This window comes from Phacochoerus africanus, chromosome 6 (assembly GCF_016906955.1).
Source record: "Phacochoerus africanus isolate WHEZ1 chromosome 6, ROS_Pafr_v1, whole genome shotgun sequence".
Taxonomy (NCBI): Eukaryota; Metazoa; Chordata; class Mammalia; order Artiodactyla; family Suidae; genus Phacochoerus; species Phacochoerus africanus.
The window spans coordinates 58,120,770-58,264,948 of NC_062549.1; the positions used below are offsets into that span (position 1 = coordinate 58,120,770).

Genomic DNA, 144,179 nt, shown 5'->3' on the forward strand with positions numbered 1-144,179 from the left:
TGGAGGAATTGATAGTATTACTGGCAGTCATCCCAGGTTAGAATGAGACACAGAACTCTAAAACATCACAAGATAATCTTGCCCATCTCTAGGTATATATATGGGCCCCCAGTTAGTGTCTATATATGTAACAACCACCCCTAGGAAGAAATGAGCACTATAGGGTCTGCGGATATAGGAATGTGGTCAGAGAAAAAGGACATGTATGTATATAATGGAAGATTGAACCTGGAGAAGAAAATAGACTTTTTCTTGGGATATGTAGATTCCATCCTTAAGAAGTCTTTCATTATGCAGCTGTGCCTTGCCATACGAATATCAAACAAAATTATAAAATCAACTTTGATTTTAGTTGAAGCTGGAGTCCTCTGTAACATCATGATTTTTTAATTTCCACATTGGCTAGGGCTTCAGGGACAATTACTGAGCATCCGGGAACTACTAAAGATGTCATTGGTAATGAAAAAATTTAGCTGGAAGTCAAATTGTAAAAGGATGAGAAATGAGAAGCATGAAAACATAGGTTGCTATTTTGAGAAACAAGTAGTGAGGGAAAGAGGGGAGCTTAAGAACTTGAGCATACTTGTGGAAAAAATGTAAAGTCAGTGAACAGAAAAAGATAATTAACAGACCTCTGGCTAAGGCCAGAAATGGTTTAAAAATCTCAGTAAAGGAATAATCTTAGACAGGAAGTGGGAAACTTCCTCTGTCCCAAAGGACATAAGAAAAGATCACTGTGGAGCACTTATGTCTAAGCTGAGGTTACAAACAATGAATAAATATCAATAAATAAATATTGCTATGAACTTTTTGCAGTCATCCAGAAGACAGGGCAGACAGTTTGGTTGATTTTTGACAGAAGTGGCAGAAAGACAAGAAAACAACAGGAAATTAAAGGCACTGAAGAGAACAATCAACAGGGATTCGAGCTGGGAGGGGAGTTGCTGAGAAAATAGCCATAGTGATATGATCAGAAAGTAAACGTGGTGCAAACTGGAAAGATAATGTATGACGGTCCAATGGTTTGTTAATTTTGACTTTATAGTGAGGGATGGCCAGGATCCCAAATCCCCTTATCCTGGACTAGACAGATGCAAAACATTTACAAGAAGAAGAGACACAAGAGGCTAAAACAAACTGGTTGCTCTGTTTTCTAGTGTTTTGTCACAAATCCCTATGTAGTGTTTTAGCAGCATAACCTGAGAAAGAAGAACTTAAAGATCGACATCTTCTTTGGCCTCTCTGGCTTAAGTCCTTGCCTGGATTTGGTCTGAGTGCTGTTTGATGCTTGTGTTCTTCTGAGCCCTGCTTTGGTCTCTGCTTGGTCTTTATGGTATGCCTGTATATGGTAAAAATAATATTTTTAAAAGAGAGCAACATTAAGATAAAAGAAGTTAACTCTTTGCTCCTCTATCCCAAGATATCCTTCATACAGTAAAACCCTGTTTGGCTGTGAGAACGTTTATTCACTTTAAAGTTTTTCAGTGAATAGGGGGGTGCATCAGGAAGCCTTGTACTTCTAGATCTTGCAGAGGTGAGAGTAGGAGGAAAAGTTATGAAAGTGTTAGAGGGAAGATTTGTAAGAAAAGGAGAGTTTATGCATGAATATACATCTGCATGTGCAGTTAGAGGAAGGAGCATTGTAAACACTTTCAGAGGATTCTGATAAACACCTGCCTTTCTTCTTCAGGTGAACAGGTAAGAACACAGGAGTGATATCAGGGTTTAATATTTGAGAAGTAGGATGGCTCTGGTAGATGATAAATAAAAGTCCAGGAGGATTTCCTGCTGTGGTACAGTGGGTTAAGAATCTGACTGCAGTCGCTTAGGTCACTGTGGAGGCGCAGATTCCATCCACAGCCAAACCTCAGTGCGTTAAAGGATCCAGAGTGGCCGCAGCTGCAACGTTGGTCATAGCTGTGGCTTGGATTCAATCCCTGGGCTGCGAACTTCCATATGATGCGAGAGTGGCTATTTTTTTTTTTTTTTAAAGGTCTAGAAAGTGGGCTACCAGGGTGGAATAGAGGAGGTGAAAATGATTGGATTAGAGGCCAGAAAAAGTGAGGCTGGAGTGCTGGGTACTTCCACCACAGGATGGCTGAGCTTTGGCTATCTCCTTTATCACCCACAGCACTTTCTCAAGCACCAAGTACATAGTTGTGTGTTCAATAAATACTCTTAATAGACTGTGTACATTTCAGAAAAATGTATTACTTTTAATATCAATTATGTGAGCATGCAACATTGCTAAATACAAAAGTCATACAAGCTCACAAATGACTTCAGAGACTGCCACTTTTTAAATGAAAGAACAATTTAGGGCCTATTAAGACATCATAAACATAGTTCCTTTCCTGTTTTCACTTGATGACTTTACATATTCTCCCCACGACTGCTGGCTTCACCAAGAAACTTTACAGCCCACAGTTACATTTTTTTTTTTTAACCCCTTATTGCTTCTCTGAAGCAATATTGTTCATCTTCTAAAACAGTATATTTCCACTGTAAGTAAGACTTGAGTGTTGGGTATTTACAGTGTGCAGCTCTGGGGATATTGCCTAAAAATCATTTGTCATCTGTTGTAAAAACATTTCTATGAATTTATGATTTCAATATCAGCACAGGATGCTTACAATTGATTAAAGGTAAATTTGAAAAGTTCTCATTGCAAGTAAGTCAAAAAACTGAAATTATCACATTTCTAGTTAATTAAACAAAATGAGTAGCATGGAATGTAAAAAATCTGAACTATGCTAAGTTTATAGACTTCATGTCAGAAAAATGTCTTCTGGGAAGTATAACACAAAAAATAAGTTTTAATTAAATTTATTATTATTTTTTTTAAATAAAAGTGCTAGTCACATCTGCGTCATTACTCATCTAGGTAACTTTGAGATCAACAATTACTCTTTCCTTCTCTAAAATATGGAGGCTGATCCAGTCCATCTCTTATAGACATACATGCTCTGTAACTGGCTTCAGTTTTAGAGCATGTGCCGTGGAAAACTCCCTGGAGACAGATAAACACAGGTTCAAATTTTATTTCATCATTTATTAGCTTTTTAAGCTTGTAAAAGTTATACCTTATTGAGCTTTAATTTCCTGATTCCTGAAATGGAATAATGTTACCTCTTTAATTGAATTGTTTGAGGATTAAGTGGAAGAATATGTGTGCTGAAGTGATTAGCAAAAAGTCAGTTAATAGGCATTTAATGTGTATAATCAAGCCAAATGCATTTCTTTCTCTCCTTAAAAATTCAATCCCATGTATATTATTGACTTGCAAAGTAAAAGATATGACAGAATTTGGAAGTTATTTTGAACTTTTGCTGAGCAACTTTCATGGGATGTGGATGTTTTGGAGAGATGATTTTATTTTCTGGCCTGGTAATACCTTTGGGTTTGAATATAGCAGACAAAGTAGCAGTAAGAGGTCAAAATAATTCAAAAGCTCCATATGACTTCACAATTTAGCACTATTATATATTCAAAGACAAGCATGATACCACATGCATTAATAATTATATATCACATAGGAATATAAATCCTCCACATATACTCAGCACTAGTCCTAAACTTTACAGAATCACATGAAATCAGTATGGAACTCTACAAATTTAAGGATGAAGAGAATGTTACCTGGATGCACAAGAAAGCTATGAGGATAATAAATGAGGATATGAAAAAGTGATTGTATGGATGTGTAAGTGGATGTCCTAAATGGACTACCAGAAATTGTCTAAAATAGCCTCAGGAACCTCTTTTCCCATTTGTGAGTCTATTAATAGGTGGATTGGTCTGAAATTTAACTGGCCATTTTGGACCCTATTGGGTTAGACAAAAGGAAGTTCTCTAAAATTTAATCTTTCCTCCTTCTATTTTCTCTAAGAGTCACACAGTTAACATTTTTTCTAGTAATACATGATTGAGGATTAAGTGATAGCCACGCCCTTATCTCATTCAAAATGTACTGTAAAGGGAGATGAGGGCAGACTTACCTTTCATCCCTTATGTAACTACAAAGGAGGGCTGAGATCCTGGTCTGTCCGTATTGATTACCTGCTGAAATGCTGCCTAACCTACTTCAGGTGAGATGCTATCTAAGACCTCGAGGATAGTTAAGTGGGCTTTTTATTGTAAAGGGTCTTCCTGTTGCCTTCTATTTATCCAGTAATTCATGAGCCACTGCATATTACTGGTGCCTTTTTTATTACTACTGAGAAATGATTTCATAATACTGACTGGAGGGATTACACAGGAAACTTTCCATATAAGAACCATGATGTCAAAACACAGCAGAGGCCATCAACAGTATTAATAAGGATTTTTGTCACCTTCTAATAATGATTATTATTGTATCAGAATGCAATTCACACTAATTATATTAGTAAAAGTTTACAAACATTAAAAACTGCATAATAACATTTGGATCTGATAGGGCTGAAAAAAGACATGAAAAACACAAGGGCTTTATTTTTGTGATTGGTGTCCACATGATTGCAAGGTCATTTTCTCCATCTTTTGCAGCTCTGTGGAGATAAGTTGTCCTCCAAATTTTAATAATATCATACAGCACTGTGAGATATTTGATTTCATAGAAGGAAATATTTCCAGTGCTTTGGTATTACCTTGGATTCTCTTTCCCACCTCCCCAATTCTCCCAAATCCTCATAACTGAAAATAAAAATATTCATTGGAAAAAGTTTTACACTTGGGCAAAAGACAAAATTTGCAGATTGAATTCTGGTCTGTGCAGACACCAAACAGGCTGAACTCAGGTAATATTCACATTAATGGATATTTTCGAATGCCTGTACAATAAGCAAAAGGAGTCTTGATGAATCTGTTAGACCTAATTCATCAGCAGTGAATTAAGGGGAAAGATTATGTTTAAAAAAAAAAAAAAGAAAGTGTGTTCTATCTTATCCTGTGTACACCACCACACTATGGAGCAGAAAAAAAGGCAGCCCTTTTAAAAATGAGTGGTATAAAAATTCACAGTAACAAGACATCATTTTTGTTTTTCATAAGCAATCAAAGAAGGGGGCAGTGCTGAGCATCTATATTGTACAATACAAAACAGTGTAAATAACACAGCAGGAACACACAGATACATAATGTTAAAAACAGTGCTTTCTGGATGGTTCTTTTACTGGGTGAATACTTGGGCCAGAGATATTTAAAACTCTGGGGTTCAACCAACCCTTTGCGATTAGACACAATTAAATCCTCTGACATTGTGAGGGGCCAGATGCTACAGGAAGAATCATCATCTAGGTCAGTGCTACTCTCTACAAGCATTTCGTCATATGGTCAAGTGAAAGGATCCATCCAAAAATGACATCCAAACACAAGCCACATGATTTCAACCATTGCTAATGCCAGAGGTAGAGAAAAGTCTGTCTGCAGCCACAGCCTCTGCCCCCATTTTTAACATAACAAGCAGTTTCCGGCAATGCAGAACAGCCATTTTCTTTTTCCCCTTTTCACTCTCGGAAATAAATGCATTCCAGACAGGCCCGGAGATTTGAGACATTGTCAGGTGTTGATAAAGATCAAAGTGGAGTGTTAGCTTTCGGATTTTGCTCCTTCTCCCTGGGCTTCCCCACTTTGTTCTGTCGAATTTCGCTGTGCATCCTCTTCACCTTCTGTTAGAGACATAAAAAAGGATAAAGGCCGAATAAAAATGACTGTTTATATTTACTGGCTTTCAATATATCATATTGGAAATTTCACAAATACTCAAGTCTGAAATCCTCATAGAGACAAATGTATTTTCATGGTTATCAGTTCCCCACCAAGAAAACAAATAGCTTAAGTGTTTCAAGGGCTGACTAACTCTGGTTCTGGGACAGCATGGCTCAAAAACAAAATAATAATGGAATTTTTAGAGTGGTTAGTGACGCTCTATACTTTTGATAAATAACTAGGGATGGCCAGGTCATGGCATGGCACTTGCAGTTTCACAGGTTGCAGAAATCAGATAGGTCGTTAGGTAGGAATCAGAAGTAGGGAGCAAGTTTACCTTTAGATGTCTGACTGTCCTATTTTAAGAAATACTTTTAAATTGAATTTTACCTTATTTTGAACACTTGGTGATAACTTGACTTCTCAGAGGATTAATTAGTTATTTGAAAAGCAACAGCGGAAGGACATTATGTCAGCTGGTTAGCCTCTGTCAGTTACGAAGGCTTCTGGCCTGCCCTTATAGAACATATGTACGACTCCAATAAAACTACCTTCATAACTGCACCCTTAGCAACAATCTCAGTCAGTGACATAACAAACACTAAAATTAAGCAATGACTTCTCCCCATATTAGGTTACTTTACCTAGGTGCAAACTGCAGACAGTCCTTGATTCAAAGATTCAAATATTTTTGTGTGTGTTAGCTTGTCACTAAGCAACCAATATGGCTTAGTGGACAAACTAATTTGGGGTGTTGCAATAACGTACGTTATATTAATTTTTGCTAACAGTTTGTTACCATAAATCAAATGAATAGAGGAAGGTGGCCTTTCCATGAATTTAGCTGGAGATGTTAAAGGCAATTTCTCCTTTACATTTAATAAACACACAAGATACCTCACCATATACCATACTTTAGGGAAATTAAAAGCAGTTTTTCCACATAAAAATCATATACTGTTCTAAAGGGGTTCTAAGAATATCACAATGCACTATATATAATTTTCATGTACAATGTTTATTATTAGAGCAATGAACAAGTCCCCAAGATGTGCAGATGGCCTGAATCTGAGATGTGTCGATTAGCATGAAATAAGAACTCGATACATAGGAGAAGCTCTTGGTAACCAAAGGGATGAAGTCATATTAGGGCAGATGCAAGAGAGTAGAATATTAAGGATGAAAGTGACTGCATAAATACAAAATGAAGATCTCTACTCCCATGGGGCTTGGGACTTTCTAGGTATCCAGGGACACTTTTCCAGCCCAATATAATGCTGTAAACACAGAGCTATGGCTAAATAGATGCTTGTTAACTTGTCAAGATAAACATGGGACAATATTGTTCAGCATAAACTTAAAAAGAAACTGAAATACTCAGGAATTACAAAGGAAGTCACGCACTATTCTCAGCTAGTGATATTTAATTTGCCATTGTACAGTTGTCATTTTCTTACATTTTAGACTTTTAGTTGTACAGTTATTATTTTTAGTTCTTTGTACTTAGAATAATAAACAGTCAGTGCTGTTTATATTTTGCCTTATTCTTGACTTTGTGATTTTAAGAGAAACAAAATTCTTTCAAAGGCCTACAGAATTGCAACTAACCTGGAGAAGTAATTTTAAAAGAATAAAATTTGGAACCATAAAGATATTTGAATTATTTTAAATTATTTAATTATAATAATTTAATATAAAATATAAATTGTATCTTTATTAATATAAAACATCAACTTATATACATTATAAGAAAATAATTTAATATAGTCTCATATAAGAAAGGTCTTAGGGCTAATGGATCTCCATTTCAGTGAAAACAAAAAAAGAAAATACTGAACTACACCAAGAATAAAAATGTCCTTATATTAAGGGTGGCTAAAATGAATGCAGGAGTTCCCATTATGGCTCAGTGGGTTAAGAACCCAATTAGTATCCATGAAGATTTGGGTTTGATCCCTGGCCTTACTTAGTGGGTTAAGGAACTGGCGTTGCCACGAGCTGCAATATAGGTCGCAAATGCAGCTTGGATCTAGTATTTCTGTGGCTGTGGTGTAGGCTGGCAGCTGCAGCTTGGATTTAACCCCTAATCCCATATGCCACAGATGCAGCCATAAAAAATAAAATATAATAAAATAAAATTAATGAAGATTATTTAAAATAGAATACTCACATAAAATTGCAAATTTTATGAAGAAGATTAGCAAATTCTCAAAGATTACAGAAAAAAAATTTATTTACTTACCTCATGCCACCAAATTGGAATAATTCCCTATAGCCTTTCTCAGAGCCATTTTAAAAATTAGCCCCCATTAGTAATAAAGGGAAACAATGAAACCTCAAATATACATCAGTCTATATATCCCATGGTGGCGATTGTTAAAGTTTTGTTTTCAACCTTAATTTGAAAAGACCAACCTATGACCTGCTGACCCACAGCCACTGAATAAAGTTCTGTCCATTGGTATTTTAAAGTCATGTTGCTAAGCTGTTTCGTTAACATATATATATATATATATATAGTCTGACTCAGTTTTCTAATAACTGGAAGGCTTTGACATAAAAATTCTAATAGCAAAGAGGTATTGAGTGGTTGCCATGAATCAGAAACTTGTAACTGCTTTTTATGTACACAATATCATACTTCCTTAACTATGAACTCCATTTTACTTTTAAAGATTATTTTTATATAAGTTTTTCTCAGAGAAATACATTCAGCTTTGATACTGCAAAAGTTATGGATGAGAGAACTATCAGGAGAGTTATTCACATATTCAGAAGTACTTGGTCATGTTAAACTTGTTTTACTTTTGCATTGGTAAAGTCAGATTTGATGGGTGGGAGTTCAAGGCCTAATAAGATACAATTTTCAAACTCAGTGTATTGTGAAAGGAGAACTAAAAGAACTTTTACCTAAGACTTATTTATGTTACAGACTATTTTGCTTCTATTCGCAACAAAATTGGTCCCGGAGACCCTTTACTTTTGAAATGGTTCTTGGGATTGAGGTCCATCAAACTCATCTGTGAATCTTATTAAACACATAACACTATTAAATGCTACAGGTGGGCAATATTGTCAAAGGAGGCACTCCAACTTTGTTAAATATTCTACATTAGATATAATAGAGCTTTTATAACAATTAGGATTTAAAAAAAAAAAACTCCTGTGTTTTATTGATTGCATTAGTAAAATCAGATTGAGGACTCTGCATTTGAGTGGAAAACCTTGTAAAAAGTCACTGAAAACAGAGTGGGAGTGATTAAGAGATTAGTCTCTGACTTTAATCTTGCTTTAGACTGTTTCTAACTCTATTAGGTTACTCTCAAAGGTGTTTTTGGATGCCTTAATCCTACTTAGTGAAATGCTGCAAATCATTCCATGTTCATAAAGAGTTGGGTATCAAAGGACTCACCTGTCTTGTTGATATCAAGACCTGCTAATTTCAAGGCTAATTCATTGCTGTTGCCACTTGCAGAGGAAACCAGGATATCATGTATTGCATTTCTTCTACCTGTTCTTCCTGAAGCAATAAAATCTGCATATGTAGTTTCCACATCAGTCATTGCTAACAAATATCCACATAGCAGGGACTACAAAACAGAGAAAAATTAATAGGTAAATAACAATGTTGGTCAACGGTAAACATTTAACAAAGACACTTGTTATATTACTGACCTACAACATAAATGTGAAATAACTGTCTTGCTTACATTTCTGCAAAGTAAGTAATGCTTTGATTATTGATCAAGGGTCAGGGAACATTTTTTGTAAAGGGCTCTGATAGTAAGTATTTTAGGCTTTGAAAGTTATATACTTTCTATCCAACTATTCAACTCTGAGTTGTAGTGCAAAAGTTGTCAAAGATAATACATTAAAAAGATGTAATAAACAAATAATAGTTACAAAAATAGGCATAGGGCCAGATTGGGCCTGCGTGCTGTAGATTGTGGACACCTGGCTTAGATCATAAAATTCTCCTTCTCTAATACGTTTTAGTCAGTCTTCAACTCCACAGAGAAGCACCACCAAGGTGGTGGGGGGTTGAGTGGAAGTGGTCTGTTCCAGAAGTAAGAAGTAAACAAGTGCATTGTGTGCAGAGTCTAAGAACGATAATAAAATAATGACATTGACCAAAATCTAGTTTGCTTTTTATTATCGCATGAACCAATGAGTCTAAACAATGCCAGTGATCAAATATTTCTCCCATTCTAGGAGGCCTGCTCCCTTGTCCCCCATCCCCTTCCCGTAGGTGATTGCTTGAGAGGAATAACAATCTTTTGACTGAATCTTTGAAATAAAATCCTCAGATTTACAAAGGAGTCAATAAAAGTGAGTTGTCCCAAACAAACACGGTAATACACATAAAGACTTGATGAAGAAAATATTGTCAAGGTAAAATATGAGATACATGTAATAACAAAAGATCATCAAATGTATATCTTTATTTTTTTTTCTATGTTAAAAATGTATATCCTTTCCTGAAGGTCAAAAGAAAATGAATATTAAGATATAAAATAAATTTCTGCTGGATTAATTTTCTTTATTTTCTTTCTTTATTTTTTTGTCTTTTTGCCATTTCTTGGGCTGCTCCTACGGCATATGGAGGTTCCCAGGCTAGGGGTTGAATCGGAGCTGTAGCCACAGGCCTACACCAGAGCCACAGCAACGCGGGATCCAAGCTGCGTCTGTGACCTACACCACAGCTCATGGCAACGCTGGATCCTTAACCCACTGAGCAAGGCCAGGGACCGAACCCGCAACCTCATGGTTCCTAGTCGGATTCGTTAACCACTGAGCCATGACGGGAACTCCAGATTAATTTTCTTCAAACAGAACTGAAAAATAACATAATTTCCCTCCCACTCCTAAACATGCCAATTATATTTTACTGTAGTTTAACATTAAAAACCCATGACAACAATCGAGAGAAAAGAGTCCTTTCAATATATAAGAAATATAGGAGAAGTTAAAATGGTAGAACCATACACTATCATGGACATGCCCACTGGCACTCTGAAATGACTTGATGCCATTTACAGTGCAATTCAGTTTGGTAGTCAGTAGCGCCTTCCTTAAGGCTTAGTGTTTCTTCTCCCAATGCATAATGAGGGCACTATGAACTTAATCTGGAGAAAACTTTTATACTCTCTTATGTAAGAGGAAGCTGAAAGAGGAAAGAGGGAGGAAGAGCATAATACAAGTTTTGAAATAGGAAATATATGAATACTGCATGCTTCATGGTGACTATATAATGGATAGTATTGGTTTCTAATCACTTGACTATGTCTACCGTTCTTTTTTACGGGAATATGATTTAATGATTGTTACTTAAAATTTCAAAATGATCCTCAAGAGATCCTGGGTTTGTTTAGTACTGGCTCTGCCACTGGGTCATGGAGTGACAGTCAAAAAATCACTTGGGAGTTCCTGTCATGGCTCAGTGGTTAACGAATCCGACTAGGAACCATGAGGTTGCGGGTTCGGTCCCTGCCCTTGTTCAATGGGTTAAGGATCCGGCATTGCCGTGAGCTGTGGTGTAGGTTGCAGATGCGACTCGCATCCCACTTTGCTGTGGCTCTGGCGTAGGCCGGTGGCTACAGGTCTGATTAGACCCCTAGACTGGGAACCTCCATATGCTGCGGGAACGGCCCAAGAAATGTCAAAAAGACAAAAAAAAAAATCACTCGACTTAGTCTTGCATTTTCTAATAAGTAAAGTAGGACAGATGGATGACATAACCATTAATGATACTTCAAGAAAAAGTGTAAAAACAATGATCACTCAAATCTGCATCATTTCTAGAATCATGAATTTAGAAATTCCCTTCTGGGACCATAATCACCTATTTCTTTTTTTCTTTTCTTCTTGCTCTCAATGAATCTGTTTTTCATATTCCTTTAACCCTTTTTTGTTTTAGCTTCTTCTAGGTCTAGCCTGTTTCAATTGCATGTAGTTTCTTATTAGCATCGAGAAGTCCCTTTGCTCTACTGTCACCTTGACTTTCCTAAGCCTCACCTGGAAAAACAGCACAATGCACTTTCTCTGATCTCATTACTGGATGGACGAGTGTTACAAGAAAAAGTCACAAAATTGTGCCAACTGGCTCAACTAAACATTTTTACTCTATTATTAGTATACAGTCTGAGTTGCATGGAAATTCTTTTGTTCACCTCTAGTTGACTCTTCCTTATGTTTCTTTCTGTGGGAAGGATACTAAATCCTTTCTAGTCCACAGAACCAGACACCACCTGCCTTAAGGGATGACTTTGCATCTTCCTTCTTGGAGAAGATATAGGACATCTGCTGCAAGTTCTATAAATTTCTTCCTTTCTCAAATACATTTTTTTGTAAATCACTACTCTTTCTTTCTAGATAAGCTAGCGGCTTTCTTTTAAAGTGTGCTATTGATTCCCTTTCCTGTGACCCCCTATAGGACTGGCTCCATCCATTTTTTTTCCTCAGTAATTTGAATTTTCTTTCTCCTCTGGTTTTCCTCCCTTAAGTTTATAAGCATGTTCAAGTCTTCCCTTACTAAATAAATGAACTAACCATCCAATCAAACACCTTTTCCTCAACCTTCATACATCTTTTCACTACCATCTCTTTCCTTCATTAAATATCTCAGAAGAGTTCAGCTGATTTTATCACTATCCTTGAACCAACCTTTAAAATTTTTCTTTTCCATTGGCTTTTATATAGTATGTTTTACTTTCTTATAGAGCACTGAAATGATCTGTATTAACATTAAATAATTGCTTAGTGTTAAGTTCTTGTGCGGGTGTCCAATCTGTTTGAGCTAACCATAATACATGACACTGCCAGCTACATTCTCCTTGCAACTTTCCCCTAGTACATATACAGACAAGATAATTATAGGAACATCTTCCTGTGTTTGAATCCGGACTTCCCATTTACCTGTTATGCTGTGTCTAACACCCTCTGTACTCAGTTCTTTACCTACAAATTGTGATAAATATACTTAGTTCTCGAGATTTTATGAGAATTTATTTGGACTATGTATTTCAAGAGCCTACCACACTGTTTGGCACATGGTAAGTGTTGATTAAAAAACAGTTGTTATATAGCTTTCGTGATATCTTACTATCCTGGGTCCATCCAATTTAGCCTTTGTATTCTTCACAGATTTCCCTTTCTAGGGTCTTCTGTAGAAATAACAGCATATTTTGTAGGAATTTAGAATCAGTCATTGACCTTCTTTACTTCCTGACTTGAATAACTCATCTACTCCTAATGCTTCTAATTCTTCACTACGGATAATGTGAAAGTGTACACCTCCTATTGAGACTGTTCTCCCTAGCTCCTTACACACAAGAGCAACTGACTGCTAATTAGGTATTTCTACTTGGTTTTACACAAACATTTCAAATTCAGACCACCATAAAACACACAAATAGAATTGGCCTCATTAATATGCTTTGTTGGATCATATTTTTACTTATTTGCCTCACTTGATATCTATGTCTAATCATTTGCCAGGTCATGTTGAGTTTTATTTGCTGTCACTCAAATTTATCTTCTGTAAAACATAGGAGAAGCTCTTACCAGAATTACTGCTGAGTTTTTTCCACAATCTGGTGGAAAAAAACTGCTTTAACCACTAGCTCTCATACTTCATATGTTGCAAAATAATGCACAGTATTTCCCCAGAGCTTCTCTGATGGTGCATTTACTTAAGCTTGTTCAGCAATGCCTTCCTCTGGCAAATTTACTTTTTTTTTTCTTTTTTTGCTATTTCTTGGGCCGCTCCCGCGGCATATGGAGGGTCCCAGGCTAGGAGTCTAATCGGAGCTGTAGCCACTAGCCTACGCCAGAGCCACAGCAACGCGGGATCCGAGCCGCATCTGCAGCCTACACCACAGCTCACCGCAACGTGGGATCGTTAACCCACTGAACAAGGGCAGGGACCGAACCCGCAACCTTGTGGTTCCTAGTCAGATTCGTTAACCACTGCGCCACGACAGGAACTCCAAATTTACTTTTTAAAATGGATTTAGCCCCCCAAATTCAGCCAAATTCCATCTTCTCTTTGTCTTCTTTCTCCTATCTCTTCAGCTAGCACTCCTATGGGACTGTATCCCGGGGACTAAAATTCTAACTAGCATTATGGTTGCTTGTCCTTCTAGACAGATCACAAATTCTAACAAGACAGGAACTGAATTTTGTCCCTATTTTAACTACATACAATGTCTAGTAAAGCCTTTTGCACATGGTCAGTGCTGCATAGAAGTATGTTGAATAGCACTGAACAATGGAAAAGAAACATTAATCCACTCTCATCAGTAGCCCAGAGAACTTCCCTATTCCCTGGTTATACTAAAATTACCAAATCATAAAAATCTGGAAGGTTTTGTAGGTGAAGAATCTGAGGACTAGATCTTTCAAGTGATCTGCCCATCTTCACAGTCAATTAATTATTTGGAATGAAGGTCAACAAAGTCTCAGGCCACTCTTTCTGTTTTACCAGGTTGCCTACCTGTGAGTAAGCTATTAGTTTGGATAAAGTTTTTTACCTTGAAGTAATTCAGGGATATTAGTTATAATGATATTTTCATTAGTTACTCCGCCACCATTAACCAACACAGTACTTAGTTTCTATGCTATCTTACAGATTTAGAATTGGACTTCTTTACAGATTTTTCTATGGTCACCCTTTTGAAATAAGAGCAAAGTTTGTAGGAATTTAGACTCAGTCACTGACTTTCTTATATCTAGCAAAAGTATCTAGGCAGGTTAGAGGAATAATAAGATTGTTGCACAGTCATTGTCTTTCACTCAGTCTCTATGACTTTTTAAAACACAGTCTTTAAAAAATAACGTAACTGTGGAGCTCTTTTGTAGCACAGTGGGGTTAACGATCCAGAGTTGTCACTGCAGAGGCTTGGGTCACTGTTGTGGCATGGGTTTGATTCCTGGCCTGGGAATTTTCACATGCCACAGGAGTGGCCAAAACAAAAAAAGCAAAAACAGCACAATTGCTATTATTTCTCATCTGATAGCAAGTCTATGAAGTAGGCAAAAATATCCTCATTTTCAGTTGAAGAAAATAGTCTCAGAGATGTTAAGTGACTGCCAAATAACACACAGAACTATGACTTAAACCCAGGTCTGTGGGTCTTGCATAAAGAACAGTGTATTTTATAATAAAGTCCCTTGTTTTTTGCCATTATAATTTTTTAAAATATAGATTGTCCTAAGAATATACATTTATGGGAGAGTTTACATCTAATTCACTTGGCCTTGAAGAGATTTAAAACATCAGAGTGAGACAGAAAAAAGTGGTGACATTATCCATAAGATATAAATTTAAAGGTGTACTGTGTTATGATTTGTATATCTTGGAATGTAATTTTCTGGTGATGGTGGTAGTTCTACTTATAAGAGGGGAGGTAACAACTTAATTTGAATTTTCACTTAGTGTACTCCTAAATAATAATCACATGGAAGCAGAAACAGGGTTATGAAAGACATGTGTATACATATATATAGAGAGAGAGAGAGAAAGAGAGAGAGAGAATTCACCTTTAAAATGTGTATATCTAGCTTTCGATTGGATTGAATGAAGGCAATAATGACAGTTGTGAGAGAAGACTATTCCTGTAAACATCTTTCCTCAAGCGTTTATGAAATCTATTTGCTAGATTAATTATTATAGAGTAGTACTGAATTTTTATTATATTGGCTTTCTCCAGACAATAAACTTGTTTTTCAGCAAAAAGAACAATAGCTGACAAATAGTACATATGTAAATATGTAAATGAAGGAAGAATATAATTACATTTTTAAGCAAAATATCTAGATACTATGAACTTTGTATCCTTTTCTCTCTCTCTATGATCATACTTCCTTAGTGAATTCCCATTAGGTGCTCAAAAATAGCAATTTTTACATGCACGGCAGCTATATTTTTTTTTTCTTTCAGCTAAACACTTAGACACAGCTCTTCAGTTTATTTATATGACAACCAGAGGCTCAGAATATGTTTAACACCAACATAATAGCTGTTTAATGACTTGTAGTTTGCTCAGAAATTCTGGGGAAACTGTTGCCAAATGATTAGTTCTGACAGATATTCACCCCAAAATGACGAAAGTCAAAAAAAGTCTAATAAATGCCAGCAGCCGGTAGAGGTTTAACAGAGTAGCAATTAGCACATATTCCGGCCTTATGCAAAGTAATCAGAATAAAACTTGAAAAATTGACCAAAAGTGGGCTTTGATTCCTCACTAGAGTCTCCTCTTTATGTTGCTATAATTCAAATTTTCTAGACATGACAAAACGGTAGTATTGGGTATAAACAAGATAATATGGTGGGGTTTTTTGTATCTAGCTATACACAAAGACATTATACTAATAATCCAAAATCTAATTAGAGAGAGGAAAAGACATTTTATTAAGTACTGTACTATTTAAAACTAGATTAAATTTTACAGTATAAACTTCTAAATATTGATATCTAAAAATCCAATAGATGTCTTTTCCCCCTTCTTAAAAAAGTCTCACTTTCTTCCTCTTTAACAACGGAAGTAGCATATTAGTATTCTAAAAATTCTGTTTGTGTAATGGATTTCTAAAGTAAGATTCATGACTTGTGTTGGTATTTTCCTTATGTCATTTATCTTTTTAAATATCATATATACAAATTGAGAGGATAAATCAGAAGATTTTACTCTAGTACAAGGTATAAATTTAGATAGAATGCAAGAGGCCAGAAAAAGTATGTACTTACGTCTCCTCTATGAAAACAAATCAAAGCATCCACATAGATGGATCCTAAAAGAGTTGGGTCTATGAAGCTGCTTACATGATTTTTATAGTGACATTGAGTCATAAGCCAAATGGTGACTGGATGACATGCTAATTTTACTCCTGTAAATGGGGACACATGAAATGAGACTCACAGACTTGGAAGAAAGAATGGAGAGAATGCCATCAGCAGGCACTGAAGTGTTCTCTCTAATATGAATGGTATGATTTCTTTTATGTTTAAAAGAGAAGGAAAATTATTCCTGCCCCATTATTGCAAGTGCAATTGCATGAATTTTCAATTGTTACTTTATGAAATCATGTGAAGTTTGTTAAAAGCCCTTGAGTGGTTTACTGTGTGCTTAGGGTTTGGTCTACATTAGAGTTTCCGAAATGCTTTGGTCTCATATATCCATTGCATTCTCAAAAATTATTGAGAACTCCAGTGAGATTTTGTTTATGTGGTTCTATCTGCCAATGTTTACCATATGAGTATTAAAACTGAAAAATTTTAAATATTTATTAATTCACTTAAAATATAAATAATAAGCCCATTACATGTATCCATAAATAATATATGTTTAGTGAAATGAAATGTATTTTCTAAAGTCAAATAAAGAGTGGCAAGAATGGCACTGTTTTACATTTGAAATTCTCTGGCTTAATTTTGCAAATGTCTGGTTTAATAAAAGACATCTGGCTTCTCATATCTGCTTCTCCATTCAATCCGTCTCAATATGTTGTTTTAGTTGAAGTGTATGAAGAAAATCTGGCCTCACACAGATTTTTTTTTTTTTTTTAGTTGGAAAAGTGAGAATTTTAGTAGCTTTTTCAGATAATTGTGGAATTTTTTTTAATGTGTTTTCCATACTATCAAATGTATGGAAAACCATATCAATATGTTTTCCAGGAGTTCCCGTTGTGGCGCAGTGGTTAACGAATCCGACTAGGAACCATGAGGTTGTGAGTTTGATCCCTGGCCTTGCTCAGTGGGTTAAAGATCCTGCATTGCCATGAGCTGTGGTGAGGGTTGAAGACACGGCTTGGATCCCATGTTGCTGTGGCTCTGGTGTAGGCCAGCGGCTACAGCTCCAATTCGACCCCTAGCCTGGGAACCTCCATATGCCGCGAGAGAGGCCCAAGAAATGGCAAAAAAAAAAATAATAATAATAATAAAAAATATATATATATATGTTTTCCATACTATTTTATTAAAATCTTTTGTCTACTTTGTACTTTAAATGGATCTTTTTCCCATGCATATTTTTAAAAATATCAGGCATTGGTCATTTGGAAAAATACTGGCTCAATGGGTTATGCAAAATTTCCAGATGGTACTGTATTTCATTATACAATACCACATCTGTTAGTAATACCACCTGTCTCATCAGAAAAGTCTTCAAGAACTAGGAAACTGACAAGTTCACAGGGGCAGATAATAAGCTTCCCGAAATTGTAATTTTTGTTTGAAAGCTCTGATTTTATCAGGCAACAGATACAGTTGGATCTTGCTTCCCTTGAAGTGACAAACTCACTTTATTCATTTTCAAGAAAATCTCTGCCAAATATCCAAGTTTGAAAAACCACAGTTTGCCTGTCAGTTGTTCTTTCAAATAAAAATGGTGATTCATGAGAAAAGTGGCTCATTCAGCTCTCAATCCAAAGTACACAAGTACTTTACTTGAGACAACTATCCACTTTGGTACATGGCAAAAGTGCTTCATGTGACTTACCATTTCATCACACAGAAAAAGAACAAAAAAGCAAAAAACAGACAAACAAAAACAACAGCAAAGAACACCTCTATTCAAGGGTTGAAATTTGGTGAAATTAATATTTTTTACTGCTTCATCAAGTACATTCTTAGGTTAATCTTGTATTTTAAGAATATTAGCTGCGAGTGTAAAGTGTCGAAGAATACAAGGGTTACTCGCAGAGTTTGATAAGGTTTGGGGACATGAAGGAGTCAGGGGACCAAATTTTGAGAACTATTGATCTACACAGTAACAGGAAGAATCTGACAAATGCTGTAGATTATAGAAGGGAACTCTTGTAAAAAAAAAAAAACTTAACTAAGCAAGTTTTTGATTCCTGAAATGTTCTGGAAATATTAGCTATTTCCATGCTAAGTACTATGTATCTTTTTCTCATTTCTTTTCTCGTATAAGGATATTATTTCTCTAATTCAGGCTTACAAACAATCTAGTAGCTCATCTCTAAAAACAACCCCTCAATCTCACAAATTAGAGGGCTTCAAAACTGAGTCTCATGAGCTCAGGACAGGGTGCCAGAATTTGATGCTACTTCAAGTCCCTTTTTCCTTGAATTGGGCTATCTTCTAGTCACATTTTGGAGTGAATGACAGCAAAGAAGAAATCACGAACTGCACCCTATTAATAGCAACAATTTGAAAATTTCCACAGGAGTTTCTTCTGTTAAGGCATAATTATAATTCCTGTACCAGATCATGACATCGTGTGCTCCAGAATACCATTTGGTATAACGGGACCTCCGCTGTCCTTTAGAAGAGTTTGGATACTGTCCTATCCAAAGTACATTTTTAAAAATGTAATCTCTTACACTGGGTTCTATCACAGAAAGATGCCAACACGCATTAACTCTGTCAAGTCAAACACCCCTGCCGCCTTTTTCTTGTTCTAAATCCAAAGCACTGACCTCGTTATCATACAAACATTTGGCTAGAATAAATTTTGCCTAATATGAGAGAAAAAGTCTTTTGATAATTTTCACAGTAACTTTTTGACTAATACTTCTAGAAATAATAATTCTCTACCCCTGTTGGGGGAAGTTCTTCACTTCTTCCCTGATTTTCAGTGTATAATAAAAATTCTCAAGCTCACAAAGTTCCAACATTTGGTACTAATGGTTATTCTCAATCTTCTCTCTACTCATCAGTTCATCTCTGATCCTCAGTGATGTGATATTGTGATTTGTATGCCTTCATTCAAGGAAAAATATATATATATATTCCTTGTTTTGACATTCACACATTTTTATATTGCTTTTGTAAATTCATGACCTCATCAATTGTATTATTACTTAGTTTCTTCTCTAAAACTTCCCTTAGCCCAGATTCAAATTCTTTTTTTTTTTTCTTTCCACAATACTTCTCAAATCAAAACACTGTAATGAGAAATCTAAGCCAAAAAATGTTATAAAGCCAGAGGCACAGGCTATATTCCTTTAGGGAATGTTTTCACTAAGGAGGCAACAAGTGACCTCAAAGCTACTCATAAATCCTTTTGCTCATTTTTACCTGACCTCTCTACCATCCCTAACAGCAGCAATTTATTTTTGTGTGTGCGTCTTAAGTCTTATTTATATTTCATCTTCTCTCTCTCCATAGAAAATCTTGCTTAATGACTTCATGGAGAACATCAAGATCATTCTACATAAAGTCCTCCAATTTATCTTTATCCTCACATCAAAGTTGGCCATGTCTTTATTAAAGTCCTTTTGCCAAAGTTAATGCCCGACTGAGCTCTTGATTCTATCTTCTCTCCCATTATTGTTCCTTCAGTTCTGCCTTGTGCTTCTGGGGTCTCTTCCCTATTCTTCCAATGCCTATAAAATTGTTTATATTTTCTCTTGTTATAAAATATATTTCGCCTTTTAACTCTTTATGTTCTTTAGGACACTCACCTTTTACTTTCATGTGCTCCCAAACTTCCTGCTTCCTCCACATTGCTTTATTTTTAATTCCTTTGCAGTTTAACTTACAACTCTTATCAATTTACTAGAATTGTTTCCTTAGAGAAAAACCATTACAGATTGATCCCAAAATTCAATTTTGCTTTTCACAATAATCCTCTATATCAAATTGTATACATTTTACATCATTAATTATCTCTTCTTGAAACACTTTTCTCCCTTGGCTACAATACTTACTGTACTCCTAGTTCTCTCATGAATCCTCTTACATTTCTACTTGCCTTTTCCTCAATTATCTATTAAGTAATATTTATTCTATTTTTTAATGTCCTGTTTGGTAATATTAAATATCCCAACTGTCTTAATTTCCAACTGTGTATAGATGGCTATGGAATCTATAATTTTGGAGCCTGGTATTCTTCTGAAGCATAGCTTGGGGAAATTTACTGCCTATTGGATATTCCCTCATGATTGTCCTTAAAAATTCTAATTCATAAATTCAAATGAAATCTCTTTGCTACGTCTTCACCTCCACTCCTGAGGCTATTCATTATCCTTATCATTTTAGTATATATCACCACTATTTTCTTAGATATCTATGATAGAAATCTTAGAATTGTGTTCAATTGCTTCCATCCATTAATTCTTCACATTCAATCAGTTCTCAAGCTTCATTGTTTTAATTCTGTCCATTCACTGTTTTTTCAATATTCTTTACTTGCATTCTTTCTCTAGTCACTCCTTTCATCATCTCTTTATTGACTATTGCAATTATAGACTAACTACTTACTTATCTAAACTTATTCTTCTCCAAATCTATCTATCATCAGAATTAACTTTATAAAAATCAAAAAAACTCAAAAATCTTCAGTGGCTCCTGGAAACCGACAAAGCATAGTTTTAACTTTCTTGCATGGCCCTGGAGAATTTGAGGCTAACTTAATTTAATACCTTCTTTCCCTGTACTATCTCTCCCCCTGCATACTAAGGTTTGATCAGTCCAAACACTTGCAGTATCTCTGATGTTCTTTTATTGGTTTTCTCATGCTGTTTTCTCAACCTAGAGTGACCTTCTCTCCCAATGATAACAAAATCTTCCTCATCTTTCAAGCCCACTTTATAAGCCACACCCCTCCCTATCTCTAGTTATAATGAATAACTTGATTATAGCATTTATTTAACTAGACAACATGCAAGAATTAATTATTTTCATGTTGCTCTTCTTCCTATATTTTCCTTGAGATCTGGGCCTTTGATTTTTGAGTCCCTCAGAATGGTTGGCACAGGACTTTTTTATGTTCTTACATCTGCAAAAAGTACATTGCACACTTATTTTTATTCATCTTCTCAAGATCCTTATTGGTAAAGTAAATTTGTCAAGGTTATATACAATTGTCAGTAGCAAAAGCAGGCTCAGAAAGCACGTTTCTTTATTCTTACTCAGTTCATTTTCCTGTCTCATAATGGTTTTCATCAATTTAAAGAGATGATCTGCAATCATTTCCTCTAATACACTTTTTTCTGTATATTCTTAATTATGATAGAAGATTAAAAAAAAAATAACAGCAACAAAAACCACTCTATAATGTCAAGTAGTTTATCATGTTTTCACTTTACTGAGGGCTACCTCTTAAGTTTTTATTTTTAATGAAATACATATGACTAAAGTAGCAAATTAATGAATGGAATGATTTGTTCTGTCCTTTTGTTAAGGCTTTTTACATCATTTATTTAATATTTCAAAAGGTTTATAAATCATGTATCAGCTAATCTTTGCAACATCCCTGCTGAGACAGTCAATTAGCTGAAGAAATACTGCTGGTTGGCAAGTGACAAATAATATTATTTGCACATTACAGATAAAGAAACTAAAACAGAGAGAGGTTAATTGACTTGACCATGTCTTACACAGTAAGTGGTAGTACTGGTGTCAGAATGGGGACCTGGGGTTATTCGCATCAAAACCATAAAAGCATTAAGTGCCTGGAGCTGATGCTGTTCTTTATTATATAATACTTTCTAAATTCTTTGTTTTAGCTCCTTTTCTGGTTGTCTGTACATTCAAGGAGGAAAGATATTTTTAAAATCTATACCTTCTCATTAAACTAAGATTATGTTTCTACATCAAATAAAAAGGATGTTATAATACTGACACATTTCTCCTTAAACTAACTCTTTATTAACTTTTTCTTCTTTAAAATCACAATGAAAGATCGAGTCAAGCTCAGTAGTATTTTCTGGTCTATTCCAAGTTGTAACAATGACTATAATAGTGAAATAGCTATTGTTTACTAGTTCCTTATCAATATAATAATAACAAAAATATCAAGTATTTGCCAGATATGACACAAAGAAGTTTATGTGAACAGTATATATACAGCTTAAATTTACCAACAAATCTATCAAAAAGGAATTCTCATTATCTCAGTTTTAATGATGAAATAAAAACGGTTTAAAAACACAGTCATTAAACTGATAGATGATTTAACTGCTTATAATGCCATTTTCCAACATTCATTTTGCAACATACTAAACTTCATTTTTTGCTGTTGGTTTGCCATTAATATTTTAAAAATATGCAAGCAGTGCATATATATGTGTTGAGACATTACTGTGTAGGTTGATATTATATTGACATCTCTATAGAACCTGTTTTTTAGCATTATCATCTGATACACATCATATTAATGGACACTGCCATTTCTTCCTTGATGTCTATATTTTTTTTTCCTACAAACACTTTGCATTCCAACTCCCACACACCTGGTCTACTCATCCATATGACAGTCCTCATCTTCAGACATCTTGTTATCTGGGCTATTCAGCCTATGCGTAAAAGCTTACTTGTAAAGGACCAAGAGTTTGAGAAGGACTTAGAAAATTGTATGAGGAGTTCCCTTCATGGCGCAGTGGTTAATGAATCTGACTAGGAACCATGAGGTTGTGGGTTCGATCCCTGGCCTTGCTCAGTGGGTTAACGATCCCGCGTTGCTGCGGCTCTGGCGTAGGCTGGCAGCTACAGTTCCGAATGGAGCCCTAGCCTGGGAACCTCCATATGCCACGGCGGGGGCCCAAGCAATGGCAAAAAGACAAAAAAAAAAGAAGAAAAAAAAAGAAAGAAAATTGTATGATACCTGAAAAAATGGTTGCAAAATATGAAAACAGGGAGTTCTTGTCGTGGCACAGCAGAAACGAATCTGACTAGGAATCATGAGGTTGCATGTTTGATCTCTGGCCTCGCTCACTGGGTTAAGGATCCGGCGTTGCCGTGAGCTGTGGTATAGGTTGCAGAAGCGGCTCCGATCTGGCGTTGCTGTGGCTCTGGCATAGGCCGGCGGCAACAGCTCCGATTAGACCGCTAGCCTGGGAACCTCCACATGCTGTGGGGGCAGCCCTAAAAAGACAAAAGCCAAAAAAAAAAAAAAGAAAGAAAGAAAGAAAGAAAAAAAGAAAACAAATCTGTAAAACTGAGTAAACAACTTGTTTAATTAAATGTATTCAACACTAATATAACTCATCAACTGCAATGATACTCAGCTTTCATTTAGTAATTGATAAATTATACTGAATATGAGATGAGGGTACATTTTAGTGCATTTGGCAACATTTAGGGTGAAGCTTCCAAAAGTGCAATTATCTATGACTGAGGAAGGTTTAAACATAGCCCTGCTCACAATGAACTAGAACTGACATCAATAGGAGGCTGAGGCAGAGACCCTGGGCCCTGAGAGTGACAGAGCAGGTATACCTTGGAGAGAGCTTTCAGATATAAAGGAGAGCCAGGAATCTGTGACTTATTGGGTGGGGAGCATGAAGGTAGGGGACCTTATGATGAGAATCCTGGGATTGCTTCTAGATGTGTAACTCGAATGAATGACAGGACAGTACTCTTTGGTGAATGCTAAAGGAACAGCAACAGCAGCAAAAATTTAAGAATGGAATTTTAACATATCACAATGCCATATTCAAAGTAAATTTGGCATTCTTTTCCTTTCCGAATGAATGAAAATAGATTAATTAAAAACACATTCATATACATGCTAATATCAGCTCTTCTGCAATCACAGACTTTCTATGTAGGGTCTAAATATCTATTCCAGTTCAAGCAGTACTGAAACACTTCAATATGCCTCTTTTCAGACAAAAAGAAATACTTTCTATGATTGTGTTTATAGACATGTTTTAAATATATGTATAATCATTGCCAACTTATCTGCTTTGCATATACTAGTTTCCGATGGGAAACAATATTTAATATCTGCCTTTATTGAAAATATCATTGCTCAGTATTATAATTAATGTTTTTCATTTTTATTATGTCAATGTTAGAACTATTGATTAATCTCTTTATTAATGAAATGATCTTCAGAACAATGTTTTATATTCTTCTTTTGTACCATCATTATATGTTATTTTAATGATTTTTCACACCTTTACTTTAAATGGCCGATTTTTCAGGCTCTTTGAAGTCAACAACGTGATCTTCACTGGGAAAAGGAGATGTTGAAGGATAGCAATATGAAGTAAAAACAAGTAATTAAGAAAGCACTAAACTAGTCATTGAGAAATACATATTAATATTTACATATTATATAATGGATAGATAAATCAGTAGTTTCAAACTGAGATCATCTACTGAACAAAATACCTGAAAATATGAGATAAAAGATGTTGTAAAATCTCTGTATAAACTAAATAGAAAATGTTTATAAGCCACAAAAATAAATAAGTACATTTTTTTTCCAGGAGACAAGATGTTATCTTAGAAACTTTATGACATTTTTTAGATTATCAAAGTCACTTTACTGTCAATCTTGAGTATTTCTCTTATCAATTCTGTTATTATTACTATTGAAAATTACCATTCTGACTTTTATTTCATTATCAGGAACATTCAAGACACTAAAGTGCTAAACACTGGTTTTAACAAATAAAGACAACTCATTTGATGAGGATGTTACAATGAACTGAGATCTAATTCCCATTTTTGTGTCAACCAAACTTATCTGAGTGATAATTAGGAGACTTTGTTTATCCTATCCCCTAGGATTTCATTTTTGCATATCAGTTCATTAATTCACACTTTTGATACTGCTATAGCACATCCAAAGACTATAAAAACATAGAACAAGCACTTTCCAAAGAACTCTAAATAAAACAGGTCTCAGATATGAAATTAGAGCCATGCTTGGTTATAATTTCACCAAAGTGTTTCATCTAAAGAAAGACATAACCCTGCTGCATGTATAATCACCTAGAGTGACTTTTAAACTTACCAATGGCTGTCCCTTCTATCAAATCTGATTTTAGTCTAGATGATAATAGTTTTTTGATCAGGATTTTATTTTACTGGTTGCAGAGGCAGCATACTAGTTGATAGCAAATATGTGCACACACACACATACACACAGTCCTAGTGCCTTTAAAATTGTGGGACAGAATTAATAATAACTATTGAGTTTAAATGCCATTTATCAACTTATTAAAGTGCAAAGAGAAAATAAGTTAAAAACAAGATGGTTGTCTTTTAATTTATTTTTTAGAAGTCTTTGAGAAATCTTTAGGAAATTAACCCAAAACAGTGGTACACAAAAATCTTTTTGCCATGTTTACTCCCTAGTCAGTGGCAATGCACACAATGGAAGTTAACCTGGAATTTAAATTAAGGAAAGCTATAGTGTATTAAGTTTAGCTAAACACTGTCTAACTTGCCACTGTTTTTTTTTCAAACAAAATTTCTGTTTTCTTCCCTCTCTCCCCATCTCCCTTTAAGGTATGTCAACTCTACCCACGCAGTTTTTGCCCCCAACACTTAACTCCTCTACTAGATGTGTTCCTGTACTTTATTGCTATTCAATAGGTCAACAATAAAAGATCATAAATGCAGGCAGAGATGTTATAAGAAGGAAGGAAAATGCTTATATTTCAAACATAGAAATAGCATTTATCAAAAAAGTAGCAAAATTTAAAAAAAAGTAGTTATAGCCAAAGGTTGCAAATAATGTTATCATCTTCTTAAAGAAGGAAGAGGGATGAGGTGCAGAAGGAATGTGGTTTTGAGGGCAATGAGAGCAGACACTTACTGCAATCTGTCGTATGCTGCATTCAGTGGATTTAGAAGACAGAGGCTTGAGTGCCATCATCATTACTTGTTTGCCACTTGATGCTGAGCAAAAGATTTAATTTCATTGGGCTTCAGTTTCTATGCCTCTAAAATATGGGTTCCTAGGCTAAGAAAAAATTTCAAATCTTTTCTAGGTCTAAAAATCACTCACCTAAGTGTCTGTGTTTTAAAGACCATGTTTTAGCATTCTTGTAAAATACTTTTAGAGAAAGGAAAAGCTATGTTTAGAAAGCCCACTCAGTGTCCAGGGGTGTTCTCAAGCCTTACTGCTATTTATAACCAGGTGTGGACCAGAAGGACAACACATTTGCTTTTAACTAATAACTGCCCAGGTTTATGGGAGTTAAAGGTAAGTTTTCCAGTATTCTATGTTGACATAAGAAATTACTGAAAACAAGAATTATTTTAACTTGCCTACTGAATTGTCCAGTTGTTACATGGCCTTACATGAATTGTGATTTTAAAGGTTGCATTTAAGTTTGGACATAAAGTCTTAGACCTCTTATAGGATAAATATGTGCAATCATTTTGAGTTTCTGAGAGTGAGTGTTCCTTATAGTTTTTTCCCCTTATAAATATGATGTCAACTTATTCCAATTCGAATGGTAGAAATTTATAAATTTCTCTAAAAACTTATTTTCATTTGTATGAATCTTATTGATTTCATTTTAATACTGAGGACTTTGCCAAATTCATAGATATTTGATGGAGTGAAAAAAAAAAAGCATAATTAGGAAAAAACCAAAAACCTCAAGTAGAATATAAGATGCTGTGTGGTTAATAAGAGCAATTAGCACAAATAGGCTGAACAGCTGACTGTCATTGTAAACTGAACTTTTAACTATGTGACTCACCAGGAAAAGGAGGATTACCTGACTCAGGGATCTTTTCATTTTTCTTTTGTTATTTTTTTTCTAACAATCTCGAATATCACAGAAAGGTGACTATAAAAATAATCTGTTTCCCAAAACCATTTGAGAGTAAACTGCCAACACAATGCAATGTCCCCCCCAGATACTCTAGTATTTCCTACAAACATATTTCATCCAAATATAATGATGAAAGTCAGGAAATGAACACTGACACATTACTACAGGGCTATCTAATCCTCAGGCCCCTTTCCAGTTGTGTCAGTTATTCCAATCATGTTCTTCATAACAAAAAGTTCAGGCCAGAATCACATACTGCATTTACTTGTTCTGTCTCTTTAGTTTTTTAATCTGGAAAATTTTCTCAAGCTTCCCTTGAATTTCATGAACCTGAACACTCTGAAGATTACAGACTAGTTATTGTATAGGATTTAGCTGCCTGTATTTGTCTCTTGAGTAGATTCAGGATACAGGAAGTTGACAGGAAGAACACAGTGGTGAAGCTCTGTTCTTCTCATTGCATCCTATCCAACAATTTTGGCAAACTTTTAACTTGTAACCTTACTGGAACATTATTTTACTCATTTGATTAAGGAATATCACTTAGTCTTCTCCATTGTAAAGTTATTTTTTCTCCTTCATTATTAATAGTTTTTGTGGTAAGGCACTTTGTAATGATGTAGATATCCTGGTCTGCATCAACTTGTAATTTACCCAATTTAATTATTTATATCACTATGAACTCACAGACTCCTATTTTGTTCAATGGATTACAATGTGTTTCTATCATTATTTATTCTGAGCCTTAAAATATTCAAGATTTGACCAGTGGAAACCCCTTCAATTTGGCTTATATGTTCTTGATGTTTCCCCATTATTCTTTGACATCTCCCTTGCTTCATGAAACAGTAACACTTTCTACTATCATCTTAGACTTTCCCTATGGTAGCTCTGGAATCAGCCATTTCTCCAAAGAGCTTTAGTTCCTTCAACTGGAAAGTATTTAGAAACCAAGATCTAGATACTAGGTTATTCATTGCACTTGGGAAGTAGCGGTACTAGGTTTTCACACTAGGGAATTTATGTACACATATACATATCCACATGTGAAAATAAATATTCATGAACATTTATATCCTCATACTCACATGCACATTGTTTATGTTTATTTCTTTTTCTTTGTACAGCTGCACCTGCAGGATATGGAAGCTCCCAGGCTAGGAGTCGAATCAAGGCTGCGGCTGCCGGCCTATGCCACAGCCACAGCAACACTGTATCTGAGCCTCATCTGTGACCTATGCCACAGCTCGTGGATCTTTAACCCACTGAGTGAGGCCAAGGATCAAACCCAAATCCTCACAGACACTATGTCAGGTTCTTAACCTGCTGAGCCACAACTGGAACTCCCATATGTATATTACTATAATGTCTGTATACTGAAAATCATGAGTTCATATTAATATCTTCCATTCTCCTTCAACACCAATGAGTTCATTCTAGTTTTTGCCTTTTTTCATATTTTAACTCCCTCCTCAGATACTAAAAAACACTGATTACCATATCCTTAATATCCTTACTTATTTGATAAGTCTTCCTGTATTTAAGTAAATTCTTATACAGCCACCCTCCCATCCCATCCCTTTTCTCCACCTAGGGCAGGTTATGACTATCTGTACTGAGTGGATATTGGGCCACTTCCTCATGCAGATGCCCTTTCACACCAATCAGATGTCAATAATCCATGGTAGGCTCCCTTCTTTAGACAGCTTCCCCCCTTTCTTAGGCTCTGAGACCCAATGCCAAACCTTTGTGATTGCTCGAATGCCCACCTTCCCCATGCCAGCAAAGGGTTACTTTACCTCACCTAATGGATAAAACTGACCAAGAAGGGAAGAGACAAAGAAAGGGATGAACACTTTGTTGTACAGCAGAAATTATCACAACGCAATAAATAAACTCTACTTCAATAAAACTTTAAAAAATGAAAAAAAAGAGGATGAAGAAAGGGATGAACAGGTATCTTTTTTTTTCTAAACAATATGTTAAGAAGTACCAGCTGAAGAAATGAACCTAGACTACCTATAGTTACATATCTATATCTTCTATATTTATGACACATAAACACATGATTTTATAGCAACAAAAATATATGTAACTGAAGTTCCTGTCATGGCTCAGCAGTAACGGACCCAACTAGTATCCAGGAGGACGCAGGTTTGATCCCTGTCATTGCTCAGTGGATTAAGGATCCAGAGTTGCCGTGAGCTGTGGTGTAGGTCACAGATGCAACTCAGATCTGGTTGTGCTGTGGCTGTGGTATAGGCCAGCAGCTATAGCTTTGATTTGACTCCTAGCCTGGGAACTTCCATATGCCATGGGTGCGGCTCTAAAAAGACCAAAAAAAATCAGTACATATATATAAATGTGTGTATATATATAAAACAAAGTTTATGATGTTTTTAATATATTTTAATACTTAACCAAAAAACAAATAAAAATAAATAAAAAACTCCTAGCCAAGAGTACTTGGGAATAACACCTATATTGGTCCTTATTGGAGTCTCTTCCTCTTTTGTCACTTGGTTTTTAACTCATCTGTTGATTCTCAGTAGCATCTCATTGGTGAGTTACATGCTCATTAGTAGTCATATCTGGTCTCCTGTATCTGAGCAAATACACCAGCATGGTGTCTCTGAAAGGGCTCTCTTCAAACCATTTGTAACAGAATCAACTGTGTTAAAATTCAGGGCCATGGGCCCTGTGCTGATTTCCTGCTGAGAATCTCTGTAGGGGATAATGGGTATTTGGAAAACACCTCAGCAGATTTTTGTACATTAAATATTGAAGCCATAGTGTAGCTCGCATGTCTACAATTCCTCAAAGTTCACTTTAAAACATGTATGTCTCACCAACTCCAATTTGTTTGTTTTAGCTTTATCAATTCACATTTATTATTTAACTAACTTGGAAACTGCAAGATGGTGAACTGTTTCCAAGGTAAAATGTATCTATTCTTTGCCAAAATATCTTCTACCAAATGTCTCTACAAAGTGAAATGTAAATGCCTTCTGAGATTTCATTTGGAGGAATCTTAACAGATATTTTAAAAAGCTTCCAGGTTTTAGGGAATAACAAGGGTAAAGGGGCCTGATGTTGGAAAAGCCATTGTGGAAAGAAAACCTGGAAGTGAGTGTGTGAGAGAATAGTAGTGGCAAATGAAATTGGCAAGTAGGGCGGGAGAGATATGGAGTAAAGCATGTGAGGCAGAAAGAGGCAGCTTAACTCAGTCTAAAAGGGATCAGAATGGGTTTTGAGAAATAATATGATCTGATTTATGAGTGTTTTTAGATTATTCTGGCTAATCTATTGGTTATAGACTCTAAGGATTGGGGCAAGAGAAGTGGGAAGACTATGGAGAAGGCTGCCTATTCCATTAGATGATGGTTAAGATGGTGAGAGTAAGGTGAGAGATAGATGGATTCAGAATGTAATTTCAGGAGTTCCCATCATGGCTCAGTGGAAATGAATCTGCCTAGTATCCATGAGGATGCAGGTTTGATCCCTGGCCTCGCTCAGTGGGTTAAGGATCCAGTATTGCTGCGAGCTGTGGTGTAGGTCGCAGAGGTGGCTGGGATCTGGCATTGCTATGGCTCTGGTGTAAGCCAGCAGCTACAGCTCCGATTTGACCTCTAGTCTGGGAACCTCCATATGCCACGGGTGCGGCCCTAAAAAACCAAACCAAAACAAAACAAAACAACAAAAAAGAATGTAATTTCAAGTTGGAGAGGGCAAGAATTTCTGATGGACTGGATGTAGGAATTGTGGGAAAATAAGCATTTCAGGAGGACTCTAACACTTTTGGCCTTAACAACTAGATGAGTCATGGAGCCAAGAAAAACAAGAGTGCAAGGGATGGAATGAAACAAAATACTGACTTTTATTTGTTAAGTTTGAAATGTCCATTATGCATTGATTGGAGATATTTAGTGGGAAATTAGAATTAGGAGTCAGGAGGGTAGGTGAGTGGTTAGGGCTGGAAGTATGAATTTAAGAGTCATAATTATCTGCCTATTAAAGTACTGGGACTAGATTAAAACTCATGAGTATGAGGGTAGACAGAGAGCGCAGAGAGCTGGGAATGAATATGAGGGCATTCTGACAGATGTAGAGGAAGGGGAGGCATCACCAACATAGACTGAGAAGAAATGGCAAGTGAGGAAGGGAGAAATCTTAGAAAAGTATGGTGTCCTGGTGGCCAATGAAACAAAATATTAATGCTAGAAATTATAAAGCTCATTTTTCAAAGTTTCCTGAGTTGATGAGAATTTGAAACTTGATATTTTAAATAGAGCTTTAGAAAAGAGAGTGGGAAATAATTGTCTATCATGAGTGACTGGCTGCAGCAATAGCATGGGGAATGGAAAAATTGTAAAAAAGGAATCAAGAATTTAGGTAAGACACAATTTTAAACAACAGTATTCAATTAAAATACAAGTACACAATATTTAGACATTATGTTTTGTCTTTGTGCCAACCACCACTACGACATGCTTTAAGTGAAGGAAGAAGGATTACAGTTTAATATCAAATCAGGGAAAAAGTGAAATACTTGAATTCTTTATAGATTTTTAATAGATTTCAAAAGCTTTATGGGTTTTGAATCATCATATTTCAAGCATAGTTTTCTAAATAATCGTAACAATTTTAGAATAAAACTAAACGTTATATATGAAATAACTTACTTGAATGCACATATAATTTATTTTTATGGTAGAACTAAAAACCAGGTCTTCTGACTGCAGTACTATTTCTTATTGCAACACACTGTTTAAATGTATAGATGGTTTAAAAAAGAGATTAACAGTGATCTCTTAATTTTTTTTTTTACAAAATATTAAGAAATTAAAATCAGAGGAAATAAGGCTCATAAAGATTGAATTACAGGAAGAGCTTATAAGATGGCAAAACATAACTAGATGCATTTCTATATGGATAAATATGAGATTTTAAGAGAAAACAAATCTGTAAGGTCATGATAGTAGCGAAAATGAAATAAAGACAACTATCATGGGAATAATATATAATTTTGCAAGTGGATTTTGAATATGAAGATTGATACAGATTAATATACAATTATTTCAAAAAGTTAGGGATGACTCGGTTAAGTAACTTCTCTTTTTAACAAGAGAATAACTGTCACATGAAAAATCTCACTATGCCACTGACAATGACAAAATCCCAGATCTGCATGGCTCTGCAGTCTAAAAGATTAGAGGTACACTGTCCAGTATAGTGTCCATTAGTCACAAGTGACTATTACACACTTGAATTGTGGGCGAGTTTGACTGAGGAACCTAAATTTCAATTTTATTTGATTTACATTAAATTAAAAAAAAAAACACGTGACTAATGGCTACAGAATTGGACAGCACTAAGAACATTTCCATTACCACAGAAAGTTCTAGTGACCTGAGCTGACCCATAACATTTAAACAATTTTTACATTTATTCTTCTTTGCTAAGAAAATCCTCTCTCACTAATAAATAATATTAGCAAGATGATTAGATATAAGCTCAAGATGCAAAAACCTACTGGTGTTCTATAATCCAGCAACCAAGAGAGAACTTAAAAATCACTTAAAATTTTAAAAAAGTTACCTAGGAATAGATTTAAATAAAGATGTGCAAGACATTAATGGAGGAAATAACAAAACCTTATTGAAAAATATTAAAGAAGTCTGTCTCAAGTAAATGAGGAGCTGTATCTTGTTTATGGGTAGAAAGATTCATCATAATGATGCAGATTTTCCTAGCTTCATTTATACATTCAGTACAATTACAATAGAAATACTTAGAGGTTTTGCAGAACTGCTTATTCTGAAATTTATAGGAATAGTCAAATGGCCAACAATAGCTCAGACACACTAAAAAAACCCATTTGTTCTAAAATGATCCTGGAAAACTTAATTATTCATAAGGAAACAAAGACATTGGATAATACATACAAGTCAATTCTAGAGGCATTAATGGCTTGAATATAGAACAGAGATACACTAGAACTTTCAGAGGAAAAGCTAAATCTGTACAGCATAAGCTAGGAAAGGACATTTTAAGACAAAAAGGCACTAAGGTAAAAAAATAAATTTGATTTCATTAAAACTGCCAGCTGTTATTTATCACAACATTTAAAAAGTGAGAAGACAAGACACAGCCTATTTGTGTCATATATATTTGACAAAGGATTATTCATATGTATTTAAAGAACAATGAAAATAATAAAGAGGAGTTCCCTTGTTACACAGCAGGTTAAGGATCTGGCATTGTCACTGTAGCTTCAGTGGCTCAGGTCACTGCTATGGTGCAGGTTCAGTCTCTGGCCCAGGAACTCCATTTGCCACAGGGTGGCCAAAAAAGAAAAAAAAATTAAGTGAATGTTGAACATAAAGCTACGATCAAAATGATTTCTTTGATGAAAGCAGGAAGGTGGGATCAGGGTAGAGAAAAGAGAGATCCAGCAGTTTTAATTCTAATTCTTAGTTTTGAAGGTGTGTTTGCAGGAGTTTATTTTATTATTTCTCATAGCTTACTAAAATTGAAAATATTCTTTTGTATATCATTTAATAATATTTTAAAAATAAAAATCCCATTAGACACCCCTTAGACATTAATTATAGAGAAGAGAATCCATTTTGAAACAATATACATATTTGCTCATAAATATTTTGTAAGTTGAAATATTTCAGCTATGACATTCTTCCTTTCATATGAGAACTTTGTTTCATAATGAAGCCTCCTGCTTTGAGACAATTTGCCATCTTTATTTAAGTGATACTAGTGCTAGTATCACTTACCTAGAAATTTTAAAAAATAATTAACAATTACATCTTCTGCCCCCAAGAGAATACAGGAAAAGGATGGAGCAGGGGAGACAATCTCACACATTATTGTTAAATACATACAAAGACAGTACTGATACAAAACTATTTATCCATCTAGCAACTCTGAATTTTATTAATAAATACATATAAATATCAAATATTAATAAAAGAATAAATTATCAAATATGAGTAGATTTCTTCTTATTTTGCAATGAGTTCCAGGGTCCTATTTTAGATGATTACTTCATATCTGAGTCTGTGAGTGTGTGTGTCTGTATGTGTTTGGTTTTGTGGAAGCTGCATTGTGCTAAATTTTACATTTCTTTTTGAATTAAATGGCTTTTGTTCTCCCTTGGGAAAACAGAAGATGGCAATAGCAGATTATTGTCTACGGGTGGAAAAGTATAAATAGCAATTTTAGCAGCTAGTGATTCTGAAATTGCCCTTAACTTTGTCATTATAAAACTGCTCCAAAAATCATGTTTTGCAAGTCAAAGGATTTTCTATTCATATTCAAGCCATTTATGTGGACAAAGAATATTGCCTGCCATATTAGTATAGAAAGTCCATCAAGCGCTCATCCACTGTAGCCACACCCCTCCCCCCTCCCCATCCTGAGGGGATTCGGGATGGAGAAAACGGGATACTAGTCCTAGATATTTAGGGAGCATATCAAAGGAATGATTTCAATGACTTCTTACATCTTCCCATGCATAGAAAAGTGCTAAATTCATTAACTTGAGATGTCGGATTTCTTTTATCAGCAGTAATCTTCTGATATTCCGACTACCTGGTTTTTGTTGCAAAAACTCATTATCCTGGCCCCTTCCTTACTTCTTCAGAACGCTCCCTCAGAGCTATCTGAGAGGCTGTCTCCTGGCTTATGTCCCCAGTATGTCCGCTGAATAAAACTGAATATTTCTCAGTTTTTAGCTTGTACATTTTTTTTAAATTGACCTTTAACAGTATATCTCTTGTAGGTATTATGCCTAAATGCAATGGGATGAACTGTCAATGATTAAAACTAGATAAATTTTGTCAGCTCTATTGATAGCTGAGATGCAAGCTTTCATTTCAAGGGTACACTTGTCATAGACCTTAGCAAATGGGGTCTGTGTTGGCCTTAAAATTATCCTTAGAATTGCAAGGACTCATTCATTCTTCTCACAAATTTTATTGCTTACATTCTATGCATCACTTACAGTGCTGGGTCCTGAAAATACAGGCAGCAGCACACAAGAAAACACATTTTTCAGAGTACCCTTTGTGGCTCAGTGGGTTATGAACCTGAACCATGAGAATGTGGATTTGATCCCTGGCCTCACTCAGTGGGTTAAAGGATCAGGCATCCCCACGAGCTGAAGTGCAGGTAACAGACGTGCCTCAGATCTGGCATGGCTGGGACTGTGGCCAGCAGCTGCAGTTCCAATTTGACTCATAGCCTGGGAACTTCCATATGCTGCAGATGTGGCCCTAAAAAGGAAAAAAAAAATTTTTTTTTCGACCATATTAACTTTTTTCATTCATTCATCCATAATTCTTTCAAAGAAAATCATATTGAGTACTGATTAGGGGGTAAGTGCTATGTTAACACTCAATATATAATGGCAAATGAGACAGATAGGCTCTGATTTTGATGTCACTGCTATCTTTTGTCCTGCCATATAATGAGATCTCTTTATTGTTCTCTTTACCCTAAGTTTTGTTTAAATCACACAATTTAATGAAGTAAAATTGCTAGTGTGGTTTTTGACATGCATAGGTAAATGAAAACTCCTCTTTCCCCTGCCCCATTTCTCCTCTCTCAAACTCCTTATGTGAAATCTTCGTGCCAAGACCAAGAAGATGGTCAATAAGAACCAATAAAAACCAAGCTGATATCCACACACCATTGACTGGGACTGTTCCTCACTTAGAAGACTTGATGCTTAACTTTGATAAGCAACTAGAAGATCATGGAAACAACTTATGAAAATGAATCAACTTGGGAGAAAATACCAAAAAGGTTCATCTGCTATTCCACATGTCTAACCTCGTAGGATTAAACCACAGGCACCAAGATCACCTTGTGTACTTGGCAACAATGAGCTAAAAATGGAAAAAAAAGCATCATACTGTTGTTGTATTCATTTTCCCCAAGGTACTGTCTGATAAACACCTTAGCCTCAGGGGAATTGGGAATAGCTTCCCTGCAGGGTAGGTTATATATCTACCTTTTTCCAAGAAGTTATGTTGTATCCAGCTATCAGCACATTTTATTTAAGGTGGTTAAATGGAAGCGATTTAGTGTCCCTACCTGACTGGAAACCTTCTTGTCCTTAATTCATTGGCTATACTGGATTTTTTTCCCTTGGATCAGACCTTCAGACCTCTACCAGAAATCACTCCTCTGGGGAAACCAGGCCTTCACAGAAATTCAGGAAACTGAAAAGAAGAGAGCAAGAGAAAGGGAAATTATTTGTACATATAGATCTCAATTTTTCAGTTTTAAGTAAACATCCAAGCATATACCTTCTAAACAGTCTAACTTAAGAGAAATTCACAGTTTATAAATTTGAGTACTCACAAAGTAAACACATTATGACAAGAGTACAAGTGCATTTTGTGTCTTCAAGCCAAGCAAAGACGTCAAAAAAGGACTAGCTGTCCTTTGTTCATTAAGGTCCAAGTGAGGGCAAGTTTCTAAGTTGTTTTCTTTAAAATTGACTTCCTCCCTTCAGTATTCACCAAGCCCTTCAGGAAAAGTATTGATTTGGCTAAACTTAATTATTCATAAAATAAATACAGGAACCTACAGAAGAATATTTCACACAGACCTGTAATGTACAATGTCATCTATTGCACATATGCACTACAAGCTTGCCTTCCCTAGCACCGTCATACACAAAAAGTGTGTGTGTGCGTGTGCATGTGTGTCTTTTTTCGTGATGCGTGGTGAGGAGAGAATAAATCTGTTGGCTTCTATTTAATGATTTAGAAAGATAGATGTTAGGAGTTCCTGTCATGGCTCAGTGGTCAACAAATCCGACTAGGAACCATGAGATTGCAGGTTTGATCCCTGGCCTTGCTCAGTGGGTTAAGGATCTGGCGTTGCCGTGAGCTGTGGTGTAGGTCGCAGACGTGGCTCGGATCTCGAGTTGCTGTGGCTCTGGCATAGGCCGGTGGCTACAGCTTTGATTAGACCCCTAGCCTGGGAACCTCCACATGCCATGGGAGTGGCCCAAGAAAATGGCAAAAAGACAAAAAAAAAAAAAAGAGAGAGAGAGAGAAAGAAAGAAAGATAGATGTAAAGAAAAAGGCTTCATCATCAAGTGAAGCAATAAAGTTGTGAGGTCGTGTTTCCATAATAATAGCAGTTTTCTGAGTAACCAAGGGAGCAGTCTTCTTAAATAATAACCACACCTGTTACAGACCATCTGCCATACATTTCACATGATCATTAATGGAAAACAAATGGCACTGTCTCTCCTTGCCTTTATCCATTGGTCATTCTCACATAAACTTTTTTTCCTTCAAGGTCTTCCTATCTGCTTAAAAACATTAGGATCTAGGAGGAGTGACACATAATGTGCCATGCCTTGGAACCTATACCAATAATCACCCTGTAAAGAGCACTGAATTGTTAGGAAGTTATAAATTGGGATTGTTTTAGGTTGAATTCCCCTAGAAGCAGAACCTGAGGTAAGAATTCAAATGCCAACTGTTCATTTGGGAGGTGCTTCCAGACAACTCAAAAGTGGAGGGGGAATTGAGAATAGAGGCATGAAAGGGAGCCAATAGAGGTGCCTTACTGAACAGGTTACTCCTGCAGGGAACTGATATCTTCAGGGGAGTTCTATGAAATGCTATAGGACATTCCTCAGAGTCATCCCAAGAAAGGGTGAGAAACTTGAAGTTCTTATCTTCCACCCGCCTCTGTCCCTGGTTGAAAGCTATACCCAGATACATTACCTCCTGGACACCTCCGGCCTGCCCTAAGGTGGATAATTGCAGGTGATAGTATGACTTTATCAGTATATACTGGAATGATGACTGCTGGAGATATAAGCAGAGCAGTGATACCATCTAATATGGTGGGGGCAGAAGTTCTTAATTACTGGCTTCCAAACCCAAACAGATAACCTTAAATTCCTGGGCTGATGATTTTACTTTGAGGTATTCAAGCACAATGTGTCAGTAAAAATTTCCTCTATTAAATCAAGTCTAGGAACCTAAGTCCCTAACCTTCTGGAAGACTGCTGGGTGTCTTTTGACAAATTTTTAAAAAGTAAAACGATTAAGATTTCAAGTCAACCATTCCTTCATTTACTCATTCAAAAAGCATTTATTGAACACCTAAAGTATGGCATGGATTAAGCTAGGTACAAGTGCTGCCATTACTAAAACCATTATCTTGCCATCTAGAATTCAACGGATTGGGACAGCCAGAGAAGTAAATCCATACCTCCAGTACAAATTACAGACTGATTATTACAGAGTGCTATGGGAAGATCCAGCAAGACTTTAATTCGTGCTGTGGCCAAAAGCATATAGGAGATATCAGCAGGGCTTCCTGTTGAAGGCAGTACTTCAAATGGATATGCAGCATGAAAGAGGGGTGCATTTTTGAGGCAAAGAGAAGATAAATTCATGGTTTCAAGAAAATGAATGGCTAAGGATCAGATCAGAAAGGAGTTCCCTTTATAATCAGTGTAAGAAATGCAAATTGGAGCATAAGAAAAGACAACAGAGAAGGTGGTAGAAACCAGATCATGAATGGTCCATGTGTGTATAGTAAATGCTATGGTCTAATTTTTGTGTCTCTCCAAATTCCTATGTTGCAATCTTAATTTCCACAGGTGGCAGTATTAGTAGGTGGGGCCTTTGGGAGATGATGAGGTCATGAGGGTGGAGCCCTCATGAATGGGATTGGTGCTCTTATAAAAGAGACCCCACAGAGCTCCCTAGCTCCTTCTGCCATGTGAGGATACAATGAGAAGGCTGTGACTTAGAAGAGGGCCCTCATCTGACCATAATGGCACACTATTCTTGCCTTCCAGCCTCCAGAACTGTCAGAAATAAATGTCTGTTGTTCACGAGCCACCCAACCTGTGGTACATTCCTAACAAATTGGTACAGCTCAAACAGACAAAAAGAGTTAGGATGTGAGATTTTACTCTAAAGAGGATGGGAATCCATTGAAGAATCCATTGAAGAGATGAGAGAAATGTTGCAAGTGTTTTTATAAGAAAAAAACTGTTTCACTTTTAGAAAGATCACTCTGGAAATACTGTAGCATGTTGCTGGAGAAGAGTGATGGCAATCTTGGATATAGAAAGATGACTTAGTAGTGCATTAATATAAGCCAAATAAGAAAGTGAATATAAAATGTGTGATTTTGTGACTGACAGTTCTTTTCTTTCAGTATTTAAGAAATGTTATGCCAGTACCTCTGACTCCATAGTTTCAGATTAAAAATATACTGTCATTGGAACTCGTGTTTATGAATAATGCACTGTTTCCATTTGCCCACTAAACTTTTTTTTCTTTGTCTTTACTTTTCATGAGTTTAATTATGATGTGTCTTGGCATGGCTACCTTTGTATTTTTCTTCTTTGGGTTTGCTCAGTTTTTTTTTTTTTTTTTGTCCTTTTAGGACTGCACCCGCAGCATGTAGAGGTTCTCAGGCTAGGGGTCTAATCAGAGCTGTTGCTGCCAGCCTATTCCAGAGCCACAGCAACTCGGGATCCGAGCTGCATCTGCAACCTACACCACAGCTCATGGCAATGCCAGATCCTCAACCCACTGAGCAAGGCCAGGGATCGAACCTGCAACCTCATGGTTCCTAGTTGGATTCATTTCCGCTGCACCACAACAGGAATTCCCCAGATTCTTAAATATAAACATATGTTTATGTCTTTTTAAAAACTGGGAACTTTTTAATCATTATTTATTTAAATATTTTGTCAGTCCTACTTGCTCTCTCTTTTCATTTTGGGATTTTGATGATGAAGGTTATTTCTTTTGTTATTGTTTATAAGTTCTTGGGATCCTGTTCCTTCCCCATCCCTCATCCCTTCCTCCTCCCCCATCTCTTACTCCCAGTCTATTTTTCTGTTTTTCACATTTGGTACATTCTATTGATCTCTTCTCAAGTTCATTATTCTATTCTTTGTCATCTCCATTCTACTCTTGAGCCTGTCTAGAAAGGTTTTTATTTTGATTGTTGTATTTTTCAGATCTAATTATTCTCATTTGTTTTTATTGTTATAACTTCTAGTTCTTTGCTTACATTTTCTATTTTTTCCTATTTCCTTCAAGGAACACATAATTGCTAATTGAGATTGCTAATTGATGCATTTATGTAACAGCTTAAAGTCTTTGATCATTTCAACAGCTGTTTTATCATAGAGTTGGTGTTACATTCATTGCCTTTTCTCATTTATTTTTTGATTTCTTGGTTCTTGGTATCATGAGAAATTTTCAATTGCATTCTAAACATTGTGAGTATTATATGACCCTGGATCCCACATAACTTTATTATTACTTTTTAGCAGAAAGTCCTCTTATATTGAGGTACATAATATGAAGGCTGGAGATGTTATGAACAGCTTTCCATTGGGCCCTGCTAACAATACCCCAACAAAGGTGGGCATTTACACTGTCTCATTGCAGAGAGATCAAGTAGAAGTTCAGCTCCCCTACTGGCCCTTCTTAACACCTTCCCTCTCAAAGTAGAAACATTCATATTATCGTGTTGCCTCTAAGTGGAAGTGGAAGTTAAGCTTCCCCAGTAGATTTCTTGACACCAGGGGAGGGGGAAGAGAAGTTTTGGCTGTCTTTCTCCTCACCCGTTCATTCCATCTTGTTGATGCTGGGTGTGAGTAGAGGCTCACTACCTACTAGACCCCACTGACACCAGGCGGGAAGAAGAGAACTGCCATCTAGCCCTGCTCTGTGCCATCTCATTCTGTTTTATTTTCTCAGGATACATATAGTGATTCTGCGCTACACTGGGTCTCACTGACCCCAGGTGCTGGGAATAGTGGAGTGTCTATTAGCTTCAACTTGCAATATCTTATTATTGATGGTTGCTAAGCCTCTCCCTGCCCCCAATGGGCCCCAAGCCTGTGTGTGGGAAGCCCAGTAGTAACTAGCCCATCAGACACTACCTTTTTAAGTCTGCTTGCTAATGGAAAGGGGCTGGGGGGGCTCCAGTCACCAGTGGACCACACTGAAACAACCCCAGTGGGGAATCTGAGCACTGTCTCTTCCAGAGGGCAGGACTGGGGTGGTGTGGAAGATCAGATCCTCCCTCAGCTCAATTGAAATCTCAGGACATCGGAGATGGATGCAATATTTCCGTTGGCATTTGGCTCAACTAGTGTGTGTGTTGCCAAAACAGTTTTCTGTTTTTAGCAACCCCTTTCCACATACTTTGGCTAGAGATAATAGGTTTTTTCGGGGGGCAGGGGGATTTTTTTGTCTGTTCTGTTGGTGGTTATGGATCAGAGACTCTTGTGGTGCCCTCTCTAGGATATACTGGAAGGAAGCAATAGGAAACACAGGAGACTCAATACCATGTCATTCCCCACGTCCCACGATACCTTGTAAGTCTTTCTCATTTCCACCTTTCAGTGTCTTCCTCTGCTTCTTTGTTGTTATGCTCGGGTGTCAGGAGACATGTTTCTACAATCTTTTCTTAGCCTCTGTTTCTATTCTCTATGCTGAAAACTCCATCTTGTTCTGTTTTACCTTTACCCTAAATTCCTGCTTGAAAAACAGTCACCATGCTGGTAAATAACAAGCGTAAGAACAAAGACCAAAAGGCATAAGTTATTCATGTGGTCAGCTGAATGAGGACATTATGCGTTGGTCTAGGCATGCCAGACCTGTGCAGACAGATAGGCACAGCATGAATGTCCTGTTAAAATAAGAGAAAGAGGATCCTCAAGGCCTCACGGATTTATGAGGGGTCGTTAGAGGGATATGCATCAGCAAGGAGAACAAGGTGAAAACCTAGGCATGGGTTGCTGCAAATAGGAAGCACAGTGGTGATTCTCTAGATGCTATGCATAGACAGCTGACTCCAGGCTTCCCCAAAGTTAATGATTGTTAAATGCCTAAAGGTCAGAGTAAAAGCTTAACCAGCTACCAGATATGAGACTTTTAAAATAATAAAAAACTATATCCTGCACCTACAGCCCCCTCCTCACTTGATGTCATCCTAAAGAGCACAATAAAAGCAGTGTGGTTTCTTGAGGTGTTGCTCTTGGTCCCTGAGACCTTGAGTCCCCCGGTTCCCACCTTTGATTAAGATAAATGTCTCTAAGTCTTGTTTTATGTCAACTTTTTCTTAAGTTTCACAGCACCCGTTCTTTAGCCCTCACCTACTGAACCGGTCTCAGCACTCGGGGTTTTAGCTTTGCGTAGGAGAACCTGGGAGAAAAGTGCTAATTCATCTTCTTAGAAGCAGAAGTTTGGAGCTCTACTGGTGTTAGAAAATTCTGCTGACTATAAATTAAAATTTGATGCTGTACACCTTGCCCTTTAAGAATTATTTGCTAGATAATATGGCTTCCCAAAGTCACTATAATTTGATTTTCACACTTATAAAAGGCAAGTGTTTTGCTGGAGTTGAAATTTAAAGATGGGAGATGAGGCTAAAATGATCTCTGTGGTACTAAAGTTGGAGACACCAATATACACTCATGTTTAGCTTAATAATGCTTAATATACACATCATTTGACATATATATTTATATATATATGTAATATACACACATTTACATCTTTGTTCTGTCAGGTGATAAGACTTAGAAGCAAGAACATCCCGGCAGCAAATAGCACACTTCACACCTAGATCTGGCTATGTAACACCATTCGCCAATAAAAAGATCTCATTCTCCTTGAAGAAATACCTGATTCTAGAACTGGAGCAGTAAATAAACAAGAGAAGCCTATATAGCATCAGAAAGTATGGAAGTGCTAAAAAAATAATATGGATGGGGAGACTTCAAAGTAGTATCAAGCACAAGAGCCAACTGAAAGAGTTCACAAGGGTCAGGACTAGACAATTTGAGCAACAAAGTAAATAAAGTAGACTTAGATTATAACCCAAAGTAAAAAAATCCATGAGTTCTTCTGATATAAATAAATAATTGGCTATATAAATAAATTGGATATATAAATAATGAGGGAGAATAGACAAATCTCCATCTTAAACATAATTCCCTACTCCTTAGTTGTGGGCTGAGCATGTTAATTTTCTTCCGAAAAGTACAGTATGAAAAAGGGAAAAGAGTAACTTGACAATAGAGAAACCTGAAAAACACTGCCTCAGTCAGGTGATCAAGATTGACCTCAGCATTCAGAATGCATATTGATACTATGTATACGTCATGTGATCTGACAGAAGAGCCCTTCTACTCTGTGGTCTTCCTCCCCAAATAATCCCAATCTTATCATAAAAAATGGTAATCCCAATCTTATCATAAAAAATGCACCGAATCCCACTAGTGGACATCCTATAAAAGCCTAAGCGATAGCACTCACAATTGCCAAGGTCATCAAAAACAAGGAAAGTCTGAGAAGCTATCAAAACTAAGAGGAGTCTAAGGAAACATGACAATTAAATGTAATGTGGTGTCCTGGTTGAAACCTTGGAACAGAAAAAGGACATTATGTAAAAACTAAGGAAAGTGGACTAAAGTGTGGACTTTTAGTCAATGAAAATGTATCAATATTTGTTAACTGATTGTAACAAATATAACATACTAATATAAGTTGATCATAATAGAGAAATGAGTGAAGTAAATGGACACACTATAATATCTTCCCAAATTTTCTGTAAAATTAAAACTGTTCTAAAAGTAAAGTCTATTAAAAAAGTTGTGTTTACTTGTTTTCTGATTCCGTGCCTGTATTTCTTTCTTTCTTTCTTTTTTTTAGTCTTTTTGCCATTTCTTGGGCTGCTCCCGTGGCAATATGGAGATTCCCAGGCTAGGGGTCTAATCCTAGCTGTAGCCGCCAGCCTATGCCAGAGCCACAGCAACGCGGGATCCGAGCTGCATCTGCAACCTATACCACAGCTCATGGCAATGCTGGATCCTTAACCCACTGAGCAAGGCCAGGGATCAAACCTGCAACCTCTTGGTTCCTAGTCAGATTCGATAACCACTGAGCCACAACGGGAACTCCCCATGCCTGTATTTCTTAGTGAATATGTAAATTTGCTTTACTTCCATTGATACTGATGCTAAAGAAAAAAATAAGTAACTTTGAAAGGATCTCCAACTCCAATTCAACAAGCAGTATTACTTTTTTGGAAGAATCCACTGAATAAATCAAAGCAAATTGTCTTTTAATGCTGAACTTCTTTTCAGTGTTTCATCTTTTATATGATTAATGTATACCACAAGCATCATAATTCTATTTCAAAGGGCAGGAATTATAAACATTGATTGCAGGCAGCGTCTAAAGTACAGTGAAATATCAATGCAAGATGCTATAACAGCTTTAATGTATTTTGTCTTTAAAATGGTGAATTGTTATTTCAATCAACAAAGGATTCACTTTTATACATTTCCTATCCATCTTTTCCCAAAACACTCACAAGGAAATGATACTATCATTTGATAGTAGGTTCCTCAATTCAAATTGGAGTTTGTTGGTACTTGTGGTTGCCAATGGTACTGAAATGTGTGTTACTTTTACGAATCCTCTCCATAGCAAAATCTGATCTTCACAGGGTAAATCACAGTAGGTGCCTGAAGCCATATGACATATAGCTTTGTAGCTTGATTACCAAGCATTTTACTTAGAGGCACAATAGAATGGAGAAAAGGCCATTTCTCTCCCTGTCTTTTGCTACTCAAAGGTCACTCACCGCCTTACTTTTTATCAGCCATCTCAGAAGTATTCCATAAGTTTAGACCACATAATGTCATTTAATATGACTGTAGCCCAATATTTTATCTTAATATGGCTAACCCCACGTTACTTTTATTGGTGCTACATATGGAATCATCAGGGAATTTTTTACTTAACTTTTTAAAATAAAGTAAGTTATTTAACACATTTTTCCTTAGGTGTTTTGAGAATTGTCTGGTATCATTGCAATCTTCATTCTACAGATGAAAATAACCAGGCTCAGAGACATGAGGTTATTTGCCTAAAGTAAAATGGCCCAGAACCTACAGAACTGGAATTAGAAGCTTAGACTTGATAATGCCAGATTCTGTTTTTAATCATAATATGTGTGTATCTCCATGTGTGTGTGAGAGAGAGAGAGACAGAGACAGAGGACAGATACAGAGAAAGAGGGAGGGGGAGAGGGAGAGAGTGTGTATGTTTAATAGAGAACTTCTGAGAAATGGCAAGAAAACTTCCAGGCATCCATCAACCAATAATTTAGGAACTTCTTACTATACAGTAATTGTTGATCATGTGGCTGAACTAAGGATCTCTTAGTTTCTTTTGAACTAAGAAATCAAAAGGCTTCCAGAAGCTGAGTCCAAATTTTACACTTACATAGGTACTTAATACAGAATGCCAAAGTATAATTCAATAACTAAAGAGCTCTGAAAATACTGGAAGCATCCATATTAAAATGATTTCATAATGTGGATAATAGGGGATTAAGAAACTCGCAGATGCATCTGCAGATTCATTTGTTAGCATTTCTGAGAAGGGCAAGATAAATTAATAAAAATGAGAAAAGTAGAAAAGAATGGCTAGCAATTTTAGGTAGTTTTAGTAATTTCCATACTAGAAAAGACTAAGAAAGAAAAAAACCAAACATACCTTGAAATTACATTTTTAAAGCACCTAAAGTACATATGGTCTTTTTATACCAAATAACTTATAAATATGAACTGTTAGATAAGTCTAATCTCTTATATTAAAATTTTGACTTTATTTGAAACAAAATGTAAAATGAAACAATAATCAGAAAGTCTTAAGAAAAGGAGTAGAAAAAAATTCCTTATTGCTTCTCTTAAAAAGCAAAATTGGAGTTCTCTGTACAGTGGCTGAGGTCGCTGCGGAGGTGCGGGTTTGATTCCTGGACCAGTGCAGTGGGTTAAAAGATCCAGTATTGCTGCAGCAGGCTACAGCTGCGACTGGATTCAGTCCCTGGCCCAGGAACTTCCATATGATGCTGGTGTGTCCATTAAAAAAATTATAACAAGAACCATGTTAAAAATATTTTGAGGGAAAAAAAAAAAGGACATCCTGTTGTGGTGCAGTGGTTAACGAATCCGACTAGGAACCATGAGGTTGCGGGTTTGATCCCTGGGCTTGCTCAGTGGGTTAAGGAACTGGCGTGGTGCAGGTTGAGCTGTGGTGTAGGTTGCAGATGCAGCTCGGATCCCATGTTGCTATGGCTCTGGCATACACCAGCGGCTACAGCTCAGATTAGACCCCTAGCCTGGGAACCTTCATATGCTGCAGGAACGGCTCTAAAAAAGGCAAAAAGCAAAAAGCAAAAAAAAAAAAAATTGAGGGAGTTCCCACTGTGTCACAACAGAAGTGACATGAACACAACTAGTATCCATGAGGATGAGGGTTCAATCCCTGACCTTGCTCAGTGAGTTGGGGATCTGGTGTTGCCATGAGCTGTGGTGTAGGCTGGCAGCTGCAGCTCTGATTAGACCCCCTAGCCTGGGAACTCCCATATGCCACAGGTGCATCCCTAAAAAGCAAAAAAAAAAAAAAGAAACAAAATGCCCGTTACTTTTACAGAGCTTTTAAAACTTTATTTTGGTTTAATTTTTAATAAATATTCATATGTTTACATAATAACTGCCACAAGGCAGTTTTAAGTCAGCTTTCTTCATTCTTTCTTAAGAATCATTCTATTTTGCCACATAGTCTTGTAGATATGATAACTGTGTAATTTTCTACTAAATGGATACAATTTACTATCTTCCTATTGCTAAAAATTAAAATTGTTTCTGATTTTTTATTATAAATGACATGACAATGAACACCTTTATTTACAAAATAATGCTCTAGATATAAATTTTTTATTGGCGTTAGCTTCCAGAATTAGAATTAATGTGTAAAAAGCTATTAACATTTTTATCTTGCTAGACATTGCCAAATTACTCGTCAAAAGATGAAACTAGGAGTTCCCGTCGTGGCGCAGTGGTTAACGAATCCGACTAGGAACCATGAGGTTGCGGGTTCGGTCCCTGCCCTTGCTCAGTGGGTTAACGATCCGGCGTTGCCATGAGCTGTGGTGTAGGTCACAGACACGGCTCGGATCCCGCGTTGCTGTGGCTCTGGCATAGGCTAGTGGCTACATCTCCGATTAGATCGCTAGCCTGGGAACCTCCATATGCCGCGGGAGCGGCCCTAGAAAAGACCAAAAAAAAAAAAAAAAGATGAAACCACAAGTTCCCATCGTGGCTCTATGGTTAACGAATCTGACTAGGAACCAAGAGGTTGCGGGTTCAATCCCTGTCCTTGCTCAGTGGGCTAAGGATCCAGCGTTGCCTGAGCTGTGGTGTAGGTTGCAGACAGGGCTCAGATCCCGCGTTGCTGTGGCTCTGGCGTAGGCCGTCAGCTACAGCTCCGATTCGACTAGCCTAGGAACCTCCATATGCCGCAGGTGCGGCCCTAGAAAAGGCAATAAATAAATAAATAAATAAAAAGATCAAATCAAATTATACCAAGGAACTTTGCCAACAAAGATATTATATATAATTTTTGATTTTACTAAATTATTAAACTGGAAACCTATGTTTCATTTCTTTGAATTTTTTGATAACCATTGAGGTTGAACATCATTTATATATTTAAAATATGAATTGTACAGTCCTGTTTGGTTGGGGCAGTCACAGCTGCTGGAGGCTGGGAGGACAGTTATACCTGCGAAGGCTTCCCAGAATTGGAGTGGGGAAAGAGGAAAGAGTTTTTTTAAAAAAATCCCACTAAATTGTATTTTCTCTTGATTGTTCTCTCGCATTCTTTTCTGCCTTTTTGTAACTTATATCCAGGTAGCTGGAGAAAAATCCCTGTGTGGCAGGGCAAATGGGTATTGCACTAAAAAATGATCACCAACTTCAAATGGGTTCTTAAAACTGGAAACATTGTTTGACTTACCAGTAAGTTCTTTCTAATTCTCCTGAAGGACTATTTTCTTAGAAACTTTACCCACTCTCCTCAAATGTCCCTCCATGCTCTCTGCTCTCTACCTCCCTCACTCGCAGCTGGCTGTGTTGCATCATATCTCATTTAGAAAATAGAAGTCAGTAAGTAATCCACAGCCAAATCCATTAGTTCATTAGCATTTGCATGGATCTTTGTATTCCCTTTTGCTTTGGGCATGAAAGTTAAAAGGCCTTGCGCACTAGAGATAGTACTTCATTTCCTCTCATCTCCGAAAGTACTTCACAGCAATGCATTTTTTTCAACCCGTCTACTTATGAATGAGTCTCCTCAAAATTCAAACTTATTCTAGACTAATAATTCCTACTGAAAATGTTAAAAACTATACATGCAACATGAAACCCTCCCTGATCTCTCCGTATCTTTATCCAACTCGTGGTTGAGCTTCTCAAAATTGTTACCTTCATATATTGTTTCCTGACATAACCATTTACTCTATAATTTACAGCCGTCTGGCTCCTCTCACAGCAATCTCTTTGCCCACTGTCCTGAAATTTTATTTACGAAGGTCACCAGCAATTTCCACGTCTGTATAGCCACTGGATAGTGTTTATCCTTGTTCTAGGCCTTTCCTTCTTAAAAAAAGAAGGAAACAAAAACAAAACAAAAAAAACTTTGTTTTTTTGCTTCTATGTTTTTACACCCTCATCATCTTTTACCTTGGGGTGTTTTACAGGCTTTCCTTATTTCATCTGATTTCTAAATATTTTAGTATCTTTTATCTTCAGAGGAGTATACCACTATATGAAGGATTTTTCTCAACATTTAGTTTTCATAATTACAGTAGTAGTAGCAGCAGCGGATACTTCTATAATGTTTGCTATGTGCCAGACACTGTAGATACTGTTTTATAACATATTTATAGGGTATATATATTTTTCTTCCTCATAAACCTATGAAATAGTCCTGTTATTATTCCCATATTACAAATGAGAAAATTGAGGCACTGAGGCCAAGGTTATACAATTGATACTTGGTGATGCCCCAGCTGAGTTAATGCTAGAATATTTATTTATTTATTTATTTATTTATTTATTTATTTATTGGCTGCACCTTCAGCATCTGGAAGTTCCCAGGGCCAGGGATTGAATCCAAGCCCAAGCTGGGAACTACACCACAGCTACAGCAATGCCAGATCCTTGAATCCAAGCCCTGGCTGTGACCTACACCACAGATGCAGCAATGCCAGATCCTTTAACCAACTGTTTTGGGCTGGGGATCAGATTTGCCCCTCTTTAGTGACCTAAGCCACTGCGGTAGCCACTGCAGTTCCACTGTGCCACAGTGGGAACTCCTATGCTGGAACTTTAGTCAAGTTAAATAATGTCTCATAGATTGGCCTTAAAGTAAGCAACATTTAATTAATGTCTTGGAAAGTGTCAGAGAAAAAATGGAACATTTTATATTGAATGGGAGCTAATATGTCATGTGTCAGTAACTAAGAATCATTCTCTTATTGAATGAAATTATTTTTCATTATTCTTTTGAAAGAAAAATATTCTTGTGCTAGTGTTTCACAGGTTTTATTCATTCACATACTTATTCATTAATTCAACACACATTTCCTAAACACTTTCCATGTGCCACTGTCTGTTACAAGCGTTAGAAGATTCAGTGGTGAACAAGAAAGCACAAAGTTCTTGCTTTTAAGAAAATGCCCAGAGGCAGAGGGAAGCCAAGTAAACACGTAAACAAATTTCAAACAGTGACAGAAATATGACTGGATAATGGGCTAGAGAGGCATTGAGGAGGCACATGGGGTTTTCTGCACATGAGCAAGTACGTGAAGAGGAAAACAGAATGAGTAGGGTAAGAATATAGTCACATATAGAACTGGTGGAAGCCTTAGCAGTAACAAAACTAGTGAAATTAGAGCTAGTTAATTAGAAGTCAGGAAAGTTTTTCATGTGTTGCCATTAATTGGTTAACTAGAGTTAATTAGGCTCACAAACAATAGAAAGCAGAGTGGAAAATCTATTATTCCCAATAACTTTTCCTGCTTGTTATCAGGGCAATTTTGTTCCCGTTTATGAAATAATAACTGTTTAGTATTCAAATTTAAATGTCATCAGTGTAGGATACAGAGATGAATAAAGCCTACACATTTTCCTCATAAATTTAGTACTATAGCATCATAAATTCCACAGTAGAATGATTTAGGAGAAAGATAAAATTCATGCATAGTATACTAATTGTTTAAATTTTAAAAGTATTACAAAGATTGCTGACTATGCCTTGGCATACCTTTCTTTGTAGAATGTTAGAGCTAGCTTTTTTTTTTTTTTAATTAAGAACTACTGTTCTAGAAAGAATATTTCTATTCATATTCATAATCATCAGGCATATCAAGGAGCTGACTTCTTTAGAATCAGTAAGTGCTTTTTCCCCTCACTTTTTTTTTAATAATATTTATTTATTTATTTATTTTTTGTCTTCTTGCCATTTCTAGGGCTGCTCCCACAGCATATGGAGGTTCCCAGGCTAGGAGTCCAATCGGAGCTGTAGCCTCTGGCCTACACCAAAGCCACACAACGCAAGATCCGAGCCGAGTCTGCGACCTATACCACAGCTCAAGGCAACGCCAGATCCCCAACCCACTGAACAAGGCCAGGGATCAAACCCGAACCCGCAACCTCATGGTTCCTGGTCGGATTCGTTAACCACTGAGCCACGACGGGAACTCCTTCCCCTCACTTCCTAAAAAAGAACTGAACATCCCATAGGAAAAAAAAAACTCCTCTTTTTTTACTGAATTATAGATGACTTACAATATTATATTATTCTCAGGTATACAACATAGTGATTCAAAATTTTTAGATTATACTACACTTAGTTATTACAAAATAATGGCTATATCTCCCTGTGCTATCCAACAAAATCCCTCTTTCTGTTGAAAAAGTAGCAAATGATGGACTGTCAGAAAATGAATTTTTTACTTTCCATGAATGATGATCAATAACTATGAGAGAGTGATCCATGTAAGTTCAATAGAGGCTTCTTTTTTTATGTGATTCTGAATACAAAATATATCCATACCCAGGAAACAATTTCAAAGTGAATTTTTGTTTTGGTAACTAAATAACCATAATAGGTAGTAAGATCAGTTTATTTTAATTTACATAACTGCTAAATATAAAACAATAAAATGTAGGGTATTTCTCAGTTTTTAATTTTAAGTTTGTATATGATACAAAGAAAACTGTTTTCTATCATATTGTAATTTTTGTGTAACTACTGCTGCCAAAATTCTTGAAAGATAGTACTACTTCTTTGTGTCTCCTCAAAACAAATCCCAGTGCCATAAAAAAAATCAATAGCCTTGAGAGACCTTTCAAGAAAGTCATTGTTATTGATTCATTCATCAAATATGACCCGATTTAGCAATAAAATGATGTTGAAGTTTATTGCTTCTCACTGAATTAACTTTGGAAGGTTTAAATGTCTTTTCCTAGATGACAGACTTGGCTTCTTTATACATATATAATAAACATATATACACAAATACACATATATACACATCATGATACCCAGTTTCTATCCATATTCCATACTGAATTTCCTCTGCCATTTACCAACACGTATATACACATCTTGATACCCGGTTTCTATCCGTAATTCCATATTGAATTTCCCCTGCCATTTACCAACACCAATGTTACATTATTCAACTCCTTTTCCATGCTGGACGGTTTAGGTTTGGGAAACAGAGAACAATTTTAGGTCCTCTTTAGTATTGTATTTATGAACTAAGAAATGGTTTTTATTTCTATTTTCTGTTATCTTAAGCCTTTCATATAATTGTGTCTCTCTAACTGGATAGCTTGCAGAACTAGTATCATGATTGGAGATTTAGAAAAGTTCTAACACCTAAAAAGGTCTTCCTGCTTGCTAGCCCCAGGCTGGAAGTCAACTCTCACCCTTTTATCTCTGAATCTTATCACCACCGGTTAGCTTAAATCTTTCTTTTCCCATTGAAATTCAAATCCTGGTTGTGCTTTAAGATCTTAGTCATTTTTACCTCAGCCTGAAGGATCCAAAGGCGAATTCTGATGACGTGTAGGAGGGAAGGGAACTTGAGGGTGTAAGGCTTCTGCAGAGGGCATTACGGAGCAGAAAAGATAGAGCAATAAGTAGACTCACAGGGGAAACTCAGAAAGGAGAGCTTGAAACAAGCAAACCTTACAGTTGTGCTAAGGTCTGTTCTAATTAGTTAGAAAAGAAAGGTCTAAAGGCAACTGCTGTTCCTGTGTAAAAGTCTCCCTGAAAAGCTTAACATTTGTGCCCTTTGTGCCTACTACAGATATACAATATAATTCACAAAGTGAAGGGAACACACTAATTACCACATGGCCTCCGCCATTCTCCATTTGGTAATATGACCACTTTTTTTTTAATCATTCAATTTTTTTTTTTTTCATTTTCTTTTTCTGGCAGCCCCTGTGGCATATGGAAGTTCCCGGGGTAGGGTCAAATTAGAACTGCAGCAGCTGGCCATGCCACAGCTACAGCAACACCAGATTCAACATGCTAGATTCTTAACCCACTGAGCGAGGCCAGGGATTAAACCCGCATGCTCATGAACACTAGGTTGGGTTTGTAACCCACTGAGCTACAACAGAACTCCCTGTAGCCTGCCCACTTTGAGCATCAGAAAATGGATTGTAGAAATTTGGTTCATCATATTTTAAACTTCTCTTCCTCAAATCTGAACCAGTATTTTTTTTAAAAACTAGGCTCTTTAAAAAGACTGCAAAAAGGGAGTTCCCATTGTGGCTCAGTAGGTTAAGGACCCAACATTGTCTCTGTGAGGATGTGGGTTTCATTCCTGGCCTTGCTTAGTGTATTAAGGATCCTGCATTGCTACAATCTGGGGCATAGGTAGCAGATGTGGCTTGGATCTTGCTGTGGCTGTGGTGTAGGCCAGCAGCTGCAGCTCCAATCTGACCCCTATCCCAGGAACTTCCATATGCTGCAGGTGCGGGAGTTAAAATAAATAAATAACCGACCATAAAAAGACTGTAAAATTATTCACTGAAAAGAACCTAACATTCACTACTGTAATGCATTATGTACAATTTATTGACTGTTTCTTCTGAACATACAATTATGTATTTTATAATCTAAAATTTATATTAGTTGTAACTATAATAGGATTTTGGTGTCAACAAGGAAAGCCTTTCTTACAAAACTGGTGAAATCCTTTGCTACAAAAATGTCTCTGCCTTATATTGTTGTTTTAATATTAGTTTCCACACTTGCCAACAAGTTATATTTCATACTGGTAAACTTCTAATAGGCCATTTCTTTGAATCATGGATAAAATACAAATTACAGGGAGTTCTCCATTTCTGATCATAATTTTAAAAATTTTAAGTGAAGGGCAAAGACTTCATCAATTTCTACAGCTTGCTCTCTTCCTAAACCCACTTGCTTCTTACGTCAATATTACGTTTCTGGTTTTAGATACCTGTGATTCTCCTTTAATGTGTTCTCTGTTAAAAGCTTTCTCTCTTTAGAATTATTAGTAGAAGTGGCATTTTCGTGGGAAGAAAATAGCATTGCCTCTACTTACTAGGGTGTCAGGACTGCAGAACTACATTCTTAGTTGCATAATCAAAAACCTGGCCTGGCATCAGCTAGTGGGATTACAAACCACTTTTTCACTTCCTTGCAATTAAAATATTTACATCAACTTCTCTTTAACAATGGCATACAGAATCCAGTGTGGGTGTAGCTCGTGATTCTGCTTCTCTAATTCATGATCTTAGACTTCCTGCTTCCAACCTCTGATGAATCTCACCCTTTACCAATTGCTGGGGGCCAGGTTTGTTTGCTGCTATTGGTTCCCAACAGTTCAATGTCATGCGGCATCTTTTGAAAGTATTTTTTGCTATGTTTACAAAGTAGTTCTCTCTCCTGCCCTCTCCCTGCTCTTGGGTTCTATTGCTTATTTAAACTTAACATCTGTAAATAGTCCACTGGGTTTCTTTCATTGGTGGACTGGCTATTTTCCAAGATTCTATGGTTGATCTTGTCTGACATTTTAAGAATGACCTTTCGGTGATGTTATAAAACTTCTCAAGAAGAAGAAAACAGATGTGCTCATTTAACCCTCTTCCAAAGGCTGTGCAAAAAAGACTTTTTTTTTTTTTTAAACAGAATGGCTGATGATATAAAGGGCTGCAGCATATTACATCTGCACCTGCATGTTTTTAGCTTCCAAAAGTAAAAAATGCGCTCTGCAACATGTAATTAGACATGAAGAAAAACCAAAGGGGGAAAAAAAAAAAACTGAAAAATTTTTCTGCCTGATGCTTGAATGTATTGGTGTGTAACAGGCCTCCTAATATTTAGAAGATAATTGGTCAAATAACTAATTCAATAAAATAACCAATTCTTCCATGAGAAAGAAAAAAAAAGAGTGATGCTACTTAGAATTGACAGAAATTAATTTTAAGAGTTTTAGACCTGGAAATAATCTTGAAGGTCTCCTTTTATGGATGTTAAGTGACTCGTCCAAGCCCTAGGATCAGAGATGAGGTGTTCTGTCAGGACGTTGAGCTTATTCTTTGACTAAATTTGCTGAATGTTTACGCATTACATCAAGAGGGCCTATATATGCCGGATTTGCTTCCATTTATCGATAGGAGCAAGTCAGTGCTTTGACAGGTATTGTAGCATGAAATCAGTCCATTCAACCACTATTAAAAAATTAGTCAGTCTTGGAGTTCTCGTCGTGGCGCAGTGGTTAACGAATCCGACTAGGAACCATGAGGTTGCGGGTTCGGTCCCTGCCCTTGCTCAGTGGGTTAAAGATCCAGCGTTGCCGTGAGCTGTGGTGTAGGTTGCAGACGCGGCTCGGATGTCGCCTTGCTGTGGCTCTGGCGTAGGCCGGTGGCTACAGCTCCGATTCAACCCCTAGCCTGGGAACCTCCATATGCCGCGGGAGCGGCCCAAGAAATAGCAACAACAACAACAAAAAAGACAAAAAAAAAATTAGTCAGTCTAGAATTCCTAGAGACAACGCTTTTAAGCCTTTTTTTCCCATACTGGAAATGTAAATTAGATAGGTAATGCTGTTTGTATGTACATAAATACATATATTCATTTATATGTTCCAATTTAAAAGGATGTAATTTTTTATTGTCTAATTATATATGATGACATAAAAATAAAACACCTGTAGTTAATCAAAAATATTTGTAGTATTTACTTTGATAAATAACTTCTTTATATATCTCTACGGTTTTCAAGATAATGGCACAACATAGAAATACTACGCATTTTCAAGCAAACACTGAGAAATACTGTTTTACAAGTGTCCTAAATTATGCAAAGACTAAAAGTACCATTGTTCTATCTATTCTATGGAAAGTGGTTGATGCTTAGCTATGAAATAATGCTATATACATCTCAGGAAACAATGCTTAGGTTAAAAAAACTCTTTCTCTCCACGACGTACTGTTTTTTCCACAAAGCTTTAATTCAAAGAATTTGCCTTTGTAAGATTTTGAGCACTTTTCACCATTGTTCCCATGCATGTTCCTGTTAAGGATGCCTGATTCTGTTGCTAAGCAACCTTGCAATCTTGTTGGGGCATGATGATGAACTAATAATTATTTTAAATATGCCTGTTGGAATATGGTCTCTTTAAAAATATCCTGATACTTTTGTCAAAGCGGCTGTATGAGAGGGAACACAATTCTGTAGGAATATGTGATAGAATGATGTTTTCCAGAAGAGTTGGAAGAATGCCAACAGTGCACTGGAAAAGCACTAAGCCTTAACTTCCTCCCAATATGCTCTTTTCTTTCTGGAAAAGGGTAAAAATCAGCTGGATGGCAAATCAAGAAATTTACCAAAGGATTTCAAAGAAATATGAGGAACATTAATATTCCTTTTATTGACTAGATTATTTTTCTTCTCACCCAAAGTTCTTTTTATTTTATTATTATTAAAGTATAGTTGATTTACAATGTTTCATCAAGTTCTGTTGTACAATAAAATGACCCAATCACACATATTTCTCTGTGCTGTACATTGCACATACATTCCAAATGTAACAGTTTGCATCCCCCAAACACCCAAAATGCCCATCCATCCCACTCCCTCCCCTTCCCCCCCACCGGAACCCCAAGTCTGTTCTTCTTGGCCAAGATCTGCTTCTGTTTTTTTTGTTTGCTTTTTTGTTATTTTTAGATAGGATCATCTGTTCCATATTTTAGATTCCACAAATAAGTGATATCACATGATATTTTTCTCTTTCTTTCTGGCTTACTTCACTTAGTATGAGAGTCTCTAGATCCATCCATGTTGTTGCAAATGATATTAGTTTGTCTTTTTATGACTGAGTAATATTCCATTGCATATATGTACCGCATCTTCTTAATCCATTTATCTGTCGATGGGCATTTAGATTGTTTCCCTATCTTGGCTATTGTGAATAGTGCTGCTATGAACATAGGGGTGCACATATCTTTTCCAATGAAAGTTTTGTCTAGATATATGCCAAGCAGTGGAATTGCTGGATCATATGGTAGTTCTATATTTAGTTTCCTGAGGTAACTCCACACTGTTTTCCATAGTCGTACACAAATTTACATTCCCTCCAACAGTGGAGGAGGGTACCTTTTTCCCTCCAAATTCTTAAGAAAAATTGTCGAGCCACATTATGTTGAAAATTAAGTGCCATACAAGCCAGACATGGGCATTTGAATTTTATCAGGCTTTCAGATCTAACTAAATTGTTGATTAAATCCTCCCTACCTTGCTTTGTCTTATCCCAGACATTCCTCCCTAGTTCAGGAATATCCTCCTTTAAACAGTTTATTTAATCCGATGGTACTGGTACCAGTAGCCTTACTATTTCCTGTCTGATATGTAGGGATATATAAGAGAACTACCAACACATCTCTAGCTCGTAGTATGAGTGAGTAAATAGCTAGAGATACCAGCATATCTCCAGCAAATAGTGAGAGTAAGTAGCATTTGAAAAAAACAAAAAGTTTATACCTTTAAACAATTTTTTGGTGATAATGCAATCAAAGAAACAGATACATTTCACTACTGAAGGAGCACAGAAAATGTCCTAAGAGCCCATCTAATGTCATCTCAATTTCCATCCCACCCAGAAATGCACAGCTGACAGCACTATCAAGAGACAGTCTCTTTGTGGTGACACCACCCTCAAAAGCTTTGGAAGTTACCCCCCCAAATCACCTGTTTTCTTTACAGCCTTCTTTATATCTAGTATTTAAAGATCCATCTGACACTGTATTGATCCTATTTATATTTCAAAAATTGATCCCTTCTTCGTTGTGTCATCTCACATGCTAAGTTAAACATTTTGATCATTTTTTCCTTCTTCTAAAACTTAAACTATCACAATTTATGTTTAAGGCAGCCAAGTTTAATGGCTGTTTTTATGACTTGGAGCCATAAAGGTGAGGGTTTAAAACTTGCTTCACTATTTCGTAGGTATATGGCCACTCTAAGTATCAGTTTCCTTACTTATGCAACAGATTTGCAATGCTTTCCTCACAGATACAGGATTATATTTGATAAACTAACACTGTGTCTAACATATACTGTACATTAAACGAGAGCCCCCTTTCCTATATTCACTGAGTATGACCCACTTCTAATTTTCTAAATTTTAGTAGAAAATTTCAAGCCTTCTAGAAATATTTATGGCCTCTGACCATGTTCCCTTAAAATTTTCATTTTACCAAACTAAAGGCCCTTATGTCTTTTGTGATTCCCACATTCTTATTTCCCATCTACGTTACCTTCCTCTGAATTTTTTGAGAATTATTTTAACAGGCATTAATTTAGGTGAGGGGCGTTACTGTAGGTCCTGCAGTTACAAATGCAAATAGGATCTCTGTCCCCTTGTACCTTATAATCTAGTGTCAAGAGGAGTAGTAAACAGACAGAATTGCAGTTTGACCTTTTAATTTCTGTGATATTGGCAAGCCAGTGACAACACAGAAGTGAAATATCTCAATCAGATTAGGGAGGATGAGAGATTAAGGGCACTACCTGTTCTTGGATGCTTTTCTCTAGAGTTGGCAAACATCTGTACCTGTATATTCCAGGTGTAGCTTGACCAAGACAGCCTTAACATTCCTCTCCGCTAGACAAAACTTGAGACAGGTTTCCTCCAGACTATAAGCCCCTAAACTCCCCTTATTAGAGTATTTACACTAAAAAATTTGCAACTGTAAATTCTTTCCCTGCCTCTTTGACTTGTAAATCTTCTAGTAATCTTGGCAGTTTTACAACCAAGTAAGGTCTTTCTTAAAGAGCTGGGAGCCATTTTTTTTTTCTTTTGAAATGTAATCATTAAGAAAGATAGCACCTCATTCTCTGTGGGAGGGCAAGAATCTCACTTCTATAAGTGCCAATTCCCAAACACAGATGCCCTATTCACATTGACCAGTTTCCCCTTAGTGCCCTCCAGTACTCCCAGGCACTGAAACGCACTCCCACTTTTTGTTTCAGCAGAGTTGACTCCAATCTCTCACTACTATTGCAATACTTTTGTAATTTTTTATTAAAGTATAGTTGATTTACAATGTTTTTTTTCAATTTCTGCTGCACAGCAAAGTGACCCAGCCACACAGAATATTCTTTTTCTCATATTATCTTCCATCATGTTCTATCATATGTGATTGGATATAGTTCCCTGTGCCGTACAGTAGGACCTCATTGCTTATCCATTCTAAATGTAATTGTTTGCACCTGCTAATGCCAAACTCCCCATCCATCCCACTCCCTCCCCCTCCCCCTCCCCCTGGGCAACCACAAGTCTGTTCACCATGTCCCTGAGTTTGTTTCTGTTTTGTAGGTGGGGCTCATTTGTGCCATATTTTGGATTCCACATGTAAGTGATATCCTACAGCACTTGCCTCTTTCCGACTTACTTCACTTAGTATGAAAACCTCTAGTTGCATCCTATTGCAATAATTTTGTTTATTTACTTATTTATTTATTTTGCTTTTTAGGGCCTCACACACAGCATATGGAGGTTCCCAGGCTAGGGGTCCAATTGGAGCTACAGCTGCTGGATATGCCACAGCTACAGCAATTCAGGATCAGAACCGCATCTGCAACCTACACCACATCTCACAGCAGCGCCAGATCCTTAACCCACTGACCAAGGACAGGGATCAAACTGGCAACCTTATGGTTCCTAGTTGGATTCGTTTCTCCTGCGCCACGATGAGAACTCCATATTGCAATATATATATATATATTTTTTTTTTCTGTCTTTTTGCTATTTCTTTGGGCCGCTCCCGCGGCATATGGAGGTTCCCAGGCTAGGGGTCTAATCGGAGCTGTAGCCGCCAGCCTACGCCAGAGCCACAGCAACGCAGGATCCGAGCCACGTCTGCAACCTACACCACAGCTCACAGCAACGCCGGATCATTAACCCACTGAGCAAAGGCAGGGACCGAACCCGCAACCTCATGGTTCCTAGTCGGATTCGTTTACCACTGCGCCACGACGGGAACTCCATATTGCAATAATTTTGAATAAAACTTCTCTTGCCTGTTTAATTCTGTCCTTTGATAGGATGCATCCAGGTTTTGTACAAGGGGAAAAAAAAATGATTTTGCCCAATAATCTACTCACCGAAGCTTAGCACTTGGTCAACCTCTGTAATTGCTGTTTAAAATAAGTCCATATTGGGAGTTCTCATGTGGCGCACTGGGTTAAGGATCTGGTGTTGTCACTACAGTGGCTTGGGTGGCTGCTGTGGCATGAGTTCAATCCCTGGACTGGTAACTTCCACCACATGCTTCAGGCACAGCCAAAAAAAAAAGTCCATCATGTCAGTGACTAGGGAAGAATGTTTTCAATGGCTCTAAACTCTTCCACCAGCAATAAATGAAACCTCAGAGTTCACCATCTTCTAATTGTAACCAGAATTATTTTTTGAAAAATATATTTCTTTATGCTTATGCACAAAATGTGCTTTTGCTTCAAAGAGACCATGAGTTGTCCAAAGTATTCACTCTCCCTAATAGCTTTATACTCATTCTTCTGATATTTCAATGATCTCAAGGTTTAGGAATCATGAATAAACTAGGGAGCAATTCATGATATTTATCATCTATACAATTCTCTACAAGCATTCTCCCTGCTGTTCTCCATGAAACTCTCCACAGCATCAACTCAAGTACAATGTAGATTGAGAAAGGATTTCAAAAAATTGATGGTTTTGTCAAAAATTTGAATTCTAAAAGTGGTTGGAAATTTTTAAATCGATCACAACAAATTATAAATTATTTTCAAGAAAGATTGCATAATAAAATTTTCCCTCTAGTGTGCATTTGCTCTACTTGCTTTTCCTCTTTCCAAAAAAAGTTTTACTAACTTAAGGACATATACAACATATGGCACCTTAGAATTAAGGAAATATGGGAGAATGATTTTGATTATCTCCTCAGGCTACATAAAAATTCAAAATTCATTACTTCCAACTTTCTTGGTCAGTTTTTAAAAAGATGCCAGTCATCTAACTCACAGAAATACCCATATACATATGTACATCTTTCCTGTTGGGGAACAGACTTATATTAGTGTAACTAAGTGGTAATTAAAGTTAATGAGTTCATTTTATATAATGATAATTTAAGACATAGTAAAAATATGGTTTGTATATAAAAATATATCCTTCTTAAAAATATACTAGAGATTTATATAGCTACCTCACAGTGCATATATTTGTCCATTAGGAGGTTTAGAATATACTACTTAAATGAGTTGTGTAGATATTTTATAACTATATGTTTGCTTTTATCATATATTGTGGTTGCAGAGTCTTTGGTCAGAAATATATCCTCTGCGTTATAATAATATCATTACAGAAAAATGCAGTATTTTCTTAATATATAATTTATTATGAAACTAGGACAGATCTTCAGCAAAAGAAGGGGGTGGTATATGTTTGGTTTCAGTCACAGGACTGTTTCTCCCCAGTAATTTACCCAGTCTTTACATACACATTACAGTTCAGTGCTTTTAAGGAAATTCGGCTTTTTTTGCTCTTAGATCTTTTCTTCTCACAAAATACTTGGCAAACACATAACTATAAGCTCGATACGAAGTGGTTGTATATATAAATTTTTTTTCACAAGCCTGCTTAACCTAGGTACCAAGTAATTTGCCCAGAATCCAAAATAAACCATTAAGCACTAAGTGTGCAAAAATTCCTACAACACCCAAGATTCCAATGAGCCATAATTGTATTAACTTTGTATCATTTAGCAAACTCAGACTGGGTTTTTAGGCCTTTGAGTTTCTTTAACTGACAAAATGTTGAAGAGCACAGTTTAAGTACACTGACACAATGAGACCGTGATGGAAAAAGCAGTAGGAATATAGGGAAAAAAAGCCCCACAAAAAACCACTCACATATGTCCTGATCTTCTTCTGCTGAAGAGAGAATATCAACTCCATAATGAGTATATAAATATATTATATGTTTCTTATAGTAAGTTCATATCTTTTGAGAAAGACCATTTAACATTCTGTGTGGCTTAATCCTTCTTAACTTGAAATATACCTTTAGAAATAATACTTTGTTACTGTTACAGTTTGAGAAACTTCACCTATTACATAGTTATTTATCAAAATATTTATGAGATATTATGAAGGCATTTTATTAATAACTTTATGAAGACATTGTAATGACAATTTAGTCTTAGAGTTTTAGAAAAGAAATAAACCAACAATAGAGGCACGTCTTTTGGCTCAAACTGTACAAATGAAAATTCTGAAGCAAAGTAAATTGGATAAAGTATGTTCTTGTTTCATAAGTTAAAGAAACTAAATTTATTTTATAATATTTATTTATCTTGTATTGGTTTATACACATAAGTTTTAACAGGTATAGTATTATATTTTGACATCTGTATATACTACAGCATGCTCACCACCAAAGTTTAGTTTTCATCTGTCTTCATACTCTTCCCTCATTTACCCATTTGCCTTTCCTCTACCCCTTCCCCTCTGGTAACCACTATTCTGTTCTCTGTATCAATTTGTCTGTTTCAGTTTGGCTTATTCATTTTTTACATGTCACATATGAGTATAATCACATAGTATTGGTCTTTCTCCATCTGACTTATTTCACTTGACATCATACCCACAAGGTCCATCCATGTTGTCATAATTACATCTTTTTATGGCTGAGTAGTATTCCATTATATATATATCATGACATCTTATTTATCCCTCAGTGGCACTTAGATTGTTTCCATATCTTGTCTATTGCGAATACTGCTGCGATGTACATAGGGGTGCATATATCTCTTTAGATTAGTGTTTTGGTATTTGGATAAATACTCATTAATTGGCATTACTGGGTCATATAATCATTCTATTCTTAATTTTTTGAAGAATCTCTGTACCATCTTCCCTAGTAACTTCACTAATTTACATTCCCACCAAAAGTGCACAAGGGTTCCTTTCATTTCCAACACTTATTTTTTTTTGTCTTTTTCATAATAGCCATTGTAACAGGTGTGAGGTGATGTGTCGCTGTGGTTTTGATTTCCATTTCCCTGATTTAGTGATGTTGAACATTTTTTCATATGCTTGTTGGACATCTATAATGCCTTCCTTGGAAAAATATATTCAGCTTCTCTGCTTTTTTTTTTTTTTTCTTTTTATGGCCACACTCACAGCATATGGAAGTTCCTGGGTCAGGGACTGACTCTCAGCCACATTTGAGACCTATGCAGCAGCTGTGGCAACACCAGATCCTTTAACCTACTACTCCAAGCCAGGGATTGAACCAGCACCTCTACAGTGACCCAAGCCACTGAACTCATATTCTTAATCCACTGTGCCATGGCAAGAACTCTTCTGCTTATTTTTTTAATAGGGTTGTTTGCTTTTTTGTTGCTGCATTGTTTGAATTCTTTATCTACTTTGGATATTAATTCTTTCTTAGATATATGATTTGCAATATCTTCTCCTATTTGCTCGGTTTTTGTTTTGCTGATTGTTTCCTTTGCTGTGCAGAAGTTTTTTAGTTTGATATAGTCCCATTTGTCTAGTGTTGTTTTTGTCTCCTTGCCTGAGAAGACATATCCAGAAAGATTGCTAAAACCAAAGGTGAAGTGAATACTGCCTGCTTTCTTCTAGGAGTTTTATGGTTTCGGGTTTTACATTGGAATCTTTAATCCATTTTGAGTTGATATCTGTATGTGGTATAAGACAATGGTCTAGTTTTATTCCTTTGCATGTGGCTGTCGAGAGAAACTAAATTTAGGTGATCCCCTTCTTTCATCACATTTTAAATCCATTGAGATTAATCTGGAAAACTTCAAGAGGTTTGAAAGTAGAGAAGTTATTACTGTCTGGCTGATATTTAAGAATAATTAGGGCAGAGTTATAAATCAAATTAGTGCAAACAACATCTTGGCTAGTCCGTGTAGGCTAGTTCCCTAAATTTCAAGGTTATTAATTACTCAATTTATCTTCTGATTTTAAATTTAGAAAGGTTCAGATTAGCAATAGGTTTTCATATGACTCAAAGAAGTAGGGGTTTTACAGAATGATTCTGTTAAATTAATTTTTGTTCAATTGAAATATAGATGATTAAGATATATATAAATTTATTACAGAAAAGTCATATACGCTTCAGTGGAAAAAGTCTTTTCTGTACTCCCTCGGGCTATTTGTGCAAATTTAACAAATATTGATTCAATTCTTTTTTTCTTTTCTGATTCAAAGCTTCAGTATGAATGATGATTAGATGCATGACTAATGAGACAGTAATCTTCTCAAACATTTTTAAACCCATTATACAATCTTTTATATGAAGCAGTAGCTCAATACGTGTTGAATGAATGAGTGACAGATCCTGTTCATGTGGAAAACTTCTCTAAGAATCTGAAGGTTAATTTTGTGGTCAAATGCTTAGAAATGGAAATAGAAGTCAAAGTTCCATTTGATTTATAGCATGAACTCTTTCTTCAGCAGATTAATCAGGTTAGTTTTACCAGTGGCTTTAGAAAACATAGTAAAGGTGTTAGCAGAATCATGATATTTATGGTACATACTTAATTGGTTTGAGAACTAACTGAACAGGGCAATCAGATGATGAGACCTGAAATGCAGGAGTTTCAAAGTCAGCCCTTGTTAATTCTGGCTTAATTTATAATGCTTCCTGATGCTGCCACATAGCCTCTTATTTTGAGGTAACAGGTGATCTGACAGTGCTTTTATGTTTCGTTTTTTGTTTTTTTCTTTTTAGTGTGCACCTGCAGCGTATGGACATTCTCAGACTAGGGGTCAAATTGGAGCTGCAGCTGCTGGCCTGCATCAGAGCCACAGCAACGTAGAATCCGAGCTCTATCTGTGACTTAGGCCACAGCTTGCAGCAATGCCGGATCCTTAAACCAGAGTAAGGACAGGGATCAAACCCGCATCCTCATGGATACTAGTTGGGTTCTTAACCCACGGAGCCACAGAAGGAACTCCTTTTTGTTTATGTTTTTAATGTTACACAGAAAGCTAGAGTGAAGAGTATGTATGTTGTTTGAGAAATATGATACTTTGGATATATTGTTCTTTATGATAAATCTAGATTTACATAAGGTAATCTCAAACTGAAAAAAAAATTAATTAGAAATTTCCCCTTAAATATAATTATTGACAATCCTTTTCTCCTTAAACATATGGCCCTACATCTAGGCTGCTTTATTTGTGCAAGATACCAAAGTTGTTACCACAGGACTCTGCCATTAGAGGCAGATTTTCCAAATGAAGTCAAGACACCACTCATGGTTTTAGCATGATCCTAAAATTGGCAGTTTTAGGGCATTCATTGCTGTATTAGACAAAGCCATGGATTTCATTTGCTATTCAGAAAACCTGTATTTTATAAAGAGAAGTACTGAGCAGCCAGTGGGCTGGGCCAGCTTTTGCCAATTACAGGAAGCCTGGGTTCATAAAGTAATCTAAGGGCATTCCTGATCTAAACTCCAGCAGAATGGGATTAATACCTAAATCCTCGCAGGAAGTTTGGACATTGGAAAGTTCCGTCACTTAGGATGGAAATTCAGTTTAACAAATGAGGCAATGAGACTGATGGAATATGCCATTTCCAAGGAAGAAGTTCCAATAATTTCCATAGATGCTATCAGTATATCAGGCCTGTTTCCAAGAGGTTATATATAATATCATAGAACACTGAGAACAGATAATTGAGCCTTTCTAAGAATCAGAAAAAAAAAACATATTAAATGTCTCTTGACAAGGAGAATAGAGCTCTTTTCCTGATTACAATCATTATTATCATTATAGAATTACTGTATTATTTAAATAATTATTATCTGCAGAGAAGACAGACTGGCATCACATAAGCTAATCAATTAATCATTAAAAGCTAATCAATACCCAAAATGCACTAAGCCTACACTAGGGCGTCTCATTTCTGATTTTCATGTTATGCCCATTTATCCCAGTTTTTCAACAAAACTCTTTGTCAAACTTACTGTATCTTATCCTTCACTATATCAGAACTATTTCAAAAGGGATATTGTTAGTCATCTCCTTAAAAAAAAAAGAAATCCAAGCCATGCCTTTTCTATGAAATCTTTGGAGGTTGCTATGACAATGTTATTTCTAGCTCAGCCCACAATTCATATTCTTCAGCTCTTACCCAAAGTAACCTGGTTTTGCTCGCTAGGTGTCATCTTCTAAGACTCCAAAAGATATTGCCAGAGATTTCTCCAGAGATTGGGATTGGAAAAATGATGACATTATTAAGTACTGAACTTAAAAAATCATTTCTATTTCGAGCATCCTAATATAGCTATCTTCATTTTGCATAATTCTTTTTTTTTTAAACAAAGATGCACATTTTCACATGCTTGCAATTAGAGTGAACAGTTTGGCTTTATTCCTTTATTATTTCCAATAGTGACAGAATTTTCCACTTATTACAATTTGGGGTATTATTTTAATATTAAAGAATACATGACATTTAATGGATATAATTTATATTTAATTTAATCAGGCCCCTACTACTACCTATATAATTTGTGTTATTTTTTTTTCCTTATTACTGATAGATTCACAAGTAACATGAATTTTATTTTCCTCTATAGAATTGTTTCTTTAGAATAGACAGGTGTTATGGTTTGTTTGGCTTCTGTTGATAGTATTTATAGAAGTCTAGATCTGCATGTGTTTAGGTGAGGCAAGTGAAATAACCTGTATTCTCCATTGCTTTTCCTCGGGCCAACACTGCAAACTGAGATTACTTGCCTGACCCTGAAAGCATCTGACTTTTGACTCCTGGATTACTGGGTCAAAAGTGTAAGTATTTTTATGACTTTCAATAATGATTACTATTTACCGCCTCAAAACTAGTTATACATGTATTTCAATGTCACCAACTTTCATTCAAGTAATTCCATACGTTAAGTGCTGTGGAGACATTAAGGACACGATGAGGAAATAAAACAATGAGCAGGGAGTTACAATGAAGTGTGAATTAATACAACTTAGTCTAGGATGCTAGGGGAACCTGAAAGAGGAACAGAAAAAAGTCTTTTCCAAATAGGGTCAATACATAGGGAAATGGTGGCAAGCAGGCAAAGTATGGAGGAAGGGGAGAATTCCAGGCAAAGAGAACACCACATGCAATGGCCTAGAAAATACAAAGTAAAGCAAATTTTAAGTAGTAAGAGAACACAGTGGGTGAGGTTAATGTCAAAAGGCATGAATATACATAATATATATATACACACACTCATATGTTGGCTTTATAACAACATAGCCATCAGTAAGTATCATTAATAATTTTTGTTGGGAGTTCCCATGTGGTTCAGCAGGTTAAGGATCCAAAGGTCAGTGCAGTGGCTTGGGTCACTGCTGTGGGGCAGGTTCACTCCTTGGTCTGGGAATTTTTGTATGCCATGGGTGTAGCCATAAAAAATAATAGTAATACATTTTTTTTGTCTAATTCATTGATTACATAAGCATGTTATAAATGTAGATTTAGTATGCCTTGCATCTGAGAAAATCAAATGGCATAATCACTGAATGAAAAGTGACACAGAGATTAGAAAACAAAATCCCCAGCACTTAGGAGAAAAGATGTTTGTGTAGTTTGATGGCAGCACAGGCCAATGTGTAGAAGCAGAAGTGATGGAACTACAGGAATAGGTTGGAAGAGTCAAAAACCTAGAGTGCCAGGCCAAGGAGTTTACTTTGGCTTTATTTCATGGCCAATGAAATTACACAGAAATTTTGGAGAAAACAAAATTGTTATTAAAGGCAACACTAATTCCTTTCACTAAAGCCAAAATTCAGAATATCCTGGTTTTAGCAATGGAACGCAATCTCCAGGTAACTGAAGCAGGAAAACCATACTCATTTAGGGGTTCTCTCAGTTGGATTATCACAGTTACCACCATGCCAGTCGCCAGGCCTTCACGTAACACTTTCATCCAGGTATGGAAAAAATAAAAACATCTCGCTTTGTTTCACTTTAGTACAAATGATATAGAAGAGACATCAAAAGAATTTATGAAGTGATAAGAGAAAATAACTGGGAAACAAAGAGTGTGAGAAATACATAAACAGTCTAGTTTACAAGGCACTAGTTTACTCTTTTAGCCTGAGGTCCATGGAATTCTACATTGGACTCCAAGTATGTTTTAACTCTATGACATAATATGTAAGACAATATGTGCATTTGTATAGTCTCTGTACAAAGGATGTGATGGAGAAGGCCCTCTACCAATAGACAGAAAAGAAATTCTTGCAACTGTCTTTTGTGCAAGCCAAAAGCAGATGGGACAAATTGGCAGAAATAATACTATAAAGGAGATAATGTAATGTGGTCCAAGTATATATATCTCTGTGGGTTGCATTATTCAAGAGTAAATTTTAGAATGTCTGGAAACAGAGTTCAAGACACATAAGGTTTCTGAGAATCTCTTTGAAATCACATTGAACATCTTATGCAAATGTATGGGCATGTATGTATATTTTCTGAGAAGTTATTAAAAGGCTCATTAGCTCTTCTATGATGCTTCCTCATTTCACTTCTCTGCTGGGCCTCCCCCCTTCTGAAGGCAGAAGTTCCAGTCTCTGAGACTTTGGGCACAAGGCAGCAGGTGGTGACAGCTTTCTCCTCCAACACTCTGCATCTTTTAAGTGTTCTTAAGAAAGCAAGCAGCCATCTAGTTAGGAACATCATTCAGAAGATGTTCTGTATGTAAGAACTGTATTTCAGAAGATTAACATGGGGAAGAGATGGGAAGTGAGTATATTATAAACATAGAGGTGAAAAGTGACAGAATCTAAACTATGATGGGATGAGTGGGAATATAAAACTGATGATGGGCAGAGGAGGCACATCTTGGTATTTGGTATATAGCACAGTGTTTTTTTATGTACTAAGTTGTCACTCTGTCATTTGAAACAAATTTTTTAAAAATTGCCACTTATTGGGAAAGGAAAATGAAATTGAAGAGTCAGTCAGTGCTTGGCATATAATAGGAATGTAATACATTTTGGAAAGGAGCAAACTACCATGGTGAAACTATAAATTTTAGTATTAACCCCATGTTAATTTGTAGAAGAGGCAGCAGCTGGACTTTTATATAAGTAGTGCTTACAATACTTTAACTTCTGGTCATCTTATAGAAGTTCATTAGACCACTAGTCATGGTTGCAATGGAGCTCTGGAAGTTTGTATTTTGAGATGTGAATAAGAAATGATGTCATGGCATAAATGAAGATAGGTGATGAAACTATAAAAATGGTAACAAGCTTGCTGAACTGTAGTTGACCTCGTTCAGGAAGATGTAAGTGGGTACTGGTTCTAGAAATACAGGAGTGGCTTTAAAAGAGAGAAGGCTAACATTACTTCCTAACATTAAGTTAAAATTAAGGGAATACAGAGATTATAGAATAATTTACGACATCAAAAAATGGCATAAATGTAAGAAACAGACTGGTTCTTCTTAAACTTGTAGAAGAGAAAGCTAAATTTCTGCTGGAGGTGGTAGGGAAATCATTTGAAACAATCTGGATTTCTACTCAATACTTTGTAACAACCTCTATGGGAAAAAAGAATATATATATATATATATATATATATATATATATATATGTACATATATATGTATGTATGTATAACTGATTCACTTTGCAGTACACTTGAAACCAATGCAAGATTGTAAGTCAACTACACTCCAGTAAAATTTTAAAAATAAATGAATATGTATATCCCATAGTCCCTAAAAAAAAAGTCAGAAAATATTAAGGAAAAATAAAGCTTAGGTTATTTCTTAGAAACATAGAAGTTAGAGTTAGGAAAACCACTGCCAACATAAGGCTTTACCATTCATTATTATTTTATAATTCTAGACTAATCAGAAAAAAATATGAACTACAGTGCATATTAAGTCAATGTTGAGGAAAATGATGTATTTATTTGAAGTATGATCAGTTGTTATTTTGCAATGTGTTAATAAAAGTACGCATTACATATGTACTTTTATGTATAGTATAGTGTACAGATAGATGTAGATCTTTATATATATACTTTTAGCATAGAAAATTATAAAATTATCTAATGATTTAAAAGAAAATAGCATTATCCCTTCTCATAAAGTTCTGAAATTAAAGAAAAAATTATGAAGACATAAACTATTCACTGAAGTTTCTGAAATAATCAAAAATCCTGAAGCAAAGAGATACTATGTATGTTTAACAAGGATGTGTTATTATTTAATTTAATGGTTAAAGAAATAGAATAACTCAGTGGAAATACTTTTCTGTTCAACTTTCTCCTCTGGCAGCTGATGCAAATAAAGGAGCTAGTATCAGCTCCCCTTCAACCCCATTTCCCTAGAACAGGGGTTAAGTTCTTCCTCAAGGGTTTAACTTCATGATTAAAAGCATGGCCTCTGGGCTCAAACCCTTTGTGCCTGAATCCTAGACGTGTCACTTTCCAACTGTGCAACTTTCGGCATTTTTCTTACTTTTTCTCAGTCTTTTGCTGGTGTGATGTGGATAATATTTGTAAGGATTAAATGCCAGGGATAAATACTAAGTGTTAGTATAATATTCAAATGCTCAATAAATTTGTCTATCAAGAGGAGTTTGGATGGTAGATGGAGATAGATGACTTCATGAGGGAAATGCAAGAATTGGATTAGAATAAACAGTTTCACAAAAGATAACAACTGAAAAGAGTCCTCCTTCCCCTTCAGCTGCTAGGAAAAAGTGTGGTTAACAGGACGGGAGAACAGGTTGAAAACTTGTGGCTCTGTGAGCATGTTTATTTTATGCATGCAGAGAGAAGAAGCTAAATACTATCATCCAAAAGAGCTGCAGATATATACTTATGCCTGTTTGTGGGTCTGTCTGTACAATGTCTCTCTTGAAAAGTCAGCAAGAGCTGTGAGTATAGAGTTGCCATCCCCTCTGACACTTGTTTGGGGCAGGGGCAGCAGCAGGGGTAGAAGAGAAATAGCAAAGTGAAAGGCAACCCACCAATACCTGCAGGGTATTTCTATTTCTCACTTTCCTTCTAGCCTCAGAGCTCTCAGTGATTGATAACTTTTCACTGCCTTATTCATTCCCTCCATGCACCTTCCACAGTCAGGCTTCTGTTTCACATTTTTTTAAAATGATTTTTATTTTTTCCATTTTAGTTGGATCACAGTGTTCTGTTAATTTCTACTATACAGCAAAGTGACCCACTCATACATATACATATTTTTTTTTTTCTCACATCATCCTCCATCATGTTCCATCATCAGTGACTAGATAGAGTTCCCTGTGCTACACAGCAGGATCTCATTGCTCATCCACTCCAAATGCAATAGTTTGCATCTATTAACCCCAAACTCCCAGTCCATCCCACTCCCTCCCCTCCTCCTTGGCAACCACAAGTCTGTTCTCCAAGTTCATGAGTTTCTTTTCTGTGTTTCACATTTTTTACTTCATTTTCTTCTGTGATGATATAATTGCAAAAATGAAGTGATCTTGACTCGATCCTTTTTCTTTTTGTCCTCGATGAACAACGGAACTGGTATTTAGTTTTTTTCTCTTTCCTTACCTAGAAATCCACCCTTTAGCGATATGAAATCCTACAATGTGTAAGACAAAATTGTTCTCTTATATTGTATGTAACTGTGTATAAATCTTTACATTCATAATATATATATAATACTCAGTTGTTATTCATTATATATTTACTATATTCATATTTACATATAAAATGAACACAAATACCAGTTTTATCCCCCTTAAATTTAAGCTCCCCATGTAAGAAATCTTTGTCTCTATCACATTCTTTCTTTTCCCTTTTTCTTTTCTTACAATCTTTAAAAAATGTAATAAACATTCTTCGCCCAAGAATGGATTTGACCCATTCGACATGGTTTTTTTACTGCTGCTTTAAAACTAAAAACTCTTGAGTTTGAGAAAAATACAACAAAATTCCATAATCAGTTGTTGATGCTGGATATTATACATTTTAATGTAGGTGAGAGACGACAAGTACTATGGTGAGAATATGCTTATCAGTTCCCAACAAATCTGAGGAACAAAAGCAAGTTATGTGAAAGGAAATCAAAATGGAGTCAGTGTGGGGAAATAATCTGAAAGTGAACGGATGTGTGAACATGTATAACTGAACCACTTTGCTGTAGAGCAGAAATTATTACAACTTTGTAAATCAACTATACTTCAATAAAACTTGAAAAAAGAAAAAAAGAAAACAAAGAAAAAAAAATAGAGTCAGTATTGCTAGAGAGAGCTCTCTAAAATGAAGCCTCTGAGGACGTGTGACTTACTCAACTCTCAGCCAGGACGGGATCTGAACTTTGACCACCTAATATCTTAATGCAGGCATCCAGAATATCTGTCCAGGGTCCAGAAACTCAGGATATTTATCAGACCCTTACCCTGATATAACTTGTGACATAACATCCCTTACGGACAAATATTTCCTTTCCTGTGTCAGAGGCGATCATAATTCCTGCCAGACAGCTTTAACAGTCTCGTACCTTTTATCTTTATAAGCCCCTGATGCTTCTTCTTCCATGGAACACTTTTTGAGTTTTACCTGAATCTGTGTCTCCCAAATTGCAATTCTTAGGACCCCAAATAAAACTCTTTGTTCTCTGCAGCCTTAATACTCATGACTGACAGTTGAGCCACATCATTTATGAATAAATGAGGCAAGTTCTTACCTTATCTGTTCGAGTTTCTCTTTGCTTGTTCTATTTAACTGTTATTTCCTACCAATGATTCCTTCCTTATATTGAGATAGAGTTCTAATATTCATCTTAGATCTAGTTTTGTGACAAAGGAATTCTCATACTCATTTTCTCTATCTCTTATGTACTGTTTTCTGCTTTGATACAGCAAAACTGTAACTGTTGAGAAAATTATTTATTTTGCTTGTTAATTTGACCTCACTGACCTTTTCCTGTATATTTTCAATGCTACATTTAATCAACTTAAATTACTGACATTTGATTTCCAGGCCTACCAAGATACTACTTCTGTCTTTCAGTATTCACTCACCTTGCTTCTATGTACTTTTTTGTGTGATTTTTTTTTTTTTTTTGGTCATGTCTGCAGCATGTGGAGGTTCCCAGGCCAGGGATCAAACCTGAGCAGAAGCTGCAACTTGTGCCACAGCCACAGTAACGCCAGATCCCCAACCCACTACACCACAAGGGAACTTCCTTGTCTACCATTTTTGCTTCATTTTGCTCATATTTACAAGTCCCCTTGTAATATCATGCATAATTCACTCACAGATGTCAGAAAAACAGATGTAATGCCTTTCTGCCAAGGCAAAAACTCACTCACAATGCCCACTGGTTTCTTTCCTTAGCTCCATATAGGATCTTTCTGCTGGGATGGGTCTTTTATCATCTTCAAACATGCAAGACTGAGCCACACATACACCTTAACATCTCCAAATCCTACCAGTCTTCCAGGCTATAAAGTTTGTAGAGCAAACTTTTTAACTCCTAAGCATCTGCTACAGTCTGAATGTTTCATATTGAATTGCTATGTTGAAATTCATATGTTGAAATCCTAGTGCCCAATATGATAGTATTAGCAGGCAGGCCTTTGAGAAGTGCTTGAGTCATGAAGGTAGACCCAGCACGAATGGGATTAGTGCCTTATAAAAGGCTCCAGAGAGATGCTCTGCCCCTTCTACCTTGTGAGGACACAGGGAGATGATGCCAGTCTATGAACCAGGAAAAGGGTCCTCATCAGAAGACAACCATGCCTTGGATTTTCCAGCCTCCAGAACTATGAGCAATAAACTGTTGTTGTTAGAAGCTACCCAGTTGGTGGTATTTTGTTATAGCAACATGATCGGAATAAGACAGCATCTTTCTACCTTAGGGGAATAGTTCCTAGACCAATTACACAGTAAAATTTGTGTATTACTTCAGCATATACCAAGTCATGATGGATAAGGTAAAGTCCAAAAACAGGGCTGCAGAAGAGTTTTATCATAATCTATTATCACATACCTGACACATATTACCCAGTCATTAGTGTTAGAAGCTCTACATGGCAGTGCTTTCTTCATGGCAGTGTGGATAACAGCATCAATGCTACTTGCTTCTCCTAAAGGAGCTGGAATGCTTCTCTCCTCTTCCTTGTTTGAGAACTATTCCAGTTTTGACATGGCTGATCTTCAAGCTAGTTATCCTAAGTGCCCATTCTCTTGAATTTCAGGAACATTCATTACTCTCCTATCCCACAGAGCAATTTTAGAAGTTTAGAGCAATGAAGAGTAGCCTCTTATGACAAGAAAAAGAATTGCTGTTGGACTGCTCTTCATTTATTTGGCATGTATAAGTAGTTGGTATGTGCCAGGCATTTGGGCATTGTGCTTTTGATGTCAGAAACAGTCCTTGCTTTCAAGCTGGGATGAGTTTCAACTAGTCAGAATGGTATGAAATAACCGGTAGCTAAGTGCCAGGACAGAGTGCCAGGGTGGGAAGGCGGACACAGAGAAAGAATAAGTTCATCATGAAATACTTTTGACTAACAGGACACCTGATTTGTGTTTTGAATGAAATATAGGAGTGTGAAAGACAACAAAAAAAGTTTCAGAAATGAACATTCTAGGCAGGGGCTACAGCAAGATTTAAAAAGCAAAGGAGGCACAAATAGCAATGAACTTCCAATAGTTAATAGCAATGAACTGCCAACAGTTAAGTATGACTAGAGTCTAAGATGCATTTGAGCAAGTAATGCAAAATTTGCCAAAATTTGCAGTGGATAATCAATGGTAAGAACACGTTACCTTTCTTTTTTCCATTCTGGAAATATTTACTTTGTAGCTCTTATGTGCCAATGATTGTTGCATGTTATGCAGTGAAAACACCGAGACCCTACCCTAAAAGAAACAGAAAATAAACCAATACCAAACTATAGTGTTTGGCAGATGGGAACAAACATATGGAGAAAAATATATCAAGGATGGGACAGAGCATGTGTAGGTTAAGGTGTTCATTTTTAATAGGATGATCAAGGCTCACTGATGTGGTAACATTTGATCAGAGACTTAAAGGTGGTCTTGTCCTGTTAGCATATCCTCTAGTATAATATTCTATTTATATGAATGGACTTTTCTAGAACATTCCTGGAAGATGAAATTATAAATGCAAGGGCCTCGTCATGGGAGAATGTTGAGTGTTGAAAGCATAGCAAAGAGGCTGGTGTCCTTAGTGTGGAAAGAGTGAGAAGAGCTGTGGATAATGTGGAAAGCTGGTGGTGATGGAGGAGGTGCAGATAAGATAGAGCTTTTTAGAGTGTCTTTAAGTACTTGTTCCCTTGTGGCTCCCCACCTCGTAGATAAAGCCAAGGAAATGTCTGGGTCCAGGCAGTAGAGAACAGGTATTTGATATTTTGGGCTATAGAGAGAGAAATTTTGCTAAACTTTTGTAGCTCTTCCTTACTACATTAGAGTAAGAGATGAATACATCCAAAGAATTTTCCACATAGGGAAAGCACCATGAGGATTTGCATATTTTTTTGTTTTGTCTTTTTTTTAAACAAGGAAGAGAAATTACCATTACTATTTGGAATCTGAGAAAGACCGGAGCAAAGAGAGGCTAAATGGTTCATTAAGTGCAAACCTGGGCTTAAGAGTGGGAAGATTAGGCATGTTCTACATGCTGCCCAGGGCCAATCACTTACGCAGAGTGTCAGGAGACATGTTTCTACAATCTTTTCTTAGCCTCTCTGTTTCTATTCTCTATGCTGAAAACTCCATCTTGTGCTGCTTTACTTTACCCTATATTCCTGCTTGAAAAACAGTTGCAGTGCTGGTAAATAACTTAAGCTTAAGAACAAAGACCGAAAGGCATAAGCTATTCATGTGATCGGCTGAATGAGGACATAATGCGTTGGTCTAGGCATGCCTAACCTGTGCAGATAGCCACACCGTTTGCACAGCATGATATATCCTGTTAAAATAAGAGAAAGAGGAGCCTCACGGCCCCAGGAGGGTTATGAGGGGTCGTTAGCAGGATATGCATCATCAAGGAGAATGAGGTGCAAACCTAGGCTTGCCACAAATAGGCCATGTGAGGAAGCACAATGGTGATTCTCTAGATGCTAGGCATAGACAGCTGACTCCAGGCTTCCCCAAAGTTAATGATTGTTAAATGCCTAAAGGTCAGAGTAAAAGCTTAACCAGCTACCAGCTACATGACTTTAAAAAAAAATAATAAAAGAACTAAATCCTGCACCTACAGCCCCCTCCTCACTTGATGTAATCATAAAGAGCACAATAAAAGCAGTGTGGTTTCTTGAGGTGTTGCTCTTGGTCCCTGAGACCTTGAGTCCCCCAGTTCCCACCTTTAATTAAGATAAATGTCTCTATGTCTTGTTTTATGTCAACTTTTTCTTAAGTTTCACAGCACCCGTTCTTCAGCCCTCACCTGCTGAGCTGGTCTCTGCAGCAGAGGAGGGCCATTTACTTTCAGTAAGATCCCCTGGGGCAGTGGTGATTTTCTTCCCAATAGCTTGGACAGCTTGGTGAGCAAGATCAGAGGTTGGCTTCAGCTCTTCATAGCTATCTTTTTCTACTTCCTAAATTCCCATTCCTTTTACTTGAGCTGCGGTTCATCAAATATGTAACAGCAGCAAAAGTTTCTCCTAGAAACTTGTTAGAAATGCAAATTCCCAGCTTAGGCTCCGAAAGGAAATCGTTGTTTTGACAAGCCTTCTGATTCACACTAAAGCTGGAGACCCATTGCTCTCCTTCTGGTCTGGGAGAGATAGAGAATGCCTAGGAAAGGATATTGGAAATTCAGATAGTTTTTTATGTTGGCTATTTACAGTGGTAATTTACAAACGATTGAAAACAATCACAAATGGAAACAAGTGGTTACTTTGAGGTCTCTTTAGCAGAAATCAATCTTATACCATGACAGTTTGCCTATACTCACGTCTATTATGTAATAGGTCATTTCCCCATAGCGATGACTAACAGCAATTCAACAGAAAATGCTTTATATTTAAATAGCACTTTCTGTTCCAAGATGTCAAAATGCTTGACAAGTAGTCAAAATGTAGCTCACTAATATATTCTCAACTCCATGGCAGTAAATAACCGGCATCTACCATCACTGCTGTTTACCAGTGATTTCTTATCTGGGAAAGTTGAAGCACCCCGGCTCCCTGTAGAAAGTCATAGAAAGTCAATGACCAAAGGAGAAAACATCATTCACCATGGTTCCCACAGGAAACCAAGTTGTTAAATTACTCACTGACTTCTATTATTGCATCTCAAGGACAGATAACAAATGCTCATCAAGGAAAAATCACAAAGAACATGCTTGCGCTATCTCTGATCATAAGTGATTTTTGAAAATCATCTGGCTCAATTACATTTAATTATGATATGAATGCCACTTAATTCCCCATTACTTCTGATTGCACAGGATTGATGCCACCTGAAGAATAAGAAGCAAAGGCTCACTGCATTGGGGTCTCTTTGAGAGCCAAGTCTGTGCCTTAGTCATCTTTGATTCCCTAGTAACCAGCTTGATATCAGGAATAGTATATGTGATCACTCAGTAATTATTTTTTGAATGTATGATGTATGAATGAGTCAAGATATTTTTAGAGTTGGAGTCATGGATCAAGAGGAAAAAAGTGTTTTTCTTTTTTCTGTGTTTTTTTTTAAAATACATTCTCAAAACCCAGAGCTGGAACGAACGCAAATAACAACTTGACAATGTCCCCTGTTATTGTAAATAATGTTGTGATACCAACATTTTTGATAATCAATCAAAAAAAGATTTTCAGAATTCAAATTCAGACAGGATCTGGGGCTGGAGATTCCTCTCACCTATCTTTTCTCATGATAAAACTTGGAACTATAGTGTCAACAAATAGAATGTCAGTTTTTCATTTAAAATTAGAAGGTTTAATCCAATTCTGGAGACATGAAACAAAATTGATGTGCTAATATTAGAATTTCTATCAATGAAAAAAACCTAATTTCCAAAACGCTGGAGGTTAGTTTCTCAAAATATAAAAACTGCCTCATATCCTAAGTCAAAGGAACCCGTTTTTACTAAATAAGAGATAAATATATACTAAGTATATGTTGTGTAATTACTCTCAGTGATTTTTTAACTCAGATTGAAAAAAATTGATTATTTCAATAAAACAAAGTTCAACAGAAGTAACTACATATCATTTATGCTGTAAAACTTGTGTTGGATTTCTTCTATCCCAAAAGTGCCAACCATGCATATAAATAAAAGGGCTTAAACCCTTTTATTCATTATAGGGGTTGGGAATGTCGACTCTCACAAAAACAGAAACTTGATTTTAAATACTATATCTATGCCTTACTAGCTCTGTGACCATGAATAATTTAATCATTCTGTGCCCCAGTTTGTCCATTTGATAAATAGGTAATAATAGTGCCTACCTCTTAAGATTGTTGTGAAGGGGAATTCCAACTGGTTATAAAACAGTATTTAGCAAAAAGGAAACATAACAAGTATTATTTTTTACCTCTCTCATACATAAAATGTTTAGTATTGGGACTCATAGTCTCAAAATCTAACATTTACTCTTGTGAATATCTGATTAATTAGCTAAATGGAGAAAAAAATGTTATAGTAATTATTTTTTTTAGTTTCTCATTTTTTTTAAACTAAAAACCAGAATCAAAATTTCTTGGCATTATCTGTTATCAATAAAAAAATAAGATCATAAAGAAAAAATGAATGAAAAGAATTGAGGACAGTCTAAGAGAAATCTGGGACAACTTTAAATGCACCAACATTCATATTATAGGGGTGCAAGAAGGAGAAGAGAGAGATGAAGGTCTGGAGAAAATATTTAAAGAGATAATAGTCAAAAAATTTCTTAACATGAGAAAGGAATCTTCCACTCAAATCCAGGAAGCACAATGAATACCATATAGAATAAAGCCAAGGAGGAACCCCCCAAGACACATATTAATCAAACTGACCAACATTAAAGACAAAGAGAGAATACTGAAAGCAGCCAAGGAAAGGCAACAAATAGCATACAAGGGAAACCCAATAAGGTTAGCAGCCAATTTTTCAGCAGAAACCCTGCAGGCCAGAAGGGATTGGCATGATATACTTAAAGCGATGAAAGGAAAAAAACCTCCAACTGAGAATACTCTATCCAGCAAGGCTTTCATTCAGATTTGAAGGAGAAACCAAAAGCTTTACAGACAAGCAAAAGCTAAGAGAATTCAACACTATGAAACCAGCTTTACAACAAATAATAAAGGAACTTCCTAGGTGGGAAAGAAAAGGCCACAACTAGAAACAAGAAAATTAAAAATAAGAAGGCTCATTGGTAAAGCTTAAAAATAAGAAGGCTCATATAGTAAAGATAGGAAATCATCCAAACACAAATATGATACCAAAATCATCAATTGTGAGAGGAGGAGGGTACAAATGCAGGATACTGGAAATACATTTACAATTAAGAGACCAGCAACTTAAAAAAATCTTGTATATATATAGAGAGATTCCTATATCAAAACCTCATGGTAACCACAGACCAAAAATATATTTTCCGATATAGATGCAGACACAAATAAGAAAAGCAATTCAAACACAACACTAAAGATAGTCATCAAACCACAAGAGAAGAGAACAAAAAAAGAAGGGAAGAAAAAAGACCAACAAAAAAACAAATCCAAAACAATTAACAAAATGGCAATAGGAACATACATATCAATAATTACCTTAAATGTAAATGGCCTAAATGCTTCAACCAAAAGACACAGATTGGCTTACTGGGATAAAAAAACAAGACCTGTAATAAAGAAGATGAGGTACATATATACAATAGAATATTACTCAGCCATAAAAAATAGTAAAATAATGCCATTTGCAGTAACATGGATGGACCTAGAGATTATCATAAGTGAAGGTAGTGAAAAAGAAACAAAATATGGTATCACTTATATATGGAATCTAGAAAAGATACAAAATGAACTCACTGCAGAATAGAAACAGATCACAGACTTTGCAAACAAACTTACGGTTACCAAAGGGGACAGGTGGGTATGGAGGGAGGGATGAACTGGGCATTTGACATTGGTATATGCACACTCTGGTATGGAGAATGACTGGCTAGGGGGGACCTGTTGTATAGCACAGGGAACTCTACCCACTATTCTGTGATAATCTATATGGGAAAAGAATCTGAAGGGATGTGTGTATATGTGTAACTGAATCACTTTTTTTGTACAGCAAAAATTATCACAATTTGTAAAACAACTACACTTCAATAAAACTTTTAAAACTGGAAAAAGATTAAAAAATAAACAATAGAAGATCATAATGTTACTTTTGAGAAGGCACTGAATATTTGACATGAAGGAAACTAAGAGATAGTAGTAAATAAACTTTTTTATTTTACTAATCCCAGTGAAAGATGAAATTAATGGTGATATATGTGAAATCTCTGGAGAAGTCATACAGAAAGAACCTCAAGTACTTACAGTGTAGTTGAAATTCAAATGACAGAAAATGACTAATTCTTAAGTCAAGAACCCTTCGCTAAATTAAAAACATAAATGCTTTTTTTTTCTTGCTTTCTTGTGGGAAGTGAAAGAGTACTTGGTAGGTGTCAGACTATTTTAAAAAGCAGGTATAGTGATATTTCAGGAGCATAAAAATACTAAGACAGCTTTCATAAATGACCTGTTTAAATTTATGCTTAACAGAAACTTAATGAAATACATTACAACTGTCCAATGTAGTTGTAGGAGAGAATTTTCTGTGAATTTTTTATTACCTTTTAAAATGATAGATCATATGGCCATGTGTTACAACTGTATAACATTCTAGTTTGGAGAAAAAAATCACTACTTAAACCTAGTGAGTGTGTGTGTGTGTGTGCGTGTCTGTGTGTGTAAGTAGAATGATACAGTCTCATGAATGTCATCATTATATCCATGCAAATCAGACATATATTATTTAACTCAGGTTAACGTCAGCATTTCTATGTTTATGAAGCAATGCAGTCTTTTAGATAGGAGGCATGGTTCTTTGCAGTAGTCGCTAAGTACAAGATACAAAAAATGGAATATGGTGAAAAAATATAGACAATATAAACTTTTTAAAAATTAAATCCAGGAACTTAACATAGCCACTCCTTTGGATTGAAGGAAGAAATCCATATAGATTTTCCTGGTTCAGGCCCCAGTGAAATCCATAGGCAAGTTTGTAACTAGAGGCAGAGTCAAGCCTATTTCCATTTTTGTGCTTACCTCTTAAACATGTCCAGTTTCTATGGCATAGAGAGAGAGGAAAGCACTAGCGTGGCCATGACAAGAAACAGGTTTGAATTTTGATCCTGCCTCTTAATAACTGTGCACTACTTAAATAGGCGATTCGCTAAACTTCATGAGATTCAATATCCCCCACTGTGTAAAATGAGTATAATCTTTTTTCTACCAACTCTAGATAGTTAGGATGGTCTGAGAATATGTATATTAAAATGCTTTGAAAATTATATAGTGCTTTAAAAGTATTATTTGTAATTATTATTTCAGGATGAAGGAAAATTCTCCCTCCTCTAATATATTAAGTAGTTTTATGGCCAGCCTAGATCTTCCAGAAATCTACATAAAAATTGAGTATTTTAACAAAACTCAGCAATGTTTAGATGTTAAAAAAAGAACACCCAAAGTGGTACATTTCTTGATAAATAGTTCTAAAAGTAATGCATACCAAATGCAATTAATTTAGAAGTACAGAATGAGATAAAGAGGAAATAAAAATCACTTTGACTCTACTTCTTGAGTTAATCATTGATAAATGATTTTTTAATTTTCTTTTGAGTCTTTTTTTCTATGTATGTGATATTCAAAACCAAGTTGTGAACATGTCTTATTTATTATTTAACATTCTTCTCTTCTCATTTAACATTTTATAAAAAATTTATTAGTTCCTATAGTTTCCCAATCTAAGCATCTTAAAATACTCAATAGTGAAGATTACCTATGAATTATTATATAAATAAAGTTCAGCATAGATAAACTAAATATACTAGAAATTCATATGCTTTAAAGGATATTCCTATGTTTTTTGTGTGCTTGATCATTTCAAAGCTTTCATAGACCAACTTCAATATTTATATTTAATCAAAGACCATGAATTTTTTTTTTTAGTATTTTTAAATAAAAAATGTTAAAGACAACTTCTTTTAAAAGCTGACATGAAAGCTCTAGGAAACTTCTATTTCAGTATAGTGGTATATATAAAAGCACTACAGAAGTATAGATTATACTTGAGTTTAAATTAAAATATGAATAATTACTATAGAAGTGTTATTTACTGGAGTTCCCGTTGTGGCTCAGTGGTTAACGAATCCGACTAGGAACCATGAATGAGGTTGTGGGTTCGATCCCTGACCTTGCTCAGTGGGTTAAGGATCCAGCATTGCCATGAGCTTTGGTGTGGATTGCAGACACGTCTCGGATTAGACCCCTAGCCTGGGAACCTCCATATGCCATGGGAACAGCCCTAGAAAAGGCCAAAAAAAAGACAAAAAAAAAAAGAAGTATTATTTACTCATTCTGTTAATAATTGGTAATAGGCATATTATGGAGAATGATTGAACATTAACAGTCATATGTCAATTATTAAGATCACATTTGTGCAGAACAATGAATTTGCAAAAATAGAGTATGAAATATATTTTATTGTTACAGACATTTCATAGTCTAGGCTCTAAAACATATCATTTATTGATAACTAAGAGACATCTTAGTACGTGATTTAATGGAAGAGAAACTCTAAACTGGGGATATTTTTGTCTTTATCATTCATTTGAGATAGCAGCTATTAGAAACCAGAATAATAACACTAATAACCTTCAAATTAATTTTGACCCTAAGCTGTAGCAATTTCAACAGTAGTATTTTTACATACCAAATAAAAATTCCTAAACTAGAATTACAATTGATACAGTATTTATATGAAATGCTACATGTATAAATAACACTTCACTAAATTTGTAAAATGTAAACAGTACTGTCAGAAATATTTGTATCCTAGATAGGATTTAGAAGGAATTTCTGATCGTATATACATGATTAGTCCTATTACTTTTATCTATAAGGCAGCCAAATATACATTCATCTGTAAGATTATATATCTTTAACATCAAGAAAAATGTATTCTAGAATTAATTTTAAAAACATTGCTTTTTTGTGCTTATATTTTCTAATTGAGAGATCTGGCTTTTAATCATTTTCAAATCATAGAACTAATCAGATAGAAAGCATGAGGAAACCAACAATCCAACTCATAGCATTTGTTAATATAAACCTTTGTATAAAAGTGTTATGAGGAGTTCCCACTGTGGCACAGTGGGTTAAGAATCTGACTTCAGTGGCTCAGAGGTGTGGGTTTGATCTCCAGCCCGGTGTAGTGGGTAAAAGGGTCTGGCATTGCCGCAGCTGTGGTGTAGGTCACAATGGCAGCTTGGATTCAATCCCTGCCTTGGAATTTCCATATGCCATGGGTGTGACCATTAAAAAAACCAAAGCCTGTTATGAAACTAAGAATGAAAAAAATAGAATGATTAATCAGCAAGTGGATATTTTTTAAAATCTAGTTAATTGTATATTAGCATGGTTTGGATAGTGAGGAAGACTAGAATAAATGCCAGAACAAGTTTGGTTCTCTTAGTTGAAAGAATTATAATATATTGGGTCTATTTTCTAATTCGGGACTATGTAACTGCCACTTTCATGTTTCCTAAGTTTTACTGTGTGAGTATATTTTGTTAGGAGTTAAGTGTAGGAAAAAAACTCAAAAAACTAGAAAATTCCATAGTGCAGTTTCCTTCCTCTCTTTCCCCACTCATTCTCTAACAGAAAAAAAAAAGAAAGAAAGAAAATAGAAATACCTAACAAACAGATCAGATAATTCAAAAATGGACAAGTCTCTATTTTGAAACACTATTCAAATCATAACATCCCAAATTAGGATTTTGTGAGACCCTGGAAAATTATGGCATGAAACATAGAATATTTCTTATGCAATGTAAAATATATTCCTCAAAGCGGAAGAGCTGAAGGAAGGTCAGAGCACTTAATGGATCAAACATAATCAAATGAAACAGAAGCATGTTCCAAGCTGACAGACAATTATACCACTATTTTCCTTTTTTTTCTTTTTTTTTTTTTTGTCTTTTTGCCTTTACTTGAGCTGCTCCTGTGGCATATGAAGGTTCCCAGGCTAGGGGCCTAATCCGAGCTGTAGCCGCAGGCCTACGCCAGAGCCACAGCAACATGGGATCCGAGCCGCATCTGCGACCTACACCACAGCTCATGGCAATGCCAGATCCTTAACCCACTGAGCAAGCCCAGGGATCAAACCCGCAACCTCATGGTTCCTAGTCGAATTTGTTAACCTCTGCGCCATTACGGGAACTCCTATACCATTATTTTCATATAATTGGACAGTACTTAAAAGCCAGTAAGATCACTTTAAAAACATTTAAATATGTATAAATAGAAACATATACATATATGTACATAATATATATAGAAATCTGAAGTAGATAAATACATATCCATATATTAAAGAATTACCTTGACAGTTTTAAGATATTTCTCTAACTTTTGAAAAATAAACAGCTAGTGAAAAACTAAGTCTCCTTTGCAAAACTTGACTCTGAAAAGAAAGATTCTTCAAATGCTTCTCCAAAAATTGTCTATTTATTTTAAATGAAATCCAGCTGTGATGTAATCAAATACTTGAAACAGAAGGAAAATGTTCATGAAATCAGATATATATACATACATATATATGTGAATATATTTACACACAACTGGTTAAATATAATTACTATATAATACATATAAAATATAGATCTTCCTTAACTTACTATGGCATTACATCCCGATAAACCCATCATCAATTGAAAATATCATAAACTGCAAATGCATATACTATACCCAATCCACCAACTATCAGAGTTTAGCCTAGCCTACTTTACATGTGCTCAAAACACCCACATAAGCCTACACTTGGGCAAAATCATCTAAGACAAAGCCCATTTTATGATAAGGTGTTGAATAGCTCCTGTGTTTTACTGAATACTGTACCAAAAGTGAAAAACAGAATGGTCGTATGGGGACAGAATAGTGTCCATGTGTTGTTGTGATCGAGTGGCTGATTGGGAGCAGTGGCTTTTGCTGCTATTGCCCAGTGTCACAAAACAGCATCGTGCTGCATATCACTAGCCTGGGAAAAAGATCAAAATTCTACTAAATTTGTATCACCTTTGTACCATCATAAAGTTGAAAAATAATGTCACACCCCTGTAAGTTGGAGAATGTCTGTATATAAATTTTTATATAATATATGTGTATACATGTGTACACATGTATATTTAACACAGGTATTTTCATTGTTTGCAACATCTCATCATTGAATCGGATTATGCCCAAAAATCTATGCAGCAAGCCTTTGGTGAATAACTAATGAATTCAACATTTGAACAGGGAATACTGCTTTGGAAATTTAGGACAAACCTATACTCCTAAAAATGTTTTACATTTTTTACTTGGAAGAATAAACTTAGGTACACATGATTAGGCTCTGCCATTTGAAATAAATGACTGCAAATCTGGCTAGAGTTGTTGATCACCACAAAATTCTCACTTGTGAGCAACTATGGCTTACATATTAAAAGGAAGGCTTTAGGCAGTTTTTGTACTCGTTTTCTTAAACCAAAGTGGTCCATATTGATGATTAAAAGTCATATAGAAATGTAAAATTATGTGTTTTACAAGCCCTTCAAAAACTGTTACCATACTAAAGCCTATGTATGTCCTGTTTTTTTAAGCGAGTGTTTTTGGTACTAAAGTTTTCACATTAATTGAGGCTTTTTTGGGGGGGGGGGGGGGGGCTATGCCTGCAGCATGTGGAAGCTCCTGAGGCAGGGATCAAACCCAAGCCACAGCAGCAACCTGAGCTACTTCAGTGATGACACCAGATCCTTAACCTGCTGCACCACAAGGGAACTCCTCATTGAGGCTCTATTTTTGATTTCAGTTTTAAGGTGTTGCAAGTGATTGAATCTAATCAGTAGCACAGAGTTAAGGAATGAAATTCTGAGTGTTAAAAATTAATTCTGAGTATTACATGTTCCCTAAATTGTCTGAGATTCAGTAATCTAGAAAGATATCATATACCAAAAAGATGCTTTTGTAAATGATGTACGATGGAGTCACAGATTAATTTTTCTTTTTGGAAAACTTAATGATATTGATTAACAGTTAAAAAACTTTTTCAGGAGTTCCCTGATGGCCTAGTGCCTTAAGGATCTGGCATTGTCAAAGCTGTGGCTCAGGTTCAGTCCCTGGCCTGGGACCTTCCCAATGTCACAGGAGTGGCCAAAAAAACCAAAACCCAAAAAATTTCTTCAATAGTTATACATTTAAAAAGAAAAGATTGGGGTACAAGGCAGATAATTATCAGGATTATCTTTAAAGGCTTTTGTTAGAGGAAGTGTTAACAAATCTTTATAAATTAAAGTTGCCCTCTCCTAGGAACATCAATACTGTATTATAAAAAAATTAAACTTGTCCACTGTTGCTTTAAGAAAAGGAACATTCCCATTTTCTGTGACATTTGCTTCTGAAATCAACACCCTTATGCAACAACCTTGATATTATTTCTAACAATGAGTCAGTGAAGGGTAATTAGACATATGGTACAGTTCAGAAAAATAAGATGCACAATTATTAGCCAATTGAGATTTCCCAGGTCATCCAATCAACTACCTGCAGAGGTAAAAATAGAAGCTAAGTCTAATTCCCACAGCTACTTCCAGATCAGACCCTGACAACTTTGTGTAGTGGTAGCCACCACTGGGACCACCTGTACTGAGACATCTTCCCTTGAGGTTCAGTCATTTCAAGGCTTGGTTTAAATGGAGAGAGGAAAGATTCATATTTTGGGGTGGGGGGGGAATGGAATTTTTGGTATGAGATCTGGTTGGAAATTGCTTATGAGAATTAGAATTAAAAAGATAAAAACTGGAAACATTTATTAACCCTTACTATGTTCCCAACAGTGCAAAAGTTCCCTTTTATGTTATCATCTTTAATCTTTACAACCCTGTGATTTTCCTGTTTTAAATACCAAGAAAAAACACATATTGGTTAAGTAACTTAGCCTAGATCATAGAGATAGAAAACAATAGAGGTAGGATTCAAAGTAGGTGGGACTCAAAGTTCAAATTCACTTCCTAGGAGTTCCTGTTGTGGCACAGTGGAAACAGGAATCCTGAGGTTGCAGGTTCGATCCCTGGCCTCGCTCAAGTGGGTTGAGGATCTGGCATTGCCCTGAGCTGTGGTGTAGGTTGAAGACACGGCTCGGATCTGGCATTGCTGTGGCTCTGGCATAGGCCAGCAGCGACAGCTCCAATTAGACCCCTAGCCTGGGAACCTCCATGTGGCATGGGTGCGGCCCTAAAAAGACAAACCAAAAAAACCCCAAATTTGCTTCCTAAAAGACATGATATGGACATAAATGGTAGCCCAGACTCCCCATAATAAATAAAAAATAAAAATAAAGAGAGAAAGGGAAGGAGGAGGTCTTGTGATCAGTATATCTTAAAGACAATGTTTAGAGCTTTTTGATTCATTTTAAAAATTACTAAAAGCTTCCTGAGAGCTCTAAAAATAAAATTATCAAATTAAACAAAAACCATTGATTTTATAATCATATATTTTGACACCAACCCAAGTGCTTTCCTTTAATAACGCTGTACTGCCATTTTATTTCATTTTCCATTTTATTTACTAAGGGATAATTTAAACACAGGTATTTAAACACATGGACACCTGAATGGGTTACTGATTTTTTTTTTTTTTGTAAACAATGACCAAAATGCCAACCTTCTCTCCTTAATCAATGAACTATTTAGTGTCAGATCAATTTAGTGTCCAATTTAATTTTTGTGGTAAAATACTGATTTTACAAACCCTCTGAAGATGTTATAGGTCCACTATCTCAAACTGTATCAAAGAGGAGTTTTTTCCAAATGATATGGATTTTGCTTTCTCTATGATTGCGTTCCTCACAATCAATGAGATTGAAAAAGATGTGGAGATAAGAAAACTGTTGACTAATATTTTCTTATTAAAATCTGTGCCTTGCATTTTGAATTTTCTAAAAGTTCAAATCCTTTGTGGTTGAAAAGAGAAGAAAAACATCCTATGTCTTGTCCTGGATAAATGGACTGTGCTTGGTTGAGTGTCTTGAACTGCTCATACGTTAAGGTCCATCACCTTAAATTTCCACCTTACCAAAACCTCAGAGGGAACAGAGTATGGTTTGGCAAGGAACAGGGGAAAAGGTGGTGCCACCCATAATTCATTCCCACCACACCTACAAAAATAATCAAAATGAACTTGTATAGAATACCAATTATTTTGTATTAGGAGGGCATGGTATTGGTTCATACTATTGTTTAATAAATATCTTGTATATGCCTATAATAAAGCCAAGTACCAAACTGACCATTTGAGCTGCAGAAATTTTTATGCTCTCAATATTTAACTGTTTTAAAATACCAGTTTACATTTGAATGCTTACCATAGCATATGATACCATTAACATATCATAATATGATACCAATAATACATGATACCATAATGTATGAAACCAATGTTGAGATGTCTAGGGACAAAAAAAATATGAAATATAAAATATACCAACTGCCAGAGGCCAGCTCTGGCGGCCAGGGAGTGTACACTTTCCCGAAGGAGAGGGATGGATGTCGGCTTTTGCAACAGAGACAGCCTCTTTGTCCCTTCTTTCAGGGAGCTGGACTGCTCAAACTTTATTGGCAACAGTGGTTGATTATATAGACAGTTTTTCTTTATAGATTACACCACAGTGTTAAAAGTGCATTGGTTAACTATTACATGGTATAGCAGCTATACATCATGTTTTAAGATCTCTATCTTAACTAAACTTAGTGAGTACTTTGAAGAGGCCATAGACACAAGAATTTGGCATTCACAAACTTTGTTTGTAGACTGGTGCTTATCTTCAAAGTGTTATGGCAGGGAGATAGTGTAAGTAAATATAAACCAACTTAACTAAACTAGCTATCACTTAAAAGCTTTTAAAACCAAGGACAGGGAGTTCCCGTTGTGGCGCAGTGGTTAACGAATCCGACTAGGAACCATGAGGTTGCGGGTTCGGTCCCTGCCCTTGCTCAGTGGGTTAATGATCCGGCGTTGCCGTGAGCTGTGGTGTAGGTTGCAGACGCGGCTCGGATCCCGCGTTGCTGTGGCTCTGGCGTAGGCCGGTGGCTGCAGCTCCGATTCAACCCCTAGCCTGGGAACCTCCATATGCCGTGGGAGCGGCCCAAGAAATAGCAACAACAACAACAAAAAGACAAAAGACAAAAAATAAATAAATAAATAAATAAATAAAAACAAAAAACCAAGGACAAAACCCACAGCTAGGTTTTTTGGGTAATATATGCCTAACTTTTATGAACCTCATTAAGATCCTAACTCTAAAGTTTATAACTAGTTAATAGATAAACACTATGTTTTAACTAAGTTGGATTAAAATAGGGGAAAGTCCTTCAGGATGAAATTCTTATTATATTATTGTTGTAACTTTGTTAAATCACAAATCACCACAGGAAAATAAGAATGGGAAATAAGAATAATAAGCAAATGATCAGGAAAGACTGAGGAAAACTGAATAACAAATAAAACAACAGGAAAGACTAGGTCACCCAAGAAACAATCCATTTTCTCCGGCGCAAACATGGAAATTGTTTTCCCAGGAAAGCCCCAATTCTTCCCCATCAACATCAAAATGAGAGCTGTGTAACCTGAGGCCTGCCCTCAGCTTGTACCATACAGGCAGGCTTTCATCCTCACCAGAAGCCCACCTTTGGCATGTACCATTCAGGCAGGCTTTCATCCTGACCAGAAGCTCACCTTTGGCTTGTACCATTCAGGTGAGCTCCCTTCCTTGGTTAGGAACCTGCCTTCAGGTTTTTCTGCCGTCAGGCAAAGTCCTTTTTTCGAGTCTCTGCATCTCCTTGGCTCCCCGCAACCAACCAAATGCTACTATCTCATACCTTGCTTTGCAATCCTGGGTTGCTTTATAATATGAAGATGATGTAAGAAATGTAATTTAGGTACTGCTTCTATAGGATCAGCAGCTATGTCTCAACTAACTTATACCAATGGAGAGGCTCAGTAGGTACTTATTTATTTTTTATAAAACCTTTCGGTACTGATCTTTAGGTAATTCTCATAAGTGTGGGTGTGTCACAATAGTTAAGAACGTCAGCCCCATTTCACTTCAGCTTGATCCACTACAGAAAAGCACAAATTAGATAAGAGCAATTTACCACAGAACAACTCACTTCCTTGAGATGAGAGGTAAACTTGGATGAACAATGATGTGTCATAATTTATTTTTGAGAGTAGTGGTTTTTAAAAAAGTGCTCATGTAGTCTTTTCAGAATGAATCCTTCTAAGATGCATTATTCTCCAGTGATTATAATACCTTATAATTTAAAAAACCCACACATATAAATTTTACTTTTTGAAATTTTTATATATCACCATAATAACAAATATCAAGAGATTAAAATCTTTAGTGTCTTTACAATATGATGGACTTTAAATCTGAATTTGGATTAGGTAAATTTGACGGATTATTCTGAGTGATTCCATTGGCTATGTACCAATTCAAATTCAACATTATTTCTGCAAGTCCTAACAGGATTACGTTTTGTTGAATGGATAGAGAGTATGAGCATCCTGGTTGGTTTTCACCACATTTCAATTGAAAGAAAACCCGAGTGAAAGGTCATGGAGAGGAGTGTAAGAAATAGCACTAACGATATCACTGACGTCTATTGACTCAGATCCTGCAATATACAACAGAAGGATCAAAGCAGGTTGTGTTGCTGCTTCTTGCAAAGACCAAAAATCCTCAGTTTCATAGCCATTGCAGTCCATCATTTAAGAGGTGGATTGGTGTTGCTTATTCAGGCAAATGTCAGAAAGCTTATTTGTTTTATCTGTTTTGTTTTGTTTTGCTTTTTAGGGCTGCCCCCATGGCATATGGAAGTTCCCAGGCTAGGGGTCAAATCACAACTACAGCTGCCAGCCTACACCACAGCCACAGCAACACAGGATCCGAGCCACATCTGCGACCTACACCACAGCTCACAGCAATGCCGGATCCCTGACTCACTGAGTGAGCCCAGAGATCGAACCTGCAGCCTCATGGATACTAGTCAGATTCGTTTCCACTGTGCCACAAGGGGAACTCCTATTTTATGTCTGTTTTTTAATGAGGGTTTGATCAGACAGTGATAAACACAAAGTAAATAAATGGAGAAGTATTTATTAATAGGTCCCTTCCTCCAAATCAACCAAAGAAAAGGCATACCTTAAAATACTGTTGTGAAATGTTCAGGGTGTGTTTATCTGTGTTCTTGCAACCCTTCACTTTTAAGTAGCTGTTCAAAATATGTTACGAACATCCTTGCCCTTTTGGCCTGTTAATGTCCAATTCAATTAAAACATGTGATGCAATCGCCAGCAAGCTCTCTGTTTCTCCTTTCTTGGGCAAGGCAAATTAGAACAGTCTTCCTCTAAGGAAAGTAGCTAAAAGTTTTGCCAACTGTGTTCATACTTCAGATATTTCAATATTCTGCAGTTTAGCTTCATAAGTCACTCTCATGACTGCGCTTTAACTATTCTGTTTTAAGATAAATTAAAAAGGATACATTAAAGAGAAACTAAGGGAAAAAAACAACAAAGTAAAAGATTTATCATAATGCAGGTACATAAATTTGAACTAAAAAAAGATTTAGGTTAAAATTTAATCTATTTTTTATTTTTTAAATTAATCTAACTAAAAATTTAGATGATCCACTGCTGAAGTTTAACAAACAAACCCTAGCTATAGACATTTCTAGTTTTCTACATTGTTGTTACAAGATCTGACTGACATCTGTGATGTACTCTATAGTATTTCTGAAATGATATGTGATTGAGAGACATGAAATCTTTCAATATCTGTGTATAGAATTTTTCCTCCATAAATTAGAAATGAAAAAAGTAAGATTATTTCTTTCCTCCAATCACATTAAAATGGACCCCCTTATATTACCTGAATTCATTTTTAAGACAGTCATAAATGGTTACAGAAAATATAGGTATACTATCTGTTGAAAAAGTTCATGGTTTTTATAGTCAATGTACGCCATTTAAATTACTATGTTTGTGCATAATCTCTGACCCAACAATACCACTTCAAACCACTCTAAGAATTCTTCCATCTAAAGTAAAAACACTGATATATAAAGACACACACCTCTATGTCCATTATCACACTGCTTGAAATCATAAAACAATTCGGAACTTAGTAAGTGTGTATCAGTGGGTTTTGAGTGAATTAAATTATGGCACACTCACAGTGCACAGTGCTGGGCATTTACTAAAGGTTATGTGATAGTGTTGTGTGCTCAATATCACTGATATAACAGAAAGGCAATGTACCAAAGTGTTTTCCAACTAAATATTACCATATGTGGTATATATATATAGACAATGAAATATCATTCTGCCTTAAAAAGGAATGAAACTGTGATACATGCTATAATACTGACGAACTTTGAAAACATGATAAATGAAAGAAGCCGGGCACAAAAGGACAAATATTGTATGATTCCACTTCTATGAGGTAATTAGAATAGGCAAATTATAGACACAGAAAATAAAACAGAATTTACCAGAGGCTGAGGAGAGGAGAGAAATAAGGGGTTATTGTTTAGTGAGTACAGTTTTTGTTTAGGATAAAAAAGTTCTTAAAAGGGACAGTTATGATGGTTGTTCAACATTGCGAATGTACTTAATACCAATGAATTGCACCCTTAAAAATGATAAATTTTATGTTATGTACATTTTACCAAAGTAAAAAATAAAAATCTATAAAGTACAGATTTACCTCACATTAGGCTTATGAAGTTTCTATCAAATTATACTTATTTTAGAAGTTTATACAGTTATTATCACAATTGGGAATGTGTAAAGAAAGCAACAGTTTAGCTGTCTTTGAGTTTTCTACCTCTTCATCTTTCCATCTCTATTATTTCTAGATTAATGTTCTTTTCATACCTTTATTTGACTACTAGCATTAGTAGGAACCATACTAGCTGGTAATGGTTTCCTTAAGTATCGTCTAAAATTTTTAAAGCATTTTTATGTGGTAATTGCTTTAGAATCTGGGAGAGATGTCACTCTTTCTTTAACCTGACGAAAGCAAATACATTACTCTAGACAGCATTACTAGAAAGAAACAGTAACTTTGAGGCAGACATACGTCCATCCTAAGAAAACTGAATATATTTCAAAGTAGACTACACCACTCAACTGCTGGCAATGTTCTTCTGCATATTTGGCAGTATATAGTACTGTATGTCTGAGAACTGTTTCTTTTTTGCACAAATGATTTTGATTGGAAAAACCCTAAATAAATCATTTGGAATGTGTCACGTTTAGAGCTCCTTCTGGGATTCCTTTTCCATGAATCAAGGATTTTTGACTCACTATTCTCATTGGCACTTGCTTCCTAGTCACTTCAGCTGCCTTTGTGCCAGTGGCAGTGAAGAGCTCTTATTTTAGGTCCTAAAGCTAGGAGAACAATAAAAAGAGAACTTCATTTCAAGTGCCAGAAATATCTGGGCTACAAAGGACACACATATTGTCAACATGAGCTCAGAGTAGGGTGACATCGCTAAGATCATTCCTGGTTCTGCTCCCCCTCACGGGAGGAACAGCTAACAATTATTTGGGGACAGGACATTATTTGAGAGAATCTTATTACACATAGGTGAGGCTGAAGAACCCCTTGCACCACAGACACCAAGACAGATGGCATTAAAAGAGAGAAGCAACTACACATTCATTGATCACACTGCTCCATGGGTGAGGTCTCCCTTGAGCCTCTGATTCCTCCCATAGGAGAAGAGAACTGGGGGACAGCCAGCAACCACCCCCCAACCCTTTTGTGGGAGCCACTGCTCTGATCTGACCCACTATGCTTGCAGGGGAATCTGTGGGGCTTGACCACTGAAAGTTGGACTGTGATAAAGGGGGAAGGGACACACAACAGTCAGCACATGGATTGTGACAGAATTCATACCTCAGTACCCAAGCAGTGATCACAACCAGCATCTTTGCTCATCAACAGAGCTGGTGGGCTGGGAGTACAGTACAACCAGGGGACTTAGCAAGGAACAGATCTTGCCTGATTTGCATCAGCCATAGAGCCAAGTTTGCCCACACTCAAGAAAAGAGAGGAGTCATAGCCACTCACTGTGGAGAGCGTCTCTAGCCATCTGACCCAAAGGGCTTGCAATAAATCCTGGAAGCTCTGGCCCAGTGGTGCTCCAGCTGAGAGGTGGGCAGGCAGAGCTGATCAATCCCAAAGCAAAGCTAGTAATGGCTCTGGGCGTTCCTGTGCTATGCATAGGCAGGGAGATTAATTCATAGCCACGGCGGAGGGTAGCCCCCAGCTCCTTCCAACTAGAGAGCCTGCTTGAGAAATTAAGAATAGCCGAGAGTGTGCCTCTTCCTTCTGTCCAGGCAAAGAAGCCAAGCCTAGCCCCATCCCACCTGCTGTGGAGGGTTATCTTCCTGCCCCATCTGACTAGAAGGGCTGATAACAACTCCTGGAAGCTGTGCAGCCCAGCAGTATTCATGCCTAGAGAAGGATGGGCGAAGCTGATGGTGTGCAAAGAATATTCAGCCAGAAAACCTAGGGTGTGGGCTGGCTTGAATTAAGACAACAAAGAGCCTTACTGGCTTTAGAGCTGCTACTCCTGCTTCACCTGGGCAAGAAATCTAATTCGTAAACCTGCTCATTGCTGAATATAGTCTTCAGCCCATCCAACCAGGGGCCTAACCAGAGTACACAGAAGCTGTGTACACAGAAGCTATTCCATAGTCCTAGATACAGTGGCACCTAAACAGCACAGCCCATGCTGCCCCCATCTGTAGAGCAAAACCACTGTTCTCACCTGACTACCCACTCTGGCTTAATTTGGGTCCCCAAACAATGAGCTATATAGGCCCTCAGTCCTGTTCTATTTCCCTGTCAGGAACTAATCCATAGCCTCACCTATTACTGAATATAGTACCCAGAAAAGTTTGGAGAAGGAGCCTAGTTACTCAAATATGCAGATGCCGATGTAAGGAATAAGGATCACCAAAAATTTAGGCAAATATGACACCACCAAAGGAAACTAATAAAGCTCTAATAACTGACCTTGAAAAAAATGAAGACCTATGACCTGCCAGACAAAGAATTCAGAAAAGATTCCGCTTGGCTTTTAGTGTACGGATGTCGTTTCAAGACTTTTGAGCAGAGACATATATTTTCTGGTGAATAACCACAGGGTGGGGGACATGGGTGTGGCTGTGGGGGCACCACTGACCTGCTTCCCTTTGGAATAATCCCTGCGATCTCCCCCATACGTCCTTTGGAATCCTGGTGGTACTTGACCTGTGTTTCCCTGTGGGGTCCACAGTTCACTGCAAGCCACTGTACAACTCTCCTGCATTGTAAGGCCTTTCTCAACAGAGATGCATGGCAGGGGGTTCAATGCCTTGATATAAATCTGAGTTACTAACATATTCAGACTTTTTTGAATGGGCCATTTTTGGGCCTCTTGGTTTGGCTTTCTGTCTTCTTTCCTGTTTTCTGTCTTCCATTCACCTTGGTTTCTCTCTCTATCTGTGTGTGTCACAGGAGTTCTATCCTCTTCAATGCAATGCTTGGTTCTAATGTCGTGAATATTCTATTGGTCTATTTTTCTCTCTTTCTATTTATTGTCATCTATTTGTCTATATGTCTATTTATGGTTCTTTCTCTGGGTTTTACTTTCTTCAAGGATTTTGAGCCAACTGAGGGTGCTTTTTTCCTTCTGGAGACTCAGTGGAGACACTGGATCATGGTTTTTGTCTGTGGTTGAAGATACAACCTATTTTTGTGTATTGGGAACTTTGCAGAGTTGTTTTTGGCCAGGTGTGGTCATGGATCTGTAGTCTGATTCCTCTCTAAAATATCAGCAAGCATATTTACAATGGGGAAGGGTGTTTGGGCACCTGTTGTCCCGTAGATCCAGGGTGCCTGGGGAATGGTTGAGCCCAAAATATGGAAATGTCTTTGACGGTTTCAGGAAAAAGAATAAGGGGCCAGAAAGAAATTGAGGGACCCACTTTCCTGGAGGAAGGGTGGAGCAGAGCGTGGAAGTGTGTGGGGTGTGGAAGGGTGTGAAATGATTTGTGACTGGTGTGGAAGGCTGCGGGGATAGCAGTTTGGAGTGTGGAGGTGTGTGGGTCCTGCAGAGCAAAGCACAGTGGGTCTGGAGTGTGGTGGGGTCTGAACTGGAGTGTCAGTCTGTTTGGCTCACCATGAAGACCACTGAGGCTGCATTTAGGGGGTCAGGGAGACTCTGAGCTGGCCTGTCATTTTAGAGTGCCTTAGGTTCTTAAAAAAAAAAAAAAAGAATTCAGAAAAATCTTCTTAAGGAAGTTTAGTAAACTATAAGAAAACACAAACAACTAAGTGAAATTAGGCAAACAATGGATTAACAAAACAAGAAGTTTGAGAAGAAAATACCAACATCAACAAACAAACAAACAAACAAAAAACCCACAAACCCAAAACCCAAACAGGAATACTGGAATTTAAAATTATAATTACTGGACTAAGGAATTCAATATATTTTCAAAGGTGGATTCAACCATGCAGAAGAAAGAATCAGCAAACTGGAAGATAAGACATTAGAATTTACCCAGTGAGAGGAACAAAAAGAAAAAAGAGAAAAGAGTGAAGAAAGCCTACAGAAATTATGGGACACAATGAAAAGCAAAACGTTTGTGCTATGGGAATTCCAGAAGGAGAAGAGAGAGAGAAAGGGATGGAAGATATATCTAAAGCAATAATGGCTAAAAAGTTCCCAAACCAGAAATGAGAAATGAATATCCAGAACCATGAGACCCGAATGACCTCAAATAGGTTAAACTCAAATAAGGCTACACTGAGACATGTTGTAATTAAATCATCAAATTCAAAGACAAAGAAAAAATTTTAAGAGCAGTAAGAGAAAAGAGAGAAATTACCCAAAGGTTACCCCCATAAGACTATCAGTGAATTTTCAACAGAAACTTTTCAGGCCAGGAAAGAATGGGATGATATATTCAAAATATTGAAAGAAAATAACTGTCAACCAAGAATTCTGTCCTTTAGAAAAAAAAAGGAGAGATAAAGATTTTCCTGAACAAACAAAAGCTGAAAGGGTTTATCACCACATGCCTTACAAGAAATGCTGAAGTGGAAGTAAAAAAAAAAGCCAATTGATATCATACAAACCTTAAAAGGTAGCATAAGTATCACTGATGATTGTAAATATATTGTCATAGTTAGATGTTGCAATATGGTAACAGTGGTGTTTAATTCACTTATAAGTTTAGTTTAAATGTTAAAAATACAAAAAAAAACAAACATAATAACTACAGTAATTTATTATTGGTTACATGATATAAAAAGCATAAATTGTGAAAGCAAAAACCTAAAATGTGAAGAAGTAAAAATTTAATGTTTACAAATTCTATGGATGGTATTATCAATTTCAAACAATTATAATTTATTTTATATAAGCCACTTGGTATCCACAGGGAAAATCTTATAGTAATTACACAAAAGAACATGATAAAAAGTCAAAGCATACTGATACTAAAAGATATCAAAACAAAGAAAAGACAGCAAAATAAGAAACAGGGAAAAATGGACCTACAGAACAACCAAAAGACAATGAGCAAAATGGTACTAAGTCCATGCCTATCAATAGTTTAAAACTGCAGAAATTAATGTAATATTGCAAATCAACTATATTTCAATAAATTTTTAAAAGTAATTTAAATACAGCTGGATTAATTTATCCAGTTAAAGACAGAATGGCTGAATGGATTTAAAAAACAAAATCCAGGAATTCCCTTGTGGTGTAGTGGATTAAGGATCTGGTGTGGTCAATGTAGTGGCTTGGGTTGCTGCTGTGGCATGGGTTTAATCCTTGGCCTAGGAACTTCCACAAGCCATGGGCACAGCCAAAGGAAAAAACCAACAAGAAGAAAATCAGAAAATTCAGGGACACATGGAAATTAAACAACGGTTTTCTGAATAACCAATGGCTCTAAGAAGAAATTAAAAAGGAAATTTAAAAGTTACTTGAGACCAACAAAAATGGAAACAACATATCAGAATTTATGGGACGCACAAAAGCACTTCTCAGAGGGAAGTTCATAGCAATATACACCTACATTAAGAAGCAAGAAAAATCTCAAATAAACAACCAAACACTATATCTTCAGGAATTAGAAAAAGAAGAACAAGCAGAGCCTAAAATTAGTTAACAAAGGAAATAATAAAATATCAGGGCAGAAATAAATGAAATAGAAAACAGGAAACAATAGAAAGAACTAACCAAACTAAGAATTGGTTCTTTGAAAAGATAAATGAAACTGACAAACCCTTCACTATACTAACCACGGAGAAAAGAGAAAGGACCCAAATCAACAAAATTATAAATGAAAAAGGAGACAATATAACTGATAACATAGAAATTCAAGGGATTATAAGAGGTTACTATCAACAACTATCCACCAATAACTGGACAACCTAGAAGAAACGGAAAAGTTCTTATAAACATTCAACTTACCAAGATTAAATCAAGAAAAAATAGAAAATCTAAAGACATCAGTTGCTTGTAAGGAGATTGAATCGGTAATCAAAAATGTCCCATTGAAGAAAAGCCTAGAACCAAGGGGCTTCATTAGTAAATTTTACCAAACATTTAAACATTCAGTCCTTCTCAAACTCTCCCAAAAACTGAAGAGGAGAGAATACCATCAAACTCATTTATGAGGCCAGCATTATCTTGATACCAAACTAGAAAAGGATGCTACCAGCAAAAAAAAACTACAAGCCATTATCCCTGATGAATATAGGTGCAAAAAAAAGAAATCTATAAATAAATTAAATAATAGCAAACTGAATTCAGCAGCACAACAAAAGGATCATCCACCGAGATCAAGTGGGATTCATCCCTAGCATGCAGGAGGGTCCAACATATGCAAATCAATCAATGTAATAGAACATATTAACAGAATGAAAGAAAAGAATGATGTGGTCATCTCAACAGATGAAAATTAAGCATTGACAAAATTCAGCATCCAGTCATGATAAAAACTCTTAACAAATGAATAGAAAGAACATTTCTCAACATCATAAAATCCATCGAGTCTACAGGTGATAACATACTCAGTGGTTAACGGTTAAAAGCTTTTTCTCTAAGATCAGGGACAAGATAAAGGTGCCCACTCTCACTTCTATTCAACATAGTATTAGAAGCCCTAGCTAGAGCTATCAAAAAAGAAAAGGAAATAAAGGCGTCAGAATTGGAAAGAAAGATGTAAAACTGTCTCTGTTTACAGATAACATGATTTTTATATATGGGAAATCCTAAAGACTCAACCAAAAAACTGTGGGATCTAATTAATGAATCCAGTAATGCTGCAGGATAAAAAATTAACATATGGAAATCAGTAGCAATTCTATACACTAAAACAAATTTTCTGAAAAAGAAATGAAGAAATTGATGTAATTTACAATAGTAGCAAAAACAATTAAATACTTATAAATTTAACTAAGGAGGTGAAAGTTCTCTACTGGGAAAACTAGAGGACAATGATGAAAAAAAAATTGAAGATACAAATAAATGAAAAAGTATCCCATTTTCATGAATTGGAAGAAGACTGTTAAAATGTCTACCCAAACATTTAGACTGTTAAAACACTACCCAAAGCCATCTATAGATTCAATGCAATCAACACAACAAGTTTAGGGAATGCACTAAGACCATAGTGAGATATCATCTCACACCTATTAGAAGGGCCATCGTCAAAAAATTAAGAGATAAGTTATGCTGGTGCGGATGTGGAGAAAAAGGAAAACTTTGTGCTGTTGGTGAGAGTGTAAATTGGTATAGCTGCTATGGAGAACAGTATGGAGGATTCTCAAAAAATTAAGACTAGAGCTATATATGATCCAGCAACTGCACTTCTGAGACTAAACTCAAAGGAAAACACTAACTCCAAAAGATTATCTGCACCCCCATGTTCACAGCAGCATTATTTATAATAGCCAAGACACAGAAACAGCCTAGGTTGCATATTGATGGATGAATGGACAACCTCTTTATACAATTAAATAATCTTCATCTATAAGAAAATAAGGAGGAAGTTTCTCTGTGGCACAGAAGGTTAAGGATCCAGTGTCGCCACAGCTGTGGCACAGGTCATAACTGCAGCATGGTTTCCATCCCTAGCCTGGGAACTTCCACATGCTGCAGGTGCAGCCAAGAAAAAAAAAAGAAGTGCTTACTTATCTAAGACACCTTCCCTTCCCCTGTTGACTAGTTTTCAGTAGAATGCAAACATACTAAAGCAGGTACAACTTCTTTAAAGTTTTTATTTTACAATGCTTACTATGGTGGGTTTTTTTGGTTTTTTTTGTTTTTTAATATGGATGAGCCAGTATTCATTTTAGTGGATGTAAGCTCACAACTTTTTTTTTTTGTCTTTTTGCCTTTTCTAGGGACACTCCTGCGGCATATAGAGGTTCCCAGGCTAGGGGTCTAATCCGAGCTGTAGCCACCGGCCTATGCCAGAGCTTACAGCAGCACGGGATCCGAGCTGCGTCTGCAACCTCCACCACAGCTCATGGCAGTGCCGGATCCCCAACCCACTGAGCAAGTTCAGGGATCGAACCCGCAACCTCGTGGTTCCTAGTTGGATTCGTTAAACACTGAGCCACGACGGGAACTCCAAGCTCACAATAACTTTTGTTGAATATAACTATTTGAATATACTTTCACTATATTTATTATTATATAAGAATGTTAAACAACTAAAACCAACTTACACACATATTTAGAGCCTAACTTGCTGGGAGTATAGGTAGACAAAGACCCCTGGGAAACAACAACTAATTTTTTCACTAAAATCAAATTGCAAAGCAGCTACTTTGCACATCCATAGCTAGGCACCGTACTATGGGTTGCAAGTAATAAAAAGTTGTTAGTTACAGACCCTGTTCTATAGGGCTATTTTAGAAGAGCAAATTGTGTTCTCACAAAAAGAGAGACCAAAATAGAAAGTGTCATAGGAATTTAGACAAGGGAGAAACACATCTGACAGGAAAAGGAAGGTGGATGTGGGGAAGGCTTCACAGAAGAGGCAGTGTCTGATGTGAGCAAGGTTTCAACATGTAGCAAGCAGGATGAGTGAAAGAAACAAATTAATGACATTATGGGGACTAAACTGGAAATAAATACCACTTGGTTTTGGCTGGTCATGGGGTAATTTAAAGGGATAATGAGAAACTAGATAATGAGATATCTCAGTGCCTCATATATATTACTTACTAATAATACTTTTAAGCATAAGCATTTAAAAAAGAACAATATGGGGTAAAAGATTAGGAGGTACAAACTGTTTTGTATATAATAAGCTATGAGGATATATTGCACAACATAAGGAATATAGTCATAATTTATAAAAACCACGAACAGAATATAACCTTTAAAAATTGTGACTATATTGTACACTGGTAATATATATTACACATCAATGATATTTTAAGTTAAAAATATTATTTTACACTTATATGTGGAATCTAAAAAAAGGACACAATGAACTCTGCAAAGCAGATACTGACTCACAGACTTTGAAAAACTTATGGTTTCCAAGTGAGACAGGTTGGGGGGTGGGGGATGCATTGAACGTTTGGGATGGAAATGCTATAAAATTTGGTTGTGATGATCGTTGTACAACTATAAATGTAATAAAAATTCACTGAGTAACAAAAAAAGATAAATAAAAATGTTATTTTAGTGAATGAAACACTAATCAGTAAAGTTTTTAAAAGAACATAGGAGAGAACTTAAAAATAAAGACAATGAACATGGCGAAACAGTAAAGAAATCTGGCAGAGGCCATTGACTACTTTAAAAATAGCACTATTTCTACCCATTCTCAATGGAGGCAATGGTGAAATAGAAATGACAACTCTTCTTCCGCCTTATTAACCCTACTTTTCTTTTTCCATCTTTCAAAATCTCAGGATAAGGCTATTTCAATTGTAGCTAATGACAGTAATGAAGAACCAGAAAATGACTTTTGTTAGGAGAGGGCAACTTTGATTCTTAAATATGTACTCAATTTACTGATAATACTGACCACCACTGGAGTAAATTTTTATGTGATTAGAAAGCAACATATTGATTTCTTTTTTCATTTGTTTGCTTGTTTTTTGGCCTTGTCTATGGCATTGGAGAGTTCCTGGGCCAGGGATGAAAATCACACCACAGCAGTGACCCACTGTCCATCCACTGACAATGCTGAATCCTCATCCTTAACCCGCTGCACCACAGGAAAACTCCAGCAACAGACTGACTTCTATTCTATCTTGTCAAAACTACAAAAGTCCCTGCAGTTCATTTAGCATCTAATAGTGCACATCTTCCTATTTTGTATTCCTCCTCCATTTCTTAACACTAGGCAATTAATGTTTCCTTTCTCTGGTAATTTTTTTTTTAAAAAAGGGAAATAAAGTCATAAATCAGTTTTAGTCGGGAAATCATACACATATTTCTTCCTAGGACTCTGAATTTAGAAACTTGCCTCAGAAATTGTTTAAATATAATAAAGCCCAGATGCAGAAATCCTTTAAATTTAATTATCATATTCAGTTGCACTGAAACAAGAAATTAAATTTTCTATCTTGTTTTCTTTCTTCCCAAAAAGGCTTCTCCAACCCTCATCCATAACTTCATGCATCCTCACCTGTAAAATCACTGGCAGTTATGACACCAGCTTAGGCAGCACCAGTCTCCTAATCCTGACCCATTTCCTACCAAAGAATTCAGTTTTTCCAGAAACCAAGTAATAGATGCTGTCAATTTCTTACAATCATTAGGATATGTTCATGTCTTATACTTCAGCATAAAGACAGTTTTTAAAATTACAGAAATTCTTATAGTACTTAAGGTCAGTTGCACTAATCTGTATGCTGTATGTCACATACTTTGGGCTACTTTCTTAAAAATGAATTATTATTTTAACATGTTTCTCACTCTCACTTATTATCAGAATAATTATTCCTATGGTTGAATATTTTATGATTAGGCCAGAAAGGTGGTAGAATAAAGGGTTTTGCTGTTCTCCTTTGTTCCCCTAGTTGGTGTGCCAGAGTCAAATTTTTGGAATTCTGAAATTTAACATTTCAAACACAAACTACATTCAACAGATAATAATAACAACAAAAACAAGCCAAAAAAAAAAAATTGACCCAGAGGTTTTCATGGTCCAGGAAAACAGTTTCTGGAATGGGCCACTTGGAATAGGATTTGCCCACTCCCTCCACTCCCTCTGCCCCAAATACTGACGGTAGAGACAAAGAAACCAACTCCAGTCTTTTCAAAGTGTATTTATAAATTGAGAATTTATCACCAAAAACCAATAATGATGTATAATAGAATGAACATTATTTTGCAGAACCAATATCTTCGTCTAAAAGCAATATTAAAAAAGCAGAGCTAATATTTTTCGCTATAAACCCTGCCCCGCTTTTCCACTGATTTCCTATTTCAATTTGCTAAAATAAAACTGCAGGGCTTTTGAGTCCAATTGACTCTTTCATTGCAAATGTAAAGATAACAAATCTCCTTTTAAATAGAATAGTGGCACACAGAACACCACACAGTCTGTCTTATTGCAACTGTTCTCGGTTGGTGAAGTGGCACATTTGCAATCCCCACCACAGCCATCTTAACCATTTCACAGAATAACATTCACATGTACATCCCTCCGTGGGCAACAGGAAGAGGCAGGAGCTTGGCAGCAAGGCACTTGTGTGGGGAAATCCTAGGTTAGAACCCTTAAAAGGGGAGACTAACTTGAGGATGCTCAAATAACCCTAAGTCTAAATTGGCTGGCTCCCCTGGCTTTCTGACTGCCTGTGGGGAAAGCCTCTCTGGAAACTCTTTGGAGGTTACTGAGGAATCCTAGGACAAATGCACTGCTTGCTTTTGAGGGAGGGCTTGCCTCATACTCTACCAAGCTAGATATCTCACAACCCAGATGGATTTAAAAAGATCCAAGTAAATACTGGATAGACTGACATTCACATTTCTACTTCCACCTACTCCTATGCACAGGGAGCAAAATACGTAGGTATGGACCGCTTTCTCACACCCCAACAGTTTCTGCTGTCCTCGAAAGCTGGCCGGTAGCCACAGGCGCTACAATGGAGTTATCAGAAACCATATCGGTAATAGGCTTAAAGGATTTTTCATACCATGTTTTAGGGAGACGGACACAGGTATCAGCTCAAACGCGGTGAAGAGCAATGCCCTTTCTGGGTCCTTGACAAAATCAGTCATGGAACAGAGGTGGTGGACAGGAGCTGAAAAGAGTGGCGTGGGAAGGGGCACAGCATGGGGGGGGGGGTAATCAATGACATGATTGACAAGAGAAGATGGTAAATTGAAAGAAGTAGAGACAAGTGCTGCTAACCCAAGCTGAACTCCAAGAGATAAGTTTCTCCTCTTATGTGAGACTCCTTCTAAAGGTTCCATTGAAGTGGCTGTTTGACATTGAAATGTGCACAACCCCATTCTGATAACTGGAAAGGGAGAGGGTAGAGGAAGGAGGAAGGAGAGGGAAGATTCCTGATTACTTCTTCAGGCTGCTGCCAAGGACCTGCTGCTCCCAAAGCAGAAATTAACCAAGTGAAGGTTGAAGGTAGCAGCGTAAAAGTGCAGCTCAAAAATTATTTTACATTTTGAATCCTCTTCAATGTCTAAGCGAGTCTGGCTTTGCAATGGTCGATTATCTTTAAAGATTATAAAGGCTGACCGCCTTCTTTGTTTGCCCAGTAACACCGCTCCTCCAATCTCAGGCACTTGGCTGATTAACATTTCAATTCCAGTTGTTGCTCCCTTTCCCACTGCAGAATGCAGGAGGGACATTCCCCTTCTTCCCTCTGTATTACAAACCCCATTATTAACCGAGCGGAAAGCACCGCGCAGTGTGGCCGAGGCTAATAATAGCGGGGCTGCTTACCTTCTCCGGATCAAGTCAGCGCATGTCCCCAGCGCCCACTGCCCCGGGGCCGCAGTGCCACCGCGCCGGGCCGGTACGTGGTCAGCTCCTCCGGCCCCCACCCCACCTGCCAGCTGCAGCAGCTGCTCCCGCCGCCAAGCTCCGGCCGCATGAAGTCATCCCCCGCCCCGGGCCGGATCGCCACATTCCGCGCCAGCCGCGGGGGGAGAGGGACATCTCCCGGCTGCAGAGACTGGCTCCTGGAAATTGTGACCGACGACCGCTACCCTTCCCGCTTTTAGGATAATTTTCTATTAATGCTTTTACCGAGGACGCGTCGCTGGACGGGGGACCGAGAGAGAAGAGCCTGAGAGACTTTCTCTGCATAGCGCCTTTCCTCCGAGCGCTCCCCTGTCCCTCCCGCGGCATGGACAGCTCCATTCTGCTGTGTGGGTTTCCCACCCTCTTCATCTTCCTTATCAGTATTGTTCATTTCGCTGAATTTGAGAGTGGAATTATCTTTTAAGATAAACATTCAGATACTCCGAAAATGTTTTAAATTGGCAACCAGTTTTTCCAAACCTCTTGTATCAGGCTCTACTTTCTCCCAAGGCGGGCGCGCGCGTACACACACACACACACACACACGTACACGCACAGCCAAACCACTCACAATTATGAAAGCTGGGACCTCTCGCCCTCTTGCCTACGTAATGGAACAGGAAACTCCCAAGGGAGTGGAGAAGTAGACCCACTAGAGAAAGCATTCAAGGAAAGAGACAGGGGTAGCCACAGTATTTTGTTGCTGTTTAGCGGAGTACTTAGTGGACAGATGTTCCCCCTCTAACACCCCCCTCGCCCCGCCCCATTTGAGAAGCCTGCTCTGGTGACAGCTATAACATTTGGAAACAAAGAAGCTGAATCCACAAGAACAGATGGCTGTATCTCTTCCTTCCCGGAAGAATTTACCAGAATTGGCTTTAGGAATAATATAAGCATATACCCATATAAGCCCTTTCCTTCTCTCTTTAATTTGGCACCAGCTATGAACAGTTCTCTTTCTCTCCCTTTCTCCCTCCTTCCCTTTCTTTGCCTCCTAAACTGATTAGATCAGCGTTTCAGGGATTTAAGGGGTGAAAAGGCCAAGGATGTGCTCTCTTTGCAGTTTAACCAGGGTTTCTTTTCCTAATATAGAGCCATTCCCAAGTAGAGAGGCTCTTTGACACTTGGGTTCTGCATGAGGAAAGCTCTCACATTCAGAGTGCTTTTGGAATCGCCCATCACTAACTAGGTCCAGGTCAGCTTTACTCTTGAATTTGTCCAGCCATCTAAACAGTATAATTGCACAAAGCCAGGACAGTACTTTCGATCTATGAAGAGTTCCCAACCCTCCGCTTAGCAGTTCCAGACTGGGAGGTAGTGTAGCAAACAGAGCTCCAGCAGGACTCCGTAAGAATTCTTGACCCTAGAATGCATGCTTTTTGAAAGGTGGAATAATCACGTATTCATCTTTCATAAAATTAGGCCATAAATATCACCAAAGCTCAGGGGATCCTTCATATATATTAAAGGGTATGTGGGATCGGGAATAGGAATATTACATCTTTAATTTCACTAACTTCTAATTGAAATTTAGCATTTAGCATTTCCTTTAAACACAAATGCAGACAACAAACCACAATAATATTAGCAGTACCTGTGATTTTATCACTAATAGATGTCACAGATAATTTCCTATTGCAGTTTTTATAGCTGTCTCAAAATACCACTACTCTGTTACAATCAAGTCATCATTAACTTTTTTGTTTTATTTAATAAAGACTATATATTTTGAGAATGCTTTTAGATATACAAAAAAATTAAGGAGATAGTACAGGGAATTCTCAGATATCCCATTCCCAATTTCCTCAGTATTTTGGTACCTTTATTACAATTAATGAGCCAATATTAATATAATAACATTAACCAAAGTCTGTATTTTATTCAGATTTCCTTGGCTTTTATCTTATGTCCTTAAAACTGTTCCAGGCTTCCACGCAGGACACCTTGTCACATTTGATTATCAAGCCCCCTTAGGTTCCTCTGGGCTATAATAAGTTCTTAGGCTTTTCTTGTTTTTGATAACCTTGACAGTTTTGAGGAGTAGTGGTCAAATATTTTGTAGCATACCTCACTAATGCAATCTGTCTAATGCTTTTCTCATGATAAGACTGGGCTTATGGTTTACTGGGAGGACAATCACAGATATAGTGTCATTTTTATGAGGTCATATCAAGGGTATATACTATCAATGTGATTTGACTCTTGATGTTGACCTTGATAACCTGGCTGAGGTAGTGTCTCAGATTTCTCCACTGTAAAGTTGCTTCTCCACCCTTCCTTCCACACTTCACTTATTGGAAGAAAATCACCATGGGAAGTCCACATCCAAGGACTGGAGATTTATTCTCCACCTCCTTAAGGAGAGAGTAGGCACAGAAAGTATTTGGAATTCTTCTGCATAGGAGATTTGTCTATTTCCCCCCAAATATGAACATATTCTATTATTTATATCAATATAGACTCATGTATATTTATTTTATACTTGATGTTATAATCCAATACCATTTTATTTTGTTGTTCAAATTGTTGCAGTTTTGGCTATTGGGAGCTTTGTTTGTGGGCCACTTACGCTTCTTTGACAAACATCCTTTGTTGTGTGTGTGTGTGTGTCTGTGTGTATGTGTGTGTACATGAGTTTAGAAATGGAAAAAGAAGATGTTTAATCTTTTCTTTCAATTTGTATGAAGCAGTGGGGATTAAGTGTGGTGAATTGGGACATGACCATCACATATTGTATTGTCCTTCCTGGCATAGTTTTTATTCTGTGATGCCAGAATCACTGAAGGCATAGACAGTTTCTCACGATAATTTCCTTTCTCTTTCACAGTACTTTTACCAGGTTTTCTTTGCTCACGGAAGACAATCAGTGTTGATGGTGCTAGGGAAAAAACAAAAATTAAAGATATTAAATGGCAGGAATGACTGTTTCAGATATTACAACATGGCAAGAGGCATAGGGGAAATAGAAAGAAAAAGAAAGAAAATGAAATGACATTACATCAACATATAGTGCTTGAATCTGTCTGCTTGGACCTTGACATACACCAGTCTGACAGATAATTTAATTTAATGAGTCGTGGCTAGGGTGAGGTGAAATAGATTGATTTTTTAATCTATGACTTTTCATTGCAAAAACATTTTTTAAAAATCATTCTTTGGATCATGACTTTGAGGTCTGCAATGCTTCCTTTCTGATATTCTGGAATTACAGATCAAATGCCCTGATGATATTATGTCTCCACAATGGCAATATGAAACCTGAGCCAGAGGCCCTGGGTACCTAAAGATGTCAGCCTTAGAACCACTCCTTTGGGTTAAGGAGTCCTTCCAGAAAGGGCTCATTTAAATGCAAATACACCATCAGGAGAGTTAACTGTGTATCCAGTATCTCATTAGCAGCCATTAGCAATTTAGCAGAAATTAGCTTCCCAGATTTATTATGGAGAGGAGTTGTCAGGGTGATTTGGCCCATGCATTTGTCATCCACTGACTGCCAGGTCCCCTGCCCTCGTCACTATATAGAGGTCTGCCTAAACCTGGGAACTTAGTTTACTTGGTGCATGACAAATCAATACTGTTTTATATAATTTTGAATTACAAGAAAGGGTAGGAGGAGAATTTCTATACTAATAATACGTGTGTGCTCGCGCGCACGTGTGTGTGTGATAGCTGCTGAGCTTAGGTTGATTAATCATGCCGTATAGAAATCTTGAATTTTATGGCAAATATCTACTCATTCAATGAGGTCAGCATACACAAAATATGCACAAATGTAGTTTAGGGATAACAAAGCTATAGTAATAGAAGTAGAGTTACATTCAAGTAATTGTAGATAGACTGATAATTTCCTCCATTAATATGAAAGCTCTGATACAAGAATACAAGAAAATGATCATTCATATGAAGATTGATATTCAATATTGAATGTCTATAACAGACATAGGAAAATGGAAGAAGGAAAGTGACTACAAACAGAACAGGAACTGTTTTTTGTTTGTTTGTTTGTTTGTTTTGTTTTTTTTGTCTTTTTGCCATTTCTTAGGCAGCTCCATCGGCATATGGAGGTTCCCAGGCTAGGGGTCAAATTGGAGCTGTAGCTGCCGGCCTATACCATAGCCACAGCAACACGGGATCTGAGCCGTGTCTGCAACCTACACCACAGCTCATGGCAATGCCGGATCCTTAACCCACTGAAGTAAGGCCAGGGATCGAACCCACAACTTCATGGTTCCTAGTCGGATTTGTTAACCACTGAGCCATGACAGGAACTCCTGTTGTTTTTTTTTTTTTAATATGGAGTTAGTTTTTGGGGAGTGTTTTGGCCACAATTTTAGCATGCAGAAGTTTCCTGCCAGAGATTGAACCTGAGCCATAACAGTGACAACACTAGATCCCTAACTCACTGAGCCACCAGGGAACTCCATGAACTGTTTCTTTAGACACTGCTAGGAATTTTTACTGGTAATGAGTTGACATATAATACCAGATCTATATATATATATAATACAGGTAGTGTTCCATAATTGTGAAATGTATTTTACTTAGATCCTTGGTAAATGGCTTATGATACATTCAATATCATGCTATAAGTAATTATCAAATAAACCTTTTTTTAAAAAAAAATCATCATGTGAAGTCGTGAAGAAAAACAATCCACTTCGGTAATGATCTTTAAATTTTTTAACCTTTAGATTTAAAAAAAAATGATGAAACCAAAACTTTCCTTCTAGAAAAAAGTACAGTTTAAAGAAAACTTTTCTATTGTAATGAATAGATTACTAAATAGTATTTATAAAGAATTATGTCTCTATAATTTTTCATTTTTTAAAAAAAGGAATATTCAATTTTTCAAACATAATTTAGGCTAATAAAAAGTGGAAATTTAAATTTGATTAAAAAGCAAATTTCAGGAGTTCTATTGTATCACAGCAGGTTAAGGATCCCATGCTGTTATTGCAGTGGCTTGGGTCACTGCAGTGGTGCAGTTTCAATTCCTGGCCCAGGAATTTCGAAATGCCATCAGCATGGCCAAAACCAAAAAAAAAAAAAAAAAAAAAAGTAGGTTTCAATTAACTGTGCTTGATCATCAGAAAAGTTGGTATTCATCATTCAGTAGATACTGATTACTGATGGATCATCTAATATGTGCTGCTGTTCTAGGCACTGGAAGTACAAAAGCGAACAAATAAATCTCTTCTTTATGAATCTTATGCTCCAGGGGAAAGAGATAAACATAAACACATAAATATAGCATGCTAGTTGGTGGAAAGGATCATGAAGGAGCAGCATAAATGGTGGGGACAATTATATAGGGTGGCCAGGGGACATGTGAACAGAGATTTGAAAGAAGTGTGGGAGCAAGCCATGTGAATACATTGAAAAATCGGTTTGGCACATATAGGTAGGTGAGCTTATACTTTATGTGTTCCAGTGACTACGAGGTTAGTTTGTTAGTAGTGAAATGTTCAAAGGGGAAATGGTTGAAAGATGAAGTTGGAAAGCTAAGTGAGTAAAAAATCATTAGGGCCTTTTAGGTAGTGGTCAAGAGAGAACTTTAGAGCATTAAGAGTTGGCTTTTGGCCATGCTAAAATTGTGGTATTTATCAGATCTTAGTGGCTGCCTAAAGTAGACAGCCGGATATACTAGTCTGAAATTCAGCAGCAAGAGATATCATGGTAAAGATGAACATTTGTAAATCATCATGGTATTTAAAGTCTTCAGACAAGACAAAAATCACTTTGTAGGTAGGTGTAGCAGAGAAGACATGATGGTGAAGGACTGAGCCATGAGACATTCCAGTGTCTTCTGGATCCGGGAAAGGGTATAAGAATAAGTGATGAGGGAGAAAAGAGGAATTGTCTCATGAGCCAAGTGGAATTCGTTGAAAGAGGGCATGATTATCAGTCCTACAATTAGATTAACATGAGAACTGATCATTTAATATAGGATTTGGCAACATAGGTATAATTAATAACCACTTCCATGTGGTGGAGAGGACAAAAATATATAAGTGGGAGAAAAGGAAGTAAAAACATAAGTAGAGCTATCTTTTTAAAGTAGTTTTGCTGTGAAGAGGAGCTGAGCAACAGGGCAATGATTAGAATGGGGTATAGGAACAAAGAAAGTTTTTTTCCTTTAAGATGGGAGGTATTAGATCTTTGTATGCTGATGGAAGCATCTGGTAGAGAGCAAATAATGGAAGATACAGGGAAGAGGAGACACAAGAGAAAAGAAATCCCTGATGAGGCAAGAGGGAAGTGATCCAGTGAAGAGTGGAGGGTTTGGATTTAGAACAGAGGACAAACATTTTTTCTGCTAAAGAGGGAAGGCAGAGCAAGTGTGGCTCAGCAAGTTAAGGATCCAGTGCTATCACTGCAGTGACTCAGACTGCTGATTTGATCTCTGGCTTGGGAATTTCCACATGCGGCAAGGCCGAAAAGAATTTATATAAAAGGGGTGGGGGGACATGGTTTCAGAATCAATCAATCCAGGTAGACTGATTGATGGACTTGGTGTTAAGCAGTTCATGGATATTCTTTTCTAATCCCTCTTGTGTTCTCAGTAAAATATGAAGCAGCTGAGAATTTAAAGAGAAGAAGAGCTGCAATAGGTGTAAAGAAAGAGGAGTTATGAAATCGTTGTCTGGCACAGAAGAAAAGAGAATTGACTAAGCAGTCAGTTTTCTAGTAAGTACTAAAAGTTCACTTGGGGTAAATGATTATGAATTTAAATGAGATCAATTAGCAAGGTTGCTCGGGTTTTTTTGTTTGTTTTTTTTTTGTTTGTTTGTTTGTTTTCTGTAGCTATATTTTGGTGCTTGGCACAGGTGCTGAATTGGCATGAGGTTCTGTTTCACTAGGGCTGGCCAATATAACTGAGAATGAGCGCCAAGGGACTTCACAGAATCTGTGCAGCTAGAGTGATTCTAATATGGACTGTGGACTCGAATCAGGCAGGGTAAGCAGAGAACTGAGGAATTAGGCCATAAGCACTACACTTGATTTTAGCTGTACATTGGGTCACAAGAGCTGAAAATCTTGACCGATGATGGTACGGTAAGAGCAGAGCTAGAACTTCCACAGTTCACTCTGTTACACAGGAATTCTCCATGTTTCTTTCAGTTGAATTTCTGTCTGTAATTTCTTTATCCTTAGGTCAACGATATTATCAGAAGTGAGATATACATTTTTGATAAAGCCTTTCAGAGATGCATTTTATAAGACTATTTTATTTATTTATTTTTTTTTGTCCCTGCTAGGCATGTGGAAGTTCCCAGGCCAGGGATCAAACCTGCACCACAGCAGCAACCCAAACTGCTGCAGTAAAAATGCCAGGTCCTTAACCCACTGCATCACAAGAGTGCTCCAAGACTATTTGAATTTTAAAGTGATCAGGGGGAGTTCCCGTCGTGGCGCAGTGGTTAACGAATCCGACTAGGAACCATGAGGTTGTGGGTTCGGTCCCTGCCCTTGCTCAGTGGGTTAACGATCCGGTGTTGCCGTGAGCTGTGGTGTAGGTTGCAGACGCGGCTCAGATCCTGCGTTGCTGTGGCTCTGGAGTAGGCCGGTGGCTACAGCTCCGATTCAACCCCTAGCCTGGGAACCTCCATACGCCGCAGGAGCGGCCCAAGAAATAGCAACAACAACAACAAAAGACAAAAAAAAACCAAAAAACAAGTGATCAGAATAGAAATAAGTACAACAGAGCTTGCGGTGTTTTCAAATGCTTTGCTTACCTCTAAAGAGACATTTGTCTGTTACACCTGGTTCCAACCTTCAGGTGTTCTTCCTCTGGCACTGAAAATAAGAGTAAAATGTAAAAATTAAGCAAACATATTATCTTTAAAGGAGTATGTAGCATACCACTGTTTCCTTTCTAATATGGGCCCAATCTCTCTATTTACTCCACTTCCATTTTTTTCCTCAATGTACCTACTTTACTAATAGTTTTCCCTTCATTGTGTGTATGAGGCATGTTTGCCCCCTCGTGGAAGATTCTGGAACTGTAACCATGATTTTTTTTTCTAGTTTTTAGTAAGAAAAGAAAAAGACTGAAAATGCAGATATTGTGGTCAATGGGAATTATTTTCGAAGAAGTGTTGAGGCTGACCAAAAGAGGTTGATACCACTAGGTATTTAACCTTCTTGTATTAGCTTGAAAAGTAAGGACAACATGTTGGCTGAATCTGGAAGAAGATGATGGTCAAGAAATTTAAATGTTTGACATTCTTTTAAAATATGAGAACACAGAATTGTGAAAGTTAATCTTGCCTTTATTATTTAATTTGAATATAAAATATTAAAATTTAAATATTAAAACAGTGTTTGTAACTTAATTCAGAAGGATGAGATAGCTTTTCTTAAATTAGTTTGAGTACCTAAATATAAATAAAAGAAAGCCAATGTTTTCCTCTAAGAGTTTTATAGCATCTGAAAATGGGCAGAAGATCTAAATGGACAATTCCCCAAAAAAGACATTCAGATGGCCAAAAAACACGTGAAAAGGTGTTCAACATCACTAATTATTAGAGAAATGAAAATCAAAATCACTATGAGATACCACTTTACACCGGCCAGAATGGCCATCATCAAAAAGTCTACAAACAATAAGTGCTGGAGGAGAGTGTGGAGAAAAGTGAATCCTATTATACTGTTGGTGGGAATGTAAATTGGTGCAACCACTGTGGAAAGCAGTATGGAGATTCCTCAGAAACCTAAAAATAGAATTACCATTCGATCCAGCAATCCCACTCCTGCGCATCTATCCAGAGAAAACCATGACTCGCAAAGACACATGTACTCCAATGTTCATTGCAGCACTATATACAAAAGACAAAACATGGAAAAACCTAAATGTCCATCAGCAGAGGAGTGGATCAAGAAGATGAGGTACATATATATAATGGAATATTATGCAGCCATTAAAATGAATGAAATACCAGCATTTTTAGCAGCATGGATGGACCTAGGAATTCTCATGCTAAGTGAAGTTAGTCAGACAGTGAGATACCAACATCAAATGCTATCATTTACATGTGGAATCTAAAAAAAGGACACAATGAACTTCTTTGCATAACAGATACTGACTCACAGACTTTGAAAAACTTGTGGTGGGGGAATGCACTGGGGGTTTGGGATGGAAATGCTATAAAATTGGGTTGTGATGATCATTGTATAAATGTAATAAGTCCATTAAATAAATAAATAAATAAAAGAAATCCAGCCATTGATTAATTAATCTTCAGTTGCTATGTATCAATTATATGAGAAAGTCCTTTCTTAAGAATATCTGAATATCAATGAATCTCACTTTTCATTAAGAATTTTTCTTAACTTACTAGAAAAAAGAACTTTAATGTGTTGAACTAGACACTTTGACTTATGTGCTTGGCACTGTTACAGGCTCTGGGAATAAGACCCAGTTTCTTTCCTCAAAAGAGTTGCAAGCTGATGTAGAGACAAAAATTGCATTGAAGTGTAACAAATTCCACTGCAGAAGTTTGTATTTGATGTAGATTGATGTATTTTTTTGTCTTTTTTTTTTTTTGCTATTTCTTTGGGCCACTCCCATGGCATATGGAGGTTCCCAGGCTAGGAGTCTAATCGGAGCTGTAGCCCCCCTCCTACGCCAGAGCCACAGCAACACGGGATCCGAGCCATGTCTGCAACCTACACCACAGCTCACGGCAACGCCGGATCCTTAACCCACTGAGCAAGGGCAGGGACCGAACCCGCAACCTCATGGTTCCTAGTCGGATTCATTAACCACTGCGCCAGGACGGGAACTCCTGTATTTGATGTAGATTAATGTAAATGCAGGCCACATAAGTTCATTCCAGAGGAGTGATTCAGAATAATTTCATAGAAGAAGACCTATGAAGACAAGTGCCATCTTGGGAGATCTTTACACAGATGCAGAGTGGGAGCTGGAGGTGAGAAGGCAAAAGCAGTCCAGCCTTAGAAAGCAAATGCACAGAGACATGCATAATCTTGCGGCTTATTCACCATTCTTATAAGACTAATAAGAACACCTTAGTAGCTTCATTGCCATCACCTTCACCGTCACAATGAATGGACTCTTATTGTCAGTCAAATAAACGCTTTATAGGCAGCGTCTAGATGTCTTCTCCCATGCACCTTATGAGTTCAGTATTGTATCTATCCTCATTTTACAAAGGCTTAAAGAGATTAGATAATTTGTTCAAATCTAGATGTGTGCACTTTCAACTCCATGCTTTGTACCTCTGTGTTTCACAGGCTAGGATGATTTGCCCATATTAAGGGCCCAGATATTGGTTGATAAGTATAATAATCTCCTAAAAGTTAAAGTGAAGCAACCTACCTTGATGTTTATGATGCAGTTTGGTGAATGAAGTGTCCATAGATAAACAATGAAAGTGAGAAACACACAAGAAATAGAGAATAAAAATTCGTATATGTATGTTTGTTAGAAACAAAAAATCCCTTTGAATGTCTCATTTCTTAGCACATAGCAGGGTATCACATACATATATCATCATAAGGCAGCATCTGTGGAATATTCCTAGTCCCCTGCAACAGGACCACGTTACAGATATACAGAGAGAAAATCCACGTTTCCTGCACATTATAGATAAGAACACATGATGGTCCTTTTTAAAGAATGAAGTAATCTGAATTTTTAATTTTGCTTATCAGTTGGTATATATAGACATTCCTGCTGTGGCCAGTGGGTCAAGAATCCAACTGCTGCAGTTCAGGTCATGGCAGAGACGTAAATTCAATCCCCAACCTGGTTCAATGGATTAAAGGATCCAGCTTGGACTCAGTCCTTGGCCCGGGAATTTCCAAATGCCGCAATTGCGGCCATTAATGAAAAATGATATATGTGAACCATGTTAGGTGAATTGGATATTTTATGTTTAAATTTTTTACAGAAAACAGTAAACAACTTCTTTTAGGCTTAAAATATCATGTTCAGCAAATGAGTTATGCTGAAGAAAGTGATCACTTCAGTAAAGTGTCTGTAATCTAAAATATAGAAGTAACAGAAGGAACAGGGAATAGACTGAATGAGACAAGACCAGGAGGGAACTAGGTGGTGACTCTAAACTATTTTAAGAATTGTCCTGTGAAAAAAGGTGTGGCTGTACCACACTGAGGATTTTAGACCAATTAGCCAGGTTTAGGTTGATAGAAGGATGCATATATGTTCTTAGCTCTGCTGAAAGGGAAATGGGCTAGTTTGCATATCAATGGATCCACCTTGTACCAAGATAATGGTGTCTAAACACCATTATTAATGCAAGGAACCAGAATTCCGTGGAGATATGACTGATTCAAGGCTGAGACTGGGAAAGTAAAAGATGGTCTGGAGCATTTTTTGGTGCCCAATCCAGTACTTTGTGCCCAATTCAGACTACTGAACCAGAATTTCTAGCAGAAAAGGTGATAATCTACGTATGTAATAAGCTCCCCAGGTGATTCTTTTCATTGGGGAATTTGAGAAACACTGCTTGACAGCTCTACAATTAAGATGTCTAAAATGAAAACTTCAATTATTCCTTCATCCAAACTATTCCATCTTGCAAATCTTTTCTTCCTCAAAGAATGGTGCCATGATCCTTATAATAACTAAACACAAAAACCTAGGCATGATCCTCAATTCCATACTTTTCTTTTCTTTCTGCTTAAACTACATCATTCAGCCTTCTAGAATTTCATCTCTCTCTCTCTACATAGATATAGATATGGAGATATATATATACATATATATATATATATATATGCACACACAGACACACACACACACACACACAATCTTTCTCTTCATATTCATTGCCACCATCTTAGGCATCACCATTTCTCCTTTTTTTCTACTTGAGCAGCTTAGTATCTGCACAAATAGGATCACTTCATCTCTCTGTTAAAAACTATTTAATCGCTTTCTCTTGCATCTAAGTTAAAATCAAAATCCTTAGCCATATAGGTTCTGGCCTTGCCTTTTCTTATAAGCTGCATTTTCATTCTTATAAGCACATACACACTCAGACACATGTATAATTGATATTGCTAGTTTAGGCTTTACTTTTCTTCCCATCCTAGCATGAAAAAATTAAGAAACAAAGTCAAACCAAAAAAACTAAGCTTTAAAGGTAAACTCAAATAGTATAATTTCCCTCTAGAACATTTATCTAAAGTAGCATTATCATTAATGGAAGTACAGACCAGATTTCTTCCCCTTGGACATAAAAGCATGATGAAGAAGTCTCAGTAGAAACTGGAATCTAAGCTTCAAAAGTCAAATTCTATCTCTCAGCTTTTTTAGGATGCCGTAAAGATTAAAACATAGGAATCAGAATCAGGTTTGGGTTGAATCTAAGCTTGTTTCTTAGCTTTTTACCTTATACAAATCATTTATCTCTCCATGCTTCAAGTTCTTTATTTATAAATGGTGATGTTAAATTTTTTCTTTTTTTGCTTTTCAGGGCCACACATGCAGCATATAAAAGTTTTCAAGCTAGGGGTTGAATCAGAGGTACAGTTTCTGGCCTATGCCACAGCCACAGCAATGCAGGATCTGAGCCCCGTCTGTGACCGATGTCACAGCTCAAGGCAATGCTGGATCCTTAACCCACTGAGGGAGGCCAGGAATCAAAGCCATGTCTTCATGGCTACTAGTTGGGTTCTTAAACTGCTAAGCCACAATGAGAACTCCTTGATTTCTTTATATAATTTGGATATTACCCCCTTATCAGATATATGATTTGCAAAAATTTTCTCCCATTCAGTAAGTTGCCTTTTTATTTTGTGATTGTTTTCTTCACTGTGCAAAGATTTTCAGTTTGATGTAGTCACATTTATTTAATTTTTCTTTTGTTGGCCTTGACTGAGGAGACAGATCCAAAAACATTACTAAGATCAATATCAAATAGTGTACTACTATTTTTTTTTATAGGGGTTTTGGTTTCAGGTCATAAATTTTAGTCTTTAATTCATTTTGAGTTTATTTTTTATATATGGTATAAAAAAGTGATTATTTCATTCTTTTGTACATAGTTGTCCAGTTTTCCCAACACCATTTATGGAAAAAGCTTTTTCCATTATATATTCTTGCCTCATTTTTTGTGGATTAATTGATCATATAATCAATGGAATTATTTCTGGGCTCTATATTCTTTTCCATTCATCTATGTGTCTGTTTTTATGTTAATTACATACTGTTTTGATTAATATAGCTTTGTAGTATAGTTTGAAGTCAAGGGCATATGATGCTTCCACCTTTTTTGTTTGCTTTGTTTTCCCCTCAATATTGCTTTGGCTGTTTTTTTTTAGTTTTTTGGATGATTCTGTACAAATTTTAGGATTATTTGTTCTAATTTTGTGAAATATACCATTGATATTTTGATAGGATTTGCATTGCTTTGGAAATACATACAAATGACCAACATACCCGTGAAAATTCGCTCAGCATCACTAATCATCTGAGAAATGCAAGTCAAAACCACAATAACACCTTACGCCTATTAGAATGGCTATCATTAAAAAGGCAAAAACTAATAAGTGTTAACAAGGATGTGGAGAAAAGGGAACCCTCATGCACTGTTAGTGGGAATGTAAATTGGTGCAGCCACTATGGTAAATGTATGGAGGTTCCTCAAAAAGTTAAAAATAGAATTACCATATAATCCAGCAACTCAACTTCTGGGTACCTATCCAAAGAAAACAAAAACACTAATTAGAAATAAATATATGTAGCCCTCTGTTTATTGCAGCATTATTTATATAATAGCCAAGACAGAGAAGAAATTGGTGCCCATAGATAGATGAATGGATAAATATAAATACATATGTATCAGTCATAAAAAAGAATGAAATATTTTTATTTGTGACAACATGAATTGACATATACAGTATTGTGCTAAGTGAAATGAGTCAGAGAAGAAAAACACGCTATATGATTTCACTTATATGTGGAATCAAAAAAAAAAATAAAACAAACTGAACAAAACACAAACAACTTATAGATTCAGAGAACAAATTGGTAATTGCCAGAAGGGAACAGGAATAGGGGGTTAGGCAAAATAGGTGAAGGGGATTAAGAGGTACAAACTTCCTGTTATAAAATAAATAAGTTGTGTGGATATAACATATAGCATAAGAAATATAGTCAGTTATACTAAAATAATTTTGTATGGTGACATACGGTTACTAATTATGGTGATCAATTCAAATTTATTTAAATGTTGAATCACTATGTTGAACACTTGAAACTAACATAATACTGTACATCAACTATACACCAATAAAAAAAGTAACCAGTTAACATTAGTTGGTATTATAATTACATTTTCTCTTCATAAAGGCATCTTTTATTAATTTTTTCATTCTAAAAAATGAAAACTGAGTGAGGCCAGGGATCAAACCTGCATCCTTGTGGATACTAGTTGGGTTCATTACCACTGAGCCATAATGGGAAATCCAAGTTCCCTTTTCTGATCCAAAGACTGCCAGTTGTTTCCCTCTCTGTAGTCTATGTTACACCTGAAAGACAGCATTAAATGAACCTACTGACAAAATTGTTGCTTTTTCTTACACTGTATTTGAAAATATTTATCTTGCTAAGTTTCTGGGTTTCTTTGTCTTCCGGACTTAAAATTTGGAGCAGTCGTTAGGGGTGGTATTACATATTGTGGGAATCCATCATGGCATTGAGCACCTATTATGGTATGTAAGCCTGTAACTGAATCGATTTAAGGTGTACAAGGACTGGAAGGTCAACAAAAGTGAACGACTATGAGGTAATAGAGTTATTATAATTTGTTAAACATCTTTCCAATAAAAATACTTAGCTTTAAAAAAATGAAATAAAAATGAAACTAGATAATCATCTACTGAGGAAGAAGAGAGTAAAATAATCTGTGAACAAGTCCTTTTTTTGTGATATTAAATGAAAAACTAATTATAATGAATATTACCAATCTAATGAGTTTAAGAATTCTCATTGGAAAAATTGATCTTTTCTTTACAAAAGGAAGTAGAAAGTCCAAATGAGTTATTTGCATTTGGTAGGGCAACTCTATTGACTGTCTAAATCATACTCATTTAAAGGTCCAGTTCACAGTCTCTCATAATTTTTTACTATGTATGTAGTTATTTCAATGTATATAAATGTATATATGTATTCAAATGGCAACAAGAAATCTTATCTATAGTTCTTTGAATAGGCCCCTGGGAGTGACATATTTCTTCTTTCTTTTCAGATATGGAGTTGTGGTAATTATTTTTAACTGAAATGAAAAAATTGATTGTGCAAGAATTCCCTGTGACACAATGGATTAAGAATCTAGCATTGTGACTGCAGGGACTAGGGTTGCTGCTCTGGTGAGGGTTCAGCCCCTGACCAGAGAACTTTGACATGTCACAGGCATACCAAAAAGACCCACCCAAGCAAAAAAAAAAAAATTGATTGTGCATATCACAATACACTGGTGGTACTTAGAGGAATATTAGACAGTTAGACTTTGGGATTGTGATTGCTCATTGACTTTCTTCATAAAGTTGTCAACATTACTTATTACTAAGACTCCTGTTTTCTGAGTATTTACAAGGTTTTTGTGACATTTAGGTGAATTGCATTAAAGATTTTATAATTTCAAAAGTTAGAAGTTCTTTCCCTTTATGTTCTTTCCCATGATTGGCAGATATTTATTTTAAAAAACACTTTGGTAAACAATAATTTTGTTTTAACTATATGCAACATTTGAGATTATATTTTAAGTAAATAATGCCATTAAGTTTGAAGATTAACCTATTTTTCACTAGTCTTGTCAGTTAGTACTGTTTGTTCCAAATCATCCTTGTTAGGCTAAAAAGCAAGGACTCTTTTTTCTTTCCTTTTTTTTTTGTTTTGTTTTTTTGTTTTTTTTGTTTTGCTTTTTAGGGCCGCACTCGCAGCATGTGGAGGTTCCCAGGCTAGGGCTTGAATTGGAGCTGCAGCTGCCAGCCTGCACCACAGCCACAGCAATGCAGGATCTGAGCTGTGTCTGCGACCTATACCACAGCTCACGGCAATGCCGGATCCTTAACCCACGGAGCAAGGCCAGGGATCAAATCAGCATCCTCATGGATACTAGTCAGATTCGTTTCCACTGAGCCACGATGGGAACTCCCTCTTTTTTCTATCAAGGAGACTATGCAGACAGTTCCCATGGGAAGAATATATATTCTCTGAAAATCAAGAAGTCCAGGGAACTACTTTCATAAGAAGCACCTCCCATCACTATCACTTATCAATTCTTAGAACCTATTTTACAACCTGTTATAAACATTTGATATGATCACTCCATCCTTGAAGCACTTGTTACCTATGGCTTTGCTGCTACAACCATCTCCTAACTTTCCTCTGGCCTTTCTGGTCTCCTATATTGGACATTTCTCCTCTCCCAGATGTTAGACCTCTTCTCTTTAACCAGAGCCCCTGCTCTGGGTAACCAGTGTGGTCTCCTGGAGAGTTGGCAATACTTGCTTTGCTGAGGCACAATGGCTGGTAAGAATATTGCTACTCATATTTTGAAGTGCAGTAGTGAGCCGACCTAACCCATGTTTCCTATATGGGAGGAAATATTCAGATGCTGTTGTATTGCTGCTTCTTGCTACTATCAGCATATTCTTTAGAAGAGAGATGAAGTCTAGTTCTCTGCAAACAGAGATAAAAGGAACCATTGCTTTAAATAAAGAAAGTGCTGTTTGCCTGCAGCCTGTAATCAAAACCAACGATAATGTGGTAAAATCAGACTATGCAGGGTAGAAAAATCCAACGATTTCTCTACTTGAAGTGGAAGTGCTTACAAGACATGGTTGCAAAGCAGCAGCCTTTGCAGGACATTTGACTGTAGCCTCAAGTCTTTTTTAAGCATCTTTCTTTAAAAGTTAAGGCAAAGCCATGGGAGCCATTCCAGCATCAAATACTAGATGAAGGGCAATACATTCCCAAGTGTATTCACTCCTATACTTTGCCTCACCTCCTTTCAACTTCATGTCTGACTCCGGCCAAAGCTAGAATGGAAAGTCCTGTGCAGGCTTTAAATCTCTTTAACCAATGGTACCCTACCTCAAAGCATGTACTCGTTATTTTTCTTTTCCTCCCCAGGTCTTTTCTAACTTTTTGGCATGAGACCCCAGTGGCAGCCCCTTCAGCCTTATAACTGGAGGAAATTTGGGTGACCCTAAACCAACAGGAGATGTGAGCCAGTGCTAATTGCTTCTCCATGTCTCCTCAATCAGAAGTTTTGAGAATCATTTCATGAGGCGCTGTAATAAGTCACACATAAATCCAGTCATCAGCCTTGTCTCTATTGAAACCACTTTCTTTTCTTCCCTGTTCAGTCTCCAATCCTTGTGTCTGCTCCCTGCCAAAAGACTCCCAAATAAACTTGCTTGCACACAAGAAGAATCTTGGACTCTGGGTATGAGGGAGACCTCACTTAAAACACTGCCCAAAGCCATATTAGGAGAGGGTTTCCCAAGGGTTGAGATAAAGTGGAATGAATGCAACACAGAGGCCAGTAAGTACAATAAAAGCTGCTGTGAGGCCGAAAAGTTGTAACTAGATGAGAACTTTCATGTATTTTTTTTTTTTATTTATTTATTGGCTGCGCTTGTGGCACGTGGAATGGATCCACTCCACAGCAGTGATCCAGGCCACTGCAATGACAACGCCTGATCCTTAACTTACTATGCCACCAGGGGCACTCCTAGATGAAAAATTTGACTGGTAATTTACATGGGGGGCTGGCAGGAACCAAACTTTAGCCCCACCAAGTTTTTGAGGGGCTTGTTTCACAAAGAACCCCCAAACCTGACTTGAAACAATATCTGCTCCCTTAACTTGCACCAGCAGGAAATGGCCCATAAAAATCTCTGGGATACCTTTGTCTTTAAAGTTCATGTCAAATATGACTATGGAGGAAAATGCACAAAAAGTGCCTTGCAGAAAACAGAATCAATGAAGTAACTGATTCTACCTACAGAGAAGAATGTGCTTGTTATCACTACCTGGCAGGATGTTAAAATTGCTGTGGAACTTTTCCAAATGTGAGCTCTTACTGGGTATTATTTGTTTTGGCAGCAGATCGCTTTAGTTTATAGTTTATATACTGGCCCATGAGGAATTACATTTGCACTTTGTGGAGAGGACTGAATCACTAGGGGATCCTGGATTTCTTGCTGAATGCAAGTGATGGGTCTTGGTGCTAAGTCCTCTCAGGAAAAGATTGAAAATGTTCTTTTTGGTAGAAAGAAGGATGCATATTGATGTTCGAATGGCTGAAGGGGCAGATTGCCTGAAGCTAATAGTTTTCCCACAATATCTATTTTCTTATAGAATTAATAATTTATAATATTATGAATATCATAGCATATTATAGAATATCAATATCCTATATTAATATAATTAAATAGAATAACTAATTTATATAAAATTATAATTTATTAAGAATTTATATTATTAATACCTTAGAATATTATAGAATATCAATATTCTATATTAATAGAATTAAATAGAATCCCTAATTTATATAAAATTATAATTTATAAAGAATCCTAATTAATATGGAATTCCTTAATAGAATTCCTAATTTCTACTCAGACACAAAAATATTCATAATAAAATTATTATCCATTGACACTCTTCTTAGAGTGCCTATGTTCTGGCCAATAAGTAGAAGTGATTTGTGCAAATTCTGGGATGTGTTCTTAAAATGGGGATAATGCTCTTTCCTTTCCACTTTCTCTCTATCCTGGTGCAACATGGTAGTGAAGGCTGGAGCATCATCTTGGATTATGAGGATTAGAGCACCATCCCAAACATAGCAAAGTGAAAATCTGAACTAGACTCTTTTTATTTTGAACTATCTACATCTGAATGGTTAAGTGAGAGAGAAAAAGAAATTCTAACTTTAGAACAAAAATTATTTGGGATCTGTTATATGAAGCATTAGTTTACTCAGACACCCTAAGACTCAGTACTGTCCAGTGTGTCTTGGAGTGCTATCTGGTATGGATTTTCTGGAAAAAGATCTTTACTGCTAAAAGAGCTGCAGGAACAGGAAGAGACACCTTTTTTTTTTTTGAACATTGTTGTATCTGGGTTGATGCCTGGAACTGCTATTGCTATCTTGCTGCCCTAAAGACAAAGTCATCATTGAAGTTATCAGAGTCCAGACAGGAGAATGGAAGTGACCCTAGGTGTTCAAACAGAGGAGGATTTGGGAGTTCCTATTGCGATCCAGTGGGTTAAGGACCTGATGTTGTCTCTGTGAGGATTCAGGTTAGATCCCTGGCCTGTCTCAGTGGGTTAAAGATATGGCATTGCCTTAAGCTCTGGTGTTGCCAAAAGCTGCAGCATAAGTTGAAGATGCGACTCAGATTTAGTGTTGCCATGGCTGTGGTGTTGGCTTCAGCTGCAACTCTGATTCAACCCTTGGCTGGTAAACGTCCATATGCTGCATGTGCAGCTGTAAGAAAAGGAGGATTTAATGCAGGAAATTAATTAGCAAGTTATTGGAAAGCCTGGGATAGCAAAGAAAAAGCAAGCTGGAGGAGCAAAGGGAAGAAGAGTATGAACACCTGTAAAAACGCTGTTTCCACCTTTTAGCTGAAGCCCTTGACCACACGCTTGCCAGCTGTTTGCTGAAGGCAGTGCTAGTGCCACAGAGCAGTAACAGGAGAGCCAGTGCTATAGACCTTTGTGGCCCAAAACCCCACAAATGCCAATAAAGCCTGGAATTCTCTGCATTGATCAGCTGTCTACCAATGCCACTCACTGATGTTACTACAGCAAAAGCATCATCAGAAGAAACGTATTTCTTTTTTCCCATCTTAAATCTCCCACCAGGCACTCCATTGACATGGGTACCTTACAAACGTAATTTGAGGGCTCTGAGCCCCTATGACACAGAACAGAGTACAGAGATAGTACAGAGGTCTTTAACAGGACTTGACACATAGTAGGCACTCTTTAAACACCTGTGAATTAATAAATAAACATATGAATAGATGGTAAAAATGAATGACTGTGAATGCAGGATGACTGAGAATGGGCTGTCTACTTTAAAATATTTGAGTCAGTCTGCACCCTCAATTGTTATTTACAATGTTATATTAGTTTCAGGTGTACAGCAAAGTGAATCATTCATATATATAAATATATCCATTCTTTTTTCTCATACAAACCATTGAGTAGATTTTCCTTTGCTACACAGTAGGTTCTCATTAATCATCTATTTTATACAGTAGTGTGTATATGTCATCTCCATCTTCTCAATTCTTCTTTCCTCCCAATGGTTTCACCTATGATAACCATCAAATTGGTTTTGAAATCTGATCCAGCAATCCCAACTCCTGGGCATATATCCAGAGAAAACTCTAATTCAAAAATATACATGCACCCCAATATTCATTGCAGCACTATTTACAATAGCCAAGACATGGAAGCAACCAAAGTGTCCATTGACAGAGAAATGGATAAGGAAGGTGTGGAACATATATACAATAGAATACTAGTCAGCCATTAAAAAGGATGAAATAATGCCCTTTGCAGCAAACAGATGGACCTAGAGATTATCATACTAAGTGAAGTAAGTTAGAGAAAAACAAATATCATATGATATCACTCACATGTGGAATCTAATAAAAATTGACACAAAGGAAAATTTAAAAAACAGAAACAAACTCAATTTCCAATAATTTTTTTGGCATCGAGCAGATTTAATGTGGTTATATTTATACAATGTTAAATTTTTGTAAGGTTTGTATAATAACTTGTTTATGTTCTTATTTATATTTTATTATTTATATTATCAAACTAGGGTTTATATCCATACTGTTTTCTTGTATTGATTGCTTCCTAACAAGCACTGAAATATTTGCTATTCAATATGAAACAATTAAAGGAAAATAAACCTCATAGTATTATTGTAGGCAAATATTTTTATCATCTTTTATCTGCCTTTAACTTGTGCTATTTCAATATATATATACAAGTATATTTATCTATATAAGTGTACATGATTTAATTTGCATATGTTATATTTTATTCCTACCTGTTCTAATGGGCAACCACTATATTCTTTAGATATGTGCACTGACTATAAGAACATTGAAAATACCTTTGGGGAGTTCCCATTGCGGCTCAGTGGAAACGAATCTGATCACAAGGATACAGTTTTGATCCCTAGCCTCCTCAGTGGGTTAAAGATTTGGCGTTGCCGTGAGCTGTGGTATAGGTCGCAGATGCAGCTTGTATCTGGTGTTGTGGCTGGGGCATAGGCCAGCGGCTACAGCTCTGATTTGACCTGTAGCCTGGGAACCCCCATAGGCTGAAGGTACAGTCCTAAAAAGACAAAAAAAAAATAAAAAATAAAAAGAGCTTGAAACTTTAACGTGAAGTAGCTTATTTTTCTTTGTCAAATTGAAGTATAAATTTTAGAGAACAATTCTTACTTTCTATTTAAAAGCTTGTCAATAGAGCATATATGTGTTTGTCAATGAATTCTTCACAGAGAAGATATTTTACATCCTGAAGCAATAAGAGGATTCATTACTGTCTTGAAGAATAGATGAATGAAAATCTCTTGTTTATTGTTTTTCTGACAAATCCACTGGAGCAACAAAGTAAAAATTACTACCAAAAAACCCTGCACAAATATTGGTTGGTTCAAAAGAAAACAGAGTTTACAATTTTTATGAAACTGCTTATCATATCCCTTGATTGTCTGTAGCTTTATTATACTTTAAACTCATCTCGATGATCTTGTGAAATAGGTTTGCAAAATTTTATTGCCTCTGTTATAAATAAGAGTCTTTTGAAGACACATGGAGGAATGTAATATACCCACAAGGACTAAGACATTCAGTAATAGTATACTTTGCTGATTTTCCTCAAATACGTTGTAGTTTATAGATACATCGTATCCAATACTTAGCTACAAGTTTTTTTCAAAAGGAATATTTAAAATGTATACATTTCACAAATATATTAAAATTTATTTCTAGGATCAAAAAGAGGAAAATAATAAAAAGAAGATTAATACTAAAAATTCTTTTTAAATTTATGTTTCGGAGTTCCCGTTGTGGCGCAGTGGTTAACAAATCCGACTAGAAACCATGAAGTTGCGGGTTCGATCCCTGCCCTTGCTCAGTGGGTTAACGATCCGGCATTGCCGTGAGCTGTGGTGTAGGTCGCAGACGCGGCTCGGATCCTGCGTTGCTGTGGCTCTGGTGTAGGCCGGCAGCTACAGCTCCGATTCGACCCCTAGCCTGGGAACCTCCATATGCCGCAGGAGCGGCCCAAGAAACGGCAAAAAGACAAAAAAAATAAATAAATAAAAATAAAAAATAAATTTATGTTTAAAATTTTAGTGTGCAGATAACTTATTGCAATGTGTAACAAAGGTTTATAACAAAAGAATGAGTAATAATCATATCTGTGAATTTCTTATAAGTGTATTTTGTGGGGAAAATTTGGCTGAGCATAATTTTGGAAGTATTTGGGAGATTAAACTGATTATAGGTTTTTGCAATATTGTTTCAAAATGAGTACCTAGATATTAATACTTCAAAAAAGCTAGAACAATATTAAAGCATGGAATATTGTTTTCAATGTCTTGACAACTCTATGATTTGATTATTGTTAAGTTTCTCAGAAACCTAGATACCTTCCAACCTGTTTCATTTAGCCACTAACTTCTATTGGATAGGCAGCTCTATTTGTTATGCTTTTTATATTTTTCAGATATTGACATGTGATAGTTAACTTGATTGGTCTGTGGGATGCCCAGGTATCTAGTAAAACATTATTTCTGAGTGTGTCTATTGAGGGTGTTTCCAGAAGAGACTATCATTTCAATAAATAGACCAAGTAAAGAAAGTTTCCCTCTGAGTTCTCTTGTGGTGCAGCAGGTTCAGGATCTGATGTTGTCACTGCAGCAGTTGGGTCTCTGCTATGGCTTGGGTTCAATCTGGCCAGGGAACTTCCACATGCTGCAGGTGTGGCCAAAAAAAAAAAAAAAAAAAAAAGAGAGAGAGAGAGAAAGAGAGAAAAAGAAAAAGAAAAGAGCATCTCCCTTATCAATGTAGGTGGTCATAATCCAGTTCATTGAGAGCAAGAATAGAATAAAAAGGCAGAGGAAGTACAAATTTCCTCTCAGCTTGAACTGTGTTATCCATTTTTTGCCCTCAGATATTTATACCCCTGCTTCTTGAGCTTTCCCTCTTGAACTGAGACTTACCCATTGACTCCCCTGGTTCTTGGGCTTTGGGGTTTGGGCTTGAGCTACACCATTGGCTTTCCTGGCCTCTAGCTTGTAGGCTGCAGATTGTGGGACATCTGAGCCTCTATAATCACATGAGCAAATCTCTTATAATCTCTATCTACTTATCTATCTATCTGTCTATCTATCTATCTCTCTAATTGTTTCTGCTCCTCTGGAGAACACTGACTAGTACATATTTTGGTAGAAGAGTGGTTTTAGAGGAAATGATTTTAAAGATGAACTTTGTGAATTCATTCTGGAGTTTCTGGAACTGGCTCTCTAATCTGATTAAAGATGCTAATGACTCTATCTCCAGTAGTAGAGAGTGTCCTTGGCTTGATATGCAAAATATCTGTTTTGGTTAATCCTAATCAACCACTTTTAAGAAGCCGGGAACTAAGTAACTGCATATATGATACTTTTGAGCATTTTAGAAAACTAAGTGACATAATGACATTGGTTTGTTGCTCCTATTGATACTGGACAAAGTGGTGAAATAAGGATGAGTTCAGGAGTTCCCGTCATGGCTCAGTGGTAACAAACCTGATGAGTATCCATGAAAACTCAGGTTTCATCCCTGGTCTCACTCAGTGGGTTAAGGATCTGGCATTGCTGTGAGCTGTGGTGTAGGTTGCAAACGTGGCTCAGATCCTGCGTTGCTGTGGCTGTGGTGTAGACTGGCAGCCACAGCTCCCATCTGACCCCTAGCCTGGGAACTTCCATATGCTGCAAGTGCAGCCCTCAAAAGACAAAAAAAAAAAGAGTTCAGGTATTTGATTTCCCAGCTCAAGCCACAGAAATGACTTGAGAGCTTCCAGGAGTGCTCTGAAGGAGACTCTTATCTCCTATAACCACAGTGCTGAAATTGCTGAAAATCAAGTTCACTCATGGTCTCCTAAGGTGTCTATTGTTAAAGTCAGGACAATGATTGGGAATAAGTGAGATTCTTTAAATTGTGTTGGGGATCTGTGGGAAGAAAATCACGAAGCTGGGGATATTGAGCCCTAAATTTTGATTAGTCTTCTGCTCTAGTGGAAGAGGTCTCCCCATCTTCAATGGCAAGGCACAACCCCACCCCAGTACTTTGCACTTTTCTCTGTCTAAGGGAGTTAATTCTGCATTGCCTGAGGAAACGTAATGTGCTCCCTGAGGCAGTTGCCCCTGAAGTCAATGCTGACTGTCCTCAGAACCCATCCCCACTGTCCATCTTAGCTTCTAGACCTTTAACTAGACTCAAGTCCCACCAGGCTCCTAATGGTGAGGTTCAAAGTGTGACCCACCAAGAGGTAGCTATACTCCAAAGAACACTCCAAAGATTTCTCTAATTTATACCAGTGAAAATCTGGGGACTATATGTGGGAATGAGTATAAAGGTAGGGGCCACATTAGTTTTGTTTATTGTTCAATTGCCAATATCTCGTGCTGACTCTAGCACATAAAAAGTACTCAGTAAATATTCTTGAATAATTGAATAGTTGCTAAAAGTAAAATCCATTTCTCTTTTGACATTTTTCATATGTAACATATATAAATATATATAAATGATATAGAACCCTCTATAGAATCATGTATAGGTATATATTTCTCACTGGTATAAACACACACACACACACATACAGGAACCAAAGAAAGGAGGAAATACTGAAGCTTTCTCATCAGTTTTCCCAAATGTGAGGCATAAAGGGAAAAGGAAGCTGTTGGTTTTGAAAGCTGACAGCAATCAAGCATCGAAAATGGAGTCAGACTCCTTATTACATGTACTTATTTTTATAATTATTTTAGTATTGATGTTTCCCTCACTTGATCTACAGTCCTATAAGAGTAAACAACACTTCCCTGTTTCTATCTGAACACCAAGCACCAATTGTATGTAGTATGTAACATAGAGTAGATTCTCAACAATGCCAAATAAATGAATAAAAAAAATCTATTTAATAGTCAGAGGTATATGCCTTCTAATGTCATAAATGACTTTCAAGCAATTTGAGAGTAATTAATAAAATAATTTCATGGTAAGTGAAGCTTTTTATCACTGGTGAGTAATTTGTTGGGAATACATGAAAAATGTACATATGAGTCAAGAAAACCACACAAGTAAATATAAATAAAAACCAAAAAATATTTACTTATATATTGTAAAAAAGGTTTTTGTGGAGAGGAAGCCCAGAAAAGTAAAATGTGGCTTGCCTGGAAATTGAGAGACATGTGATCTGATTTCATTTCTATCACTAATTATTTGGCAGAACTAAACAAGTGGCTTATTTTCTTGGTTACTGTTTACTTAGCTATGAAATGAAAGGTCTAGAATTGATGATTTCTAAAATGTGTTGAAATTCTCAATTCCTATGAATTTATCTGACTCTTGGGTTTTTTTACCCTCGCTTATACTGGAAAAAGTAGAAGAAACTTGAACTGTCTAGAGTCAGTAAAAAATATTTTTTATTGCATTCAGGTGTAAGTGGTTCTTATCACTGACCCATGCTGGGGCTGTCTCATGCAGCAGAGAGGCTGTGATGGTTTATGAATTTATCCTGTCTGGGAAGATTTATTACTGTGTATTTTATTGATTTTTCAATTCCATAAACCTGCTAAACTACATTATTGCCTACTCAGAATTGGATAAAGTTAGAAAACCTTATAGGTTGAAAACAGAGACTAAAAGGAATATGGGGTTAGAATGAGTAAACCAAAACTAGATGGAGAAAAGACAAGCTTGGTGAAAAGTAAGATCTCACTTCAAAATTTTTGTCACATTAAAAAAATATTTTTGGGAGTTCCTGTTGTGGTGCAGTGGTTAACGAATTCGACTAGGAACCATGAGGTTGCGGGTTTGATCCCTGGCCTTGCTCAGTGGCTTAAGGATCTGGTGTTGGCTTGAGCTGTGGTGTAGGTTGCAGACACGGCTCAGATCCTGCATTGCTGTGGCTCTGGCGTAGGCTGGTGGCTACAGCTCTGATTCGACCTCTAGCCTGGGAACCTCCATATGCCGCGGGAGTGGCCCCAGAAAAGCCAAAAAGCCAAAAAATTAATAAATAAATAAACAAATAAACAAACAAACATTTTTGGGGAATTCCCATTGAGGTTCAGCAGATAAAGAACCTGATTAGTATCCAAGAGGATGCAGGTTCGATCACTGGCCTTGTTCAGTGGGTTAAGGATCTGGTGTTGCTGCAGGCTGCAGCATAGGTCACAGGTGTGGCTCACATTCTACATTGCTGTGGCTGAGGTGTAGGCCTGCAGCTGCAGCTCCAATTCAACCCCTAGCTTGGGAACTTCCATACGATGCAAGTGCAGCCTCCCTGCCCCACCCCCCCCCAAAAAAAAAGAAAACAAAAAAAGCTTTTACAATTGAATGTGTGTGTGTAAAAACACACAAATTATAATTTTGCAGCTCAATGAAATTTCATGAAATATTATTAGGACCTTAGAAACTTCTCAGGTCCTTTTATAATCGTTTTCCCCTAAAGTGTAACTAATGTTCTTGCCAGTGCATCAAAATTGAAAATCTTTTTACCTCTATTATCATAGCTTTAAATTATTCATTTCTCTAAAAACAATAACATACGTAGCAGTCCTGATACAACTTTTCATTTCCTTACCTGTGAGTATACTTCCCAGATTAACCTCATTGAGTTTGTGGTTACTTATATTCCTCATCCATATGATCATACAATGTGATGTTCGCAAATTTCACTACAAGGTTCCCCACTCACATCTACAGCATAATGAATCAACAAGAATGAGGCAAATTTCTAGATTCTGCTTCCAGATCCCAATACCAAAGACTATCCTGTCTTTCCCATCTGGTATAATCCTTAGTGACCACAATGGGCACTTTAAATTTGCAGATAGTTCACTGGGTTATTTTCAAAGGAACTATTCTTAATATGTAATCTGAGAAGATATCACAATTACCTGTAAATAAGCTTCATTTATTTGGTCTAATTTATTTGACTGGTTTTATGTAGATAGTAGGGATTATATGAGGCACAACCAGTAATTTTTGATAAATTACATGCCTGTTGTCAGATGTTTTATCACAGCCCTGCCATTGGCCGTAGATAAATACACAAAATTCAGAGGTAAATGGCATGCTATGATGAGGGCCCTTTCAAGTAGTGAGCTATAGAAGTGCGGGCAATGCTTGGTTGGCAGTGGCACTGGAAAATCAGGTGTAGACAAAGAAAATGGATTGAAAAAGCAAGCAAAACAAAATCATGCCTGGTTCATTTTATCTATGGTCAATCGTGGCATTCAGTGACTTTAAAATTCACTATTATATACAATAGATGTACAAAGGTAATCTCCTGCAGAGTTAATTCAAAGTACAAACTCAGTAAATAAGACACAACTGTGGGATTTTCTTTTTGTCTGTTCTAAAAGTTTGCTGTTGTTTTGGTGGCTGGAATTCAAGCTGTTACTGCCAATTCTGAGAACATGGAAAATGTGTGTCTGGAATGTTTTAAGGAATAGGAAAGACAATGAGGAACAACAGAAAGTGGGAGAAATGAGATTCAGTGGTAATGGGTCAGCAGGCAAACAAGCAAAGAGACAAAAAAAGCTGAATGACTAACACTGTCTTATAAAAATGTAAACATATTGAAAGAAACTTAGGGGATCTTTGTGGATCATTTGCATTTCCATGAGAAGCAAGTGCTAGAGTTTATTTAGGCCTTAGGAAGTAGTTTGTGTTCTAGATGCCCTCTTGGTTTTCAGCTTTCAAAGTAAGGACTATTTAAAAGTGTGGGCAGAGTTCCTGTCATGGCTCAGCAGAAAGAATCTGACTAGCATCCATGAGGATGCAGGCTCAATCCCTGGCCTTGCTTAGTGGGTTAAGGATTCAGTGTTGCCTTGAGCTGTGGTGCAGGTCACAGACGCAACTCATATCCTGTGTTGCTGTGGCTGTGGTGTAGACCAGCAGCTACAGATCCAATTCAACCTCTAGCCTGGGAAACTTCCATATGCCAAAAGTGTGGCTCTAAAAAGACCAAAAAAAAAGTATGGGCTAAAACCTGGTGGCATAGGAATTTCTATTTTTCTACCACTCATTTAACTGTCCTCATCCCCTGAATTTCCTCTCTCCCCGACCAGGAACATTAATTTGAGTAACTAGCTGCTCAGGAAAATACCTTCTCAAGCGCTAAGGAGTCCAGGCAAGGGATTGTAGGACCTGAGTGAAGCACAGAAATATGAAAGGATGCAATGAAGATGGTAGGAAAGATAGATTCATACTACTCCCATTACCTCTTTCCCAAGCCCCAGCAGCCAGTGAGGAGAGACACTATCCCTGTGGGAGAAGGAGAGTGAAGCGAGTGCCAGACATCACCTTGACCAGAGCTGGATGCCCAAAAGCAGGCTGAATCCTGCCATATAATCTACCAATTCCACTTCTAAGAATATGGCTGAAGGAAATGAAAACACTATCTCAAAGACACATCTGCAACCACGAGTACATTGCAACATTATTTAAGATATCCAAGATATGGAAAATACCTACATGTCCATAAAGGGGATCAAAGAGTAGAGAAAATGGGAGGTGTAGACACACACACACACACACACACACACACACACACATTTATATAATAGAATATTATTTGGCCATCAAAAGAAGGAAATACTGCTTTTTGTGACAATGTGGATGGACCTTAAGGGTATTAAGTAAATACCTTAAAGATATCATGTAAACTGAAATAAGTCAGACAAAGAAAAATACTGTGTAATATAACTTGTATGCCAAATCTAAAAAAAGAGGAAATCACAAATAGAGTAGAATAATGTTTGCTAGGGGCTTGGCAGAGGGTGGAAATGGAAAGATGTTTGTCTAAGGGTAATAATTTCTAGCTATTAGATGAATGAGTTCTGCAGATGTAATCACAACATGGTGACTCTAACTAAGGGTACTGTATTATGTACTTGAAAGTTAAGAGAATAGATTTTAAATGTTACCACACACACACAGAAACACACACACACACACACACACACACACACACAACACACGGTAATTATGTAAGGAGATGCAGGTGTTAATCTTATTGTGGTAATCATTTTGCAGTATATACATGCATCAGATCACCACATTTCACATCTTATATGTACATATGTTATATGTTAATAATATCTCAATAAAGCTGGAAAAAAGGATGGCTCATTTAAATGTCACTATTACATTAAACTTTTAAAAGATTGTTATGAATGAAAACTGGTTACATATTCAAAGAACACATTTGAAATGTCATAAAGCAAAGTAAAAAGGTAATTCTATTTTTATTAAAAAATTTTTTTTTCTATTACCTAATCTTGCTTAATACCAGTCAGGCATTGGTGGTTTTATTTATTTATTTGTTTATTTTTGGCCTCCTGGTGGTATATGGAGTTCCAGATCCTTTAACCCACTGCACCAGGTGGGGTATTGAACCTGTGTCCCAGTACTCCAGAGAGGCTGCAGATCCCGTTGTGCCACAGTGGGAATTCCAGACATCAGTTTTGAGCTTGGAAAAATATTAGCTAACATACACTGAGCTCAACTCTGTGCTGGGATCGTTTATTTTTTGCAATAAACCCATGAAATGAAAACTATTATTATTAAACCATTCCATAGATAAGGAAACTAAGACACAGAGAGGTTAAGTAATTTGGTTAAGTTTCAAAATAAAACAACCCAGTGTTATGTGGCTAATATAAACATTTAGCGTGTATTTATAAACACCCATCTTTGTGTCAGAAACTTTAGGAGATATTGATTATTGAATAAAGAGTATGGAGTCTTTGAAATTGAATATTTTAGTAAGCAACAATTAGAATTTTGTTTCTTATTGGAATCTCAATGTGTAGATAATATGCTTGTACCACAACATGCAATCATTGTCAGTGCTATTCCTTACAATAGATTTTTAAGTCTGTCAGGCCCACATTTAAATCTTGCCCACATCATTAATTCTATGACCTAGTGTACTACTGGCACTCAACCTTTAAGTCTTAATACCTTCATTTGTAAAAACCATACCAGTCTTGTTGGGTAACTGTTCGGATTTTAAGAGATGCACATTAAATACAGTAGAATAATGGGTTCCTAGGGGCTCCTCACTAAATTCGAGGTGGCAGTCTCCCTTGTTGGATGTCATCCTCTCCCTGACTGGCTAAGAAAGTGTTCATTTTGTTCACTGACAGCGGGCCATGTGCTTCAGGACCTTTCTCCAGCCTTTGCAGTGAAGCTCTATTAGTCTTGGCCAATTTTAACGATTCTGTTCTCCCTCCTAGAGGTTGGCTCAGCAATGGATTTGTGACACGATTTTGGTCAATAAGCCTGAGGGAAATGTCTGCTGAGTGGTGGAGAGATTACTTGAAAAGTTCTTTCTTGTTCCTTAAGTAAGAGCAAAAAGCATGAGTTTTCTTTTTTCAAACTTTAGTATTATAATATAAATATATATATGTCTTATTTTTCTTAGTGCCACCTCAGGAGGCAAAAAGCTAACTCCCTGAAGAAGACAGAACGATGGAGCAATCCCAGGGCTGGATGATATTTCAAAACCACTGTATTAACTGTGAAAATTCCCTAATACTAGGATTTTTGCTTGAAATAATTCTTCTGATTTAGACAAATTTCATTAGTTTTTTTTGGATTAAAAACAGCCAAGAACATCCTAACAGATGAGGATTACCATTATAATAATTTTTATTAAAAGGAATAGTGTACTGGAGCTCTCTTGTGGTGCAGCAGGTCAAAGAGCCAGCATTGTTACTGCAGTGGCCCAATTCCTGGCCTAGGAACTTCCACATACCAAAGGCATGATGGGAAAAAAAAGTAAGAATGTGCATTTTATCAAAAATTTACCTCATCCTAAAAGAGAAGGAAACTGCAAAAATTAATCCTCTCTGAGAGAGTAGTATGCAATTGGTCTGAACTTGCTTTTTTTGGGACCACCTTGCATTTGAAGTGGGAAAGGCCATCATGCTTTTTTCTTTCATTTCTGCCTCAGGTGTAGCAGATAGTATTTTGTCTCCTGTTATCTGGTGTGTCTATTGGATGAGTATCTAAATATATTATTTAGATACTCATCCAACAAATATATACTGAATACTTACCATATATTATGCCTACTCTAGGGTGCTATAGAGAAGGTTTCCCTGAGAAGCAACAAGTGAAAATAAGATAAGAAGGATGAGTTGAAGTTGACTAGGTGAAGCGGAAGCAGGTATCTGTGAAATCACAGGGATAATGGTACACTTGAAAGGTGGAAAGCCCAAAATTTTGAAACATAAACAGCAAGAGGCTTACTGGCACAAGATGAGGTTAGAGAGGGAGGTAAAAGGAATGTTAAGTACTTGGATTTCTACTCTAAAAGTAAGAGGAAGTCTTTCAAAACAATTTTTAGTAATGAGAAACATGATCGGGTTTTTATTTTGAAAAGATCACATGGGTGTGACATGAAAGACAAATTGGAAGGAGGCAAAAAGTGGATGTGCAGAGATGAGTTAAGAGGCTGCTGCAGTTTTCTGAGTGAGAAATATGTAGGTGGCTTCAATTAGGTGTAGGCACAGTAGAAATAAGAGGAGTACAGATTTCAGAGTAATTTGGAGGTAAAATTGAAAGGCTTCTATGGGGAATGAGACAGACTGAGATGTACTGCTAGGTTTTTGGCTTGCTTGAGTAGCGATTACAGTGATTTACTGAAAGAGAAAATTGTAGGAGTGGATTCGATTTGGAGGGTGAAAAGGTTATGGATTTGGTTTTGGACATGTTTAGTTAAGCATCTTATCAGAGTGGAGGTGTTGAATAAGCAGCTGGATATAAGTATATGGAACTTAGAGAACAAGTCTGTGCTAGAAGTACTGTAAACAGGGCGACTGAAATCATGAGGGCAGCTGAAATCATAAGGGAGAAAGATGTAGCATGAGATGATGCCCAGGACTGAGACCTGAGATACTCCAGTATTTATTGGTTTGTTGGAGAAAGATGAGCCTGAAAAGAAATTGAAGATGAAGGATCCAGAAAGAAGAAAAATCAAGAGAATGAATATTACAGAAGAAAAATAAAAGACAGCTATAAGCAGGAAGAGAGAGAGAAAACCAGTGTTGAGTTTTCTGAGATATAAGACTGACAAAAGTCAGTAGGATTTGGTTACTTTAGCAAGACCTCATTTGATGGAGTGAAAGGGGTTTAAACCAGGTTAGAGCATGTAGAGGAGAAGGAAATAGAGACAGTGAATAAAATGAATTGTTAAGAAGTTTGTTAAGGAGGAAAAAAAGATGGAATAGTGTTTGGAAGAAGGAATGTGTGAGTAAAATAATTTATTTTAAAATATTGAATAGACTTGAACATATTGAAGAACATATTGGATTTGGGAAAGATCTAGCAGAAATGAAATTACTGAAAATATGGAACACAGACCAGTTAAATGAAGTAAGTCTCTTTGGGAAACCAAAGGAAGAGAGATCCAGACCACAATCTGATACATCTGTGATTTTTTTTTTTCCCCACACCTGAGGCATGTGGAAATTCCCTGGCTAGGGATTGAACCCACATCACAGCAGTGACCCAAGCCACAGCAGTGACAATGCCAGATACTTAACTGATGAGTCACCAGGGAACTCTCGAATCATTTGCTTGAGAAGGAACACTTTGTCTACTTTAAGAAGGAGATGGATGTAGAAAATGTAATAGATATGGGGAAAGTTACAGATCTGGTAAAAGATTTTGAGAATGTTTCTGTCATATGGATCCTATTTCTATATACATTAGGAAGTGAAGTCATCTTCTGAACCTAAGTTTGGAGTTGGGGTAGTTACATATTTGAAGAGAGAAAGAAAGGATTGAAATTGTCAGGGTTTACTTTGTCAGAAACTGACAGTCCTTTGATATGCTGGAAATTGGGTATGTAAGGCTTGCGTATAGACTTTGTTCTACAAACACAATAGTAATTTAAAAATACCTAGGAAGGTAGGTCTCAGTGCATATAGTCAGAGCTGTAGGTTTGAGAACTCCACTTTAATCTCTTACTCTCCACTGTAGTTTTCTCAAGAGCCCTAGGTTAGAGATTTTAGAATGCTTATTCAAGTCTTTGATGACTCTTTATGCTTTGGTCCCAGTTATATCAATGATTCTTATATTTTCCTTCTTCCATAAGGAACCACAAAGGAAAAAGGGTAACTTACATCCTGAAATTCTAATAATCATACTAGCCAAAGGATTCTTTGTAGACAAGAACAAAATATCACCTGAAACATAAATGGATCATGTTTATTTTTGTCTAGGTTTCCTTTGAGTATGAGCTGATATAAATTTTTAAAGTCTACCATGTTCATTTTGTTATAGAATAGCCTTCATTCGTTTACTTATGCAACAAATATTTATTGAGCGTACTTTGCTCTAGGCATTACCCTGGGCCCTCAAGATACAACAGCATCAACACCAACATGAACAACATCAACACTACCTTCATGCCTTCATGGACCTCATAGTAGGAGACAGAAATTTTGAAAAATAACTATATAAATAAGTTCTGTCTAATAAAAAACAGCAAAGAAATAGGGCAAAAAAAAAGGTAAAATAAATGAAGGAAAATGGATGTGGATAACTTAGATAGGGCCAGGGACGGTCTATTTGTGGAGATAACATATGAACAGAGGCATGAATAAAATAATTAAGTCATGTGAAATCTAAGGCAAAACGTTCTAGGCAAGGAAAGCTGCAAGTGCAAAGCCCCTGAGATGGAAAGAAGTTTGGTTCACTTTTTTTGAGAGAAGCAAGGATATGGCTAGAGAAGACTAAATCAGGAGAGGGGAGTAGGAGATAAGTTCAGAAAAATAAGAAATAGTAGGAGATGAGATCAATGAAGTTGGACATCAGGACCATGGGGAATTTTTTAAATTTTATTCTGAGGAGGATTAAACGTCCTTGAAGGTTTTGAGGAGAGAGATGCTATATTTTAATTTTCCTTTTGCAAAGATCCCTATGGAATTTTTGTTTTATCTTATTAAAGGAACTAAGAGCTTTAAAGTGTATTAACATATATAGCATACAAAAATAATTAATGTCTTTGAGAATATATGGAAAGCAAGAGCAGGTGACTCGACATGGGGTCAGGGGTGGTCCGTGAGTGTATCCTACTCTCCATTCCTTGTGAAGATGAATGCAAACATCTTTGTTGTTGTTATTGTTCATGGGGATTAAGCAGAGCACACTGACCAAATTACTGGTCACGTATCAAGTATCAGAGACTGTGTTGTATTGTTCTAGAAAAAATGATATATCCAAAGTTCCCTCTGTGGCCCAGCAGACTAAGGATCTAGCATTGGCTCCATGGCAGTGACACAGGTTTAATCCTTGGCCTGACACAGTGGGTTAAGGATCTGCTGTTGTTGCCACTATGACGTAGGTCACAGCTGCAGGTTGGACTCAGTCCCTAGCCTGTGAACTTCCATATGCCATGAGTGTGGCTGAAAAAAGAAAAAGATAAATCCACTTAATAGCAGTAATTGGAGCTCTCATGATCAAGTTTATGGTTGTCTATAGGCCTTCTCCTCAATCTAGCTCATTTTGCAGTGGATGGATAGTTGAATTGAAAAATGAAATAAAGACGATCACTACCCTGGAATCTTATAAATGTTTAGAATCTCAGTATATATCTACAGTTCCATTTGAATACCACACTGTTTGTGGCAATATTTTTCCTGAACAAGGGGAGATTTTATGGACTTTGACCATTTTTAGTATCACACCTCTTAGTCTATTCATCTGAGAACTAATGTGAGGTATATGTCATATAATAAGTATATCTCTCCCAATTTTGAATCCAGGAACTAGAAAAAAAAATGTGCACAGGCCAGTTAGTAATATTGTGAGATGTACTTAGGTCAGGATTCTAGTTATTATCTTTCTCCATAAGCCACACTCTAACCTGGAGACTGTAATGACATTTCAATTCTCTTATATCAGTGTCAGTCCATTGTACTCAATAGACTTCAAAAGATCTTGGTATTCTTCTCCTACAGGCAATTACTCCATAAACTACTGCCAGTCCCCCTGGAAAAAAAAAAGACTGAACATATTATTTTTATATTTTTATTTATATTTACCACAGCTCTATAAACTCCTTTCTCAAGAGACTCTAGACTCCTTTCAATTGATGGGCAATGGGTATGAGAACTGACCCAGACCTGGAATCTAAGCTATAAATATTTTGCTATTTTATTTGGATAGCATTAAACTTTTTTTTTTTTTTTAATAGCTGTACCCACGGTATGTGGAAATTCTGAGGCCAGGAATTGAATCCATGTTCTAGCTGTGACCTATGCCAGAGATTTTAACCCACTGTGCCAGGCTGGGGTTGAACTTGTGCCTCTGCAGCAACCTGAGCTGCTGCGTTCAGATTCTTAACCCATGGACTTCCAGTGTGGCTCACAACAGATTCTTAACCCACTGTGTCACAGAGGTACTCCTGGATCACATCGAACTTTTGATTGCCTACTCTTGGTTTTCTTTGTTGTATAAATCATAGAATATTGGATTCTGCTTCCCATCTACCTCACATCTAGAAATGATAGAGATGGAGTAGGCACAGGTAGTTGTAGAAGTCCCAGTAGAGGATCATAGATAGAGAGGGAAATCTAGGGGACTTTGGGAGATCACGCTGTTAATAAATAACTCAAAAAAAAAAAAAAAAGCCATCAGAACAAGGCAGGCTTGCTTGACTAGTGGAGGTGTGAGAATTGCCTCAGGTCATTGGGTGGGGGATGGGATGAGGCCTGCATTCAGATTCCGACCAAAAGCAGGAGTTTGAGGACCACACTTCTGCTGATTTGAATACACACCTTACTAGATACCAAAGAGGAGTTATTAAAGGAAGAGGTGGTCTTTTCTGACCCCCACTCGCCCTGGATGATAAAACTGTAGCCCACCAGATCCTTGGGGCAGAGCTTCTGTGCCTGTCCACTTACACTTCTCACAAGCGTCCTATCTTAATAAATCTATTTCTTGCCTAATTGTCTCTCGCTGAATTCCTTCTGCGTGGAGACATGAAGAACCTGAACATCAGTGACTCCAGACACAGGGTGAGTGATTCTAATGTAAAACCGTGGATTCAAGTCCCAATCTGTGTTTAGGCTGAGTTCAAGCCCCAGCACTTGGGTTCAAGTCCTAATCTGGGTTTAGGCTGGGTTTGAGTCCCAGCACTTGGGTTCAAGTCCCAGTTTGTGTTCTGGCTAGGGTCAGGACATTAGAACTGTCAGTTTCAGGAACATGATGTTTTATTATTAAACATCAATCAAGTCTTCAGCCAAAGTATTATTCTGGCCTTGTTTCCTGTTATGGCAATTATAGCCACATTACTTCTGTCATTTACATGCCATCACTGGTCTCTAACTATTCCAAGAATCTGTTTTCCTCATTCACATTAAAGATGCAGTAATGTGGCAGTATCATCAACTGTCAACTCTAATGTGAAAAGACAGCCTGCACTGAATTTCCAGGCAATAGCTGTGCCCCTTGCCCTGGTGCATGCCTTACTGCCTTCATGAGGGAAGTACATTCGGGGCCCTCTTGGTGATTATAGTCACATGGTGGATTTTCTGTTCTTGTGTAACATGTTTACTAAATTAAAATAAACCAACCATCTCAACTCTTTGGACACCTTCTTCAATTCTCTACCAAGGCAGATCTACCATCTTGTGTCCATTACTGCATATTATCATCATGTTAAGCTTGAAGCCATTCTCAGAGTGTATTAAGATCAACTTCAGGTTAAATTCTGAAATGAAAAAGTATGTCTATAAACTCTCCACTGTTCAATCTTACTACCTTGTTACTCTGGTTCAACTTCTCATTTCCTCCTAGTTTCTGACAGTGTATTTATTAACCAAATCATGCAGCTCTTTGTTGAATAAACTAGTCTTTTTTTTTTTTTTTTCACGAGTAAAGAAATTATTTCCCTGTTCAAGATCTACTGTAATTCTAAATATTGCCTGGAAGCTCTGAAGGGAGCTAGGGTGGTTTTGTAAAATAAGCATTATTCCATAAGCTTTTTGACTCATGTGTGAGGTCTTTACTTATTGTCTAGGACAAAGGAAGCTGTTCTCCTCTAGCAAGTGGAAAGATATTCCCAAAGGTTAAAAAAGAGAATCTTGGAGTTCCCGTCGTGGCACAGTGGTTAACGAATCCGACTAGAAACCAAGAGGTTGCGGGTTCGGTCCCTGCCTTTGCTCAGTGGGTTAACGATCCAGCGTTGCCGTGAGCTGTGGTGTAGGTTGCAGACGCAGCTCGGATCCCGCGTTGCTGTGGCTCTGGCATAGGCCGGTGGCTACAGCTCCGATTCAACCCCTAGCCTGGGAACCTCCATGTGCTGCGGGAGCGGCCCAAGAAATAGCAACAACAACAAAAAAGACAAAAAAAAAAAAAGAGAATCTTGTGTTCAAGATCCTCAGATATATCCACCTAGTTTTCATCATATTGGTTTCTACTATTTTCTTATCAGTATTCTGATTTCATTATGGGAGCCTGTGGAGCTCTTGGGCACAGAAGCCGTTCTGTGTCCCCCATTTCTTGCTTGCAGGGAATAGGTTTCTCCCTCCATGGTCTCCTCTGTGTTCCAAAGGGCATGTTCACAAAGTTGCTAGTCAGGGAAGGGAGGGGGATGCAGAGACAGGAGAGGAATGGTCAAGAAATGATAGCATAGATTTGGGGCAGTCTCCTGGTTTATTTTCAAGGAATGTACATATAATAGTATCTTTGAGTTCTTTTGCAGAACTAAAACCCCCAACAGATGTAAGATGTTAACTACTTGATGAAGCATTCTTCATTCCAGAAAGAAGTGTCATGGATAATCTCAAAGACAAACAGAACCTGTCTGGAACAACCTGACACTGACTTTGAAGAACGCAAGCTTGCATCTACCCAGATCCTTATCTGTGGCTCTATTTTGCACTCCCAAACTAAGGCCCCTTCCTATTCTCTCCTAAAGGAGGTAGAGCCTTTAGGGCATTAGCCTGCTGTGGCCCCCTTTGCCTGGCAAAGCAATAAAGCTGCTTCACTCAGAATTCTGTCTCCACATTTCTATTCGGCACTGGTGGACAGAGGCTGTTTGGGCAGCTGGTGTACAACATTATAATTTGGCATCTGTATGCATTACAAAACGAACACCATCAGAAGTCTAGTTAACCATCACCATACAATTGACATGCTACACCCATTATTCCCACGTAATGCCATAAAGACTGTTCCCTTCCCTGAAAGGGGCTAGCAGAGGGTTTTTATCGGTTTAGCTCAAAGAAAAACAGGGCTGTTGGTAAGGACTGGGGTGTCTGAGTTCTCCCTCCATAGATCATTTCAAAGCATCAGGTCGTCCCGTGATGAATTCTGGTGGTCATCTTGACCTTCTCTCTGTAGTAAAGAATGCTTACAAAAGGGAGGAAGTGTTGTGGAGTGTTGAAAAGGAAAACACTAAGCAAGGGATATAAACTCTTAACTAGAAGGAAATCATTAGTAAAAGGAGGCAGTTAAGCAAGGAAGAAGTCATTTGTGAAAAGTTGGTTAGAGTGAGTGGTCCCCAGGCAGGACAGAACTCCATAGAAATTGTTTTAACTAGCTTTTAGCTGTAATAATATGTTCTAATCATTAACTCTTGAGTGCACTGAGGGGAGGCATGGGAGGTTAAAGGAAAAGACTTTCATTTCAAAACACAAAGACTCAGGGGCTTTCAGCCTTATCCTCTGAACCACCAATCTATTTTTCTCTATCTATGAGTTTTTGCTTTATTTTGTCATTTTTTTTGATTCCACATATGAATGAAATCATACAGTATTTGTCTTTGTATGACTTACCCCAATTAGCATAATACC

At 36.8% G+C, this 144,179-nt stretch overlaps 1 protein-coding gene across 3 annotated transcripts; it reads right to left on the minus strand.

Moving 5' to 3' along the window:
• Positions 1 to 2,380: 2,380 nt before the first annotated feature.
• On the minus strand, positions 2,381 to 105,114 carry PKIA (cAMP-dependent protein kinase inhibitor alpha). Of its 3 annotated transcripts, XM_047783708.1 has the most exons (5): positions 104,968 to 105,099; positions 104,201 to 104,308; positions 36,292 to 36,419; positions 9,101 to 9,278; positions 2,381 to 5,648 (listed from the first exon to the last, which is right to left on the minus strand). In XM_047783708.1, the coding sequence occupies exons 4-5, from the start codon at positions 9,249 to 9,251 to the stop codon at positions 5,569 to 5,571; spliced, it is 231 nt and encodes a 76-aa protein (XP_047639664.1). In that variant the 5' UTR covers positions 9,252 to 9,278; positions 36,292 to 36,419; positions 104,201 to 104,308; positions 104,968 to 105,099; the 3' UTR covers positions 2,381 to 5,568. The 3 variants fall into 3 exon arrangements, with proteins under 3 accessions (XP_047639664.1, XP_047639663.1, XP_047639662.1); XM_047783707.1 differs by lacking the exon at positions 104,201 to 104,308 and having other exon boundaries at positions 104,968 to 105,114; XM_047783706.1 differs by lacking the exons at positions 36,292 to 36,419; positions 104,201 to 104,308; positions 104,968 to 105,099 and adding an exon at positions 16,436 to 16,517.
• Between the last annotated feature and the right edge of the window lie 39,065 nt (positions 105,115 to 144,179).

What these genes read in the sequence shown, in the direction of transcription:
- PKIA (XM_047783707.1), bottom strand. Translation starts at nt 9,251, where the DNA reads ATGACTGATGTGGAAACTACATATGCAGATTTTATTGCTTCAGGAAGA. An exon ending in TCTTGATATCAACAAGACAG is followed by an intron (nt 5,649 to 9,100) that starts GTGAGTCCTTTG and finishes TGTCTCTAACAG; the next exon opens with AAGGTGAAGAGGATGCACAG.